We start from the raw sequence: 143,732 nt of genomic DNA, 5'->3' as shown, positions 1-143,732 counted from the left end.
TCCAGCCACAGCTCATTGAAGTGTTACGATGCCTTGGATGAAGGGCTGTTAGTCTTTGGCTTGTAGATGGGAAACTTCACTTGCTCATGGTCATTCTATGCAGTCTCCTTTGGGAAGGGCAAAGGGGATGGGTGAGATCAGGGCAGAGGAAAGTCGAGAACTTTCTAGCCTAGCACCACTTAGGAGGCCTGCCTCTGAGAGACACCCAAGTCTACGAGGTCTTCTACGCCTAGTCAGCCTTCATCCCTAGCCCCCAACAGAATTGAGTATTGATGAGCTCTGAGCTGATATCTCCATGCAGGGGTGGGGTACCACCCTCAGCCTCCCACTGGGCTGTGCATGGGCTTGCAGCAGGCCATACGACCTGCAGTGACATCTTAGATGCACTGTGGGATGCTGTGAAGAGTCTCGGTCCCCTGGTGAACCTGGACTTGTGTGCGAATCCTGGCTTTACTCCTGGCGCTCCTTCTGAGTCTGGTCTCTTCCTTGTGAAGTTGACCTTCCTCCTAGGGCCAGACTGCCATTCCTTCTTCTCCATTTAAAAAAGAATCTTTGTCAGAGTCTCCTTCATAGCTGCCACTTGGCCCTCTATTCATGGGCCGGCATCTCCCTCTGCTTCTGGTTTCTCGTGGTCTCTATCTGTCTGCCTGCCCTGGCCTGTTACTAGGGCTCCTTGGGGCTATCCTCTTTCTGGACCCACGTCTGTACTCCCTGCTGACCCCCTTTTTTCTTCTACTTTCTCCCCTCTCTCTCATCACCCGAGGGGCTGATCGATGGCAGCCGCTGGTTATTGATCTTGGTGGGCATCCAAGTGTGGCCGCCCCAGGCCAGTATTGATGGAATACATTGGTCCTGAGGCTGGGGTAGAGTGTGGCTAGGAGCTGGGGACTCTGGGGGAAGGAAGGAAGTGGGGGCTCCCTCTCTCCTGCTGGGACTCCTTAAAAGCTCTACCAGGTTGGAGTGATTTTTGAAGACAGAACATCAATGCTAACAAGTACTGACTGAGCACACCTACTGTGTGCTAGGAAGGCGGTGCAGCAGTAAGCTAGTCAGCAGAACAAAATGAAAATGTAAAAGTATGTAGTATCTTGCACAGGAACTAAAACAGCAAGAGCCTGAAGAAGAAGAAGAAGAAGAAGAAGAAGAAGAAGAAGAAGAAGAAGAAGAAGAAGAAGAAGAAGAAGAAAAGGAGGAGGAAGAGGAGGAGGAGGAGGCACTCCAGGGTGTGGTATCTTGATATCATCCTGGGGCTCAAGTGGCCAATCCAGTCCATAACTTGTCCCTAGCCCTAGCAGGGGTAAAAGGGAAACTTGAGGCAAGTGACTCAGTCTGTACCAAGCCACAAGCCACCCTACAAAGGGTTACTGTTTGTGATTTCTTTCCCATTAATACTGACCTTGGTATTGGGCAGGCCTCATGCCAGGCCCTCTCACTCAACTGCCAAGACTTCTTAGGGTCCCATTCTCTGCAGTCCTATCAGATAAGTCTAGACTTGTCAATGCTAAACACACCTGCCTAGGGCTTTGTACTGCAGGATAGGGGCAGAGAAAGTATTTATGCCCTCCCCACATCAGCCCCCCCCAAATCCCAAATCCCTCAAATTCTAATAAAGTCTATAGTGTGTACCATTTCCAAGATGATACATAGGGGCAAGGATGGGTGGATGAGTGCAGGGTAGCCCCACTTGGCCCTTGACCCTGAGAAAGAACCATAGGTTGGCTGGGTGTGGTGGCACACACCTTTGACGCCAGCACTAGGGAGGCAGAGGCAGGCGGATCTCTGAGTTCAAGGCCAGCTTGGTCTACAAAATGAGTCCAAGGCTACACAGAGCAACCCGGTCTCAAAAACCAAAATAAACAACTACAACAACAAAAGCCCCCCCCCCCGAAAAAAAACCAAAACCCATAAGTTGGGTCCAGGGCCACAGAGCACCAGTGGTTGCTGCAAACTAAGCCCTATTCTACCTATGCACGTATTCACAGATGCTCAGAGGCACGTACAAACAGGCAGACAGGTACAAACCTCTGCCTGATCCTGTGTGAAGACAGGGACCCCAGATAGGATGCTTTCTCCCCACAAATTCATGACATAATCAGGGTCTTACTGCCCTAAAGGGCCAAGTTATGCTCCCTTACCACCACCACCACCCCGCCCTGCATCACCTGTCGCCTTGGTAACCCTCCCTTCCCATAGAAGCTGTGCTGGTAGTTGAAGGTCTGAAATGGAAGGAGGCAAAGGCGTCTCAGAGCGTACTCAACAAATCTGGAAGAAACTCAGTGGCCTTTAATGAGATCGCATTTTTCTCCAGGATGGGCCAGGCGATCTCTGATGGCAGGGCTAGGAGGGCCCTGGGGGATTAGGAGTCAACCACACAGCCACAGAGAGGCGGAGGGCCAACAGACAGGTTGGGTGTCCGGCTGCCATCCTATCTAGGTCCAGAGAGAGGCCTGAGCTGGTTTGAGTGTCTGCAGTGACCCAGCTGGGTTCAGAACGCAAGGGTCTGGACTCCCAGCCCTCAGAAAAAGACAAGAGGGTGTAGGGAGCAGCCGTGGGGTATAAGGATGTGCAGCCACTATGGCCACTGGTTTTGGAGTCATGTTCAGGGGTTAATTCTGATCTCTATAGTTTACCGAGAGAACCTGACAGATCCAGGAACCTGTTACCACCGCTCTGCAGGAAGCCTTGAAAAGGTCAGCCCTTTTCAAGCTTCAGTGATTGAGCCGCTAGATCATTAGAATGTCCTCCAAATAATAGGAATAGATGGCCCCTTGTTCAAGTGAAGGAAATGAGAACCAGAGACATTAAAGAAGTTGCCCGAAGCCACATAGCTGCTGTGTGGCCGAGGCAGCACCTGAGCTACAGCCCACCCGGTCCTAACACCCAAGCCTCCTCCGTTCTGTCACAGGCAGCGCCTGGCAGGCCGTGAAGGTGCCACGTTGTGGAAGTTTTGGTGTCTTTAAAAACTCAGGTTAGGCAAACAGGTGTTTTGTTTTAATCCCAGGTGTGGGATATGGGAGGGCTGCTCCAGTCTGCCCACAGCTGGTACCAAGCCTCCTGAGACTAGATCTTTGTCAGCTGGGAACTGCCTCGTGTGTGTGTGTGGGGGGGGTGGTTTTTGTCAGCTGAAAAACATCCTGGTGTGGATGCTGAGAGGGGTAAAGAGAGAGAGAGGGGGGCAGGGGGCTGCAAGAAGAAAGCTTGGAGACAGTTGGAGGAGGAAGAGAAGGCTGCTGCTGCGTTTGCTGTTGCTGCCTGAATATCCTCATGACGGAGATTAGAATTGCCCTAAAGAATGCAACGACCCTCAACAGCAACAGGGACTAGCCAAATAGAATTACGCCCCTTCTCCCCACCACCCTTCCCTCTCTCCTACCTGGTGTTGGGGTGTCGGAAAGGATTGGGGTGGTGAAGGGAAAAAGAGATATAAGAAACCAAAATAAAAATAGATTTTAGAAGTACGCCTACCATGTCATAGCCTCATCTCTCTTCTCTTCCAGCCCGGGTCACCATTGGCAGCTGCTCCGGGATTTGAGTTCAGGCTTCATGGGGGCAAGAACTCAGGGGGACCTCCTGCACGGCTAGACCCCAAGCATGGATGTCCTCTGGTTCAATGGCCAATGGCCAGCCATGGCCCTGCTCACCCCACTGGCTGAACCCTTAAAGCTCCTTTCCTTATAGAACAATAGACAGGACCAGAGGCCCCTTCACACTCCAGCCTTCACGTTCTCAGCCTGACGGCCCTGCCCAGTCTCTTACTTGGGTGGCTAACTGAGTCCTTGCCCTCCTCCAGTGACAGGAATCTCACTACCCCCAAGTTACTCATCTCACCCCCAGCACCCTGTTAGATGGAGCTGCTACCTGCTTCTCCCCAGGCATTCGTAAGCGGGCTCCACAGTGGCAGCGTGACAGGGCCCCCTGCCCAGGGATGCGTCTGCAGGGGTGTGTTCCAAGTGAAGTCTGCCCCACTTCCTGTCCCAGCCTTGCACAGGCATGGCATATAAGTTCATGGACGTGCATGTATGTTTCTCCCTACAGCTTCTGCCCAGGAGCTGGAGGCGGCTCTCTGGGTACCAGGGACAGGCCAGATTTATGGTGCTGGGAGAAATATTTAGGCCTGAGACAGTTTTGGTTGTGTTAATTATGGAAATCTAAAGATAATCTATATTTAATGCTGAATTTTGTCAAATTTGCTAAAGAATTAGGGGAGCGTGTGCAAATAGTGACACTTCAATGAAGAACAAGGTGCAATTAAACTCTGAAATTTACAGTGGAATAATTGGAGAGCATGACAAATATAGTTATCAGCAGCAACTAATTAGGGGGTCTGCTCGAGGTTTCTGGGCTTGATTAATCTTGCCTGGATGTTAATAAGTTATATGGGGCAGATGGTACTGGTTTGCAGCTTCCTTCTTTCCATTCTCGATCCAGACCACTCAGGATAAGAATGTGATCCATACCGTTCATCCCTTGGGCTAGCCTGGCCTAAGAGGAAAATGGGGGTGCTACTGTTTCTTTGCTGAGACCCACCTCTCCAGGTAAGGCTAGCGTGAACACCTTGAGCTATCCTCTACTCAGGCCTCAACCAATTGATAAATTCTTTTCTCTCTCTCTCTCTCTCTCTCTCTCTCTCTCTCTCTCTCTCTCTCTCTCTCAAACCTCCTATGTGGCTGAGGCTGGCCTCAAACTCCGGACTCTCCTGCTAGGATTGCACACGCATGCACCACCAGGACTGGTTCGGTTGGCAAATTCAGTGTCTCACTTGAGGTTTGTTGGAACTGAAGGAGAGAGGATACAGCAGGTCTTAGGGTCTCACTGAGCCCCAGATGGGACATATGTGCTTGCATGTACTGATGCAGCTCAGTCTGATGTCCCTTTGCCCTCCCCATCTCGTGTGCAGGAGGTGGACACCACGGAAAGGCTCCCAGACTGATCTGCTATAGCTCCCATGCACAGCTTGTTTGGTCCAATGCCTTTGTCCTTACCCCCCTTTGCGGCCATGGCTGTCTGTAGTCCTGTGAACCGCTGATTAAAGCTTCAGCTAGAGGGAGCTGAGCTTCCTGCCTTAGTTGGAGTGTGGCTGCCAATGGCGGAGCCAGAACTGCCTCAACTCTGTCTCCCTCCCGCCCCTCCTTCCCTCTTAGAATCTTCCCAGGCCTCTAAACCCTCTGGGCCCGGCTACTCCTGTTTCCCTTCAGAAGCCCCCCCCCCCCACCTCTCAGGGGGTCTCTGTGTGACTAATTCCTGCCCTTTCCTCAGGTGTTCTCTCAGCTGCCAGGGTCCCCCAGGCATCCTCTGAGGAAAAGAGATGTGTCTCTCAGCTCTGTGAGTGGGTCCCCTCTTGAGCAGCAACTACTTGTACCTCCTGACTGTGTGATGGCGTAGGCAGGCTGGCAGCCACAGCCTAGACTGCTGGCCGTGCATGAGTTGGTCTTTCTGTCTTCCCTGCTGTACATGCTCAAGAAGACTGCTAGAAAGGGGTATTGGAGGAGGACAGGGGCCTTTGAGATTTGGCCACCTGAGAGGAGGAGGGTAGCACCTTGTCGGCCTCAGTTTCTCTTTCTGCTTTGGGTCTGAAGAACTTTGGAGTTATTACTTTTAATTTTTTTTAAAAAAAATTACATTTAGCTGGGTGGTGGTGGCACACACCTTTAATCCCAGCACTCAGGAGGCAGAGCTCTGTATGTTTGAGGCCAGCCTGGTCTACAAAGTGAGTCCAGGCCATCTAAGGCTACACAGAGAAACCCTGTCTTGTAACACCCCCAAAATTACATTAACTTTTTAATATTATTTTGGGGGTGGCTCATGCACCACGCTGTACAAGTGGAAGTAAGAGGACAAATGGAGTTAGGGAGACTGAACTTCCATTGTTAGGCCTTCACTTAATGAGGCCTCTCTTCGGCCTAGGGAGCTGTTTATTTTTTTAAAAGATTTTATTGCTCTTTTATTTTTTATTTTTTAATACAGATGGGTGTTTGACCTGCATGTATGAATGTGCACTATATACATTCAGTGCCAGAGGAAGAAAGACAGCAGAAGAGGGTGTCAGAATCCCCCCGAACTGGAGATACAGAGGGTTGTGAGCCATCATGTGGGTGCTGGGAACCAAACCTTGGCACTCTGGAAAAGCAGCAAGTGCTCTTAACCACTGAGCCATCCTCCCAGCCCTGGGGGTGGGGTGAGGTAGGGGTGGGGGTGGGAACTATTCTTAATTGAGTCAAGTTCTAGTTTTGATTTCTGAGGAGCAAAGCACCCTCCATCTGGTCCAGGGTCACCAGAACCTTAGGAGAAGGGCTGAAGGGCCGTCACCGCACCAGTTCCTGCCCCCCACCTCTTGTGCCCTCCAACCCCCCATTTTCCCAGATGACTTGCATATCTTTAATTTTTAAAAAAATATCTGGGCGCTGGAGAGATGGCTCAGAGGTTAAGAGCACTGTCTGCTCTTCCAAAGGTCCTGAGTTCAATTCCCAGCAACCACATGGTGGCTCACAACCATCTACAAAGATATCTGGTGCTCTCTTCTGCCATGCAAGTGTACATGTAATGTAGGCAAAAACACTGTACACCTAAATAAATAAATCTTTAAAAAAAAAAATCTAATGTGAGCCGGGCATGGTGGCGCACACCTTTAATCCCAGCACTCAGGAGGCAGAAGCAGGCGGATCGCTGTGAGTTCGAGGCCAGCCTGGACTACAAAGTAACTCTAGGACAGTCAAGGCTACACAGAGAAACCCCGTCTCAAAAAACCAACCAACCAACAAACAAACAAACAAAAAGTCTAATGTGTGTGTCTTCTTGCCTGCCTGTACGTTTGTACACCACATGGGCCCGATGCCCAGGGAGGTCAAGGGGGTAATTGGACCTAGAGTTACAGATGTAAACTGCCTAACGTGGGTGCTGGAAACTGAACCTAGCTGAACCTTGTTAAGAGCCAGTGTTGCTAACCGCAGAGACATCTCTCCAGCCCCACGCAGGCTCTTTTCCCCTCTACTGCAGGATCTCATGTAGTGTCTGGCTCCTGATCCTCTTGCCTTGCCTTGAGGAGTCGCTTAGGTTATAGGCTTTTATTAGTGCTGCTTCCATGCTTAAAATGCCTTTCTCTCCCACCCCTGGTCCCACATCTGGAATCTCAGCTCCACTCAGCACTTCCCAACCCCTTCCCCCAGTTTCCTGATAGCACGTGTCAACTCCCTGTGGTGTCTGAATTTCCAGTGTGTGTGTGTGTGTGTGTGTGTGTGTGTGTGTGTTTTGGTAGCTTCTCTTGTGGTGCCATACTTCTCTTGTGGTGCCATACTAGTCGACTGCCGCTAGAGGGCAGTCGACTCCATAGACAAAAGCCAAGTTTGAGCCCAGATGAGCTGCGGCCATCCTTAGCCTGCCTTTGCTGGACCGCCCTTTGGACTTCCAGCTTGAGGCTCTCACTACTAGATTTCAAGGCTAAGGGATTTTGGGCATATTTCAGCAGAGCAGATCCCCTTTGATATGTGCATGGAAATGACAGAAGGAGCTTTTGATGGTGCTGTCACATTGAGGGGTCCCCAGGGCAGGGTTGATTTGGCGCACGCTCCAGATGGGGAAATGTCTTAGTCATGACAGTCACATAGACTGGCTGGTATGTCAGGTATACAGAGGGAACTGGTTAAAGAGAGGCTCCTGGCGAATCACTGCAGGTGACTTGGCCTGAAGGCAGAGAGCTGAAATTTGAATCCAGATCTTCCCTGACTTCCATGTAAGTGTCTTTTCTTCATTAAAAGCCTTGCCAACCATTCAAGATACTGGTCTAATCCTTCCTTGTCATTGTCACGTGGAGGGCAGCTGAAAACGATGTCTCGGGCTTCAGCCCCCAGTTCTCAACCCTTCAGGGGCCCTGCATGTGTGGCCGGGTCCCTGGCCCCTCTAAGCCGCAGCTGTCTGTAAGCAGGTCAGGTAACGGTGCTTAGCCTGGTCTTCCCAGGGCTAAGTGGGATTGAGTGAGATGATGGCTGCTGAGACCCCTCTCCTCTAGAACCCTTTGATTTAGAGCTAGACCATTTCCCCAGGCCTCTTGTTCTACATCTTGAGGGCGGGAGGGGGTTCTAAGCACCCGATGTCTCCTCCAGCCCTCCCGCCCCCCCCCCTCTCTCTCTCTGAGGAAGAATGATCTTGGGGGTCTCCTTCCTCAGGAGCCTCAAGCCTTTCACAGCTGCTGAAAGTGATCGGGCTCCGTTGCCATGGTAACGTGGACCAGCCGCCCCGCAGGGCCGGTCCTGTGCCAGCCACATTGACCTCACTTAGGATGATTACTTTTCGGCAAATAAAATAATTGTGTTAATAAAGAGGCTGTTCGCCCCTCACCCCCTACCCTGCTTGGCCTACTTCCCATCTCCACCTGGGGCAAAAGCAAGCTCTTCTGCCCTCTTACCTCCAGCCCGGGGCATCCTGCATCCTTCGGTGGGATGTGGACTGGCACCCTCATTTTCAGCAGCACTAAGCATCACCTGTCTTACCTTTGCCTCCTAGTCACCATCTGCGTGGAAGTTGCTGTGGTGAGATGCTACCACCCATCCCGGGTGCCTTGGGTATACTGTTGAATACCAGCCAGGCCTCAAAAGCTGTCATTATAAAAAAAAAGAAAAAAAGAAAAAAAGAAAAAAAGAAAAAGCCTGTTTTATGGAGGCCCTACTGTGTGTGTTCTTTACACATGCCTTTACAAAAGGGCTCTCTCTCTTCCTTGTGCCAACTGTGTGAGTTGGGTCTTCCAATACTACTACCCAAGTGAGAAGACTAAAAGCTCCAACAGAGAAAATGCAGGGGTTTCTAAGCTTTTAAAAAAATCTTTATGATCTGTGGGGTGTGTGTGTGTGTGTGTGTGTACATGTCAGCATGCTATGGTGTGCGTATAGAGAGGACAGCTTTTGGGAGTTGGTTCTCTCTTCCACTGGGTGGGTCGTAGTGATGGAACTCATGTGATCAGGCTTAGTGGCAAATTTTGTCACCTGCTCAATCATCTCACCAGCTTCCTTTTTTCCCTTTGAGACAGGGTTTCATGTAGCCCAGGATAGCCTCAAACTTGCTATATGGCCGAAGAAGGAGGAAGGGTGCTAAGTAAGAATTATATCAACTGAGCTACATCCCCAGCCCCAGACAGTGACTAGGACACGTTATGTGGGTTTAATTAGAGTTAAATTAATGGGAATTAAATGCCCAGAAAGCCGTGTCCCCACCCCTCTTCGGTCTAATGTAGCTCAGGCTGGGTTTGAACAAGTTATATAGCTGAGGATGGCCTTGAACTTCTGACCTTCCTACTTCTGCCTTTGGAGTGCTGGATAACAGGAATGTACCACCATGACCATTGAAGATGTGCTAGGCCTGGGGACCTGGTAGTCCATTCTACAGGACATATGTTTTGTGCGGTGCTGGGCATAGAACCCAAGACGTTATGTGTACGAGGCAAGCCATCTACCAACTGGACTCTGTTCCCAGCCATGGTTTTTTTTTTTCTTTAGTGAGAAGGTCTTTAGAGACTGTGTAGCTGAGGATGGCCTCAAATTTGAGATTCTCCTTCCTTGGCTTCCCAAGGATGCTGGGATTACAGTCATTACACCACTCCAAGCCAAGTGGGAATGTAGCTGGATGGGGCTTGGGGCCTGGGCCCTCTGTAGATGGGCTGTCCTACAAGGAACAGATGCTACCGCGGGCTCAGTGGAAGACAGGGCATCCAGGGGGGAAGAGGAAGGCAGCAGAGGTCAGACATGGGGTGAGGTGGAGGGCAACAAACACCTGAAGAAAATGGAGCTGGAGAATGTAGTGTCACTGAGACTCTGACAGCCAGACAGTGACGGCTGCCCTGTGGCGACGGCCACCCATTGTCTGGTGAGGTAGAGAAGCCCTAGGGATAAAGGACGCGGTCTGTCTGGCAATCGCTGGTGTTCTGGGCAGTGGCTGACATGTTCCAGCTGAGCAGCTGAGTATACCGCATCGCTCATCTTCCAAGACCCTTATGATAGCCCCATTTCACAGACGAGGACAACGAGGTTCACAGGCACTGAGTGAATTTGTCAAAGTCACATGTTGGGCACAGGGTCAAGATGCAAATCCACACTTGCTTGGCTTTACTGTCTGGTCTCAGTGCTCGTGAGACACTGTCAGAATGACGGGGACAACACCGTGTTCACTGGTTGAGTCCCTTGTTAAGATCAAGACTTGCCAAAAGGGGTTGCCAAAATTTGGGCCACTTGGGAATTTATTTTTTTACCAGTAAACAAAGTAATGCATTATATGATCTGAGATCGGAAAAGCCATCTTAACCCTCAGTCAGAGATGAAGTTGGGGCTTTGCCAAAGACATATTGTGGCTGAGAAAAGCTTTGAAGTATTTATTTTAAAAAAAATTATATTTATTTATTTGCGTGTGTCGGAGGTGGGGCGCATACACCACAGCATTGCGGGTGCAGTCAGAGGACAACTCCTGCAAGTCAGCTCTCTCCCGTGACCGTCTTGGTTCCAGGAATGGAACTCAGGTCACCAGGCTTGGTGACAAGTGCCTTTCCCCGCTGAGCCATTTCACCCACTCCACAACAAAGCTTTTCAACAGAAACGGTTGCTCCTGGATCTTGGTGCCTCTGTGACGGAAGGAGCACTGGGCATCTCAACGGCATGACAGAAGTCTACTTTTGGGGCCCTCTGTAAAGAGGTGTCTCCTGCCTCAGTTTCCTTACCTGTACCAGATATGAAGTCGACTTCTGGAAAGAGGCCCTTGGCATGCTTACCCTCTGCTTCCTCTCCCAAGTTGCTTCTGAGGTTCACTTTCTCTCTGGGTCCACTGAGCCCCGATAGCCACGGCGAGACCTACACGGGTGAGGCACAGGCACTGTGTGGTGCGACATGGCTGCAGCCCCTTCGTACTTTTCCTCGCTTGCTGCTGTGGTGGAAACACTCTGACCAAAAGCAACTTGGGGAGGAGGAGGAGGAGGTTTACTTGGTTTATAGGCCAGGGCAAGAACTCAGGCCCTTCCTCTTCAGCCCTCATCCCCTTACTAGATTCCCACTTGAGACAATGTGCAGGCTGGGCTCGAAGCTGGGGCTGCCTGCCAGGGGCACTAGGTGGCGCTCCGGTACTGGCGAATGCTCAGATTGCACAGCGGTCCGTGGGCAGGGTGGGCACAGCTTGGGAGGAAGGCCGGTCTCCCTGGGCCTGAAACCTGGGCCTAGAGCCGTGCCAATGACACCTGGACAACCCGGGGCAGAGCATCACTCACGTGTGACTCCTGGTCATTCATGGGGCCCCAGCAGCGGGAAGGACACAGAAGCCAGGGGGAAAGGAGGGGAGAGGGAAGTGGGGGGGGGGGCGGGAAGGAGGGAGAAGAGGGGGCAGGACTGGAGGGGTACTACGTTTGTGGAGGTGGGCTAAGCAGCTCATGTGGTGTGGGGTGCTGTGCCCTCACTGACTGCTGTGAACTCAGAGTGTCCTGTTGGGCTGTGTGTGCGGAGGGGATGGCGGAGGAGCCAGCCTTGGTCCAGGGGCAAGACAGAGACACGGGCCCCAGAGGGCTGGGAGGTTTTGTCCTGTGTAGCCGTCCTCTCCACATGACCTTGGGTGAGTCACTGACACGTCTTGTTCTTTGGTCTTTGGGGAATCACAAGAGCAGGCTTCAGAGTTTGGAGGAGACTTAAATAGGACTGTTCGCACAAAGGTGCCCTCAGGAGACTGTGACCCTGTTCTGTACCTCGAATCTCTTCCTGCCTGCAGGTCTCTGGAAACACTGCTGTTAACTAGGTAACTAGGATTCGGGGTTTGGGGGTGGAAGGGGCGTAAGCTTCTGGGGCTGTCATTAATCTGCAAATATTGCTCACACTGTGGGGTCCAATCTTCTAGAACACACAGCCTTAAACTTTAGCAGCAGGCCCCCACCACCACTGCTTAGGAACTGTGCTGGTTAATTTTTTTTTTTTTTTTTTTTTTTTTTTTGTCAACTTGACCCAAATTATAGTCACCTGAAAAGAAGGAACTTCAAATATAGAGTTTCCTCCATCAGATCGGCCTGTGGGCAAGCCTGTGCAGTAATTTGTTGTTGTTGTTGTTAACCATTGATGGGGGAGGGCCCAGCCCACCACTGTGTGGGGTGTCACCCCTGGGTAGATGGTCCTGGGTTGTATAAGAAGTCAAGATGAGCAAGCCTTGGGGAGCAAGCCAGTAAGCGGTGTTCATCCATGGCCCCTGCCTCAGTTCCTGCCTCCAGGTTCCTGCCCCGGCCTATAAACCAAATATATAAACCTCCTCCTTCCCAAGTTGCTTTTGGTCAGAATGTTTCACCACAGTGGCAAGTGAGGAAAAGTATGAAGGAGCTGCAGCCATGTGGACCACACAGTGCCTGCCCCTCACCTGTGTGGGCCTCGCTGTGACTATCGGGGCTCAGTGGACCCAGAGAGAAAATGAACCTCAGAAGCAACTTGGGAGAGGAAGCAGAGGGAAAGCATGCCAAGGGCCTCTTTCCAGAAGTGTACCTCATATCTGGTACAAATAAGGAAACTGAGGCAGGGGAGCCCATGGAGACTGTTGTAGTTTGGCCCTCAAATGTTCTGCAGAGCCTCATATGTTAAGGGCTTGGCCCCCAGAATGGCACTATCAGGAAGTGGTGGAGCCTTTGGGAGTTGGGCCTAGGGGAAGTCCTTGGATCTTTGGATGCTTGCTCTTGGGGGGACACTGGCCCCTCATCTTCCTCAAGGCCTTTCTGGCCTTGAGGTGTACAATTTTACTCTCCATCACTGTCACCTTCGCCGGTGGCCTAAAACAATGGCTTTATGCACTGGACCCTCCCACAGGGCTCAGGGATTCTTACCCTGAACTCTCAGCGAAGATTCTGGCATTGGCTGGCTGGAGAGGAGCCAGCAGGAAGGAGAGAGACAAGCAGGACGTATCTAGAGGGGTGACACAAGGACTCAGTGGAAGCAGACTCATTCGGTTACTGAGTGTCCCACACACTCAGCATATGTGGGTGGTTAGGTCCTACCTTGAGTGCTGAAGACGAGGGGACCCATATAGACAAAGTCTCCCCACCAGCTGTGGGAGTCTCATGGAGTCAGGCTGTGTGAGGAAGTGACTCCCCTAAGAACTTCTACCAACTTTAAGTTCCCAGTTCGTCTGTAAAATGAGGATGATGCTGTCTCTGGGGTAGGTCCACCATGAACGGTAGATTCCTCAAAGGCACTAGGCTCAGGGCTAGGCACTCAGCCAACAGAAACTGCTGGAGAGGCTTAGTCGGCATTATTGTGGCCTTAACCTTTCTTGAACCTAGTGTTTCTCATCTTGACAGATGGGTCCAGAGCGCCTGTCCTGCCCACTCCACCAGATCACGCCGAGGCCTTTGCGAACGACACAGAGGGAAAGGGCCAACTTAGATGGGAGCACGTGGCCACCAAGGCTCCCCTATCTGTGCTCTATCTTTTCCTTAAATTGTGTTTTATTGACACACATTCACGACATGATGTGCACGTGGAGGTCTGAGGACAGCCCGCAGGAACTGGGTCTCTGCTTCTACCACGTGGGCCCCTGGGATCAAACTCGGGCCATCAGCCCTGGTAGCAGGTGCCTTTACCCACTGTACCATCTCATAGGCTTGCGTTTTATATTTCCTGCAAGCCTCCTGGGCTCGGGTAAGCCGGCTGGTGCATGTGTGGCTTTGGGATGAGATGCTGCAGTAGAGGTATGGAGGGGAACGCTGGGCTCAGCTGAGAGTTATCACTGCTCCCCAAGGGCACAAGGGAAGTCAAGAAATAAGTCTCCAGATAAAGATGGAACCCACCCCCTCCCTCCAGCTGCTCAGCTTAGCACTGCACCTGGGTGGGACTGTTAACAGGCATAGGGGGCTCCCTCCTCTTTGGGGGTACATTCTTTCCCACCTAGCCTACCCACTCCTGCTTGCCAATCCTACCAAATGCTGCTGAGTTACAGAAGAACCCAGGGAACAGCTGTGCAGCTGGGTTCTGTCCCATGAGGAGGCAGAAAGCATCATGTAACCTTCAGGTGCACAGCCTGATGCTAGTCCATAGAGACAAGAAAGCAGCTCTGGAGGGCAGGCAGGTGAGCAGCTCTGTCCCTGCATAGCTAGTAGTGGGGGCAACAGCAGCTGGAAGACATTTTCCTAATGGTATGATTTTAGCTGGGTGTGGTGGTGGTGTCGTCCATCGAGGCAGGGGAATCTCAAGTTTGAGGCCAGCTTGGACTGTATAGTGAAACTCACACACACACACACACACACACACACACACACACACACACACACACACACACAGGGTGGGTGGGAGGGAGAGAGAGAGCACCGTATCTCTCATGTCTGTCTATGTTAGATCTCTAGATGTGTTTCTTTCCCAGCAGAGCGGAAGAGGAAAAGTTTACCATCTAGGAGGAACCGAAAAAACTGAAGGATATGAGGCTCCCTAGCCAGGCTTCCAGGCCGTCTCCTTGGAGAAGTGATTAGCAAGTGAGGATGAAGCCAAATCCATCTCCTCTCTGTCTCTCTCTTTGTCTCTCTGTCTCTGTCTCTGTCTGTCTCTGTTTCTCTCTGTCTCTTTCTCTCTGTGTCTCTGTCTCTGTCTCTGTCTCTGTCTCTGTCTCTGTCTCTGTCTCTGTCTCTGTCTCTCTCTCTCTCTCTCTCCCTCTCTCTCTCTCCACCCAGGGTCTCATGTAGCTCTCAAAGTTACCATGTCGTGGAGGGTGATTTTGAACCCTGATTATGCTGCCTTCATCTCCCAAGGGCTGGAAGGTGTGTACTATGCTGGTTCTGGGTGCTGTGGATCAAATCAAGGACTCCACTCATGCTAAGCAAACACTCTGCCAGTCACATCTTCAGTCCCTCTTTTATTTATTCTTTTAATCTTTATTGTAAAAAGTCACATATAAATAGTCCAAACAAACAAACAAACAAACAAACAAGCAAAACCTGGGTATGATGGCCCATGCCAGGGCTGCATGGTGAGACATTGTCTCAAAAAAAAAAAAAAAAAAAAGTCAGTCCATGCCAAGGATAGACACAGACTCCCTGCATTCCCAGAATTCCTCCCCTGATCCCTATATGGATTCATCCTGTGCCTACTTCCTGAAATGAATGCGCTTTAGCAATGTCTCATGGCTCCATACTTATTTCCTAGCGTTTGGGCCACACATTACTACAGGTTCCCATGCCTGGCCTCTTCTTTTCAAAGTGGGAGCGTTCATAGTGTAAGCCTGCCTTTTTTCCTCATATGGCCTTATCTCAAAAAAAAAAAATCCCAAGAAATTTATTTCTAAACACATTTTGGTCAGCTCTGGCACCAGGGTTGCCTTTTACAAATGGGATAGTCAAGGCTGGTTTGTGGCAGGGCTCAGACTGGAATTTGGTCTTCCCTGGGCTGTACTCCTCAGCTGTGCTGTCTTCCTGTGTTTGCCTGACTTTAAGCTGATTCAGACTCATGCAGACATCCTCAGGTGTCACTTTAGCGGCCACTTGCCATCCTATCATGTTGATGGATCAGCGTTTGTTTGGTCATTCCTTTATTGTTGGGCACCCGAAACATATTTAATTTCTTGCTATGATACACACACGGACCTTTTATCATTTCACACTAGTCTGTCTTAGGAGCAGGTCCAGGCGTGGCGCTGAGCCTCTGCCTCGAAGGTGCGCTGGGCAATGGTCAGTACCTGTTACCTTGACCCAAACGCAGACATGGACGGCCACCCCTTCTGGTGACGTAGCTGGACTCTCCTACAGCCAGAAGAGGGTATAGCACCTCTCATGACTGGCATGCTGATGCACTATAAATTTGGTGTTTACATATTTGGCAACAGGGTCTTGCTTGCCTCACACATCGCTCACTGCAACATTTCCTAGAACTATGACAATTATAAAACTGAGAGGCAAAGTGAGCCACAGCACACACACCTGTACTGAGCATCATTAGCCAGGGAATTACACGCAGCCAGCCAGCCAGCACTCTCTCTCAATGATGTTAACACAGAACTGTTAACACTCCCCACACCCTTAAAAGAACACTTTTCTTTTCTGGTGCGGCACAAATGTTTATTGGAGGAGGGGGCACCGCACCAGTTTGTCTTGGCTGCTGCCTTTCTGGTGGCTTCCAGCACGTTGCTAATCTCCTCCTACTTCCTCTTGGCCTGGATGTGCGAGCCCACCCACTTCTTGATGAACTTGAGCAAGCGCTTGTCCTTGGACACCTTGAGCAGCTCCAGGTTGCGAAGCCGCTGATGCGCTTGGTGAGGCGTCCGTGGCCCCGGTGTGCCCGGCTTGCTGGCATTCTTCTTCACCTTGTGGCCCCTTGTTGAGGCGCACAGCCGTGGCATAGTGCAGGGGCTATGGTTGCTTGCTGCTCTCCGATGGTGGCCGCGACAGAAAGGCTAAAATAACATGTTTAAGAGGCTGAGTTATGGCAAAGCCGTGAAGCTCTGGTTTTGTGGCTCAGTGTGGTGGAAAGCTTATTTAGTGAGCATAGAGGGTGGTTTGAGGAAAGGAATCAGTTATAGGAAGAAGCCTTTGTTTCCGTTCCAGCGAAGGGAGGTTTGTGATCCGGGTGGTGGATGATGTTGGGAAACTCAGATGGTGTGAGGCACCTATGAGCAAACGGAGTAGGGCAGCCTCGGCTAGTGGGCCACTGTGGAAGGGTGGGGAGGGGCAGATCCCCCCCCCCCCCCATCCAGGAGAGCTGAAGGCACCAAACAGGAAAGAACGCGTGCCTGGGGTAGGGATTGGATCCCCGTGGAGCGCAGAGCATCTGAGCCAAACTGCTGCCTGGTTTTGCAAAGCATGGATATTAATAAGGGTGATTAGTAGTCATGACGTGTGAATAATAAGGGGATGGTTAATTGTCCTGGTTATGATGAACAGCAGTCACTGCGGGAGGGTGGGGGAGTTAGAAGCCCAAATACACATAGACACACAGACACACAGACACACAGACACACAGACACACACACACACACACACACACACACACACGCATACAGACTCTCAGATGAATTGTTCTTGGCCATTGTTTATGAGATTACAAGAAGAACACACCATGATAATTTTTTCCCCCTCTTTTCTTTTCAAGGCAATGTCTTACTATATAGCTGTGGCTAGCCTGGAATTTGCTGTGTAGACCAGGTTGGCCTCAACTTGCATCTACCTCTTGAGTGTTGAGATTACAGATATGTTTAGCTGGAGGATCAGTATTTTAAAATGTAAAACCTAATAATACAGAATTTCTTCCACACACACAAACTTTTTTTTTTTTTTAAATTTCAAGACAGGATGTCTTTGCTTTAGCCCTGGCTGCCCTGGAGAACTCACTCTATAGACCAGGCTGGCCTGGAACTCACAGAGATCCGTCTGCCTCTGCCTCCCAAGTGCTGGGATTAAAGGTGTGCGCCACCACTGCCTGGCTACAATGCAGAATTGTAAAAAACCAGCAAGCATACGTATGTACTGCACATATTGCCTCCGTGTCTAGTTTTCTCTCTCCCTTCCCCTCCTGATTTGTCCTTCATCCCCACAGACTTTTCACTTGCACTTTCATTTTACATTTACATCATGATTTTATGTAACTGTGTAAAATTCGAGAAATACAAATGAGAAAAAACATATATTGTCGTTCTAAGACTGGCTTAATTGACAATATGATCATTTCCAGTTGTTTCCATTTTCCTGCAAAAGACATAACTTCTTTATTCTCTCTGCCTAAAAAATTCCTCCCTGTGTGTGTGTGTGTGTGTGTGTGTGTCTGTGTGTGTGTGTGTGTGTGTGTGTGTGTGTGTGTATGACAGGTTTTTTTTTTAACTATTCCTTTGTTTATGGGCACCTGGTTTGGTTCCATAACTTATTGTGGACAGGACTGCAGTGACCACTGACGCGCTAGTGTCTCTGTGGCATGCTGACTGGAGTCCTTCTGGCAGCTACCCAGAAATGGGGTGCCTGGGTCATACGGTAGATCCCTTTTCAGTTTCTAGAAGAGCCCTCCATTTTGACTTCCATAGTGCCTGACCTAGTTTACATTCCAGCAGCAGTGTATAAGGGCTCCTTTTTGTCCACCCACATTTGTTGTTGTTTTAAACTTTATTGGCTTTTGTGTGTGTGTGTGTGTGTGTGTGTGTGTGTGTGTGTGTGTGTGTGGCTTCTGACTGCATGCCATGCGCATACAGTGCCTTCAGAGGCTAGGAGATGCACTGAGCACACATGGTTACAATTTGCTACATGGGTGCTGGTGCTGAACTCTGGAGAAGAATCCAGTGCTCTTGACATACGACTTAGGGAAGGTGGATCTCGATGCAGTTTTGATGGGCATTTCTCTGATGAAATTGAAGCTGAACATTTTTCATATATTGTTGACCATTTGTATTTTTCTTTTTAAAGAATAAATACTCATAAGTTATTTATTTACTTTTAATTTTATTGATATGGTGTGTGTGTGTATGTGTGTGTGTGCGCGCGTGTGCATGTGTGTGTGTGTGTTCTCACACACATGAGTCCCAGCTTGCATGTGCAGGTCAAAGGACAGCTTTTTTCATCATCGCAAGCTGAACATGGAGGAAAAGCCGAGGAAGCTGAGGTAGCCTGGGCTATAAATCAAGAATGCCTTAAAAAAAAAAAAAAAAAAAAAAGAAAAATCTAACAGCTGGGCAGTGATGGCGCACGTTTTTAATCCCAGCACTCGGGAGGCAGAGGCAAGCAGATCACTGTGAGTTTGAGGCCAGGATGGTCTACAAAGTGAGTCCAGGACAGCCAAGGCTACACAGAGAGACCCTGTCTTGAAAAACAAAAACAAAACAAAACAAAACCAAATCTAACAAACACATGTAAAATGACAAGGGCTAGGTACGGAATATAGTTCAGTAGTAGAATGCTTGCCTGAGATAAAAGAGGTTCTACTGTTAGTATTTTATTTAAGTCCCACTCAGTCTCACGCATCCATTCAAAAGAATTAAACATTATCAAAGCAGGGCACGGTGCTGCACACCTGTAGTGCCCGCGCTCAGGAGGATCAGGAGTTCCAGACTTGGGGGGCTGGAGAGATGGCTCGGCAGTTAAGAGCACATACTGCTCTTTTGTTTTGATTTTTTGTTTTTGTTTTTGAGACAAGGTTTCTCTTGTGTAGCCTTGGCCGTCCTGGACTCGCTTTGTAGACCAGGCTGACCTCGAACTCACAAGAATCCGCCTACCTCTGCCTCTTGAATGCGGGGATCAAAGGTGTGCGCCACCGTACCCGGCACATATTTTACTTTTGCAGAGGGCCTGAGTTTGGTTCCTACCACCTACATGTTGGCTCACAACCACCTAAAGCTCCAGATCCAGGCATATCTGATGCTTCTGGGCTCCTTAGACACCTGTACTCACATGCATATAATCAGTCACACAGAGACACATGATTTAAAAAGTGATATATGTGTGTGTGTATATATATATATATATATATATTTTTTTTTTTTTAAAGTTCAGAGTCATTCTCAACTACACTGTGAATTTTATGCCATCTTGGACAATAAGATACCTCATCTCAAAATGAAATTAGACCAAACCAAACACCCCAAACCAAACAGGAAGCCTCCATTGTCTCCTTCATGGTTAGCCGTCCCACCACCCCTGAGTGACGGCTGGCATTTCCCCTTTCTGTCTCCAAGGTCCTCCTCTGCAGTGGTGGAATGCCACTTGAGTCCTGAGCCAGGCACTGTGGATGGATAAAGGGACAACTAAGACACGGTCCTGTTCAGAGTGTCCCGTCAGACCCAGTCAGTCCTCAGGGAGCACCCGAGAGTGAGATGCTCCCCCACCCCCATCCCTGCCTGTCTGAGGCCCCTGCCGAGCAGCATTTTGGCAGGCCAGTTCCCTAGCCCATGGCTGCTCCCAGTAATGTCTTCCCCAAGACCAGGCCCAGTGTGCAGTTTTCTTCTAGTCCTTAAAAAGCCAGCCTACCCCTCCCCCAGCCGCCCCCCTCTACCACCACAGCATGCAGGCTGCTTGGAGAGGTGACAAAAAAAATTAAAATTAAAGCTAAATTAAAAAGAAGATTCCCATTTCCTCTCCTCATCACACTTTCCACCTTAATTTTATCGCATCTTCCTTCTCGCTTTTATTGACTTTTAGAAGCACCGCCACAAGATTTAGTGTGGAGCAGGAGGGAGGCAATAAATGCATTTCTCTTGCCTCCAATTAATTCTGTCAGGGCTGGGGACAGGCAGGGAGTGGAATGCTCTGGGGTAAGGCCCCAGGAGAAGGGGCATTCTGCAACTCCAAGGCCACGGAGGTAGGAACATCCCAAGATGCCATTTTTCTTTTCGTTTCTTTCTTTTTCTTTTCTTCTTCTTTCTTTTTTCTTTTTTTTTTTTTTTGAGACAGGGTTTCTCTGTATAGCCTTGGTTGTCCTGGACTCACGTTGTAGACCAGGCTGGCCTCGAACTTACAGCGATCTGCCTGCCTCTGCCTCCCGAGTGCTGGGATTAAAGGCATGTGCCACCACGCCCGGCTGCCATTTAGACTCTTATGGACTCTCTCTCCCTGGACCAGTTTCCTGGTGAAAGAAAGAAAGAGAAGCAGTTTCAAGGTCCTTTCAGCTTAGCAAACTGGAGCTAGAAGGAATCAAAACCAATTCCCAGGGGCCGGCAAGAGGGCTCAGCGGCTGAAGGTGCTTGCCACCAAGCTTGACAACCCAACTTCAGTACCCAGAACCCACATGGTGGAAAGAGAGACTTCTCATAAGTGGTCCTCTGGCCTCTTGTACATATCAAGGATTGTGTGTACTCCCACATAAATAAATGGATGCAATAAACATAAGAAAAACCTTCTAGAACTCTCCCCTCCCCCCAACTCCACCCTCATTTCCTAGGTCTGAGCTTTCCCACCCATCCTTTAGATCTTTACTTAATTTTATTGTGTTCTGTGCTCTGTTAGTAGAGGCATTTTTTTTCCTCCTTCCCACCCTCCCTCCTCCTCTATTGGCTTTTTTTTTGGTCGTTTTTGCCACCCCCCCATCTCTAATATCATTTTCACCCACCCACGGCGACACTGCATGTTGGTGATTTTCTTCTGACCCTAATGGCTATGGGTTCCCCTCAGTATTTAAGCGGAGCAAGACAGAGGTTAGTGGTAAATAAACAGCGGTTCCTATTTATGCTGCCAATTTCAGTTGATGGTGGAGAGGCTGCTGGGAAATTAACTATGCTGCTCCCTGAAGCTGAGGAAAGCTCTCGCCAGACTGGAGAGTAAGTGGTTCCTGCCCTCCGCGGCGTAGGCTATCCACCTGGGTCTCCCGGGAGGAATGGGTGGACCATGGACGAGCAGAGAGCTGGTGCAGGCCTCTCTTTTCTTCTTGGCTCTAGTCTTTCATCTTGTAGAGCCGTGGCTCTCGATGCAACGACTCTTTAATTCAGCCCCTCATGGTGTGGTGATTCCCAACCATAAAGTTAATTTCGTTGCAACTTCATAACTGTAATTTTGCTACTGTTATGAATCGTACTGTGAATATCTGATATGCAGGGTAGCTGATGTGTGACCCCTGTGGAAGATCCCTTTGATTTTCCAAACGGGGTCATGAGCTACAGGTTGGTAAACCACTATCGTAGGTGGCAGCAGCAGCAGCAGCAGCAGGAGCCGCAAGGGACTTGTTAGGAAATTCAGATTTCCGGTCACCTACTAAACCAGAAAATCTAGGGATAAAACATGTCAATCTGTGGTCGTTTTTTTGAATCTCATGATCTTCCTGCCTCAGCCTCCCAAGTGATGGGATTTTACATATAGGCACTACATGCCTGGTATACCATTTGTTTAAAAAACAAATAAACAAACAAACAAAACCCTACTTTATGGGCTGGGCTAGAGCTTGGTTGGTAGAGTGCTTGTCTGCATTGTAGAAAGCTCTGGGTTTTAACCCCAGTACTGCAAAAACCATGTGTGGGAGCGCATGCCTGTGATCCCAGCCCTTGGAGTACAGGGAGGGAGGGAATTGGTTCAAAGTCACCCTTGGTTACACAGCTCTTTGGAGGCCAGTCTGGACTACATGAAAAAACAAACATAACTTGTTGAGGTACAGTTCCCACACATATATAATTCGCCTGATTAAAATGCAGTAGTCAATGTTCTTTACTGAATGTGTTGAGCTGTGCAGCCATCACTCTGCCCCTGTTACAGGACTGTTCTCTGATCTCAGTAAGTTCCCTGGTGCCCCTTTGCAGTCACCCTTCCCCCCCCCCTCCGCCCCGCCCCTCCCCTGCCCAGCTGTAGGCAACCATTCACTAATCAACTATGTCTGTATAGATTTGCTTTTTCTGGATTGTCTTTTGGATCGAATCCTTTATTTAGCATGCTGTTTGTTTAGTTTTGTTAACTGCTTTGTTGAGACAGAGTTTACATGCCACGCAACTCATCCATGTGAAACGCACCGTCCAGGGGAGTGGCTTTAAGCACCAATTTTAGAACGTTTCGTTACCTTTTCTGAAAGCCCTGCATCCCTGTCATCTCCAAATTCCCCCATCTCTCTAACCCTAGGAACCACTGATGTGATTTGCCTATTCTGGGCATTACATAACAATTACATTCTGTTTTATGTATCCTCTTGAGACTGGCTTCTTCACTCAGCTTTTTCCAAGGTTCATTCATGTGTTTTGTACCGCTGAATAGTATTCCATTGTATTGGAGGGATCTGCCTGTGATTTACTGCAAACTTTTTTGTTTCGTTTCGTTTTTCTGAGACGGGGTTTCACTCTATAGCCCTGGTTGTCCTGCTCTGTAGACCAGGCTGGCTTCACACTCAGAGATCATCCTGAGTGCTGGGATTAAAGGTGTGCGCGCCACCACGGCCTGCGTACTTAAAATATTTTTATAAGATCTATCTATCTATCTATCTATCTATCTATCTATCTATCTATCTATCTCTATCTGGTGTGTATGAATGCACGTGTGGAGGTTAGGGAACAACTTTTGGGAGTCAGTCTCTCCTTTTACTATGTGGGTTTGGGGAAGTGAACTCCGGCCAATACACTTAGCAGTGCCTTTCTTTGCTGAGCCGTGTCCCTGACGCAACATTTTGCGTACACAGCCATCATTGATGGACAATTCACACTTGGTGGCTATCTTAGCGTGAACATACAAACATCCCTACTTTGATCTAATGGTACAAACTTGAAAATCATGGCTCCAGGCCTTTACCTCAACTCCCTTGGCACCGTTCCTTCCCTCTCCTGTCTTCCCACACTGAGGAGGCCTTCCCATCAGGTCTTTCACAAACAGATATTACCGAAGGGCACACTGTCTGTGCAGTCAAATCATGGTGGCAACAGACTCTTCACGCTGTCCCCTGGAAGAGTCAAGCCTCCTGCACTCAACTGACATTCAGAGACCACTTGGGCTCAGTGGGGATCCTGTCCGCTAACAGCCCCCAGATGTAGCCTGCAGGCTGCAAGTGGAGGAGCTTTGGTCTCACACCGGGTACTAACCCCACTTGCTGGAGCTTAACCTCTAGATCTAGATCTCCGTTTACCGAGTTGGTAAAATGAGTGCAGTCAAAAGTTGCCCTGCTGGAGACCCTGGCCCCACAACGTGGCTCCCAGAATTCCTCCAACCTCCAACCCTTCGTCTGCCCTCTCCTGTGGCCAGCCAGGCTTGCTGGCCTTCTGAGATTGTAGCCCGCTGCCTCCCGCTGTTCTGCCGTGCTCACACCCAGCATCCTGCCTTCTGCCTGCAGCCCAGAACACCCCTGGCTTCCTGCCCACATTCTGGGAGGGCAGCCAGGCCCAGGGCGCCTCCGGCCTTGGTCCATGGGCAGATATCTCAGAAAGCCTGAAAGGTCTTTTGAGTAACCGGGTGGGTCGCAGCCTGGGGTGGGGCAGGGTTGCTTGGTGCAACCTGGGGTGAGGACCACTGTACACTCATCTCCAGCCCTTCTTTTGGGGGTTTCTAACGCTCCTCGTTAAGAAAAAAAAAAAAAAGAATGTCTGGTTCTTTGCCAGCTGTGAGAGGTTACTAGGGTCTTAGGTCTTCTGTTGGTTTCCTACGCCTGAGGTCCGGGGGTGGGGGGTGGGGGGCTCGGGTGGGGGTGGGGAAGGCACAGCACTCTTCTTTCCCTCTGAGCCTGGCACTAGCACAGTGCTCACTGCAGCTTCCCGGTGAAAGCTGCTCATTAGCGTGTTTGTTTTTATTGGGTGCACAAATAACGGTGACGGACGCCCCACCCCACCCCATCGCCTCGTGCTCTCTAATTACGGCGATGAATATTCATAGCGCTGGAGTGGGGGTGGGGGGGCCAGTACAGGACTTGCCTAGGCCCAGCCGGGAGGGTGGTCGGCACCCAGCCAAAAGCAGCTACAAACTCCCCACCGGGACTGGCCTTTCATCCCCCGCCCCCTTCCCCATTTTCCCCTCTGGAAGTGTACAGTGCGTGATTAGGGATCTGGTGACTCCACTGCGCCGGGGCTCAGAGCTCCTGCTGTTTGTCTGTGGGTTCGTTGGTCTCTGTGATCTGTTCTTTTTTTCTTTTCTTTGTCTCCTTTACCCACGGGTGTCTGTCGCGGGCAAGTTCATGTTACACAAACTCCTGGCGGGGACACCGGTGTTGGGCGCCGGTAAAGGGCAGCGTGCGCCTTGTGAATTAAGAGATTTAGTCACTTGTGGAATGACTTTATTTTTATAGCGACTTCCTCCCCGACTGAGTGATGTTGTACGCATTGGGTGTATTTATAACTTAATAGCTTTTCTCAATTTTATTATACTTTTTTATGATACTTGTGGCTTTATGAGACTTCGTAATTTTTCTCAGATTCATTAAATTCAGCTGAGGGTGGAGCTGATGGCGAGCAGGTAACCGTGAGCAGGTCGGGGCTGCTCTCCTTACCGCGCGACCCCCACCCCCACCCCCAGCACTCCGTCTTTTACTGGGGCTGGTGAAGGTGACGTTGCTCTCATTTAGGGCATGGACTTTCCGGGTCACCCTGCTGGCGAAGTTCCTGGCTGCTCCCAGGCTGGGGCTGGTCCAGCGTCATCCCTGTTCAACTAGCTTTTAACCGGGTCCCTCTCTGCCTTCCTCTCCCATTCTTTTCAACACCATCCCCTGGAATTAGAGACACTTCCAGATTTCCTCAATCAACCCGCCTCACTTTACGGATCGGGGAAACCGAGGCTCAAGATGACATCACTGCTGAATTCAGAGCAGACAGCCTCACTGCTCTTTGTTTCTGGACCAGCTGTTTTGTTTGTTTGTTTGTTTGTTTGTTTGTTTTGGACGCTTCCTGCCGACTCCCTAGCAGTTAGTTTTACCCAGTCTCCCCTATTCTCCTCAGTATTATGTGCTGTTATGAGCCTCACAGGAAAAAGGGATTTACAGGACACACTTAGTATGTCCTTAGTCTTCACCACAATCTTCTGCTGGGAAGAGAAGCCAGGTTTTTCAGGTGAGACAATCAGCTGCAAAGACATTAAGCCCCTAGGGACAGTCAGAAACTCCAAACATCTGCACTCTGCAGGGGCAGGATCAGCCCAATCAAAGAGCCAAGTGGTTCAAAGTCGCTTCCCCCCAGGGTTATTTTCTGTTGGCGGTGAGTAGGAATTGCAACAGGTCCAGAGTTAAGATTAAGCCAATCAGAGCAGAGCTCTCTGACTTCCAGAGCTGTGATGTTGGTTGAGGGAGAGGGCATGAAATTTCATCTGAAGAGGGTCAGGTGGAGGAAGAGAAGGCTCTTAGCTGTGGGAGGCAGAGAGGATTGTGGGTACTGGCACCCTTTCCCCAGAGTCTCCAGTCTCTGGACTTCTGGAAGCAGGGTTAACAGAATGTAGCGCTTGCGCCATAGATGCTCCTAGGTTTTGTTCAGCCTGGCTTTGGAGATGCCAGGCTGCTTCCCTTCCAGCCCTCCTCAGGGGATTATCCTGGGCTAACCTTGCCCAGGCTCTGTCTCAGTTGGAAGCCCTTGGTGTGTAGATGCTAGTGGGAGAGAAGGCTCTGAAATTCTTCCAAGGGAGTGGATCTTCTGAGCCTCAGGAGTGTCTAAATGTGTTTGGAGGCCTATAGAGACTCTGTTTTCTCCCTCCCTCCCTCCTCCTCCCCGCTTGAGAGAGGCTTTCGCCATGTAGCCTTAGCTAGTCTGGAACTCAACTATGTAGACTAGGCTTGCCTCTGCCTCCTTGGTGCTGAGATTGAAGGCATGTGCTACCATGCCTGGTGAGACTGTCTCATGTTTGTGTTTTTGTGGTTGCCCCCTTCCTTCCTACTATGGTGATGAGAGGAGATTAAAATTTCTTGAAAAGGGGCTGGAGAGATGGCTCAGTGGTTAAGAGCACTGTCTGCTCTTCGAGAGGTCCTGAGTTCAGTTCCCGGCAACCTCATGGTGACTCACAATCATCTATAATATGATCTGATGCCCTCTTCTGGCATGCAGGTGTACATGCAGATAAAGTACTCATACACATTAAATAAATACATAATAAAAAACTTTAGGGGCTGGAGAGATGGCTCAGTGGTTAAGAGCACTGACTGCTCTTTCAGAGGTCCTGAGTTCAATTCCCAGAAACCCCATGGTGGCTCACAACCATCTATAATGTGATCTCATGCCCTCTTCTGGTGTGCAGGCATACACGCAGGCAGAACACTGTATATATAATAAATAAATAAATCTTTGTTTAAAAAAAAAACTTTAATTTTTTTTCTTGAAAAGTAGTTTTGGACTTGTAGCTTTGGGGCCATTAGGCATTTCCTGAAGCTCCAGCCAGCAATGTGCATGTGTCCGGCAGGCTTGCAAATAACTTTTAGGTCCTGAAAAAAGACGTCTTGCAAATTGTGGAAAGTTGGATGTTTCTGCTTGGTGAATGCTGTCTGGGCTGGTTTAGAACATAGAGCGAGCCACTGTAAGCACAGGGATGGGGGTATCGCTTCCCTGCTCAGACAATATTCAATCTCTCCGATGGTCTGGAAGCAACAAGTCCCTGGAGGATGTGTTGGTCACTGCTTTTGTCTGACAGAAACAACTTACAAGAGGTAGGATTCCTGTTGGCTCAGGGTTTCTGAGGGTTCTGTCATGGCAGGGATGGCACATGGTGGAGCAGGTAGATGTTCACATCCCAGGAGACCCGGAAGCAGAGAAGACAGAAGCTGGAGCAGGCTGTGACCTCCAGGGGTCTTTCCCTCACGTCCTACCTCCGGCAGCCTAGCTCTAACTCCTGAAATTTCTACCATCTTCCAAAATGGCTCCAGTATCTGGGGAGCAAGGATTCCAACACAAATTCAAACCATAATAAAGAGAGGTTTGGAAAGGGGTCCTGGGTTCAAATCCCCCCTCTACCTCTTAGCTAGACCATCATCTCCAGTTAAGTCTCAGGCCTCTTTAAACCTCACCTCAGAAATGCGTGAAATAAAGCCCATGCTTCCTAACAACCCCAGGTGGTAAGGACCAGAAATGACCTTGTAAATTACGAAGTGCAAAACCACTTGTCTTGGTGATAAACCATCACCGGGCTACAAGTTCTCTGTTGGGTGAAGCTGTAGAGGCAGCCAACAGCCAGGTAGTCAATAACACAGTCCCCTAGCCTCTCCGTGGAGGGGCTCCCTGGTTTGTGTGAGGACCGAGCCGCAGGCTCACTCTGCTCGGAGCTTCCATTACAGACCTGGAGCACAGGACCTCCAGATGCATTTGTAATTTTTATTGTTATATCTTTTAATTTTATTTGGCTCTCCCCGCTGTCTCGAGCAGGGGAGATAGGGAGCTGGTATTTATGGCTGCTCCTGCGACCTACCTCTTGGAATGTATGTATCAGTTAATTTAATCTCCCCTGGTTTTATTTAAACTGTTTTTCCTGATTCAGTCTCTTCTCCATCCACAACTCTCTCTCTCTCTCTCATCTCCCTCCACCCATGCCCCCTCCACTCTCATCCCCACCTCCTCTGTGTCCCTGCCTCTTCCTCCCCTCCCTCCTCCCTCCTCCCTCCTCCCTCCCCTCCCTCCTCCCTCCCTTCTCTCAATGCTCCTGCCCAGGGTCTGACCAGGGCCTTTTGATTCCTAGTTCTGGGAGGGACGCAGCCTCTTGTTGCTACAGTCTTTTTCTGGCTTCTCTCCCTCCCCCTCCACCCCCGCCCCCGTCTCCCCCCGCCCCCATCTCTCTGCCCCGTTGCCTGATTGACATTTACAAATTACCCAGCTGAAAGTGTTCAATCCCTGACCCGCCTGTTTCTGTTCGGCAATGAGTGAGATTTGCAAGCATTTTGTCATATAATTACTGCAAATCCCTTGAAATTTTCCACAAGGCCAGATGAATGGTAATTTGGGGGTCTCTAGCCCCTCGTCGCCTCGCCAGAAGAAATCCAAGGCCAGAAATGCAAAGCAGTCCCCAAAGTCCTTCATCTTTATATTTGTTTATTTATATTTATTTATTATTTATTTATTTTTTGGGGGGGGGGCAGACTCATTGGTCAGATTGTCTATTTCCTCTCAAGATTTCTGGGAACACTTGACTGGTGCAGACACTCTGCTCCGCCCCCCTCCTGTGTGTGCTGTCACACATTCGGACTGGGAGATTTGTTTGCTTTACACGAGTGTATTTGTGCTGATTTTTATTGTATTGACTGGGTGCATTTTTTCCCCCCTGCGTTCTACTACAGTTTTATTGTGTGCCAGTTATGGGCATACATCACGCACATTGTTTTCTGCAAAAATTACACCCTGCTTCACTGTGTCTTGATAGGAGTCACTACATTAGTAGCTAAGTGTGGAGACAGGCTGGGGCTGCTCCTACCCTGGCTCTACCTCCATCCGGACAGCACAGGTCCTGCGGGCTGCAGGCGAGGCACCTGGTTTTCTGTGGTTGCCTCTGTGGCTCCTATTGTCTGGTGGATACGGGTCCTGGCTTATAGTATCGATGAAGAAGGGGACTGTGGCGCTGAGGGTCGGGGGACTCAGTCAGTAAAATGCTAGGACCTGAGTTCAATCCCCAGAAGCCATGTAAAACAATGCTTGCGGGGCAGGGAGCGGGTAGGAGTGGCATGTTTGTGTGATCCCAGTGTTGGGGTGGTGGGGGGTGGGTAGATGGATCCCTGAGGCTTGCTGGGCAGCCAGCCTCCTCTAATAAGTGCGTGCTGCCACTGGCCAGTGAGAGACCATGTCTCAAAAAACAAAACAAAACAAAACAAAACAAAACAAAACAAAACAAAAAAACAACTACATCTGAAGAATGACATCTGAGGTTTCTTTTTGGTCTACACACACACACACACACACACACACACACACACACACACACACGTGCACACACCACAAGCACACACACAAAGAACAAAGGAAGTGATTGGTCTTTGACTGGGGTATCGAACAGTGGTCACAGGGAGGAGGCTGCAAATAGCCAGGAAAGAACACATGGTGAGGCAGGGGATGTGACTCCCAAAGAAAGGGACCTCGCTCGCGGGTGTGCTTCCTGCCAGCGTTTGCAGTCTGTACCTGCTGTGGATGGATTCTTCCCAGAGGGGCACACACACCTTCTAGGGTCTCTCCCTGAGGACTAATCACCATACCTGTGGATGTTTGGTTGATGTCTTATGACCTGATCTATTCCATGTTACAGATGGGGAAGATCACGTCTCAGGCATGCTCCGTTATGCTCTCCGGATCTCGGAGTTAGTGAGTGGGGCTGAAAGCCCAGACGTGTCTGACACAGACTCCCAGAGAGACAGGAGAGAGGCAGTATATGCTGGGGTAAGGGGTTAAAGCTTGAAAGGGTTTTAGAAACCGTTTGATGTGTTCTACTGAAAGACAGGGAAAGCGAGGCTTTTGGGGGAGATGTCAGTAACTTGTCCAAAGCTAAGCAGACTGTAATAGGGCTGGGGTCAGGCTTTCTGGGTGTCCATCTGGCCTGTGTGGCCACTCTGTGGTGTGTGTAAGGCTCCGTGTATGTAGGTGTGGTATATGAGTCAGTCTGTGTACTTGTCAAGCAGGGGATTGTGGGAACACGCCATTGTCTGCCCTGCCTTTAGATAGTGGTGAGTGTGGCCCCTGGTCTCCTAGGACTTATCCGGTGCCTTCTGAAGCCACCTCTGCTGTGAATATGTCTGTGGGCACTTGGATAGACCCAGGCTTGGCCTGTTTGTAGAACTTCCTGTCACCTGCTCATTTATACCCACTTGCCTGAGGTGACCCAAACTCACTTTGAACTCTCGGCCATCCTCTTGCCTCAGCCTTCTGAATGGACTGACTCAGGCTCGGCAAGGTGGTTGAGTAGGTACAGCTGCTTGCTGCCACAGCTGATGACCTGAGCTCAAATCCTAGAACTGACGTGATGCCAAGGAGAGGACAGCCTTGAAATTGTCCTTTGACTTCTACCCAACAAACAAACAAACAAGCAAACAAACAACCATTCAGCCGGCCCTCCACATGACTCTAAAAAGAAGGAAGAAAAGACCAAAGCTTATATAATTATACTAAATGAAAAAGGATCTTATAATAAACTCCATTTCTCCTAGAGGTAAAGTCCTGTTTCCGAGACAAGACTGGCAGATTGCTTTTAGGCATGTTTCCCTTTGGGTATTAGCATCTCTCTGCTCGTGGCTCCCACCATTATACCGGGAGCTTGAGGGCCTCAGGAAGGGAGCTAGGCCTGGCACGGGTTGGATGCATGTCTGAGGGTGTCGGGCTCAGCTGCCTCCTGAGGAGAGCCCTGGGAGAGCTCAACTCTCCTTGGCTTCAGATCCTCAACTCCCCTAAAAGAATGGCTCCTGCACGGTCCTTCCGCACACACGTGCTATGAATGTGGCTCAACCCATATGCAGTCACACAGACACATCACATGGGGGCTGCATGCTAATTTTATTTGCATATATGATCCCCTCCACTCTGAACTTGAATGTAGGGGTTGTGACCTTCTTCTCTCCCCCCTCACCCTCCAGCTATGACCGGAAGCTGAGGCCACTCTTGTCCCTTCCCGGGTCCAGTTCCCTTGACAGAAGATCTGCCCACCCCACCCTCTGAGACTTTCCTTCTGGTACTTTTCCATCTTTCTCTCATAGCTTCCCGTGAGGCCCCTGGCCTTGTCTCAGTCTCGGTGGGCGATTTGGGTGGCCACTCTTCCTCCGCCCTGGGTCATGGTGTGAGACCAGGAAATGGTGGAGAGGGTTGGGGTGGGGTGGGGGTGGGGAGGGGAGAATCAGGAAGGATGAAGCATGAGGTTGAGAGAAGGCAGCCTTGCAGGGAATGTAAGAATTCTCAACTTGGAGATGCTCTGTGCTCACCTAGGTGGGAGGCCTTGACTTGTCTTCCCTGACGAGGTGTACAAGGAGAGGGATAATTGCTTCTGAGCATGTGCTTGTATTGGTGCCCTAGGTGTACGTATGAAGTCTCTTGCTGCTCACTTCTCCTGGATGAACGCCTTTGATGGGGTGGGGGTGGGGGGCGCATGGTGGTAACCAGGGTAACCTCCCCTCCCCACCTCATTCTCATCACCTAATGCCGATGGAGAGCTCTACAGGGCCAGCGCATCACTCACACAATTATCCCTGGAGGTAATGGGTTTGGAGAGCCAGGGCTGCAGCCTAGTGGTGCTGAGGGGCTGAGGCCTGGGGAGCTGGAAGCCTAGCCAGGTTCACTCAGGCTGAAGGAGGAGTTGGACTCGCCCTCCTCCATCCATGGGATACAAGGAGGGGTAGATGGGGGTCTCAGATACTATCCCCCCCACCCCCCCAATCCTCAAAGTGACAGACTAGGGCAGATCTTGCTATGGCAGTTGGTCCTCAACCCAAGTCTTATTTGAAAGAAAGTCTTCTGTCTGATTTGAAGGCCATGTTTGTATCCTAACCATCCACTTTGAAATCTTCTTCCCAAGTCCCACTGAAGGTTTCTCGTTTGGGGACAGAATGCCAGGTCCTGCATTCCCTCTCCAGGCTTCAGTTCTTTCCCTGGAGCAAGGGGTGATGGGAAGGAAGTGGCCAAGGGTCAGGGGCCTCATTCTCCCAGCTCCAGACAGAAGCCAATGCCTAGGCCTAGGACCTTCAACTTATACCCTTCTTTTTTTTTTTTTTTTTTTTAATGATTTTACTTTTTCTTTGAGAATTTTCTCCAACATATTTTGATCATATTTCCCCCCAGCTCCTCTCAGATCTTTCTTCACCTCCCTATCTACCCAACTTCTGGTTCTTTCTCTCTCTTAAAAACAAACAAGGCCCCTGCCCAACAACAACAACAACAACAACAACAACAACAACCAAAGCCCACCAAAAACATGGAGTCTGATGCGTATGTTGTGTTGTATGCCTGAGATTTCTATAGAAAGGTCAGAGTATGAGTTAGTATGTGCACGTGGGTGGGAGAGACAAACCCACAGACAGACCGACAGAGACATAGAAAGCAGCTGCGGTAGGAAGGGCTCCATGGAAGGGGTGGGCTTTCCCAGGAGTAGGGGGTTGATACCAGTAATTGAGGATGGAGCAAAGCACTAGGTCCAGGGCCCAGATCTCCAGACAAGATTGGGGAACAGGATCCAATGTCTGGGTGTGCAAACTCAGAGCCTGGATATCTCTCTGCCTCCTGCCAACCCGCCTCAGCTCAGGCTCAAATTTGCATTTAAATAGAGATTTTTTTTTTTTAATGAGAAGGACCCAAGGGAGCCCCCAGACTATTAAGTTTTCTTCTGGGGGCTGTGTGAGCCTTCTTCGTTCTCCCCTCCACCTCAGCCTCCCACCCCTCCTCCCCCAGCTGTCATATTATTCTGTGGCCATATATTCTGCGGGCCAGATGAGGCCCTGGCTCTGACAATCTGAGGGCACTTGTGGGGACAATGGGACGAGAGCTCCTGGGAGGCTAGAGACCGCCAAGTCCTCGACCCCCGTGCTCCTATCTCTTTGTCTGCTTGTGGCCTGAGTGCTCCACCCAGGACTCTTTTTTATCTTTCTGCTGGGCCTGGGCTGCCAGGCCTGTTGCTGGCTCCTGGCTGCAAGCCAGAGTGCAGAATCCATGTTACCATCCAACCTGGCCAGAGTGCTCAGTCACTAGGGGTCAAGAGACGAGGTTTGAGTCACACGTCTGCCATACCTAGGCTGTGTGGCTTGGACAAATTCCTCAACCTCTGTGAGTCCCAATTTCCCCATCTGTGGAAATCAAATCATCCTCGTGGGTGGGTGTGAGGTTGGGTGAGGTAACGCAGCCCCTTTAGCATGGTGTGGGAGCAGGAAGATACAGAGCAACCGCCAGACAGACAGGCCCTCGGAGTCCAGGTTGAGAGGGTTGCTTAGGTTGAAACTTCAAGGGGAGGGTCAGTGCTGCAGTAGGAGGCGTAGGGTGTGAGGCTGAGGATGGGGGTTGCCTTTCTTGCGTCTTCTTGATCAACCAGAGGTCGGCCTATCTCCAGCTCAAAGTTTTCCTTGTCTGTCAGTTGGTGATTCAGAGATAAAACTCACTTTAGTGGAGCTTGGGTGGCTGAGATGGCAAGTTTAAGGCCAGCTTGGACTAAACATTGAGATCCTTTCACAAAACAAAGCGACAACTCCCCTCAAAGGATTCTTGTGAGCACTAACCGGTAGAGCCATGTGCACACAGTTGGGGAAAGAGATGCAGGAGCCGAGGAGGACAGGGCAAGCAGACAGGTTGGAAGGGTGTTCTGGAACCTGGAAGATGTGTGAGGACAGGAGTTGGGGGAAGCCCTCGGGGGTCAGAAGCTCCAGGGGAGCTGTGACAGGTCCTAGGGTCCCCACCTGGTGGGGTGGGGTGGGGGGGTTCTGGCAGCCCTAGACAGAAAATGAGGCAGCTGTACTCTGTCACAGTGATGCAGGTGTGAGCACCATAGCTGATGGCTGAAGGAGCCTGGGAGGGAAACTGAGGGAGAAAAGTCAGCTCAGGTGGTCCCCAGCTTATGTTACTGGTGCTAGAAGGTGGAGGTGAGATGTGACAGGTCCTTGGCCACCTGGGATGAGATGGGAAATGGGACAGGAGGAGACTCATGAGTGGGATGTGCAAATGAAGGAAACACACACACACGTACAAGCACACATGCACTCACACACGCAGCACACGCACACATTCACATATGCACTCACACATGCAGCACACACACATGCACACATGTACTTACACACACACACACACACACACACACACACACACACACACACACACTTCCACACGCATGCAAACACATAGTCTCCAGGCTTCAGCTCAGATCAGTCTTGGCATCTCAACTGTCGGAGCATGGTCCAAGAATGGATGGAGTCACATGAAATTTCTGAGTGTCTGTGAGAAAACGCCCAAAACAAACAAAAACAAACAGGAAGAGAGTCTTGTGACCCCAGTTTCTTCAAAAAATACAAAACTATTCTTGGAATGTGCTCTTGTGCCCTCCCAGGTATAGCAGGTGGGAAGTGAGTTTGCTTTTGACTATTCATTACAACAGGCTATTGGAGTTTGTTTGCATGCCTCTCTGGAAAAGATGTGTTTTTGACATGCGCAGCTTGCCTACTGCATACAGTTTATCCTGGTGATTGGACACTTTACTCAGGTGACGCTTAACTCTCAGTGCATAAGATGTCGGACGCTCTGACTAAAGCTGGATTTCGAGTGAGACTCTAAGTCAGCCTCATTTTTAGGCTCCACTCTCCCAGGCTGTCTGTCAACTAGAGCGGTGAACACTCAGCCTGCAGTAGCAGCGATGGCTCCTTCACTAGAAAAAGTCTGTGTCCTCCCCTTTCTTTACTCCATTTCCCTCCCTTGCTGTCTTCCTCCATCTCTTCTTCCTTTCTTGGCTTTTCACAGAGGGTGGCATTGAACTTCTAACCCATCTGCCACCATTTCCCAAGTGCTGGGATCACAGTTTTGCCCCACCACACCTGCATCCAACCCCCTTTTTTTAATTTCTAAGGAAATAATGTTTTAAAATAAATTTTATTCTTATCTATTTATTTGTGTGTGGGTAAATTTTTGCTGTTGGGTGTGTGCGGAGATCAGAAGACGATTTGTAGGAATTGTTTTGTTTTTTTTCCCATTATGTAGGTCCTGGGGCTTGAACTCATGTGGTCAGGCTTGGCAGCAAGCGCTTTTAGCCACTTGCTGGCCTTCTGAGGAAATAATGTCCTAAAGACGCAATTGAAGTGTCCTGCTGTTTGTTCTGGCTCATTCAAAAAGAACCAGGGGAAAATGGAGCCCTCAGAAAAGGCTCAGCCCTGTGGGGTGCTGCTTTCTATGAACAATAAAAGGCATCGCTTTCCTGCGGGCACAGACTCTTACCAGGGCAAAGCTTGGCCAGTCAGCACAACAAAGATTGGCCTTTGGCCTTCTCTTGCCCTTTGTGCAGTGAACAAACTGAGCCTCCACATGGAGCCATCCTTCACCTGGGTCCTCAGTTAGCTGTGCTTTGCTCCTCACACACCTTTCCTGGCTTCCTCTCTAACTCCCTTCTCTTTTCTCCTCCTTTTCAGACCATTCACCGCATGTCCAGATGTGTCTCTGTATAGCAGCTGTCGGCGTGCAGTGCCTGGGTGGTGTGTGTGCACTGCCGTGCCTACAGGGGATGTGTTTTCCTGCTTTTCTCTTGGGGCTTGGCCCATTGTAGGAGCTCAGAGTTGTGATTTTGTTGTGTGAGTTGCCTGTGTCCCCAGCATCTCCGCTCCGTGGGCCCCTAAACTCCTCCCTTATCTAGGTTGGAAAGGAAGAGGGCTAGAACAGATCCTATGAGGCTGATGATGGCCTAGAAGCCTCGGCCTAGGGACCAGGCTTCCTTAGAACCTTTAAAAGGGGCAAACTGAAGCTGGGCGTGGTGGCGCACGACTTTAATCCCAGCACTCGGGAGGCAGAGGCAGAGGCAGGTGGTGAACTCACAGTGGTGAGTTCGAGGCCAGCCTGGTCTACAAAGTGAGTCCAGGACAGCCAAGGCTACACAGGGAAACGCTGTCTTGAGGGGGGAAGAAAAGGGTATGTGTGTGTGTGTGCAAACTGGGGCTGCCTTTCCCAGTCTGCCCAGTTGGCCTAAGCCATTTCCTGTGCTTTCTCCTTAGGCCTCCTCAGGCCTCTAGGTCTGGAGTTGGCAGGCCTGGGATGGGGAGGGGTGGCTGGGAGGAGACGCAGAAGCCTGAAGAAGCTGGCAGGGGCTGGAGGCCCCTGGGACCCCTTCCCACAAGGGCAGAGGCGGCACCAGCTGCGCCACAGAAGAAATATTCCCCAAAGTCAGAGTGGCCGTCTCGTATTTTAAGTGGCCCTTATTTATCACCATTCTCCTGGGCTCTCTTTCTCAGCAAACGATGATAAAAGACAGTAGTGAGGGGGGCATGGGGGGGCGGGGTTGTGGCTGGCGCTGCAGCTGGCGGAGTGGCAGCACCAGGAAGCAACATAGTGATCTGCACACACGGAGCTCAGTCACACACACACACACACACACACACACACACACACACACACACACACACTACACAGACTCAGCCATGAAGACTGACCATAGTCAAAGACACCTGAAGACACCCACACCACAAACACACACATAGCCTGTCACATGCCCAGGACATGTTCTCAGACACATAGGCCAACATGTATGCACAGTGCACATACATGTGTGATATACATACATTCTCAGATGCCCTTCCTACCAGCAGGTGACACTCACCCCTGATGAGTACCATGCTACCGCATGTTTGCTCCCCTTCAGGATGAGTCTGTGTACTCCTGATTTTTTGTTTTTGTTGGTTTTTGAGACAGGATTTTCCTTTTTTCCACCTTGGCTGTCCTAGACTCACTTTGTGGACCAGCCTGGCCTCGAACTCGAAGCGATCCGCCTGCCTCTGCCTCCCGAGTGCTGGGATTAAAGGTGTGTGCCACCACGCCTAGCCCGCACTCCTGACTTTAAGGCTGTACCAATGTCACGTCAGCCGGCACACACGTGTTCTTTATTCCTCGCTCACTCATGGCCACGCAAATACCTGGTCTAACTGAAACAAATGAATGTCTAACCTCCTATCACACACATAGAAACTAATGAAAACTGGATCTTAGACAGTAAAAAAATAAAATAAAATAAAATAAAACCCCACAGAACTTCATTAAAAACAAAACAAAACATAGGAGAAAGCCTCTGGGAAGAGAAGCAGGCAAAGTTGTTGAGAGAAGGCAGTCACAGTTGTAGGGTTTTTGGTTGTTGTTTTTGTTTTTCCAGACAGGGTTTCTCTGTGTAGCCTTGGCTGTCCTGGACTCACTTTGTAGACTAGGCTGTCCTTAAACTCACAGAGATCCACCTGTCTCTGTCCCCCCCCCCCCCTTTAAGTGCCTGGATTACAGATGTCACAGCTGCAGTTTTACACAAAGCCACAGCACAGGCTTTAAGTGAAAAAAATCATAGCGTCTTCCCTCCTGTTTCTAAAATACAACTAACCGAGTTACCATGGGTAAGTCACGAGCTTTCCTCTGAGCTCAGGTACCTTATCCTGCCGTGGAAGTGGCATTTTCCCTACCTCTCAGAATGCCTGTAAAGCCCGGGCCAGGGGGAAATACCCATCGCAGGCTGTATGTGATGCCACAAGGCTGGCTATGTAGGGGATTGCTGCCCGCACACCTAGACATGATTCTACGAGGCAGTCCATACCCCCACACGTTCCTGCTTCTCACTGGGGGAAGGCACTGGAACAGTTCAACCTCCTCTTCTGCCCCCCTAACCCCATACCCTGTTCCCCCACCAGCTTCCCAGTTGCCAATCAACCTCTCTCCCCAGACTCAGCCCATTAGTGCAGCTCCCTGGGGGAATCTATTTTTTAAAGGTTATTAGCAGATTATTGGTTCTTTATCAACCTCAGGCCTCAATCTCCAATCTCCCAATGAAGCTTTTGTGCCCTAATAAGATGCACTTGATAATCTTGGTGTGAGGGTGGTGGAGGACTTGCTGGGGGGGGGAGGGGGGGGAGAGGAGGGAAGGGTTAACCACACGGCCCCAGCCCCCACCCCATCGGTCCTCAAATAGCTGAACTACTGTATGTTGTAGTTTTCAACTGCAAATCATCTTTAATAGCAGACATCACGGGATGGCTCATTACATTAAAGCTATTTTTCATGCTATCTCCTGTAATATCCTCTAATCCAATGCGTTTCAAATCACCTCGGGCTAAAATAAGAGACATAGCGATGTAATAGCCTAGTGTATTAGTGGGTTAATTGCCCTGTTGTACTCTTTCTAGTAGCTATCTCTGGAATGACTTCTATATTAATTGTAAATTGCTTAATACATTTAACTCCTTGCCACCGCCCCGTCCCCTAACGAAGGAGGCCACTGCCCGGTGTCTTGATGGGAGTGAGACGGGGTAGCTTGTGGGCATTCCTTTCCAACTCAGCCTCCCCCTCCTCCCCATGTCTCCTTGGCCCAAGCTGGAAGAGGAGTCCCAGAGGGTACTTCCGTTCCACACGAGGAAGATCAGCATTTATTGAGCACTTACTATATCCCACTGTTAACAGCGCAGGCCCATGACTAGACCTCTCCTCCAAATGCCATCTCAGTGGAGCCTCACAAGAACCTTGCGTAGTCCCATAGAGGTCATGTGTGGCTTTGTCCAAAGAGCTGCGAATCCTGGAGTGGTACCCAGGCCAGAAGGCTTTCTGAACTCCAGTGACTGGGAGGGAGTGAGCAGGGTCTGGGGTTATGGTGTGGGGGTGGGGTGGGGCAGGGAGGGGGGCTCCGGGTCTGGAAGTGAAAGGCTTGACTTGAGGGAGAACCCTCTGGGACACTTGAGAAGCTCCTTAACTCGAATCTGAAAGGAGAGGTACAACCGCTTCAAGGCATCCTCCGCCTGAGGAGAGAGAAACAGGTTCTATCCTGGGGCGGGGGGGGGGGGGGGGGGCGGACCCTCAGTCAGATGGTTTGACGCAGAGGACACAGAAATACAGAGGAAGTGAAGGAGACAGGAGGCGGAGCCGCTGGTGGGCTCTGTGCATGGGGAGGGTGCCCAGGGTTCAGCGCTCTGCTGCCGACCTCAGGCTGCCTCTCCGGCTCACTTTCACACTTCTGCCTGGTGACTCTTTCTGCAGGCAAATGTCAACACCATAGAGTGGGCCATGGCTCCTTCTCCCTCCCCCCCAACTCCCCTCCTCCCCCCCTCCCGCCCCCACTCCGAGCCTCCTTATCTTCTTTCCTCTTTTCTGGGTGGGAATAACAAGTGGGGCGCGGGAGGGGGGGCTCCTTGAAGGAGAAGCCAGAAAGAGCAGGGAGGGAAAGGGGATCAGGGCCACCGAAGAACCACGGAAACAGGGTGGCAGTGTTTACTTTCTGCAAATTAGCACTTACAACGCCCACAGCCATGCATTGCTAGCGGGTGTCCCACGGGAGTCACTTGGGTAGAAACACCACCGTGGTACAATGTTCTCAGAGTTTGGCACAGGCCCCAAGTCTGAAACGACCTAATGGATGCCTCTCTCAGCTGGAGGCGGGGGGTGGGGGTGGGGGGTGGGGGCGGGTACCCAGAACCTCTTCCTGAGATCCTGGGCCTCTTGCTCCCAAAGAAGACACCTTGGGGCAAAAGAAGAAAGCCTGAGGGAGGAAAGAGAGAGGGCGCGGCTGTACAGCGTGAGGCTGGCTGGGTCCCCTGGCCCCTTGGGGTGGCAGCGGCTGCTTTGTCGCCTGCTGGCTGGAGAGAGCAACCTTGAGCGCGGGCGTGCAGACAATGATTTAGGTGTCCGCACTGGAGCGTGAAGGTAAATGACCACATTTCACCGTCAGGAGGTGAGCCCGAGGCGCCTGCCCGACCCTCCCCCGCAAGGCCTGGGGCTGGCGAAGACAGGACTCCGACTAGCCCGGCTGTAGCCCCTGCGCAGGGCAGGGTACTCCATCCTCACTCAGTCTAGTATGGAGTTGCTGCTCCCCTTACCTTCCTACCACCTCAAACCCTCCCAAAGCAGCCGCAGAGAGAGCCCGCCCCCCCGCCCCCGCGCCCCAGAGGCTAAAATTGAAGCCATGTTACCCCTGGGAGGGTCCCCTTGACAAAGGGAGGCAGTGGGTACCTCCTGGCAGGGAGAGCTCATCCATCCAGTACTCGGGAGCCTCATTTTCACAGTGCAGATGCAGAAACTGGGGTTCAGGAGATTCAGCAATCCTCTGAAGGCCACACAGGCTGTGGGGGGGCGGGGCATGGAGGAAGTTGAGAGTTCTAGTCCTTAAGCCCCCAAGAGCTTGGATCTGGGTTTAGATGGAGCGAGAAATGATAGTATACTGTTGTCCCCAAAGTCCTGGGTTTAATAGTTCTTTAAAAACCACAGTAGTGCTGGGCTGCGGGGGAGAGGGAGTGACGGCTCAGTAGATTTAGGTGCTCATAGCAACCAAACCCGACGGCCCACGTGACAGAAGGCAGGGGAAACTGACTCAGAAGCTTGTCCTTTGGCCTCCACACCCTCACTATTGACGTGTGTACACACGCACACAGAACAAATAAAAAAAATTAAAGTACAGATCTATGGGTCTGAGTTGATATTCCTTCCTCCTTTGGGTTAAAACTTCCTTTCCAGAGAGAGAAACCTGCGGGGGCGTTGAACTCCTAGAAACCACAGCCGCCTCCAAGTTCTCATGAGAGGGGGAGTACCCAGATGAGTAATTCCTTTATTTTACAGAGAAAGTTAGGGGAGAAAAATGGGGAGCCTCCTCCCCAACCCCGCGTGTGTGTGTGTGTGTGTGTGTGTGTGTGTGTGTGTGTGTGTGTGTAGGCGTTGGTGATGGCAGGATGGCTCCCAGCTCACACTTTCTAAGCACTGCAAGAAAGCTACATACAGAGCAAGGCAGGCTGTGGGGGAGTTGAGGGAAGATGGGCCCAAGGCTCTGGCCAGGGGAACTTCCAGTCCCTGCCAGGGCATCTTTGGTTATCATTATTAGTATTTTGATGAAACAGGGTATTAACAATTATGGTCACGATAATGAATGCTTTCGTTGTATGCTCTCTACGTGTGTGAGGTGTGGCTCTGATCATGCCTGCAGCCCATTGAAATGGGGGTTGTTAGCTCTATTTTGTGGATAGGAACACTGAGGCTAGGCCCTTGGCTGCAGGCCTTGTATCTGAGAGGTGTTACAATTGCATTGGCTTGGCGCTTTGCTGGCCTTGGAGGATCCCCTTCCTGTGGTCCACTGCCTCTTTAGTCTAATATGTCTGGAGGAAACAAAGAGGTCTGATGGAGGCTTGGGGTGCTAAAAGAAACACTGTTCCTCGTTCTGCTGGAGGTTTCCTGGGATGGGTCTCCTAACCCCAGGGCAGGCCTTGGGGAATAGGGGAGGCACGAAGGGCCTAAGTTCCCAGCTGGCCTCATGGTACAGGGGCCCTCTGGGCTCCTGGCTGAGGATTGCCCTCAGCAGGGCAGGAAAGAAGTGAAGGCAGAGAGAGGAAGACCGCCCTTCATGGTGGGAAGCACATTTGGAGGGGCCAGAGGAGACATCCCAGGAATTTGCCCCACCTTAGAATGGGTCTAAATGGAGCCAAACCAACCATAAGCCGAACCTTGACACACAGAAGGCTGAGGTAGCCCTTGGTCTTTAGGCCCCAGTTACCATGACAACTTCAATTGATGATATTTATTGAATGCCTACTTCATGCCCCAGACTGTGCCAAACCTTCTTTTTTTCCTTTTCCTTTTCCTTTTCTTTTCTTTTCTTTCTTTCTTTCTTTTTTTGGTTTTTCAAGACAGGGTTTCTCTGTGTATCCTTGGCTGGCTTGGACTCACTTGGTAGACCAGGCTGGCCTCGAACTCTCAGCGATCCGCCTGCCTCTGCCTCCCAAGTGTTGGGATTAAAGGCGTGCTCGCCACCACGCCCGGCTTGTGCCAAACCTTTAAAAAATACCCAGCGTCTTCATGCTTGCTAGGAACCGCACGTGTGACAGATGAGTGGTACATGAGAAGCGTAGCTCCCTCAGCAGAAGGGCGAGGTAGCTAGAGAAGGGATCGACCCCTTTGGCCCCTCAGACCCCTGCAGGCCTTCAGTGGGTGCGCTTTGCACTGTTACCCCTGCGTTCAGTGGGTGGAGGTTCCAGGCTGGGGCCACATTGCTTTTCTTCCCATCATCTCTGTGCTTGGCTCCCTCAGGTGCTTCTCCCGCCACCGGCTCCCTCCCGAATCTGTCCTTGTACCCAAGTCCCGGGCCCCTGTCTGGAACTGTGTGCGTGGATGCATATGTCCGCATAGGGACGTGATGAAGGGGAGCAGGTGGTTCCAGTAGTGTCTCCCCACTGTGATGGAGACAGCGGGGGGGGGGCTGGGGGGGAGGGGTAGATCAAGGGAAAGTAAGCCTGAGGTCTGTGGGGGGGGGAGATCCAGGACCCCACCCCAGGCACCCCAGGCCCTGCTATTTCTTACCTGCCTAGGCCAACGTCTTTTCAACACTGTGAAGACAGATAAAGGGAAAACTGGGGGATAGTCCTCTGTGCGGGCCCCTCTTCAGTTTAGAATTTCTGATGCACACAGTGCCCTGTCTGGTGAGGCATCCGTTGCCTCCTGACCTAACCCCATTATTAAACAAATAAGGAAAGGGATGGACAGAGAAGAGGAGTGCCTTGCACAAGGTCACTCAGCAAGTTAGCAAGCAGCAGGCCTGTCAGAGCGTGAGGAGGCTGGGAAGGTAGGCCAAGGAGAACCTCACAGGGGCCCTGTTGAGATTGGAGGGGTTCGGAGGAGGGAGGGGTATCCCCTTCCTCATTTTTCCTGAGGTATAGTCAGCTAGCTCCCTGGCTGTCCCCCCTCTCCCCACCCCCCACCCCCCTCACGCACCGGGTGGAATTGTCTTAACGCAGCAAATTGTTCATACACATGTAAGCAAATATCTTCTCAAATTATCTCTTATCACCAAACAGGCTGCGATGCTCACCGGCTGGAGGGCCGAGGTTGTCTTTCAATCCACTCACGGTGGGGAGGGGGAAGGGAGGCGGGGGGGGGGGGTGTGGGTATGTGGGAGGGTGGCTGACACCAAAAATAAACCAGCGGAGTGGGGATGGTTGTCGCAAGGGGCAGAGCGAAGTTGTCAGGCGGCTCTAGCGCGTGAGGCGGCAGGACGATAATGTGGCATGACACTTCTGAAATGAGCGGCCCGTTGCCATGGTGAGCAGCCAGGAGGGACAGGCTCTCCCGAGGCTGAAATAAAACATGCTTTAAATGATGTTTGATTAGAATTTAGATCATGTAACCGAATACCTCAGTCCTCTTCCCTCTGCTTTTCTGCTTTTCTTCTTCAGTCTCTTTTCTTCCCTCCATCCATGCCTCTCTCCATCCTGGGAAGATAGAGATACACACATCCACATATGCACACAAATGCAATGTAATTCATGCACACACACACACACACACATAGCTATACATACATGTGCACATACAAAAATAATTGTATACACATGCACACATACACAAATGTGTGCAAACATTATATACACAAGAGCACACAGGCATAAAAACTTGCATGCTTGTGTGTACACATGTCTGTACACACATACTCTTTTCTTCTCCCCAATTGTTCTGATGGATTTGGGTTCAGAAAACCAAGCTTAGAGCAGATGCTGGGGACTCTTTATAGGGTCACAGTATTGACCCAGGGGTGAAGAGTTTGACTCTTAGCAACAAAATGACAATCCAGATGGCTCAGGCATCCTGGTTGGGTAGCTCCCTCAAAATGCAAGTTCATGCTTTGTTCTCACGGAAGGTCTTTGCCTCGCCATGGCCAAACCCATTTTCTAGCTGAGACACCGAGGCCAAAGAGTCCAAATATCTTGTCCAAAATCAAGCACACATAGGGCTAGAGCGATGGCTTGTGGTAAAGAGCATTTGTTGGTCTTGTAGAGAGGACCTGAGTTTGGGTCCCATGACTCAGGGTGGTGGCTTCCAACTGCCTGAGGAGAAATGACTCCTTTGGGCCTCCTCAGGCACCTGTATACATGTGGCATATACTCACCCAGATACATACACATAAATAAAACAAAAATTATTTTGTCTTAAAAGATCAAGCACCAGCAGAAACACATCTGGGACTTCCAGGGCTGCCCCTGGGGCTCGTGGAAGGAGCCACTGAGGAGAGGGCACATTTGCTTTTCCCATTCCCATGTGCTCTGGGAGCCAGCTTTGCAGTTGGCTTTGGCCTGCGTGAACTGCTCAGAGGCGGGCAGGATAGCCCTGGCCTGCTTCGACAGGCTTTTACGTGGACTGATTTTCTGCCCTTTTTCTGTTTTGGTAACAGACTTGTGTTATATTGGTGGTATTTTTCCAGGGCATGCTGCCCAGGTTGGGAAGACAGCCAGTCCTGGCTAGAGGCGCTGGGTTGAAAGGGTAGAGTGGGTGACGGAAGGCGGACACTCTGGACAGGGCCAGCTGGGGTCTTCTGGAATCCCATTATTTTTACTGCCCTGGATTTTCTTGGAAGCCCTGGAGAGGAGGATCACCATCCTGTTCTGGGTCTAAGAGACATGTCTGGCTCCAGTGTGTCTATCTTCCTGATAGGCCAGGGCCTTCAGATTGTGTATTAGCCAATCTGTCCGTTAATCCCATTATGTAGATATATCCATATCTCCCATATGTGGACGTATCACCATAGATATATCCAGTACTTGCTGTGTCCTGGGACTCAAACAGGCAGACAGATAGACAGGTAGGCAAACAGACTGACACACAGACACACAGACACACACAGACAGACAGACAGAGAGACAGACAGACAGACAGACACAGATACACAGACACACACACACAGACACACACACAGACACACACACACGCACACACACACACACACACACACACACACACACACACACACACGGGGGTGGGGGCCGGCTAGGCTCCATTTGTACCATATGTTCTGATGGAGATGTGTTTAAGTGATATGGGGTGTGTGGAGGGGAGCACTCTGTGTCTAGCAGGACCATACAAGTCTTCCCAGAGGAGGTGATGCTTGAATAAAGGGAGACGCGGGCAGAGGCAGCCAAGGCCAGACCTTGATTGCAAAGGTCCAACCTCATCCAATATGCTAGATGCTCCCTAGACAGGCAGTGAGTCTTCCACGAGACTCCATCTGTTTTTTTGTTTGTTTGTTTGTTTGTTTTGTCTTAGGTTAGGGATTGAACCTAGGTCCTAGGACATGCCAAGCCAGCGCTTTTTTTTTTTAAAGATTTATTTATTATTATGTATACAGTGCTCTGCCTACATGTACATCTGCAGGCCAGAGGAGGGCACAGATCACATTAGAGATGGTTGTGAGCCACCATGTGGTTGCTGGGAATTGAACTCAGGACCTCTGGAAGAGCAGTCAGTGCTCTTAACCGCTGAGCCATCTCTCCAGCCCCAAGCCAGCGCTTTATTACTAAGCTGCACCCCCTCCCCACGTCTCGAACTAAACTTTCAAAACAGAGACTGAGGCCTGGGTCCCACACCCTCCCAAGACTGGGTGTTCATCAAGCATGGCGATACGCTCTCTTTCTTTTGTCCTTTGCTCCGAGTGAGAAGGCATTTATTTCCTTTCTTACCTTGTTAATTCTGCGAAACTAGAGACCCCCTCCCCCCCTTGTACCCGTGTGCTTCCCTACTGCGCAACACAGCTCTTCCCATAGGAAAACCGAGCCAACATCAGGCTGGAGGTGTGGCTCAGTGGTAGCGCATTTGCCTAGATTTCATGAAGCCTTGGGTTGGATTCCCCAGCACCAAAAGAAAGAAAAGAGAGTCAACATTGATTGAGTCCTCCTTGCTGTGTGTCTGGCACTGTACTCGGTGCCTTTCATGGTATATTATGTCCTTCAGTCTTTATGGCTCTAGAACAGTCGTTCTCAATGGCCCTCATGCTGTGGCCCTTTAATACAATTTCTCACGTTCTGGTGACCCCTCCCCCTACCATAAGATTATTTTTGTTGCTACTTCATAGCTGTAATTTTGCTCCTTTTATGAGTCAGAATGTAAGTATATGTGTTTTCCAATGGTCTTAGGCCACCCCAAGGGGCCCTCGACCCACAGACTGAGAACCACTGCTCTAAAGGAAGGTGCCACCACTGTCCCCATTTCATAGCTGAGGAAACTACAGAGCTGGAAGGGCAAGTAGCTGTACCCTGGTGGTATGGCGCCTCTCTCCAGCTTTTCCCTCCTCGCTTTCTTTTACTGGCCACGAGTTAGTGTCCTATAACATACTTGATTGTACGATCTGCACGTTCCGAAATCTCAATGTCTCCCCAGGCCCCGAGGGTGCAGTTTAGAGTCACTGAGGGTTCTCTAAAGCCCCAAGGCCCTGTGGCACTAAGCCTGCTTTTCTGGTCTGACACGTCCCATATGTCCTTGCTCCGGGTGGGTCAGTTCTTAATGTCCTTGTTTACCTGTACCTCCACAGCTCTGAGTGTCCACCACAAATGATCACACCCGCTGCCCCCCCCCCCACTCCAATCCGGCCCCAGTCAATGCCTGCTGACTAGGCTTTTTCCAACGACTTTGACAGCTCCAGCAAGCACTTCCCTCTCTGGAGTAGCTTTCCTGACCATCCCTCCAGAAGGCCGCGATATGCACTTTAGACTCAGGCTGTCGGTTTGTTTCTGTTATTTCCTCAACTTAACTGCAGGCTTCCGGAAGAGCAGACTGTGGTGCAATCATTGTGACAGTCTACCTTCTAATCAAGGCCGTCTGTTACAGCACCAAAGACGCCCTGCCCACGATGCCCGCTGTGCTCAGTCTGTGGCCCCGAGATGCTCTAGCAGAGGCACTGGGTAGGGAACCAGAAAGAAAAACTGGAGGCTACCCACAGCTTTCGGATTAACTTCCTCCCTCAGGGGCAGTGTCCTTCTGGGAGGAGGGGCCAGAAACACAGCTGCGTGGAGCAGAGGGAAGGGGAGCCAGAGGCCTGCAGGGCCTGAGTGGGGCCGTAGTGTGGAGACTGAGTGCCGTGGAGATGAAACAGAACCCTGGAGGAGTGTCATTGCTGTGGAGAAGCCTAAGGGAGATCTAGAACTGACTCTTAAAGAAAGAAAATGGTCCCCAAAGGCTCGTAGGGAGCGGCACTATTAGGGGGTGTGGCCTTGTTGAGTAGGTGTGGCTTTGTTGCAGGAAGTGTGTCACTGGGGGTGGGGCTTTGAGGTCTCAGAAACTCAGGCCGAGCCCAGAGTCACTCTCTCCCTGTTGCCTGCTGATCCAGACGTAGAGCACTCAGCTACATCTCCAGCACCAGGTCTGCCTGCACCCTGCCATCCTTCCTGCCATGATGACAAAGGACTAAACCTCTGAACTGTAAGCCAGCCTCAAGGTAATGCTTTCCTTTATAACACTTGCCTCGGCCGCCATTTGATCCCATGGCAGGCAAGCATGCTACCACTGAAGCGCATTCCCAGCCCCAGGAGCTACGTTTAGATACTCTTCTAGACAGAGCAACAGAGCTAGGGGCAGGTTATGGAAGGCTGACTGACCAGTGAGAACTAAGCTTTTTAGGAATGTGGGCTGTGAAGCGTTGTGATGAGGTTCAGCTGGTAGGCTATTTGCCTAGCATACGTGAGGACCTGGGGTCGGGTGCCAGCACCACATAAAATTGGGTGTGATTTCCCACATCTGTAGTTCAAGGTCACCCTTGGCTACAAGGTGAAGTCTAGGCCAAGTGGGTCGCAGGCGCTGGAATATGGGTTATTGCTTAGGAGTCCCTGTGTTGTCCAAGTGGCTAACTGAACACAGCGGCCTTCACTCTAGCTTCAGGGGATCTGATGCCCTCTTCTGGTCTCCCTAGGTACCTGCATGCCTGTGCACATAACACATATACAAACAAACACAAAAACCAAAAAACTAAATTTGAGAGAGAGGGCAGAGGAATAAAACCAAGAACCCAGAAACTCTGAGGAGAGAGAGGAAAAAGGGAAAGAAAGGGCTGATCTGACCCAGAATCAACCTTCACCCTAAACCTCTGACCTATCTCTGAATGGGTTCTTATGGCCACTGAGTTCCATGTTTCTGGGTGAGGGAGGCTCACAAGGCTAGACAGTGATGCGTATGCGGTTCATCTCTGTCCCTGAGGTCAGAAGTGGCCTGTGCCATGGCCTTTGGACGTACTAGGACCCAGATGGTAGTTTGGTTTTTGGTTTTTAGCTTAAGAGTCCCCTTACCCTCTTCCAAAGCCTAAAATGGGAGGAATTGGGGTGGTGCCAGGAGACAGGAGGGGGTGGCCAGGGCACTTGGACTATTGATCGTGAAGCCTATGATTAAGGACAGTGTTCACTGCCTGTCTTGCTCTCCGAGTTTCCTGCATCAGTGTGGGTGGCTCGCTGCTAAGGGACAGCCTTACAACAAAGAGTAACTTTATTTTGATCCCGGGAGCTCAGGCTTGGCACAACCCGGAAGAAGCAGGCTGCTACAGGAATTGGGAGCCTGGGTCCCTAAGCTCATTTGGTGGTTGGCAAGCCCCTTAGCTTCACTGTGTGCCTCAGGATCTCTGTCGATAAAGTGTGGGCGCCCAGAGTCCATTTTGCTCAGTAGGTGCCGTGTGACTGATTTGAGGGGGATAAAATCCACTGTTCAACTGTGAGTTGGGGGAGGGGATGAATTCAGCAACCGTTTGGTGAGATGGGCCCTCTGCCCCCCTTCTGCCTGGGGGGTGAAGGAGCTCAGGAAGGGCTGCCTTTCAGGCACCTTTGGCGGAAAGAAGCCTTTGCATCCTCATTTCCCACCAATCGTCTTGGTGCCCAGCAAAAAAAAAAAAAAAAAAAAAAACCCAAAAAAACAAAAAAACCCAAAACATAGTAATACTAGTAAAATCAACAACTCAGGCTGGGAATGTGGCCCAGTTGGTAGACTGCTTGCCCAGCACACGGGAAGCCCTGGGTTTGACACTGCAGGACTGCGTAAAACTGGGCTTGGTGGTACAAGCCTGTAATCCCAGCACACAGGAGGTAGAGCCAGGGAGAGTGAGAAGTTTGAGCTCATCTTCTGCCACATAGCATGTTTCAGGCCAGCCAGAACTACATGAGAACCTGTGTCAAAAGCAAGTCAAACGTCGGCCCCCATTTCTTGAGGCTTTACTCCACACCGACCTCTGGCACCAGGACTTGGGCTGTGCTGACTTCCTGCCCTACGGCTGTATGGACAGGACATGGGCACTGTTTTGGTGTACACATTGCGGGTGTGCAAATCAAAGCAGTTAAATGACTTTCCTTCTGCCACAGAGCTCAAGCGTGGTGGAGTCGCACTCTTCTTCGCGGAGTGGGTGGTTCAGGGCTTTGGCTGTACAACGTCTAAGACACTGTGGAACTCCAGATGGGGACATCGTCATCTGGAGAAGGTGCCAGAGAGTTGGTTTTTTAGAGTCATCTGGAAAAGGGAACCTTACCTGAGGGACTGCCTCCATCAGATTACCTATAGGCAAATCTGTGGTGCATTTTCTTGATTAACGATTGATGGAGGGAGGGTCTAGGCCGCTATCGATGGTGCCACTCCTGGGCAGGTGGACCTGGGTAGTATAAGAAAGCAGGCTGAGCTGGGCGTGGTGGCACACGCCTTTAATCCCAGCACTCGGGAGGCAGAAGCAGGTGGATCGCTGTGAGTTCGAGGCCAGCCTGGTTTACAAAGCAAGTCTAGGACAGCCAAGGCTACACAGAGAAACCCTGTCTCAAAACAAACAAACAAACAAACAAAAACAAAAAAAAGAAAGCAGGCTGAGCAAGCCAAAGCAAGCGAGCCAGTAGAGCCAGTAAGCGATATTTTGCCATGGTCTTTGTTCCGTACTCCCTTCATTATGGACTGTGTAAGCTGTAAGATGAAATTAACCCTTTCCTCCCCGCATTGCTTTCAGTCATGGTGTCTTCATTTTGCCATTGCCCTAGTAGCAACATCGAAGACAGCAGCAGCAGCAGCAGTAACACTTTAAACGGAGTCTGCGCTGTCCTAAGCTTTGTTTCAGTGGTAACTCCGTGTTTCTGTTCGCTTTATTTGGGAGTGCCATAGTTTGGCTCTAGAATGTGTCAAAGGCCCTTGTGTTAAAACTAGTCCTCACAGCCAGACATAGTGGTGCAGGCTTGTAATCCCAGCACTCTGGGAGGCAGAGACAGGTGGATCTCTGTGAGTTTGAGGCCAGCCTGGTCTACAAAGTGAGTTCAGATCAGCTAGTGCTGACCAGAGAAACCCTGTTTCAAAAAACCAAAACAAAAGCCAAAAAACAAAACAAAACAACAATAAAAACCAAAAGCCAAAAACCAACAACAAAACAAATAACAACAACAACAACCAACCAAACAAACAAAAACTAGGTCCTCATAGAAATGTCCCTGAAGTATGAAAGGACCAGCTTGTGACCAGGCAACTGTAACTCCTACTGAGTTAGTTTATGAATCATAAAATGTAATCATCTCGGTCATTTGAAAGCAGCATATCATAATTTATTTTTTACCTAAGTAACAAAAATGAATGCATAAAGAGTAACAAAATTTTAGAGAGTGAAATCATCATGTTGGAAGTGCGCATATAAGACAGCATTTCCTGCCCTCTGGAACCTTCTCATCCCCTCTGGGCTTAAACACTCCCCTGATTTCTAACTTATTAAGACAGTCACTTCCTCTCCTTTCTTTCTCTTTCTTTCTTCCTTCCTTCCTTTCTCTACCCCCTTCTGTCTCCTTTCTTTCCTATTGCAAGACTGAACAATAAAATCTTTAGGGCCGGAGAGATGGCTCAGAGGTTAAGAGCACTGGCTGCTCTTCCGAAGGTCCTGAGTTCAATTCCCAGCACCCACATGGTGGCTTACAACCATCTGTAATGAGATCTGGTGCCTTCTTGTGATGGGCAGTCACACGTGTGGGCAGAATACTGTATAAATAATAAATAAATCTTAAAAAATAAAATAAAATAATCTTCTGTGAGGTAACAGTAGACGGAGTCGTTCTTCAAGGCACCAGGAAATGAGGTTGTCCCGGATGCCTGGGCTTGTGACTGTCCCTTTGTGCCTCAGTTTCTTTATCTAAGAAACACAAATAACATGGGGCTGACTTCAAATGGGGCTGGTGCGGGTGGAGAGATAGCTCAGCAGTTAAGAGAGCTTGCTGCTCTTACAGAGACTGGCGTTTGGTTCCTAGCACCCATGTCTAGTGGCTCACAACTACCTGTAACTCTATCACGTGTCTAATGTCCTCTTATGGCCTCTGAGGGCAACACACACACATAGACACACATGCACAGACACATGTACACACACACACACGAGAAAGAGAGAGAGAGAAGAGAGAAAGAGAGTGCGCCATACACACACATACATTAAAAAAATGTTTAAAAAGAAAGGAGCTAGGGAGATTGCATTGGGCTTTACAAAGTTTATTTTGATACTGGCCCTTATGTATATCAGGCTGGCCTTGGAATGGTGGTCCAACCTTTCTCCATCTCCTCAGGGCTGAGATGACAAGCATCAGCCACCACACTCAGTATATTAGCTACTTTTCTTTTGCTGGGATAAAATATCATAACCAAAGGGGCTGGAGAAATGGCTCAGAGGTTAAGAGCACTGATCGCTCTTCCAAAGGTCCTGAGTTCAATTCCCAGCAACCACATGGTGGCTCACAACCATCTATAATGAGATCTGGTGCCCTCTTCTGGCCTGCAGGCAGAGCACTATATACATAATAGTAAATAAATCATCTATCTATCTATCTATCATGACCAAGGAAAATTACAGAAGGAAGAGTTTATTTGGGTTTACAGTTCCAGAAGGAACTGATGAGAGTCCATCATGGTGGGGAGGCATGGCCATGACCAGCAAGTATGGTGGCAGGAGAGGGAAGCTGAGAGAGCGCATCTCAACTGGAAGTGTGACGTAGAGAGAACTGGAAGTGGTGCAAGGCTGTATCCTCAAAGCTCACACCCAGCGATGTATTTCCTCTAGCAACAGCACTGCTAAACCACAGTGACACCAGCGCCACCTAGTGGTGACCAGGTGTTCACATAGGTGAGCCTATGGGGGACATCTCATTCAAACCACCACACCTGGCTTCTGTGGACCAAACCTAGGGCTTCCTGAACGCTAAATCAAGCACTTCACACCTGAGTTACATCCTAGCCACGCATCAGGCATTTCCACTCTTTGTCTTCCTGTGGAAGTGCTTGCTGGATTCCTGCAACATATGCTTTCCCCTCAGAGGACACGTGGACAAGGGGTGAGAACTGCTGCCATTTCTTGGGCAGCTCCTGTGACCAATAGTCTTTCAGGACAGGTGATTATCTCCATGTCACAGAGGGGGAGGAGGCTGAGGCTCAGAGTGGGAGTCATGGAGACGGGCTGGAGCTGGAAGCTGAGGAGTTTGGCTCCAGCTGTTGGGCAGCCTCCCACCCACGGCTCCCAGGCTTTCTCGGGTCTGCTTGAGCTATGAGAAGCCGATGGTGTGGTGATGACAGCTCTTCACTGTGCTCTGTGCTTCTGCTGGGTACTCAGTGAGTTTCTAGTCACAGAACAAGAACTCCCAGGGGTGAGGCGTGTGGAGGAAGCCAAGGGTACCCTACATCCTGTGTGGCAGCAAGCACATCACTTCCTGATGGTCTGCGGCAGGAGTGTGTTATCTGCCTTCTCTTTGGCCTCAACTGCCCCTATCCTGACCTCCAGGTTCCCTGGGGCCAACCAGGACATCTGTATCCATCTTGCCCCAAACTCTCAAGATTCTGACAAATTTCCTTTTGTCGCTCCCAGCCATGTTATTTAAAGTAATTAACCTTAATTTATAAATTTTTATATCAAACTGCCTTTTAACTTTTAGAACTGGCAGGATCAGCCTTATCCCTGGGCTCCTAATAGTTCTCCATTTAATCAAAATTCATCCATCAGGTTCCAGTGTTAAATCATCTTTTAATTGGGAGTTACATTCTGGTTAATAGTTTTATAATTCGCCTCCTCTAATAGTTTTTACCACAGGGATCTTGACTCCATTTTTCCTCATTCTGTTATTGCCAAGCGTGGTTCTGCGGGGAAGGCTTAACACAGGCCTGCCTCTCTGGCCCCTGCTGGTCGTCTCTTTTGTTCTTGGTGGTCTCATTAATCCCTCGCAAGAGCCCCCTTCCTCCTCATTACAGGGCAGAGACATTCTCCTTGTGAGGTATTAGTGTGGCCTTCTCATGGCCACAGCCTTCCCAACTGCGGCCCAGGAACAACATGGAGGACGGAGACAGAAACGTGGAGGGTTACAGGGAGTGTGGGGAGGAGAGGGAGCTGGGTCAGGCTGCTGCCTGGGAGGAGCAGCTGAGGAGTTCGGAAACGCCTGGGACCTAGGCCAATGACACAGTAAAGGAGGTTTGCCTGCCTGATACTCGGGGTGGCCAGGGGGCACTGGCTAAGGCTAGATGTGAGGCCTGGGTATTGCTGGAGGTCAGCAGGCGCGGCGCCTTCATCCTTCATTCTGGGCAGCGTCTACTTCGTCCAGATGTTCGCAGATGAGCCTGATGGAGTCCGTGGGTCCAAAGGATGAGAGACCACAGGAGTAGAAAGGAAAGAGTCAAGGGCAAGAAAAGAAGGGGAGGAGACTCACTCTAGAGAGGGAGGGGAGACAGTTGGAGGTGGCCAATGAGTGGGGACATGCACTTACACATGGGTATACTTGGGGAAACCCTACCTGGGAACAGTTAGTTGGGGGGCACTGGGCCATGGCCAGGCTTGGGAAGGTGAGGCAGAGGTCCCTGAGCGGGGCCTTCTGGTGAGGGCAGTACCAGGGAAGGGAGCTGGGAGCTACTGGGGTGAAGCCATACAGATGGTCTTCCCTGGGGAAAGAGTCCTGGGGGCTGTGTTGCCCTGAAGTTGTTCCTCCTGAATCTCTTCTTTCCAACTCATTTGAGTCTCAGCTCTGGCTGCACAAGGAAGTCACCAACTCTTAGCCCCACATCACATGGCTCTAAATTTTGTTTTGTTTTGGTTTTTTTTTTTGTTTTTCGAGACAGGGTCTCTCTGTCTAACAGCTAAGAGCCTTGGCTGGCCTTGAACTCACAGTGATCCGCCTGCCTCTGCCTCCCGAGTGTTGGGATTAAAGGCGTGCGCCACCACGCCTGGCTGACTCGAAAAGCATTTTTGTAAGTGCTTTGACCTCCCATCCCACTTCTGTGAATGGAGTCTAATTCTTGACTCCTAGCATGGAGGCTCCTTCTAACAGTGTGTGCTTAGAAGGCTAGGCCCTAGAAGACACTAGAATGCCCTTTGCGCTCTCTCCATTCCTGTGCTCAGAGGGGAGCTAGATGCCACGTCAACAGGATGCTTTGGCTGTTCTACAGTGAAGAGCTGAAGCTCTGGGTGGGGGGGGGGAGGAGGCAGGGATTCCAGAAGCCCCTCTTCTTCTAGGCAGCCCCTACCCATCAGCAGCCCCCACCATCAATAGCTCCCATCCACAGCAGTTCTCACCATCAACAGCCCGCACCATCAACAGTCCTCCCCATCCACCTGTGCTTGGAGTGGTAACCTTCAGAGACCAGGCAAGATAAAAAGCTATTTGCCTTTTAAAGGATTAATTGGTTATGTAACTGAGGTTTCAATCATTATGATGAGGGTAGAGCTGCACCTCTCTGGAGGTGACTTACACCTGTAATCCCAGCATTTGGGAGGCAGAGGCAGGAGGAATTCTTGTGAGTTCAAGGCCAGCCTGGTCTATTTAGTGAGTTCCAGGACAGCTAGAGCTACATTGTGAGACCCTGTCTCCAAAACAGAACAACAACAACAAAAAAATCCTCTGGTGACTCCACTGAGTTTCTGGGATTGATAACTACTACCCCAAAGCCTGCGTGTGTTTGTGAGTGCACGTGTGCATGTGTGCCCTGCTCAGAGTGAGTCCACGTGTGTGCTCCAGAATCTAGTGTTAGGACCTGGTGTCTTCGTTGCTTTTCCTGTTGTTGTGATTAAAAATACCCTGACAAAAGCATCTTAAAGGAGAAAGGATTTGTCCTGGTCCACACTGTGGTGAAATCATGGCATCAGGCGCTGGAAGGAGTCGGTCTTACCAAATTCACAGTCGGGAAGCAGAGAAATGGATGAATGCTGCAGTTCTTTGCTCTGACTCTCCACTCACAGTCTAGGATCCCAGTGGCACCCACAGTGGGTGGGTCTTCACTCCTCAGTTAACATAGTCAAGATACTCCCCCACAGGTGTGCGCAGAGGCCTGCCTTCCAGATGCCTCTAGATTCTATCAAGTTGACAGCGACACTTACCCGTTATACCTAGCTTCTGAAAGTCTGGAAGGGGGACACAGAAGGAGCCTCGTAGACTTTGAAGTGGCTGCAAGCCACTTCCTTTCTGACTCTTGGCCTCCCCACTTGTGAAATCTGGGACATCAGATTCCCCAATATTGCTGAAGGCAGCCTTGGAGCTGGCTGTGTACCCCTGGGCTGGTTTTGGCGACAGTGGTTCTTTGGTGTTGTGGGATTTAGCCTGGATCTGAGCAGACACATAAGCAACACGTGATCCGTTCCCTGGAGGAAGGCCAGCTTTAGCGTGGCCTTTAATTGCCAGCTGCCTCAGACTGGCAGACCCTGGAGTACTCACAGCTGAAGGCGATGATGCGGTGATTCTCTGAGGCTGGATGCAGAACGCCTCCGCTGTTGACTGGGATAGGCTGGAGCATCCAGGTGGGGTCGAGACGCTGCGCTGCTTGGGTGGCCCTCTCACCCTTGTTGGCTCTCGGTTTTTCCTCATCAAGTAGAGAAAAAAACGGCCTACCACCTTGAACATTCGGGATAGCGTGAGTCCCTGTCACAGAGCCTGGCAGGTCAGGTCATCCGGGTAGCCTGGTATCCTCAGATTATAGCCCAGCCCACTGTCAATTCTCTCCTACTTAGTCTAAGCCAACTGCATTCTCAATGATCCCATGTCCCAACCAGCCTGCGGGGAAAGCAAGAAACCAAGAAAGGTGCTCCTCTGTAGGGAGCACTCGTGGAGGACATACAGAGGAGGAGGAGGGGGAGGAGGGATAAAACCCTCTAAGTCCTGGGAGGGAGAAGCCGAGAGGAAAGCAGTGTCAGCAGGGGCATGCCACATTGTCACAGGAGCAGTCCGTTTGGACCCTGAAGCCCATTTGTGACAGTTAAGCCTCATGACTATCAGGATAATTTGGACCCATTTGACAGAGGAGGAAACTGAGGCTCAGGAAGGTTAAAGAGCTTCCATGGTCAGTATTGCTTGGCTGAGGAATATAGACGTGGGCCAGAGGCCTGTGTCCGGTGGTTACAAGGCCTGGGCAAGTGTAGATGTTGGGAGCTTCAGGCCTAGGCTCCATATTCTCCTGTCAGGCCGCTGACCTCACTTGTGCTTCTCCAGAAGCTGTGACAGGCTAGAGTGGGTGGGTGGAAGTGAGAGGTGTGAAAGACGCAGGCTGCTTTATGGGAAAGGATGCTGTAGCTGACAGCCCCAGTGGCAGGATGCAGGGAGCCTTTGATGGCTTCTTCCGGAAGTCAGGTTCCCTCCATTCTGTCTGAGCGTGGCAGGGTTATGGTGGCCCATTGGAGACCTGACTCCTGTTGTGTCAAGTTCACAAGGCTCCAGATTCAAGAGCTCATAGTGTGACTCCCAACATGTGTGAGCAGAGGTGACTTCGGACAGGCCACAGAAATCCCCAGGCTTATCTGTAAGATGGAGGCAGGGAGGAACCTGTGTCACTGGGGTGCCAAGAGCCACACTAGCATATAGCTGAGCACCGGGCCTTGGCCTCCCCGAGGCAGCTGTGCCAGTGGTGACTTCAGCGTGGTCTGACAAGGTGGAAGAAGCAGCTGACCCCACTTGTCCTGCATCTCCCCCGCTTCTGGGAGACTCTGGTAGTTTGGATGAGACATCCTCCACAAGCCTCAGACATCTGCACACTTAGTCCCCAGCTCGTGGCCCTGTTTGAGGAAACTTGGGAGGCGTAGCCTTGCTTGAGGAAGAAGGGGTTGCTGCATTTATTTGGCTTGCAATTCCAGACCACACTCTATCCTCGTGGATGGAAGTTAAATCACAAGCAAGGAATTCTAGGCAGCTAGTCACGTGACATCCAAGAGCAGAGAGAGAATACGTGTGCTCACACCTAGACCTCAGTTTGCTTTTTCTACCCTTATACAGTCCAGGACCCAAACCCAGGCAAGAGTACTGCCAACTTTTGGCCGCCTCTCTCCACACTAATTAATGACTGGGCCCGTAGACATGTCTACGGATGAACCCGATCTAGACAATCTCTCATGGAGACTCTCTTGCTTGGTGACAATGAAACCCAACCATCCCCGGCTCATTTCACAGTAGAAACAGCAGGCACTTGGGCCCAACCTGGACCCCGATTTTTCATCAGGAGCTTGGGACAGAGTCTCAGGGTTGCCGCTGGGCCTGGCCAGCCCCGGAATTCAGTGTATGAGGTCCGAGTTCCCAAATGGAAAAAGGGGGAGTGGACTGAGTGAAGATGGAGATGCTGAAGGCAGAGGCAGCTCAGGGTGGAGGAGCCTGGATTTATTGAAGGGCATCTGAGGGATGGTTGGCCTGCTGCCGCTAGCTTCCAGCCTGGGGCTATGTGCTTAGCTCTTGGCTTGGATCTGCCACTGAGAAGTTCCTGTCCTGCACCGCCCCAGGATGACTGTCAGGCAGCTGCGGAGGGGGATGGAGCTGGCAGTGGAAAGAGAAGAAGGAGAGAAATTGCAAGGCTGTTAGCGCAGCCCTATGGTGTCAGGACCTCTCCTGCTCACTGCATGATGCACTTATTGTCCCCAGTTAGAGAAACATGGGGGAAAATGAGTCAAGGGCAGTCACTAGAGAAGGAGGTAAGGAAAGGAGAGAGAACAGGGAGCTGGAGCAAGTGGGAACAGGTGGCAGGAAGGCAAAGCTGGCATCTTGGGAATTGGGGCTGATGTCCCTTCTGGGGAGCAGGCAGGGCTTCTCTAGCCAGCCCCCTCTCTCACCCTCACCCCCACCGAGGTCTCCCCTCCATACATGGACTTTCCCATCTTTGCCTCCAGGTCTGGGAGAGGCTGTTGAGTCTTAGAACCTGGTCTCTAGAATAGTAAACTGGCAAGCTTCTGGTGTCAAGGAATCAGCCTGTCTCACAGAGAGGGAAACTGAGGCACAGGCGCGAGGGGGTGGAGGGGGCTTTGGCTCAGGTTCTCCCGAACAAGGCTGGGCTTATTTTCTTCCACTATAGCGTCATCAATAGCAGTGTAGATCCTGACACAGAGGCCAGTTCTGGTTGGTTTTCTGATTATCCTGAGGGAGAGAGAACTACAGACCCAGGGCCCCTTTATTTTCAACACTGCATAGATGACTCTCAAAGAGATGTAAATTTGGAGGTTATAGGGGGCTGAGTGTGTCTGCCATGGGCCTCCTGGATTGCTGTTGTGTAGGTGAGAGATTAATGAATGGGCTTAAGGTAGCCCAGATGGTGAGTGAAGAAATTAGTACCTGAACCCAAATCTGGCCCCAAAGCCTGGTTCCTTTCCCTACCGCTGCACTTGAGGGGCGAAGAGCAGAGTTGGAAGGAAAGAAGGTGACAAAGTCTTGTTCATGCCGTGGTGAGGAGAACAGGCTAGGGGGTATGGTCAGGGCATGCTGGACAGGGCGGGTGGACGCCTGTATCTGGTCGTCTCCTGGGAGAACCTGAGATCTTGGCTTTGCCACCTTCCTCCCGTGATACTGAGCAAGCCCCGTCTCCCTGATCACATACAAGTCTGTGACTGGAGGTGTCTTCTGGATGTTTTTTGTTTTGTTTTATTTTTTTTGAGATAGGGTTTCTCTGTGTAGTCTTGGCTGTCCTAGACTCACTTTATAGACCAGGCTGGCCTCGAACTCACAGTGATCCGCCTGCCTCTGCCTCCCGAGTGCTGGATTTAAGGCGTGTGCCACCATGTCCAGCTTCCTGGATGTTTGTTGAGTGAATAAAAGAAAAACAAATGAAGATGTGAGAAGCCTTTGTCTCTCCTGGAGTTGAAAGCTGGATGTCCTGTTGTGATCAAGACAGAGTACCACTGAGGACCCGGCCCCCAAACCTCTGCCTCTGTCCACTAAATGAAGCCCCAAGCCTTATCAGACACCACAGGGAAGTCAAGAAACTCTGGGATAGGGGATGAGCGGGGTACAAATACTGATGCCCCCAATTGTCTGTGCATTCTGTATGGCAGCTGCTCTCTTGTGAGGTCGGGCTGAGATCTCTCTATCCCTCCTAGGTTAGTTACTGTTAATTAAACCAATTGTTGGACTTTATACTCATCCCATTAACATGTCTCCTGGACCTATTAATCATACCCTGTGGGGGGGAGGGTACGAGAGCCTCCAGTGGGGCAAGTCTTGAAATCTCAGCCAAGAAGAGATGCGGCCCGAGACATTGGAGTCTCTGCCTCTCAGGCTCCATGACTCATAGGATCCCCCTCTTCACTTAGGGTCCCCAGAGCCTTTGGGACCAGGCTGGGGAGTGCGTGTGGGGGTGCACACCATTGTTGTGAGGGAGAACTCAGAATAGTCAGACCTGGGGCTGAGTGAAAACCAGAGTCACCCTGCCCTACCCCAATCTGCCTGGAGATTGTTGTTTCCTCTGTGGCTCCCTGGAGCCAAGGGAGGCTCCCCCAAATCTCAGCTCATTACTCAGGATTTGTTGGATGGCAAGTGGACATAGAGACAGGTGCCGGGCCAGGCAGGGATGCACTGACACCAGCAAGCTGTCCCCTGTGATTTTTCCTTCTCTCTCCTCAGCATCAGGGGCCAGTTCGGGGGGTGGGGCGGCAGGGCACTAGGGTGGGGCCACCCGAAGGGGCATAAATCATTATTGGCGAGGACCTCGGCCCCCGAGCCTCGGGTAGAGGCTGCTGCCCATGGTTCAGGCCGGGGCATAAATCATAATTCCCCGACAATAGATCCTTTTGCAGCTGCCATCAGGAAAACTATGTTGGTTTTATCGATTTTTTGACACGGGGCCTAGGCAGCGGGCGGCCCCTGAATCATTATGAAATGAAACTGATTAGGAATTCATGGAATACTAAATAAACTTTACGAGCCCGTTGTAAGTTTTTTGATGCATGGGGAGCGGAAAATGAAAACTAATGATATAAAAATTACACAGCGTGCTGAGTATTATTATACTGCTATTGATTTGTTTCAAACTGTACATCAAAATCGAAGAGGACCGGGGTAGCTCCTGCAGCCGTGCCGGGAGGTTTGGGCTGGCCGGAGCTGCACAGCTAGTTTTTCCTTCTTTCTTTTTCTTTCTCTTTCCTTTAGCCTCCGGCTCCCTTTAGCTTCGTCTCCCCAGCCTCTCGATTCCTCCCATCCCTAGTTTCCCAGGGCCAGCCTGGGCTCAGTGTGGAAGCTGTACCCTGGCTCGGCTTGAAGCGTTGCTGGAGATGCAGTTTTCAATCTGTCAGCTTGGTTTTCGCCTGTGCCCATTTAGCACCTTGCTGTGCTGCATTCGGCAGGTTGCTTGGCCTCTCTGGATGCCATCCTGGATAACACAGGTTAGGCTCGTCAGAGCAGGGTTTCCCAAGGACTGGTCTGTCCACAGTCAGCTCTCAATTCAGAGCCTGCTAAAAGTGTCCCTCTGGGAACTGGAGCGATGGCTGTCTGCAAAGTGCTTGCTGCTCAAGCTGAGCGTTAAGTTTGGACCTGACATCCATGTAAATGAAGCCAGATGCAGTGGCCTATTGTGCCTGTGGAGACAGAAGGACCCCTGGAAATTACTGGTCAGCCAGCCTGGCCTAATGCCCAAGCTCTGGGGTTTAATGTGAGACCTAACATCAACTCCTGCCCACACGTGCACTGGCACACACACAAACATACACATCCACCGGCACACATATGCAATGACACACACACACATGCACTGGCACACCTATATGTGTACACACACACACACACACACACACACACACACACACACACACACACTGTCCCTTTGTAGCTTGAAGGCAGACCACTTGCCCAGTATATGTGAGACCCTGAGTTTCATCCCCAGCACTGCACACCAAACCAAACCCCAAAAGGCAAACTCCTTAGATGACCTGGTTCCATCCAAACCTCCAGAGGAGGTTTGCAATTTCAGAAGTTCTTTATGGGACTCCTCACATGAGATGCCAAGGTACTGTATTTGTTTATCTGAAAACACAAATGTAGCTACGCCCTTGGGCAACCAGGGCACCCTTGCAGCTATGAACATTCTGCCCTCTGTCAATTAGGTTTTGCTAACTTCTAAGTGTGGTTAAAAACAAATAATCCCCCAGCCCAGGGCTCACAACCATGGCGGTTTTTATGTTTAATTTTCATTTCTGTTTTGGTTCCTGATTCCTACCTAGAGTGGGTTCCTCTGAGGGCAGAGGAAAGGGCAAGAGCGATGGCGGTGACAGGATGCTGCTACCCGATTTTTTGTGTAGACACAGCCTATGCCCTTTGTGTTCCCAGCCATCCACTGAAACCTGTGGCATCCTCCAGCACAGAGATAGTAAAAAAAAACTATCTTACCCCACAGGCTGTGGGTATTGCTGAGCCCTGTCTCAGGTCCTCCTATCTTTGGGTTCAGGCTCCCCTAGGGGTTGGGGATCAGGAACTTATTTGGCATCTCTGTTAGAAACCAGGCTGCAGCTTTCCACAGGTGTGCTTGCTTTCTGCAGTCCTCCACCTCCATGGCGTTCATCCACCGACTTTTCCCTCTGCCCGGCACATCTCAGGTTTCCAGTGGCTTTGGTCCTTTGGCCCTGTGCTGTCTTTGTGCTGATTCCTTTCTGGGGCCAGCAGACATCAGCCACTCTGTCAGTGGAACCATGTCACGAAATTCTTCAGTAAATCTTTCCTTGAAGGGCTGGAGAGGTGGTTCAAGGGTTAAGAGCGGTTAACTGGCTGCTCTTCCAGAGGACCCAGGTTCAATTCCCAGCACCCACATGGCAGCTCACAACAGACTGTAATTCCTGCTCCAGGGGATCTGACACCATTACACACACATACGTGCAGTCAAAACACCAATGTATATAAAATAAAAAATAAAGTATTTGCAATCCTTTAAAAAGTAATCTGTCCTTGATACTCTACTTGCAGAAAGCAAATTCCGAGCCTGGAACCTGGACACTCTTACAATAGGTTGTGCCTCATGGCTTTCTTCTTGGTTAGTGTAATTTTCATAAATGCCTGTCAAAGTCCAGGAAGACACTGATATTCTTGTGTCTTGTGTTTAACTTCATCTCCCCCCCCCCCCACCTCCCCAACACACAGCATGTCCACACTCCCAGGGCCACATTGTTGCTAGGCTGTGCGCACGCAGGGGGCAACTTGGGGATCCCACTGGTCCAGGAGTCCTGGGGTCACTTGTAGGGGAAACCTGCACTCACTAAGTCTGGACACTGTCCAATGTAACAATGGCACACACCTGAACCTTAGGGACCACAGCATCTCTCTGGGGAACATAGAAGCACACCTATTTCTGATGTACAGAAAATACAAATCTTTTCAGGCTTGGGGAAAAATGGGTCACATGATGATTTGGAGGCTTAGGATTTTCCTTTTCCTTTTCTTTTTTGGAACACGAGGGTCCTACTATGTAGCCTAGACTGGGCTTGAACTCAGGGTCCTCTTGCCTTAGACTCCTGATTTGTGGGTATATGCCATGTGTCTGGCCTAGGAGTCTTTTTTCTTTCTTTTTCTTTCTTTCTTTTTTCTTTTTTCCTTTTCTAATTGCTGAGAATCGAACCCAGGGCCTTGTGCATGATAGGTAAGTGCTCTGCCACTGAGCTCTATCCTGGCCCACAGAGTAAGAGTGTTAAGGCTTAATTTCAAATTTCACTCTTTCCCCACCCAGCTAAATAGCCTTGGCTAAACTATTAATTTTATTCAGGACTCAGTTATTCCCATTGTAAAAAAAATGAATGTATTTTCACCCTCCCCCCTTGCATTGCCTCTTGGGGACCCAAGTAGGCAGGGGCTGATTCTAAACACAGTCCCCACAAGATGCTTGTAACTGTCAGTCCCAAGAGTCCCGTGTGCACACGGAAGGACGTGAACAGGAGCCCAAACCTCAAACCTGGACTTTTAAGCCCAAAGGGAAACTGGCTGATTGCTAAAGAGGTCAAGCGAACCCCACTGCTTCAGTTCAGACAATCCTCTCAGAGTTATCTTCATCTTGAAGTTCTTTTGGCCTTCCGTTAAGCCAACTCTCCTGACATGATCGCTCCTCATATAGTAACAAGATGGCTGCCGGGAACAGTAGGCCTGCATCCGCAGTGTTTAACAGCAAAAGAGAAAGAGAAGGAGAACGTCCTTTCCAATAGTGATACAGAAATTCCTAAGGCTGAATTTCGTTGATCCAACTCAGGCCACGTGTTCACTTCGAAGCCACAGGCGTGGGCTCACATCCAGCCCTACCGCTTCCTGGTACCTAATGCTGGGCCGCTCCCCTCTTCTCCCTGAGCTGTGTTTGAGTCCTTCGCCCTCTGAGCCCAGAACCTGGCTTTGACACCAAGAATTTCTTCTCTGCCCTGAACTGATCCATCTTCGACATCTCCCTGGCTCTTTGACGGAAGGCAAGGTCGCGCCACATTCGTGTTCCTTTGAGCCCTTGAACTATGCCTGCTCTGTGGTCCTGTGATCCTCAAATGGTGGTGGGATGGGGTGAGGAGAAGCCATTGTTTCCTCACGGAACCCCTGTAGCTCCTGCTGTACCCCATGCCTTACCATGTAGCCACACATCATACCTGTGTCCGGATCCCAAAATATAAATGAGGTATGGATGTTCCCGAAGTCTCTCCAAACTGGCCCCAGTGTCCGCTCACCTTCTGTCTGTCTGTCTCTCTTTGTCTGCATTCCCAAGGTCTTAAAAAGAACCCAAAACAAACCCAGTACCCGTTCTGCATCCTCTATTCAGAAAAACAGTCGGGGCCGACTGCCATCTGCATCCTCTATTCAGAAAAACAGTCTCTGCTGATTGCTAGGATTCCACTTACCTACCTGCTCCATGCCTATGTTTGTCCCTAAGGGGTCACTAATCTCCTCCCCGAGATGCCCACAGCCCCTCAACAGGCTGTGTTGCCCAAGGACACCCAGAGGCTCAGAAAGGAATACCCCTTGCTCCTGTCTCCCAGCCCACCCAGGCAGGCTCCTCCTGCTCTGTCTCCTCCTATGCCCTGTGGCCTATGGGTGAGAGATGCCATGTGGAAAGGAAACTCTGTAGAGTTTGGGAGCATGGGTGCTACCTGCATTGAGCTTGGGTGGCAGGCCGTGCATTCATCCCTAAGTACTGACGGCAGACTGGAACACTGTGAGTGAGCGTAGCCATTCCCTGCGGAGGTGGTTTAGTGTGCTTCCTCATGTTCCTCACCTCTTCTCTACTGACCAGCAGTCACATGCGATATTCCCCATAGTTCTGCCCTGCTTTTGGCTTTGGTGGTTTCCTCTGGGTATCCTGGGAGTCCAGTGAAGCGTTTTCTTTCTTGACGCTGGTTTTGGTATCCTTCCACACCAGGAGGGATATGTAAAAATACAGGAATTCACTCCACCTGGCGTCCAGCAGTGAGTCTCAGGATCTGTCCCGATGGCCTGCTGGGTGGAGTCTCTCCGAGGACATCTATGTTGGGCTAATATCCACTTATAAGTGAGTATATATCATGCGTGTCTTTCTGGGTCTGGATTACCTCACTCTGGATGATCGTTTCTAGTTCCATCTGTTTGCCTGAAAATTTCAAGATTTCCTTGTTTTTAGTAGCTGAGCAGTATTCCATTGTGTAAATGTAAGGCAGTTTCTTTATCCATTCTTCGGTTGAGGGATGTTTAGGTTGTTTCCAGATTCTGGCTATTACGAGCAAAGCTGCTATGAACATAGTTGAGCAAATGTCCTTGTTGTATGGGGGAGCATCTTTCGGGTGAATGCCCAGGAGTGGTATGGCTGGGTCTTGAGAAGCAGTGAGAGTGGCATGGAAGAACGGGGGCATGGAAGGACCCAGAGGATTCAGGAGCCCCACAAGGAGACCATCAAGGCTGGCAGATCTGGACCCAGCGGGGACCTGCACAAACTGTGGCACCAACCAAGGACAATGCATGCAGTAAACCTAGACCCCCCCTGTTCAGATCTAGCTGTCAATGGACAGCTCATTCTCTTCAGTTGTGGGGAGAGTGGGGGACTGACTCTGACATGAACTCTGGTGCCCCCAATTTGATCACTTCCCCTTCGTGGGGGAGGCCCGGTGGCACACAGGAAAGGAAAGCAGGCTATCTGGATGAGACCTGATAGGCTGTGGTCATAGGGTAGGGGAGGAGGCCCTCTTCTGTCACAGGTCTAGGGGAGGGGAATAGGGCAGAAGAAGGAGAGAGGGTGGGAATGGGAAGATACAAGTGAGGGGGTAACATTTGGGATGTCATCTGAATATATTATAATAAATTAAAATTTAAAAAAAAAGTCATGTTTAAAAAAAAAAGATATTCCAGGCAGCATGATTCCTGATACCTTGTGACCCTCCAGGTATTCCTGAGTGTCCTGGGCTGGGGAAGGGGCCTCTGTGTGTCCCATTCCTGCAACCTGTGCTCTCTCCAAGACACCTGCCTACTACATGAGGCCACATGCTCTGTCTCCTCTGTCCATATCGCTGTCTTTTGTTAGAGAGACACACAGCAGCTGCTCAGTCTCAGGCTTGTGGGCCCCCTCCCCTCTGTCAAAGGCTTCCTGGCTGACCAAGGTAGGGTCTAGTTAGAGGGCAGGAGGCAGCAGCAGAAACCTGCAGACAGGAGAGTCCTCACCCTGCGCTTGGAACTAGGGTTCCTACAGGCAGCTAGGGTATGGGGAGAGGGTGGCCACCGGAAAGGGTGTGGCTAAGGTGTTGCAAGGAAGTTAGAGTGCTTGTGTGTGTGTGTGTTGTGTGTGTGTGTGACTCCTCACCTGCATCAGCGGAAAGCCAGGCACCTACATGTGATAGATACTTCCGTGTACCAACCCTATATATTTAGGACTTCGATGCAAGCTCCTTTAAGACTGAGATACGCATTTAATTCCCCTTAGATTCTCAATGCCCTGTGCTTGCCTCTTGCTAGTAAAACCGAGAATAACAGGAAACACAGCTCCTTTTGGGGGGTTGTTTTGAGACAGGGTCTCACTAAGTAGCCTTGGCTGGCCTGGAACTTGACATGTAGACCTGGCTGGCCTCTAACCTGTAGTGGTCCCCCTGCCTCTACCTTTCGAGTGCTGGGATTTCAGGCGTGCACCATGATGTTCTACTTCATAGCTAATGCTGGTAGTCACCGGCACAGTGGCTGTTCACGGGGGTGGGTTCCATATTTTCTCCATTTTACAGATGACAAAAATCGAGGTACAGTGGGGTTGCATAATATGCCCCAAGTCATACATTTTTTTAAAAAAAGTGGCAGTTAGGAGTTAAATTCAGGTCTCTCTGCCTTCCCAAATCCCTAATGACACCCCTGCCCCCCCCCCCCAGCATTGGGAGGGAGGTTAGACTATAGATGTCCTTGGAAATTCCTTTTGCTTCTGAAGGTTCTATGTTATTAGCTGCCACCTTGCCCTGCTTGGCTCCACCCCCAATTTTGAGAAAGAGGAGAGAGAGAGAGAGAGAGAGAGAGAGAGAGAGAGAGAGAGAGAGAAGAAAAAAGTCCCTGTCCCTCCTCAGGTGGCTCGTGGTAGATTACTTAGCGTTTGACACGGCGTGTCTTTGTGTCACTGTTCCCGGGCGGAATTAAATCAGGGCAGGAAAATATTAATTTGGAGTTGGGGACGGAGGCCGCTCATTTCCAATTATTCTCCACCCCGTCAGGCTTATCCTGGCGCAAACAAGGAAGGAGGCTGGATTAATTGCTTTGGACTCTGCCCCACTCCAGCCCCAATTACTGGGCCGGCTTGGTTCCCAGCATTATGAAGCCCACTGCTGTGCAGGAAATTGTGTGAAATTTTCACGGATTTGCAGACGCAATCATGGAGCACCAGATCCAGGGCCGGTGACCATAAGGTGGCTGGGCCCTCTGCATCTCCAGCCTTCGGCCAGCCAAGGTTAAGCTCTTTGTGTATTGGAGGATCATTTGGTTAACCTCAAAGCCCAGGGAGCCATTCAGAGCCTCAGAGGCCGGCCAGCCAGCCACAGGAAGACAGGAAACCAACTGCTGGGATGGCTATGCTAACCTCCTCAGATGAGCTGGGGGTTTACCTGCAGTGTCTTAAGCCTGGTCCCTTGGGGCTATTTTTCTTTCTTTCTCCCATCTTATAAAAGAGAAGGGGGCTTAAAGAGGTTGAGTAATTTGAACAAGGTTGCTTAGCTTCCTAGTGGCGGAGCCAAGACTGAGCTCAGGTCTGGGGCTACTGGACAGTTTGCTACCACCTGTCCCCTGGCCCAGTCTTCCCTCCTTCCCTTCTTCCCTCCCCCACCCCCCATCCCAGAACCCAGGCCGCATGCATGCTAGGCAAATGCTTTGCCACTGAGTCACACACCCCAGGTCCTGCCGTCCCGTGCCCCCCAATTTTTTTCTTGTTTGTTTCTCCAGACAGGGTTTTTACTGTCTGTCCTGGATAGACAGTGTTCACTTGGCTGTCCTGGAACTCACGCTGTAGACCAGGCTGGCCTCGAACTCACAGAGATCCATCCGCCTCTGCTTCCCAAGTGCTGGGACTAAAGGCGTGCGCCACAATGCCTGGCTTCCTGTTGCTTTGTAAGGATGACTATAAGAGTCTCCTCTCACTGGGTGAGCTTCTAGGGCACAGGGCCATTTCCTATCTCATCTTTTTCTCTCCAGCCCACGGAGCCTACAGAGATGGAGGAGCGTGTCCCAGCTATCTGTGTAACAGTGGGTCCTTCTACATGTAGCCATTGTCCATCCTCACCATGACCCCAAGGGCTCCCTGAGGTGGGGGTTTCCTCAGTTAAGGGTGGGCCTTCTTGAGTACAGTTTCTGTATCTAGGGACCTTTTAAAGCCAAGTCTTGCCAGTTAATATGTCCATCTGGGGCACAGGGAGATGCTCTGGTGGAGAAGGGACGTTGGCATCCTGATTCTTGGATCCCTCTTCCTCCTCCAGGATCCTTTCTCTCCTGGGAGCGCTAGGCCCTTCAGAACAGGGTCTGAAAGGGTTTGGTGTAGCCCCACCCATTCCACGTCTGTGCAGAAGGAAACCAAGGCACAGAGAAGGGTAGTGACTAGTCTCAAGTCACACAGCCCCGAATTCTCAGTTGTGCTCACATAAGGAGTGTGTTGTGGAGCCTTGGCCATGGACTGTGGCCTAGAGTACATTTCCAAGCATTTGAGACTTCGACGGCCTCATTGTCTGTTACCTGGGACTCAAGGGTAAAGCAAGGGCCAGGGCACCCCAGGGGAGAGCCCTGGGAGGAGAGCTGGTGTAAAAAATGACCAGTTGAGAGTTCCAACCTGGCCTGCATGCCTTTTTCTTCTCCAGGGCCCTTCCTTCACGGACTCTCGGTGTCTCCAGGGTCTTTCCTCCAGTACGTCTGTGTCTAGGCAGTTCAAACTATGGTTCTCTGGCAGGAGGGGGCAGCTTCCTGTATTCTCCCTTCCTTCCCCCAGAACCTAAGTATCTATAGAGACCAAGATGGACCAGGTTTCTCTACATGCCTCCAACCCTTGTGTAGAGATAGAAAAATACTTTTGAAAAATTAATAATAAAGACAAAACTCTGGTGGGGTACTTGTAATTAGGTGCGAAACCAAGCCCTGAGCTTCTTGGTAGCTTAAGCAAGAGGAAAGCACTGTGGTTTCCTAGGTTCCTGTGTACACATATGTACACACACACACACACACACACACACACACACACACACGACTTGTGCTTATATTCTGAACATTTATTCCTGGTGATTCTTTAGCCAAGAAGTAAGGCCCCGTTTCCACAGAAGTAACCCCCCCCATCAATCGTCCCCACAAAAACCAACCATGTACACATGCAGGTTACATGGAAGTGGCCTCCTAAGAGGTGAGGCCTCTCCTGTTGCCAAAGTAAAAAAGAGACTGCCTATGATCTGGGTTGTGGGGGCTTTAATATGTGGGTGCCAGTCCTGAAGCCACGACGCGACTTAACAGATATATCGTGAGAGTTCCGTACCGTCTCCCCAGCACCAACGGGCTGAATAGGAAGCAATAGCCGAGCAGTAGCGAGTAGAGTAGCAGTCACCATGGGCTCTAAGGACCCTGCATCTGGAGCTAGGCACGAGGGGACAGGCTGGCCCTATTAGGGAAGGACCTAGGAAACAGGTTGGATTTACATTCTGGCTTCAGTTCAACGTCAGGAAAGGAAATTTCAGAAGGACTTCCTTGAAAGGAATTGTGGGCTCCCCCTTGTGATAACCCTGGAGACACAGCTTCAGGCAGGTCTATGGGATCTTCTGTCCGAGGTTAATAGTGCTGAGAAGATCCATCTTGACTACTGGGCGGAGTGAAAAGAGGAGACTGCAAGCAGAGTTCCCCTCTTCAATTTCCGCTTCCTGGTTGAGAATATAACGTGGCCAGCTCCCTCAAGTTCCCGCTGCCATGACTTCCAACTTGAACTGGGAGACAAAACAAGACAAAAATAAAACAAAACAAAAACCCCTTCCTTCCTTTTTATTAGGCATCTTTTCACAGTGAGTAGATAGACATGTAATTGATACAGCCTGCCAGACCCCAATGTTGCAGTGGACATTTCTTCTTTCTCTGCCCTTCCCGCAAGACAGGGTTTCTCTGTGTAGCCCTGGCTGTACTGGAGCTCCTGTAGTCCAGGATGGGCTTTGAATTCACAGAGATCCACCTATTTCTGTCTCCCGAATGCTGGGATTAAGGGGTAAGACTTGAGGTGCGGGGCCCAGAGAAAGGCCTTGACCATTGCTAAAATGGTGGAAGATGGAACGCAAGGCATGTGGCGGTCACCACCGGATGTCCGAGCCTTTCCCACCCCTTTCAGCAAAAGAAACATTAATTATATAGAAAGGATGACCCTTTAATGGGCATCATTTAGTTTAACTTAAGGAACAGGGCCCTGAGCACAGTCCTCAGCCAGCGGCATGTTCAGTGTCAGCTGGTTCATGAGTGGCCTTCTGTGACGACCCTCAACCTGGAGTCGCCTCAGAGTCACCGGGTAGGTTGTCTGGACCCCAGAGTTCATGGTTCCTCCCTGGTGGCATTCCATTATTTGATTTCTAGCAATGTTTTAGTGATGTTGGTGTTATTGGTCTGGGGAATGCACTTTGGAAATCACCATATTTAGGATTCTTGTGACACTGGGGACACTATTCTGTCCCTTATCTCTCAGCGACGGCCTACAGGGCACAGCTTCGACACGTTGAGGCCCCACATGCCCACTCCCCTTTCTATGATGAGGAAGATCATGCACATGTCTTTTCAGCATTTCTGCAGCTTCTACCCCTGGGCTTTTTGAAAGAGAGGGAGAGGGAGAGGGAGAGAGAGAGAGACCCATTCCTTGACCACTTACTTTAGTTTGCAGGTGTGTCCCACTTGCTGACATTGAGATATAACGTTGCACCTTCAAGTCACAAAAATAAAAATGTAGCAAGCTTGTTGTTTTGTTTTTGTTTTTCCAGACAGGGTTTCTCTGTGTAGCCTTGGCTGCCCTAGACCTTGTTGTTCTTTTTTTAAATTAATTAACTTATTATTATGTATACAGTGCTCTGCTTGCATGTACTCCTGCAAGCTAGAAGAGGATACCATATCACATTACAGATGGTTATGAGCCACCATGTGGTTGCTGGGAATTGAACTCAGGACCTTTGGAAGAGCAAGCGGTGCTCTTAACCACTGAGCCATCTCTCCTGCCCTGTTGTTCTTTAAAAAAAAAAAAATTTATTTATTATGTATACAGTGCTCTGCCTCATGTACCCCTGCATACAAGAAGAGGGCATGAGATCACATTATAGATGGTTGTGAGCCACCATGTGGTTGCTGGGAATTGAACTCAGGACCTCTGGAAGATCAGCCAGCACCCTTAACCTCTGAGCCACCTCTCCAGCCCCAAGTTTGTTGTTCTTAAATTACTACTTATTTTATGTGTGTGTGTGTGTGTGTGTGTGTGTGTGTGTGTGTGTGTGTGTGTGTGTGCATGTGTGGTGAGGTCAGAGGACAGAGGCAGTTCTCTCCTTCCACCATGTGGTTTCTGGGCACTGAACTCAGCTCCTCAGGCTTGGCAGCAAGTGCCTTTACCAGTTGAGCCATCTTCTTGACCCACATCTTAATTTTAAGGAAGTTAATGATTTTTTATGTTGGATACTGGGGTCCCAGATTGGACAGGCATGATACATGAAGATCTTCCTGAAATTGACTTGGGGACATCCATTTGCTGTGATCCTAGGTCAAAGTCCATGAGGACCCACGAGGAGCTAAGCAAGTCCCTATTCTCTGGGTCCCTCTGTGCGAGAGGTCCCAGGGAGGCACTACCTGCGGAGGCAGGACCGGGAGGAGGCCTATAATTAGGAGCCTAATTGTGTGGCCACAGGTAGGCCCCACCCCCACTGATTGGGAGCTGGCTCACCAGCTCTGCGAGGGCCACCATTCAGAGAGCCTGTTTGCACCTGTGTCAAGGCAAGCTCAGGAAACCTAATTAGCTAGTTTGGTGTTTTATAATTAGATCCTTTAAAAGAACTCATAGGTGGTGATAATAAGCCTTTTAGGAATCTATTAAGCGTTGGGGGGAAGTTGAACAGATACCTTGTAACTAACTCTGCATGCTTGCTTCCCCCTTCCATTTCTCTCTGCACCCTAAGATGTCTCCCTTCACCCCATTTTCCCAGCTGCATCCAAAGAGTGTCCCCAACTCTAAGTGCTAAGTGCTGGCATCTTCCCACCACTTAACTGCCCTTCAGTAAGCACTGCACAAGCATGGCTGTGTCCCCTCCTCCCTGCAGCCATCATGACATCCGTTATACTGGTGGCTCTCACCATGCAAAGCTGTGCCCTAAGCAACGGGGTTTAGACTTTGACCCTGGACAGTCTGGCTCTTGTGCCCCTGAAAGCCTCCCTTTGCTCAGCGCATGCCCCCCCACCCCCCACCGACCTCCCAGCCCAGGACACCCTGCTTAGAGGCTTCACCGAGGTGGCAGAGCTCAAGTTCCTGTTTTCTCTCTCTCTCTCTCTCTCTCTCTCTCTCTTTTTTTTTTTTTTTTTTTTTTTTTTTTTTTTGTCTGAGCATTTGTGCCAGGGCTTTCAAGCGCTGACTCAGATGGGTCGCTGGGGGGCAATGGTTTCTAATTCACTTTACTTCCCTGCGACTCTTCCCACTTGGAGAGCTTCCAGGGCAGAATGGCGGGAGCAGAGCGAACAGATCCCTTCCTCGATTCCTTTCTGTGTTTTCTTCCCTGCTCTGGGGCTGGGAACCAGTTAGGAGCTGTCTAAGTGACTCGCTGAGGGGCCCCGAGGGGTGCCCCCTCATCCTCCGTATCTGCATTAAGCACTCACATTTGGCCTCATGTGTTTCCTTGATGGCATGGGCCATAGCAAGTTCTGTGCCCCACTTGTCCTCTCACTGTTTATATTTCACTTCTCTCCTTTAAACACGAGTGCTGCCAGGTGGGGGTGACGCACACCTTTAGTCCCAGCGCTCTGGAGGCGGAGGCAGGGAGATCTCTGAGTCAGAGGCCAGCCTCGTCTACAAAGTGAGTTCCAGGACAGCAAAGGCCACACAGAGAAAGCCTGTCTCAAACAAAATAAAACCCCAAACCAAATCAAACCAACCAACCACCACCACCACCACCAACAACAACAAAACCCAAGTGCCGTGGGGACAAGGACTTGGCGTGTGTCTAGTTACTTGGTGCTTCCATTGCTTCTGCAACACAACCAAGGATTCAGCAAACAGCCCTTTGGAAGATAACGTGCTGGACTCAGTCTTCACTTTTCCTTCTCTATGAAATGGGTGCAATAATCTTTCCCCGACAGGCCATGAAGTACCAGAATATGATCTACAAACATTGAGGTTCTCAATTGGGGCCCTCAAATCTCTCTCTCTCTCTCTCTCTCTCTCTCTCTCTCTCTCTCTCTGTTTTTCTGTAAAGCAAATGAACTTTCCTAGATTCATCTGCTTAGGAAGTCAGATGCCTCACAGCGGCCTGGCTGCGTATAACTGTAGGGACGTATATATCAGCCCCTGTGACGATAGCTCATGATTATGCAGCTCCTAAGAGGGGGAGTTCAAATTATGCCTTCTGGAAGCATAACAATGACTGCAGAGATATAAAAGTCACACACACATACACACACACAGGGGCTGTTGTGCCTCGGCACGGTTGGCAGGGAACATGCACTTGAGTGACACAGTGGGACTCGGATCATAGGCCCTCTGCTTAACCGGTTGCGTGGCTAGCAGGCAAGTTACCCAGTCTCCCCAAGGCTAAGTTTTTTTTTTTTCCTTCCTGCAAAATGAGTGGCATTGGTAGTAAATATTTATGCCCGTGGTACAGCATAACATCTATATTAAATGAGATCATTGGGCCAGTCACTGATTCCACAAATGCCTATTGAACATCTACTAGGTACAAACGGCTGGTCGCAGGAGTGAGACATTCTGTATAGTCCATCTATGTAGTCCGTGAGTTCTGTGTTCTAGTGGGTGGCCTCATATGCCTCTCCAGTGGGAGGTGTACAGGTGGCTGGACACACCCCCATGGAGCAAGCCCTGCTCCTCTCTTCCATGGTCCTGGGAGTAGATGAGTGTGTGTCTTTTGAGAATGGGGGTGAGCATAGGGAGACAGCTGGCATTTTAAACATGGCATTCTTTTTTTTTTTTTTTTTTGCCCTTGCACAAGTGATGACCCCGTCTCTTCCGAGCTGTCTTCCACAACCTGTCCTTGCTCACAGCCTGTTCCCTGCTCTCGGGCCCAGTGTCTTTCCACCTCTCTAAACTTCACCCATCCTTCCAGGTTCTCTGCATGAAGCCATCCCTGACGTTCTCCTTGACTCTCCAGATTCCTCCTCTCGGAGGCTGGTGTTCCCTTGCTCTGCCCATCCCTTCTCTCTCTCTCTCTCTCTCTCTCTCTCTCTCTCTCTCTCTCTCTCTCTCTCTTCCCTTCAGGATGGTATTCTGCTCTGTTCATCACTATTTTCTGCATTCCATTGCTGTGCCTCCAAATCCGTTGTCAACAAACTTTTCCTAGGCGCTTAAACAGACGTGTAGCTCCAAGGATTTCTTTTGGGTGGCTTTTCCAGAGCTCAGATCTGAGATGGGTCCTTGGCTAAGGGTACCACTGGTCTTCTGTGCGTTGGCTGCTTGGTGGAATGTGTGTCTGTGTGTCTTCCTGCATATACACTGAGCCTGCCTCTCTGAGCCTCTCACATGCATCTGAAGGGCTGGTGGTTGTCTTGGGTGTATGTTGGGGGGGTTTATAATGGCAGCCTAGTGCCCAGTGATGGATGAGGGGTGTGGAGGTGACTTTCCCAGGGGAAGATTAGCGCCTGGCAGCTATGATTTGTCTCATGCCCTCCTGTCCTTTTGCTAGGCCCTACTGCAGAGTCATTCATTACAGAGGCTGCTGTCACAGGCTGGGGGCAGGGGCTGAGCTGTGTGTGTGTGTGTGTGTGTGTGTGTGTGTGTATGTGTATGTGGGGGTGGCAGGCAGACCCCTTCCTTAGGAGGGACACTCATGCCAGAGACCAGAGCACTCCCAGTGGCCATGCAGTGGCTCTCTGGGGCTCTGAGAAGAGGGCCCAGGCTGTGGTTCACCATCCGTAACAATACTCCTACGCCCTGTGTAGTGAGGTGGGGGAGGGACATTTATTCATTTAGTCTCTCCCTTCAAAGTGCTGGTGGAGGACTGGCGTGCATACTGAGTGAGGGAAGAAGGAACGGGCACCCTCCATCCTGTGGCTCCAGTCAAAAGAGCACTGGATTTGAAGGCTGGAAACTTAGGTGGAAGTTCTGTGTGTTGGTAGCATTGTAGCCTTGGACAGTCACTTCTTTTCAGGGAGCAGATCTATAAGGTGAAATGGGCCTGACAAAGTCCTCCATGGATAGGACGGTATTAGAGTGAATAGGTAGGCCACTGCTGCGCTTTGGACTCTGGAAGATGTGTAAAGGTGGGTGGGACAGTTGTTCCTCTATCCTGCTGGGAGGGGGGAGCAAAGGAGACTCCAGAAAAGATAACACCTCATCCCATCTTTCTTCCTTCCTTCCTCCCTTCCTTCCTCTCTATGGCTTTTCAAGACAGGGCTTCCCCGTGTAGTCCTGGCTATCCCAGAACTCACTCTATAGACCAGGCCGACCTAAAACTCAGAGGTCTCCTTGCTCTGCTTCCCAGGTGCTGGGACTGAAGGCGTGCGCCACCACCCCTGGCTCTCTTTGTATTGATACTTCCAATGACTTTGCAAGCCAGGTCAAAGAGTGCGCCACTGAATCCCGTATTATAGGGCATGGTGAAAAAGTGCAAAGAAGATTCACAACTTGCTCAAGTTAATAAGTGAAGAAGACTGAAGTCTGTTACTGCCGATGCCTGTGCCGTGTGCTCATTTCCTGCTTCCACGCGTGGAAGTTCTTGTTAAATCATTTCTACTCTACTGGGTGACCCTATCCCACTCAGTGGGGTTCACATCCCTCGAGAGGATACAGAACCTTTCCCATTTCCTATGTGTTCATTGTGCCAACTCACGGCTACTGTTGGACACAGTAGTGGGAGATGGGGAGAGAGATGGAGAGGGAGAGAGATGGAGAGGGAGAGAGATGGAGAGGGAGAGAGATGGAGAGGGAGAGAGATGGAGAGGGAGAGGAAGAGAGGGAGGGAGGGAGGGAGGGAAGGAGGGGGGGCAGATCTGTAGGTTTGAGAATGCTAAAGAGATAAGGAAAGAGGAAGGCAAGTTCAGATATCTCAGATGCTCACCCAAATCTGGCAAGCCTGGCTTCAGGGTGGTAAAGACAGCACCAGACAACAGAGGCAAGAGAGATGAAGGCAAGGAAAGGAAGGGAGAAAGTTAGGATGAAGGTCAGGAAAAGGGTGCGAAGGGGAAGGGAAAATAAAAGATCATGGTGAGTAGACAGGAAGGGCTGGCTGCAGGAGAGGTTAGGAAGGCAGGCAGGAAAAGGGACGGAGCGAGCGGAGGCCGCGGAGGAGGATGCAGAGGGCATGGGGGAGGGGCCAGCTTTGCTCCGGCAAGGGGTGGGAGACTGAAGGCTGAATCGCAGCAGGCAGTGGAGGAGAGGAATAAGTCATAAACGCCTCGAGGGCAAAGGTCAAATATAGACTGATGGCTCCATTGTTTCCTAGCCTGTGAGGAGGACCCTGTTGGAGGCTGCAGAAATGTTAACCCTTTCCTGCCCAGGTTTCTGATGGCGAGGCGGGTTGCACACATAATGCAGGGTGGGGAAAGCACCTGTGTGTGAGGTTGATGAGGCACTGGGGCTTGAGTTGGAGCTGAACTGTGGAGCTGCCAGGTTGGGACTGGGACACGAGAGAGGGGACACAAGAGTCCATTGGACTTACTGCATAGGAGATAAGTGGGAGCCAGATGAAAGCATGCCATCTCCCCCTTCTCTTGATAGCGGCCTGTTTTTGCATCCCCGTGTAGAGGGATGCCCTAAGGAAGATGTGTTTTTAGCAACACCTGTCAGCAGCAACAAAAAAACAAGTAGTATTGACAGCATGCAGTAAATGCCTACTAAATAATAGGAACAAAATCAGCATCATTAATGTTTATTAACCACACACCAATGCATATTGATATATGTACAGTGTTCATAGTTTGAAAATAACTTACACACAGTATCATTGAAACCACACATTATTGAACGATCGATGTTACTGGTGCTGATTAATGAAGAAACTGATGATCAGACTTGTCCAGTTGTGCCAGCTTGCAGCTTTCTGAATCTTAACCCACAGACCCACAGATCTTGGTGCTGAAAATATCTTAGTGGTGCAGCATTATCTAGTATGTATGAGGTCCTACTTAGGCTTAATCTGCAGTAACACACACACACACACACACACACACACACACACACACTAACCCAAACAGTAACAGCATCCACAGATCTTGTCGCTATCACACATTTTTCAGTGACTCTATATCCAGTCTACCATACCCACTCTAAAGAAGAAGAAAATAAAAGACTTTAAGGAACTATCTGATTGTAAAATAATTGCCAGTTGAGAAAGCCAAAGTTAGTAGGCTGAAAGCACAGGAAACATTGTGAGTTGGGTGGACAGGTCTTCAGCACTATGGACAGAGCCCAGGCTCCTAGCGGCATACCGGGACATGAGGACATCAGCTCACTCCTTCAATCCTCCCCATGGGGCCTCAGGGATCGGGTGCCAACTCCTAGTGGGCTATAACTCCACCCCTCATGATGTATAGACTGACAAGGACTTAATGCTCTGAATACATAAAGCCTTGGAGGCCTGGGCGGTGGAGGGTGACAGCTGCCCTTTAATGCTTGGCTTTTTAAAGATCATGGTAGAGTTCAGAAAGTATAGTCATGAGGTTTAATGATTTAATGGGGACGACTGGGGAGCAAAAATAGTTACTGCACTCTGGGGAAAAGTGACTGCTCATACATATTACTTTAGCCTAATGGCCTATAACGCCCTCCCCCCGTGCCCACAGGGGGAGTCACGCTACATAGCCGCTGTAATACCGAATGGCCTGATTAAATGCATATTAAACAATACTAAATTGGGGGAAAAAAAGGGTGGAGGCGGTGCTAAATGTATTTATTCAGTTTTGTAGGAGAACATAGGGTTTCTCTTCTAGCATTGATGGAAGAGGTACCCTAACCCAAACTTGCTCCCCAGGCATGTAGGAAGGCCAATGTAGTGGGAGAAACTTATAGAAGACACTTTCAAAATGGGAAAGGGACATTAGATGTGAAGGAGCCTGATAGTAGGTCATTTACACCACTGGTCTCAAGAGGCTCTGTGTGGTTGCCTGCTTGGAGACTTGTCCACACTTGTGGTTTGATTCTAGTTAGTCATTTTTGAGGACCTGCTTTTCTGTCTATAGAAAGGATGCTCTGGAAATCTCAGTCTTACTGGAAAAGTCAGTCCCCTTACCTGTAAACATGTCCTCCCACTCCTGATTTAACCATTGTCACCAGGTTTTAAGATCTCTGGTGGGGCTATGCAGGGAGTGCAGCCTCAGTTCTGTGGTGCACCTGGGGAGAACTGCTAAACGCCGGTATTTGGATCACACTCCTGGGAGATTCTATTTCCATTGGCTTGGGGGGCTCAGCCCAAGAGCTAGTGTACAATGTCTAGTGTACACTGCAAATTGAGAATCAGTAGAGTGTCAGTGGGACATACCTTACACATCTGATCCAAGATCTTCATTTCACAGATAAAGAGCGGAGACGCAGCTGGAATGGCACACACCTTTAATCCCAGCATGTGGGAGGCAGGGGCAGGCGGATCTCTGAGTTTAAGGACGAGCCGGTCTATAGATTAAGTTCCAGGACTGTCAGGGCTATGTAGAGAAACTCTGTCTCAACAAAGCAAAGCAAAGCAAAACAAAACAAAACAACAACAAAAAAGCAGAGACTCAGAGAGGCCATAGTTCCTCCAAGATCCATGGTGATAAGCCAGGATCCGGACTCCCAACTCAGTCTTCTTCCCAACACCCTTTTCACCCCCAGGGAGCATGAACAGGGCCCGTGTCAGAACCAGAAGCTATGACGTGTCCTGGCTCTTCTGCTCTCTGCCCCAAGGCTAACAATGACTAAGGCCAACAGCATCTCCTCCCTTGAACTTGGGGAAAAGGGTTTCTTTGCTTGATCGCTAATCCTTGTCTGAGATGCCAACATGTGTGTTTTTCTGATCCTAAGAAGCTTCCAGACCATCTCTCTGGCCCTGTATGCCCAGGGCCCTGGCTGGCCGTGGCTTCATCAAATAAGCCTTTAAAGAGAGTAGGCTCTGAAGTCAGGCTCTTGGACTTAAGTCCTAGACTGGCTACTTATTATCTGTATAACTTTGGGCAAAATAATTAACCCTCGTGTGCTTCCATTTTCTCTCTTGTAAAAGGGGGGATAATAACTGCACTTACTCCAAAGGTTGCTGAAAAGATTAAATGAGTTAATGTGTGTAAACGTACTCACAGCAGAGTCTGCCATGCCAGATTTGCTATGTAAGTGATAGCCAGGGTTGATCTGCTGGGTTTAAAAAAATAATTTATCTTATTCTATGTGCATTGGTGTAAGGGTGTCAGATCTCTTGGAACTGGAGTTACAGACAGCTGTGAGCTGCCATGCAGGTGCTGGGAATTGAACCTGGGTCGTTTGGAAGAGCAGACAGTGCTCTTAACCACCAAGCCATCTCTCCAGCTCCCTGATGTGCTGTAAGCCTCACCCTATCATAGACTACAATGCTGAGTCCTTCTGTGTTTATATTTGCTACCAACGCCATATGCTTTAAGGGTGGATTCTAGGATCTCATTGAGATTCAAGTCCCTCAGATCTTTCCAGACAGATCTCAGGCAAGTTCAGATGGTACCCTCCTGAAGGTCAGACACACAGTTATATAGGCATTTAGTTTTGTAGTGGTGCTGAGTCCCCCTGCCCATCCCTCAGGATGTCTGGCACACTCTAGAGTACCTACTTAGATGCTGATGGGCACTATACCCCACAGAATCTCTGGCGAGTGAGTATTTGATGGAAGGGAGTCTTGCTTCTGGCATCCTTGTGGAAATAGTGGAGACCTGGCCACCATGTTCATCTGAGTGACTTCCCCCCCCCCCCCACTCACAATCTGGCTTTGCTGAAGCATAGTGTGACTTCTGACAAGGCTTCTGGCTTCTTGAGTCACTGACTAGGATGCAGGGTCAGAAACCATCTGAGGCATGGCTTGTTCTTTGGCACTCCTGGCAAGCACCTGCCCATGTGTCTTGGGCATGAGGGTGTCCTTTAGGGAAGGTACCATCTCCCAAAACTAGCTTCTGCGATGCCTAACACAGAGGGCTGCCTGAGAGTGGCCTGTCCAGCCTTACTGCTAGTGAGACATTTCCCAAGTCTTCTAACCTATACAATAGCCCTCTTGGCCCCGCCCACTCCTATCTTGCTTTTATCTCTTTATCCAGATTGCTATTTCCTATTATCCTTATCCAACTTTTCATTGTTTCCCAATCCAATAAAGGCCAATACCCCTAGGAAGTGGCCCTTAATCTACCTAGTGGGAAAGTGTCTCTGGCTCAAGCTCTTCATCCCCTTTTATTCCTCCTCACCAAATCACAAACCCCATTGTACCACTGGGCACTAGGCTTCCAGAGGATACAGGTCTTACCTCATCATGTGCATATTCCTTCCTGTAAAATCTAATGTCACATTTGTCCCAGAACTGAGTGATGATATTACATGGGGTGTGTGTGTGTGTGTGTGAGTGAGTGAGTAAGCAAGCGAGTGAGTGTCCTCATTTACCTTGAAGACCAAACCTCATGTTTAGTATAAAAGGCAGAAGTTAACATTCCATAGACATGGCCAGAAGACTGCAAAGGAAAATATCCCACGGAGTGAGTCAGAGGCAGAAAGCCCTCAGCTCCAACTCCTGGAGATCATCTCTGGGGAGAGGGGGCTGTGATTGATCCCTTCTCTGTCCCTGCAAATACCCCCTCCACACACTCACAATGTCACATGCCTTGCCTACACTGCCTACCTTCTTCCTCCCTCAACTGCATTTAAAATAAATGCCCATTAAAAAAAACCCTCCTCTCTCTGTCACTACACAGGCCAGACCCTCCCACCCCCAGGTCCCTGGCGCTCTTAGATTTTCCCACTGCCACGTTCCACCCTGAGCCATGTCTTCTAGTATTTTGCTTTCAAATTGTGTCTCCTGCCATTTGTGCCACATTTAAAATGCTAACAGTACAGAATGTCATTTACAGAACCGGGGCGTTTGCTCCGGAAAATTAATTTGACTTATTCCTTCTGCCTGTTCCTATCTCCAGGCCAATATTATGCTACTCATTCTACAAGAGTAATACTTAATGAATAGGACTATTAATAATGTCAAGGTCCGTGGGGGCCTGGCGGCTAACGGATAGGCGTAGACGGAAGGAACCCATCACCTGACTTCTGGTTTAATGTCCCATGAAAATATCAGGCACTGCAGTGTAATTATGGAGCAGGGAGAGGCGAGTGGATGACGACCCAGAGTTTCTTAAATATTTTTCAAATTAGTTGATGCTTTTCCTTTTGGGGGAGGAGGATGTTTATTCCCTCTCCCCATTTTCTGTTCTGGTTTAAAAGAGGTAGTGGACCTGTTTTACACACACACACACACACACACACACACACACACACACACACACACACACACCAATTCTGTTTTCACCCCATCATGTTGAGATACTATATTAGGAATAAGAAGGAAACGGAGGCTTAGGTTTTCATTTAGCAAAATCATAACCAAAAGAGAAAATGTAATAAACAAATCGACTTCCCCAACAGCCCTCCCTTCTTATGTTCTCGCCCTCCTCCCCCCCTTTTTTAAGACACACAGAATCACAGAGCTACCGCTGGGAAGAAAAGGGTGTGCTGATCTCCCCTACAGGCTCGCCCTGGCCTCGCTGCCTCTGTCCATGGTGCTGAATATCCAAGAGGTGGGGGTGGGGGCCTGGGGAGAGCCTCCTTTGGCATGCCGCTGTTTCTATGCTCCAAGCCTGTAATTGTGACGTGAGTTGGTCCACATGGCTGCTTTTTATAGGAATGGATCAGTAGAGTTAGGCAAGAGAGGTGAGAAAGGAGGGGCAGGGAAGCCAGGGACGAGGCTGCGGGAGACAGAACAGGAGACCTGAGTGTCAGGCCAGTCTCGGATGCAGAGAGGGGATAAGGGTATCTGCCTTGCAGGGCGGTGGTGAGGCCATGAGATAATGGGTGTGAAGGGCCTGGGGCTGTGGCTGGCACGCAGACGGGGCTGATAATGCTGCTCTCCTTTGTCCAGTTCACAGATGGTGCAGTCGGACTCAAGCGTAGCAGGAACTGAGCACTTCTCTCCACTGCAGACCAAACAAAGGATGCACACACACACACACACACACACACACACACACACACACACACACACACACACACACACACACACACCCCCGGGGTGTGGAGTTTTCAGCCTTCAGAGGCACCCATACTCTTGTTTAGGAATTATGTTTTTTTTAACCTGCCCTCTTACCCTCGTCTTCTGGAGAAGACATAATACGTTTAACCAGGGCCCTGGACTTATGAAAGAGTTCCAGGGCCTGGGCTGGTGGGTGTTCTAGTCTGATGGGAAAAACCCAGTTTCTGATGAGAGTAAAAGGAGTTTTCTGTGACAGGAGAGACAGATCATGTCTTGCAGTAAACCCCAGTCTGTCAAAAGAGATACAGCCTCTGCTTTAGGGGAACACTAGATCTGGGGAAGGGTTGGCATAACCAAACCCCATCTGGGTGGGAGAGAGAAAGTTCTTTGTGAAAACTTCTGCCTGAGGAAAATAGCATGGTGTCACGGAGATGACCTCTCCAGTGGGAAGATCAGAATGCCCCCAGGGGACGCCCACACCGTTGGGGTGACAGATCCTTTGTCATCAGAGAGATCCTGTATGGCCGGAGGAGACTTCTTCAAGGCATGTGCCCTGATCTTTTTTTTTTTTTTTTTTTGGTCTCACTAAGGAGGCAGGGCATCTTTCTGGGGAACACCTGCTACCTGTGCAGGAGGGCAGGGCGGGCAAAGGTACACAAAGTACAGAGATGCTAAAGGAGGCTTTGAGGCATTCACTATCTTCTCAGCTTAGCCAGGAAGGCTGCAGCCTAAGTCCACCCGAGAGGCAGGTAGATACCCAGGGTGGCTGGGTTTGCCAAGCTAGGCAGGTGAGGACTCTCTATTGCCTTCCCCCAAGGGCCTGGGAAACTCCACTTCAGTACCACTGCCATTGGTCGAGCACCTGGGACAGCCCCTCCCTTTCTTTCTCTCTGGTTCTTCAGGCAGGCTGAGTTTGCAGGGCAGACTGGGAAGGCGCCCTGCCTATCTTTGTGAGAGTGTCTGTCTCCCCCATGCGTCCGCAGCTCCTCACAGAGACTGAGGGACTGCGTAGCAGCATCTCCCTTGAGTGGCTGGGTCCTCACGGTGGTTCTCCCTCAGTGGGGGAACTCTGCCCTCACTGCCTCTTCCACTCCAGGGGTCAGGAAGCGGTTCACAGCTTTCTCTTGGGTGGGGTCAGAGGGAAAAAGCAGGTCCCTGTGAAGATGTGTGCATTTGTATGTGTCAGGGATTGGACCCTTTGGAAGTCACTCCAGGGCTGATGGGGAAATGAACACCATCTGTGTTCTAGCTGTCCTGCTCACCACGTTGGCTGCTCAGGCCTGGGTCTGTGTTGTCTGAGCACCCTGCATCTGCAGTGACCCTCGGGCACTCACCTTACTCCAGCTTAAACTCAGGAGAGATCAGGGGCCAGGTCATGTAGCTTATCCTCCTTCCTGGGCTGGAACAATTAACATCACCTTCCACAAAAGACCTGCTCAGAGCCCCTGATGCTTTCTGCACCAGAGCCCTAACCGAATCAACCGAGGACCCAACAGTTCCCACTTCTCATGCCCCAGCTTCCCAAAAGAAGAGCCTGGACCTTACTCCAACCCACCCCCTACCTCCACCTCCATCCTCATAAAAGACAAATATGGAATCAGCAAAAAAAAAAAAAAAAAAAAAAAAAAAAAAAAAAAAAAAGGGGGGGGGAATACAAAGTAGTAAAATCATCCAATTAATAATTATTCTGATGGACTCATCAGAATTCACAGCTGGGCCAAGAAGAAGGTGGAAGGAAGGGGTCACAGAGGACAGACGTGGGGACCTCCTTTTTACCACTCACCCTCAGGTGAGAGTGAAAGCGCCTCCTGCCAACTTCTCGTTTTCTTGATCCATCCCCCCCCTTTTTTTTATGGGGCATCCTGAGTGTAAAAAATATGACTTGTCTTTATGGTGCTCCAACAGGAATGAAGCTATAAAATTATGAACAGTTTTTATGATGGCTATTCGGGAGATGCTTTTATACTGATGGTATACAGCCCGAATCTGTCTTTTTTTTTTTTTCATTCCACCCCCTTCTCTGGGTGGGGAGGGGGTAAGTCTGTGTAACTATTTTTCATGCATTTAATATATTAATTATCTGGTAAATGCTCCCCAGGCTGTGCTCGGGACATTGGAGACTGACAGGTTCTCGGTGAGCCTCCGAAGGCAGCGCATCAGCCTGCAGTGTATTATGTCGGCGAGGTCAGGGTGGGGTTAATGTAACTTTTTATTTGCTGATTTTTCATAGGCGGGAGCAAAGCTGGATGGAGTGGAGGGCGGGGAAGGGAGGGGTGGAGGGAGGGGGGAGCAGAAGGTGCCACAAGAGCAGAGATAATGGTGAGACAGAGCTCTCTACCCCCAGTTCACCTCTGTCAGTGCAGTGCAGAAAAATGGAAATATTTTTATTGGTTTATGATGGTGAAGACATAATGTGTGTGTACCTGTGGGTGCTGGGGATTGAACCCCGGGCCCTAGACAAGCTCTCCACCACTGAGTGGTATGACTGCTTTGGTTTGTGGAGACAGGACAAGGGGCCGACCCAGGAGCCCAGACACGCGTACAGGGCCTCAGTTCTGCCCGGCAGCACTGGGCAATGCCCCCCTTTTCCTTCATTTGACAAGGTTAAATGTGCACGTTTGGTAAGGAGCAAATCTGAGGCCTTGCAGGTCCATGCACTTTGCTCATAGGTGATACTTAAGGCTTTGTAAAAAACACACACATATACACACCACATACATACAGACAGACACACTCACATGCAGATACAGACACACATTCACACACTCACATGCAGATACAGACACACATTCACATACTCACATGCAGATACAGACACACATTCACACACTCATATACTCATATGCACAGATACAAACACAGACACACGCACACACATACAGACACACACACTCACATGCAGATGCAGACACACACACACAGACACACATGCTCACAAGAAGATATAGACATGCACTCATACACACAGATACACACTCAGATAATCATATGCACAGATACAGACTGACACATACACCCACATAGACACACACACAGACAGACAGACAGACAGACGGACACAGACAGACAGACAGACAGACAGACACACACACACACACACACACACACACACACACACACACACACACGTTTCACGCTGCTCCAAGGAGAGCAATGAACAACTTGAGTTCAAGAAATAAGACAGGTCTGGCCTCATGTCCTTGCTTTGCCATTTCCTGCTCTGTGCTCTTAGGAGAGCTGCTTCCCTGCTTTCAGGCTCACTTTCCCCATTTGTGAATTAAGGCTAATTAGATGGGAGAGAGCAATAAACAAGACCAGAACAGACAAAAAAAAAATATGGCACTTGTAAGCCGCTTAGAGAAGTGCCTGGCACACATAGGTGTAGGTATCTGTTCCCGGCTCCCACAGCGAGGCTCGGCGGGCACTTTCCATTGCCGTCCCTGTTAAGCCAGCAGGGGGAGTAACACTAAGGAGTCAACAACTCTTTTGGCCTCTGTAGAGACCTGGGGGTCCACGCTGCCTTGCTTGAGCTTGTCAATGACCTTATGAGGTTCAAACGTGCTATCAGACCATCATACTAGTGAGGAAGCTAAGACTCAGAGGTTCCCGTAGATGATGTCTCAGCGTGAGGTCAGCTGGCTGGTAAGAGCCAAGATCAGGATTCAACACCATGACACCCAGAAGCACATGAGCTTCTTGTTTCTTCAAGTAGGTGCTAGTGCTTCCTTCTTTCCTTCCTTCCCTCCTTTCTTTCTCTCCTTCCTTCCTTCCTTCTTTCTTTTTCTCCCTCCATCTCTTTCTTTCTTTCTTTCTTTCTTTCTTTCTTTCTTTCTTTCTGGACAAGGTCTCATGTGTTCCAGGCTAGCCTCAAATTCCACACGAGGATGCCTTTGAACTTCTGATTCCTCTGCCTCCACCTTCTGAGTGCTGAGATTATAAATATGCACTATATAAATATACGTATGCACCACCACACCTGGTTTGTATGGTGCGTGCTGGGAAGCAAACCCAGACGAACAAACTGAGGTTTTGAAGCAATTTGCCCAAAGTTACAACTGTCTTAGTTAGGGTTTCTATTGCGTGGCAACTCTTATAAAGGAAAACATTTAGCTGGGGCTGGCTTACAGCTTCAGAGATTTGGTCCATTGTCATCGTGGGTAGAAATCGTGGAGGCAGACCTGGTGCTGGAGAGGTAGCTGAGAGTTCTACATCTGGATCAGCAGGCAGCAGGGAGAGACTGAGGCACACTTCCTCCAACAAGGCCACACCTACTCCAAGAAGGCCACACCTCCTAATGGTGCCACTCCCTATGAGCCTATGGGGGGCATTTTCTTTCAGACCACCATACACAGGAAGGGGCAGAGCCACTTTGAACTCATAAGCTTCCTCTTCTTAGTTTGCACAGATGTGTGGCGGTCACAGGGCAACGTGTAAGGGGTCTGTTCTCCTCTTCCATCATGTGGGCTCTGGGGCATCAGGTCCTCAGGCTTGCTGGCAAGTGCCGTTACCCACTGAGCCCTGAGTCTGAACTCTTAATAATGAAAGAGAAGTTTATGGACCCACAAGACAAGTCCCCAGCCATGCCCCTCTGCACCAGTTTCCCTTTTCACCCTTGAGAGATATGTGCTAAAAACACCCCAAATCCACATAGATAAGTGTACACGTACATAGATGGGGCTTTTTTCCTTAAAGTCAGCCATTCTGCTGCCCTGATCTGACTGTTCCCTCATTTTATGGCAGTTCTAGTCCATCCTTTTACCTGTTACCTAATATTCCACAGAATGAATTCACCATAGTTCTCCCGCTGATGGACGTGTGGCTTGTTTCCAAGTTTTTGGTATTGACTGCAGTAGGCACCGCCTCCCCTAAGCATGCTAATACGGGCCTCTTGTGCTTGCGAGCTCATACCTAAAAGTGAGATTAGCAAATGGAGGGGATTGAGCCTTTAACATTTTCACAGTTGTCGCCTAACTGTTCTCCACTAAGATGACAACTCTCCCTAGAGCGCAGGAGACAATCTCCATTTCGTTATTACTCTGCCATTACATATTTTCTCCTTTTTTTTTTTTTTTTTTTTTTTTTTTTTGGCTAAGCTGGTATATCAGTAAAAAATCTCTTTGTTATTTTAATTTCCCTGGTTACTACTGATGCTGGGGATTTTTATACTTATTGACCATTTTTCTGCCGTATTCAACATTTTTCTGTATTGTGTATGGCTGTGCTTTGAGTATTTTTTTTTATTGGGTTGAGAGTTTAAGGTTTTTATAATACTAATTTCCTCCTTATAAAAGTAATGCATGCTAAATTAAGAACAGCAGAAAACAGGAAAGAGTAAAGAAAATTATATTGTACATAATCTCACGTGAAAAAAAACATTTTGCAGCATATTTTTGCACTTTCACATTTTTATGCAAATCCGTATGTGCTTCCCGTGCCATTCATAGCATAGCATGATATACGTCTTCTTAGGTGCTTTTCCCACTGGGCATTACAAAAAGCATATTAGCCTTTGTTATTAAAGATTCCAAACAACTTTTGTGTTTCCCCTGATCAAATTGGTATGTAAAAATTTATTTGGACATTACTCTGATTGCTATGTATATTTCACTATTATAAACAATACAAAAATCCCGTACACCTTTGATTCTAGCACTCAGGAGGCAGAGGCAAGCAGATCTCTTTGAGTTCAAGGCCATCCTGGTCCACATAGTGAGTTCCAAGGTAGCCATAGCTACAAAGTGAGACCCCGTCTCAAAAAATAAAAAGAGTTTCCTGTCCACATTTTTGCTTATCTCCTTACGGGATATACTGTGAAATAATAGGTAAAAGAACATACAATTTCAAAAAATTTTAAATCTTACTGGTCAGTGGTGATGCACTCCTTTAATCCCAGCACTCGGGAGGCAGAGGCAGGCAGATCTCTGAGTTCGAGGCCAGCCTGGTCTACAGAGTGAGGCCAGGACAGCCAGGGCTACACAGAGAAAGCCTGTCTTGAAACATTCCCACCAATCATGCACGAGACACATATTGTGAAGCCAGTTGATCACAGACTAGAACCACCAACTTTGAGATAAAGAATAAAAAAAAAAAACCTTTTTATTGTTGTATATGGTGTGTGTGCATGTCTGTGTGTCATAACACCTGCATAGAGGCCAAGTGTGTGTGCATGTCTGTGTGCACTATAACACCTGCATAGAGGCCAGGTGGGTGTGCATGTCTGTGTGCACTATGACACCTGCATAGAGGCCAGGTGGGTGTGCATGTCTGTGTGCACTATAACACCTGCATAGAGGCCAGGTATGTGTGCATGTCTGTGTGCACTATAACACCTGCATAGAGGCCAGGTGAGTGTGCATGTCTGTGTGCACTATAACACCTGCATAGAGGCCAGGTGTGTGTGCATGTCTGTGTGCACTATAACACCTGCATAGAGTCTAGGTGTGTGTGTGCCATAACACCTGCATAGAGCCTAGGTGTGTGTGTGCATGTCTGTGTGCGCCATAACACCTGCATAGAGCCCAGGTGTGTGTGCATGTCTGTGTGTGCCATAATACCTGCATAGAGCCCAGGTGTGTGTGTGTGCATGTCTGTGTGCGCCATAACACCTGCATAGAGGCCAGGTGTGTGTGCATGTCTGTGTGCGCCATAACACCTGCATAGAGCCCAGGTGTGTGTGCATGTCTGTGTGTGCCATAACACCTGCATAGAGCCCAGGTGTGTGTGTGTGCATGTCTGTGTGCGCCATAACACCTGCATAGAGGCCAGGTGTGTGTGCATGTCTGTGTGCGCCATAACACTTGCATGGAGGCCAAGTATGTGTGTGTGTGTATGCGCGCGCGCGTGTCTGCATGTGCCATAACACCTGCATGAAGGCCAAAGCATGACTTTGTAGAGTCATTTCTCTCCTTTTGCCTTTACATGGGGCCTGAGGATTGTACTCAGGCTACCAGGCTTGTGCATCAAGCACCTTCACCCACTGAGCCATCTTGCGGAGCCCAGAACCTCTTTTCTTGATAAGTTGCCTTAGGTATTTCATTATAGCAATGTGAAGCTGACTAACACAAGTCCATTCATTCTGTTAATTCCTTAGGCGACCCGTAGAGGGCTGTGGGTGGAGCTCATTTGGTAGAGTGCTTGCTAGTAACGTGCACGAAGCTCTGGGTTCAATCTCCATCACGGCATAAAAGTGGCATACACCTGTACTCTGGCAGTGGATGAATGAGAATTGAGAGTTCAAGGCCAGCCTTCTTGGCTGCATGAGACCCTATCTTAAAAAAAAAAAATCCTATTTACTGTTTTGTGGGCTGTACCCTGGCACTAGAGGTGTCTGCCTCTGAACTGCCATACCTGGCTGCCGACCAGAATTAAAATTTGGCCTTTCAATTTACTACTTCATTCATTCACCAAGTACTTACTGAATACCTATTGTACAGCGGCCTCTGAGATGGGAATTCTTTTCATAAAAGCTTTTTCTCAAAGGACACATTTACAAGAGTTATTGAAATTAAAATGGAAAAGCAATGAGAAGGAGGAAAGTGTGTTCAGGCAGAGAGTTGATGCGACATGAAATTAGAAGCTTTGAGCTTCTTGGCAACCGGGGTAAAAAGGGAAATATATTGGACTGCAGAATTTCCACTATCTGGGAGAAAAAAGCATGTCACGTTCCCCCTTCACCCCCTAATAGAAACAGACCTTTCTACAGTCCGCGGCGCTTTGTCCAATCAGGCAAGCATCACACAAGGCATTGCTCGGGGGCTCTGCCGGCATAATGGACAAAGCCTCCAACTGCAGGTTTATAGCCGGTAGCCGTGATCTTCCTGTGGCCATTTCATGCGTCTGCCCTCAATAAAAGCCGAGGGCACGGTGATAAAGCCCAGACTCAAGGAAGGCGACCCTGCGACGGTCTAACCTGTGTAGTGCAGCCGTGGGGCTTTCCAGGGATTTAGCTGGCAAGGAGAGACGTTAGAATGCAGCTGGGAAGGCACGCGCTAGTGCCTCTCAAGTCCCGCCCACCCACTTCTCTTCCCCTGGTACCACCTTTAGGAGGGAACCCCCTCCCCCCCCCCACACGATTTTTCCCTGGCCTGCCCTCAGCCTGCCTCACCACCGAGTAGCCAGGGTTCTTTTCAAACGCTACAAGCCCCCAACGGTCTACCCGACATTCAACCCATATAGGTCTAAGCAGCATTTAGGGTGAGCTTGTTCTCAGCTTGGAATGGGAGCCGTTCTTTGAATTCTCTGTAACATGTATGGATCATGATTGCCAAAAAACAAAAACAAAAAAACGAACAAACAAACATAACGAGTGATTTTTACTTAAAAAAAAAAACAAAACTGGGCTAAGATCGATGCACAAATGTATTATGATCCTTGGTAGGGGTTGATCCCATTTGGTGTGTCTGGGGCTCATTGTGGCTTCCTTCATGTTTAAGTCTTGTAAGTGTGTTTTTTAATTAAAAAAAAAAAATACAAGAAAAAAAAAAGCCCCAAGCAGCATAAAAAAACAACTTCCTGCAGCCAGACACGCACCCAGCTTCCTGTGAGCCCTCCTAGCGTCTTTTGCTAGAATACACTTTCTTTCTTTGCCCTCCTTTCTTCCTTCCTTGTCTTCTTCCCTTCTTGTTTCCTCCCACCCCACTTATATTTTGAGACAAGCTCTCACTGTGTAGCCCAGGCTGTCCTCAAATTCTCAATCCTTCTGCCTCCATCTCCTAAGTGCTGGCATTACAAATGAGCACCATCACACCCAGAAATTCTTTCATTCCTTTTCCCAGTTTGATCCTTACCATATCTAGATGTCCAGTCAACTTTTATTACTGAGTAAAGGTGCTTTGGTTGTGGGATTGTTTTGAAATGCATATTGACTTTCCCCTGCTTCCCACTTCCCTCCCGTCTCTGAACCCCCTAATAGTAATGTTTGGGGACTCTGGCCTTCAGAAGTCAGGGTCTCAGAGGAATGCATGAGGTTTCCAAGTCCAGCGCTGAGACACGGCTGGACCTCAGTGGAGCCAAGACCTACCCTGGAGAGCAGTGAAGGCATGGCTGAGCAGTGCATGCACGTGGCCGTCACCCTGGAGACGCCCAGGCTAGGAGGTGAAGGAATAGTCACTAGTGAGCCCTCCATCAGGGCCGGAAAGACATGAGCTGCAGGTACCACATAGGCAAGAGTGAGGTTCTTCTCGGACGTTCCGGGTGAATAGAGAGTGTGGAGAATCCTTAGGCATTCCCTGAGCCCCGCCCCACCCCAATGTGTCCCTTGAAGTAGATGCAAGTTTGGGGAAAGGGCAAGAACTTGGAGAAATTTCAGCCATGATTGGGTCTGAACTTTCCTCCACTTCCAGTGGCATGAGCACCCAGAGTGGAAATTAAATAACAGTACAGAATAAAGGTCTACCTTGTACCTAGAGTTTTCAGGTGGAGACTTTTGCCAAATTGTCCTTGGATAGATGTTTGCTTCGTGCCCATAAAACTCCTTTCAAGGCTTCCCTGTCCTGTGGGCAAACCCGAGCTACCGGCTGAGGGCAGGTGATTTCCCTAGGCTTTGCCTGGACCTCTTCTGAAACAGTAGTTACAGCCTGCTAAATGGTCTTCCCACGGGGAAATCCTCCCCCACCGTGTGAGCAGAGAGAGTGCAGGGGTCCCCCATCAACAAACTCAGGGTTCCCTCAAAGCCTTCTGGGACACATTGTGCTCCGCGACAGCAACTTGATTTAGACCCACAATTCCACACCGTTGACCATGGCAAGAATGATCATGGCCCCAAAAACTTTTAGAGCAGTGATGACTGGTAGCTCCGTGGACTGGATCCTTCTAAGTAGCATTGCTCCCTAGGGGACCCTCAAGAGGAGTGAGCCATGAAATGCCCCCTCCCCCGAGGGGGGCGGTGGCGATAGAGAGGAGAAGCTCTGCCAAGGGAAGTTGTTTACCCGGGGCTGGGTGCGGGGGGTGGGGGGTGTTGCAGGTCTGTGCCCATGCCACAGTGGCCACAGTTTTGTCATGCCAGATCCTGTCAGGGCCTGAAGAGCAACAGAGGACCAGCAGGGCGAAAATGGCTTGGGCTTGGTGCAAAGACTGGCCCCTCTCTAAGCTGTGGTGTCCTCAGTTGGAATGTCCACTTCACAGGGTTGTAAGAAGGGCACTTGGGAAGCTCTCTGTGCCCTTCCCTGTCCCCCCACAGCACCTTTCATCCCACTTTATCAGCAGTAGGCTTTTCTAGTCTTCGTTGTCACCCATGGAAATCCCATTAGCCCATGAAAATGGTGTGATTCAATGCAATTAGGATAAAAAGGGACCCGGGGACAGTCACCAGCGGTAATATGGCAGCTGGAAGCAAGAGGCATTTTTACTAGTGGGGGACACTATGTGCTTCCCCAGGCTTGTTGATTCCGAGGCCAGTCAAAGGCCTCCCCGTCTGTCCTGAGGCTTTGTAAAACCACAGGACACATCCTGCCAGCAAACATTTACTATGCTCTTCCCAGGTGGCGTGAGGAGTCAGTATTAGCTGTTGGGCTATTCTCAACTCGTTTTGTTTTCCTTGTGTACACAGCAAGAAAGCCACTGCGAGGGAGGGTGACATCTCTTCTGTACCCCATCTTATTCAAGCCTCAGGACACTGCCTGGAGCAATTTTCACACCCATCAGAGCAAGACAGAAAAGACCCCAGCCTTCTAGAAGCTCCCCTCCCTTAGCCATCACTGGGCTCCGGTTTGGAATTCTGCAGGATTTCTCTCGCCTCTTTCTTTGTGTGCTTATTTGAGATAGCCTCATGTAGCCCAGACTGATCTCAAACTTGGTATGTAGCCGAGGGTGGCCTTGAATTTCTGATCCTCCTGCCTCCACCTCCCAAGGGCTGGGGTGACAGATCTACACTACCACTCTTATCTTACAAAGTGCTGGGGGTTGGGGTTATAGGTACCCTAGGCCACCACCTGCCCTACATCTTGTCCGTTTCTGAACACGGAGTGAAAAGAGCCATAGAACACGTCCCCTTTTGGTATGAGGTCTGTGCGTGTAGCGTGTATCTTGTAGGTTGTTCCTTCTTAATGGCTGACCCATGTTCTATGATGTGGGTAGAGCATCAGTTAGTTACCACCTCTGCAATTATTGGCCATTTGCCCTCATGTGCAGACCTGGAGGCTGGACTTCCTGACTATTTTATTCTCTTTCTGCCTTATCACAATGCCTCTCATTAAAAAATAAAATAAGCCGGGCGTGGTGGCGCACACCTTTAATCCCAGCTCTCGGGAGGCAGAAGCAGGCGGATTGCTGTGAGTTCGAGGCCACCCTGGTCTACAAAGTGAGTCCAGGATAGTCAAGGCTACACAGAGAAACCCTGTCTCAAAAAATAAAATAAAATAAAATAAAATAAAATAAAATAAAAGGATGGTACCAGCCCTTTATCACAATCTAGCCTAAGGATTGCTGGTGTAGGTTCGTGTCTTTTGGATGAAACTCAGGCTAGGTCAAAAGATACACTTGTTCTTAGCATCAATAGATGATTACCACCCCTGCCCCACCCTGCTCAACATATTTGTATAATTTAGATTCCTCCAGTACCATGTGAGAGCTCCCACCCCCTGCATGCTGTCAGTTAGTGTCTTACATTTCCACCACTCTTATGGACACAGAGTGGAACAGCACGATGGCAGAACTTTGTGTCTTTCTGATGACAAATGATGTCAAGTGTCCTTTCGTTTGTTCACTGTAAGCCACCATGCATGCTTTCATTGGACACTGAAGGCCTCCCCAACTGGCCTCTTGATTCTGCATTGAGCCTCTCTGATCCAGTCGGCCTGGGGTGGCCATGGCAATTGGGTCCTCCACTCTCCTGCTGCAAGCCCTCTCTGGGCCGGATCTTGACATGTCCCCAACCCCTCAGGGCTCTTGCCTACCTCTCCAGCTTTATTTAAGGCACTGCACACCAGCGCTCTGTCCTCTTTCGTGCACTGGAGTTCTTCCAAGTTGTTATCACGGGTAAACTCATGTCTCTCTTTTTCCTGGCATTCATCACATTCTGTAATTACACACTGCTATAGTTATTTGAGGTCTGCCTCTGCAACTAGCCTGGAATCTCCATGCACATGAGTTTTATGCTTTTCTCACTGTTGCCTCTCCGGTGCCTGCTCAGGTGTCCAACATATACTAGGACTCTGGTATATATTTTTGGTGCAAATAAATGTCTTTCATTTACACACTCAACTGAGGCTCTATAGGAGAAAGTGCCCTCAGGTGCAGGCCTGGAAGGCAGGTTTCTGGACTATTCCATGCTTTTTCAACCTATCAGCTCCCACCAGGACATCAGCTCCAGGAGGGCAGAGATAGCGCCCATTTCACTGGCCCAGGCACTCAACACAGTGCCTGGAATCTTGGAGATAGTTAACATTGGGTAAACTAAGGGACAATTAAGGGACCAAGAGTTTGGGTGGCTGGCTGAGTTCTTGCTTAACATACACAATGCCCCTCCCCTGGGTGTGACCTCCTCCCGGTGCCCTGGACCAGAAAAAAAAAAAAATCAAATGAGCTGATAGTTAACTCTTGGTTGAGTTGAAGCCTTGTGAGCCTAAACCAGGATAATGAAAATTCTCAGCTCCTGCTGAAAAGTGATATTTTAAGATCTTCTACGTGGGTGTTTGCCTTATGCCGGGATTTTTGGAGACTGGTCAGTGCTGCAGTTGGAAAGCTGGTGTCTGTCCCAGGTTAGTGGCAAGCCCTGGAACCCCATCATCCGAACTTCTTGGCGAGTCTGAGCAGAACGGCCTTCACGTGCCCTTTTAGGATAAAGTTAGCTCGCCTCACGAGGCCCGGAAAGAGGAGGATGCTCAGGGAACCTACCAGAGAGAATTAGAACTTTGCTCATGGTTGGCAAGCAAATCGATGCCGCTCACTGCAAACGAGTCTTATTTGTCCACCATCAAGTCTTATCTGCAGCTTCTGCCACCATACGGCTTGGCAGCGGATGGCTTCCAGGGATGGCGGCTCCGTGGAAGTAATAAAGCGGCGCTTCTGTTCCAATTGTCTCCTGTTGAGACCTCTTGGTAATTCAGATTGATGGTCCCGTAGCCCAGCGCAGGGACTGAGCGAGCGAGGCTTGTCTAGGCCGGGACTTTTATTGCTGTTAGAGAAACTGAAGAAAGTACACAGTAGGATGAGCCCCGGGCCATCCAAGGACTCTTTCCTTCCCAGCCAGGGGCCAAGGCCTGGGTGTGGGTGAGCCGTGGAAGCCAGGAACCACGCTCTGGACTCCTGGGTCAGTGCTAAGTCCCTAGGAATAGGCCTGTGGCGGGCTTTCCAGCCTCAGAAGTTCTAGGGGGTTCCTGCAGCGGCAATGGATTATCCGTTTCCTCTGGCTGGTCCAACTAGGAGTCACAAGTGTTCCCAGGGTGGGGCCCTATACCTTTCCTGTGGCGGGGTGTGGGAGGTGTTAGGCTCAGTATCGCCTCCTCTCTGTGATAATTATTAGTTTGTTTCAATGAGTAAGGTAAATCATATTCTGGAGTGTCTGGACCTGACAGGACGGTGTCTCCCCTCCTCCAGCAAGCTGCGCACAGCCCTGTCCAAAGTCCTATGTTTAAAGGGCCAAGCCCCCACCCCTAGGACTGAGGCCAGTCTTCTAGTCTCTCATCCCCTTTCCTTTCTGCTGATGTGAATAAAAAAACAAAAAACAAAAACAAAAAAAACAACCCACTCTCCTCCTGGCCCCGGCTCCTCTCTCTCCACTTCCCCCATCTCCATCCCTTCAGACCCATCTACCCCTCAACCCCATCTGACTGCCAATTGAAAAAGGCCGGAAAATAATGCGAAATAATATAGTTTATCACCCAGAGGCTGCTGACAGGCAGTGTGGCCACCTCTGAAAACAGGCAGGGAGGAAGGGAGGGCGAGGAAATTATAGGCTGCACAAAGGAGAAAAAGTTAAAGTGAGCGCTCCATAAAAGAAAGTGGAACTATTATGCCGCAAAATGCCAACTCATTACAAAGCGCCCAAAGAAGAGAGAAATACGGCGCTGCCTGTAATAGCAGTTTACAAGGCAACATTGTATAGCAACAGAAGAGACGCTGCTATAATTTGCTCTAACAACTCCAATTATCCCTTTTATTGATTTGGCAACACATTTAATAGGAGTAGCCACACCTCTTCTGTTACAAATCATTAAAGGTGTTGAACGGTGTAATTTTAAAATTGTCCTCCTACAGTTGTCAGTATGACAGCATAATTCTCCCTGATTTCGGCTATGTAAACACCCAGGCACAGTCCTTTCCCCTTTACAAGGCCAGAGATGTTGTCAGCCTGGTGTTTTTGTGCAGAAACATCCATTTAATGTGTGTCTTTTTTTCCCCCCAAGCTGTAATTGCACTACTGTTTGGTTTAGTGCAGTTTTTCCCCCCTCTCTCTCTTCCTCTTCTTTCTTTCACTTCACTCTCTTCTCTCGTCTTGCAACTAGCAGGTACATGCGATGGGGAAGTGGAAAGCCTGGAAATAAACAGGCTGTTTGGCCCTCAATTTCTTCCTTTGTAGCGTTAATTGCTACTTAAGCCTGGGCCCTGCACTTAACATGCTGGGGGCAGACCAGGAGAGGGCTCCCCAAACACCCCCTGCCCCCCCCCCCCCGCCGTCCCCCCCTCCCGCCCCCTCCGCCCCTCCCCCCCGCCCGCAGCGGCTCAAGGTGCGCATGCGCTCTAGGCTGTGGCACTCAAAAGAGCCAGGCACTCCAGTTGGGTCTGGTGGGACTAACGGGGACAGGTTGTCAGGCACCAGGGAGAGGCTCAGGTGTAGAGAGACCTTCTGAGAGCTCTGCTCTGGCTCAGCCTTCCCTGCCTCATCCTCCCCAGTCTGCTAGCTCCTTACGGGATTTTTTTTTTTTCCTGGCTGTGGACAGATACATCCAGACTGGAGGGAACCGGCCTGGGAAAGGAGGCTGAGGAAAGCTCGTGACCCTGGGCCATGTAGGGGAAAGGGATGAGCAGAGCCGAGGCAGCTGTGTTGAGATGGGACTTGGGTGTCTGCCCCTGGGTTGTTTAGTTGGGGTCTGGATTGTGTGGCATGTCCGAGTCAAGTTCATGACCCTTCCGCCTATGCCCTCAAGACCACACAGACCTCCTAATCCCACACTCCAATTGGAAGTCTTGGCAGATCCCGCACGCAGCCTTTTCCTCTAAGTGATGTGGTGCAGGAAGGCTCCTGTAGACAAGTCCAGCTGGCCAGGGTGCCGGGCAGGGGGTCAGAATGGAGCCGGCATCCTGTAGTACCTGCTCTTTGCTTTCATGACTCAGTTTGACCCCCTGGAATTGGATCTAAGCTGCAGCGGAAGGAATTTAAGTTAGATCCGAAGAGTTGGCGCCCTGAGGACTGCGCGCCCCCAGCTTAGCAGACTGAGGACTCTCCTGAGACCAGAAGAGAGCCTTACTGTGCTCTGGTTGGGGCAGGGACTGCATAGTTGTCCTTGAAGGCACCTGCTCTCTCTGCCCATTTCTACTGTAGTTGAGCCCTTGACCTTGGCTCCCAGGACAAATGCTCCGACACACCTGCAGACCTGTTTGCCTTTAGTAGAGCCTGGCTCTTTCCTCCTTGAACCTGTGGCACAAGGAGAAGGTGTCAGTTACTGCACCTCTACAGAGGAAAGCTAGGGTCTGCCTCCAGTCCCTCCAGCCTTCCTGGAAAGGTGTTGGCTTTTCTGTGTCTTAGCCACTTGCAGGGGTGGGGGTAGAGGGGTGGGGGTTGGGAGGACAGTCCACACCAAACCAAAGGGCCTCTAGTGGATACTAGCCAAACAGACGGCCACTGAGCTCCAGCCCTGTTTTCTTGCTCTGTCTGGTTGTCTTTAGCTCTGTTCATCAGCCTGGGTGTCTGTCTCTGCTGGGTGCCACATGGCTCTCCAGGTCTGCTGGTCTCAGCTTGCCTCCAGTGTGTAGATTTGTGTCAGGGGGTGGTGGTAGCGAGCTAGCTTCCAAACCTGCCCCTCTCCCCACATGGGCAAGCGTCTCCCAGACTTCATTACAGGCTGCGAGTGCCCGAGACAGATCACCTCTTTCTCAGCTGAGGCTGGGGGTGAGCTGTGGCCCTCTCCATCTCTTCCTCTCACTGTGACCCCAATCACAGCACCTGCCCTTGTCTAATTGGCCAGTGTCAGCGGACGGGGGAAGGGAAGGCTGATGTCCAAGGAGGAAATCCCATTAGGGGAGCGTGAGCCAAGTTATTAGTGGTTTGGATGTAATTGGGGTTGGTGAATAATCTCAGCAGAGTCATCACCTATTTATGGTGCCCCCAACTGTGTGACCTTGGCTGAAGTGCTTCACCTCTCTGATGAAGTAAGACCTCCGTGTCTGGCAAGCATCTCTGGATTTTTGGGGATTGGAATCTTCATGAACTCTGACCCGCGCCTCACCCCCACCCCATCCCCATCCCAGTGGGGTTCACGCAGATTTCGTCTCACTTGTAGAACTGCATGAATTCGTCCCAAGTTCTATACTCCTTGAAGCCAGCTCCTACCTACCTCCCACCCCCACCCCCACCCCCGGCTGAGTATCTTGCATATAGTGGGTCATGTATGAGTCTTATGAATGGCTGACTGAATGATTATTGGACGTGATTGATGACAAGCGCGTAGTAGTCCAAGGCCCTCTGCTTAGACAGTACAGAATTGCTTGGGGGAGAAGCCCTAGCCACCTGCTAGATTCTGAGCTTCAGTGAGCACCTGCACATCCTCAGTAGCAATGCGCAGGACAAAGGCTCCCACAGACAGATTGGGTGAGGTCTGGGGCTGTATGGTCAGTAGATCTTCACCTCAGGGTGGGACACGTACTTGAATCTTTACATATGTGTTTTTGTTTGTTTTGAGACAGGATCTCACTATGGTACCCCTGACTGGCCTGGAGCTCACTATGTAGTGAGGCTGGCCACCAGCTCACAGAGATCCACCTGCCTCTGCCTCCTGTGTGCTGGGGACTAAAACAGTGTGCCACTCTGCCTGGACTTAATATGTATTTTGTTGTTGTTGTTGTTTTGTCCTTAGAGAAAAGATACTCAGTCCCATGGGTCTCAGAGGGAAAGGTTGGGTGGGTTTGGGGCTGAAGCTGGGAGTGGAGATCAGTACATAGGGTAAACCTTACGCATTCTTGTGCTTCGTGGGCTTTTAGCTCCCCCTCTTCTGAAATCTCTTCCCAGAACATACAAAGACAAATCCCAGGCACTCAGAAAGCACTTGTTGAACAAATGAATGAATAAAACGAAACTTCTTGGAAGTGAAAGACAGAAGATGCCAAGCTGGGCTGTTCAGTGGAATTACCCAGGATATCTCTCTCTCTCTCTCTCTCTCTCTCTCTCTCTCTCTCTCTCTCTCTCTCAGATTTATTTATCATGTATACAACTTTCTGCCTGCATGTGTGTGATTGCCTACCAGAAGAGGGCACTAGATCTCATTATAGATGGTTGTGAGCCACCATGTAGTTGCTGGGAATTGAACTCAGGACCTCTGGAAGAGCAGTCTTAACCTCTGAGCCATCTCGCCAGCCCTTACCCAGGATCCCTTAGACCTCTATTTTCCTGCCCCTCACATGCAAAGTCAAGGTTTGCTCACACATATACTGATTTAGAATCTCCCACCTTGGGCTTACCCGTGTGATTCTAACATGTGGGCAAGCTGGGATGCCCTTGGCTTAGGATGCGCCCAAGATGATATATGTTTAAGGTGTATATTTGGAGAGGTTTTGGGGCGGGGGGACGGCTCAGTTGGTGGAGTGCTTGCCTAGCATGGTTGGTACTTGGGTTTGATCCCCAATATTGCGTCAAAATAAACCGAAATTCAGATGTTGGAGCTTATACCTGTAATCATTACCTGAAACTAGGTGATAGAAGCGGGAAGGTCAAAAGTTCAAGGCCATCCTTGGTGTGGTGGTTTGAAGGAAAATGGCCCCCATAGGCTCATATATTTGAATACTTGTTTCCCAGTTGGTGGACCAGTTTGGGAAGGATTAGGAGGTGTGGCCCTGTTAGAGAAGGTGTGTCCCTGAGGGTGGACCTTGAGGTTTCCAAAGCCCACACCATTCCCAGTTAGCTTTCTCTGCCTAGTGCTTATGAAGTTAGATGTAAGCTCTCAGCTACTGCTCTGGCATCATGGCCGCTTGCTTACTGCCAAGCTCTGGACCAGGACGGCCATGGACTCCAACCCTCTGAGGCTGTAAACCCCTAACAAACTCTTCTGTAAGTTGCTTTGGTCATGAGGTCTTATCATAGGAGTAGAAAAGTCACTAAGACACTTGGCTACCTAGGAAGTTTGAGGTCAGCTTCCTGAGAACTTGATGCGAGAGAGAGAGAGAGAGAGAGAGAGAGAGAGAGAGAGAGAGAGAGAGAGAAGAACACAAAGAAAGAAAAAGAAAAGTGTGGGATACACTAGCCACATGCCTTTGATCCCAGTACTTGGAAGGCAGAGTTTTGGGAGTTTGAGGGCAGCCTGGTCTACATAATGAGTTCCAGGCCAACCAGGGCTACACAGTGAAGTTTGTTTTGTCTTGAATCTATGTTTGAAAAGAACGGGTATCAAGCAAGGTGTGGTGATTCTTGCCTATGATCCCAGCATTTAGGAGACAGAGAGAGGACAGTTATGAGTACAAGGGCATGAAAGGCTACGCAGTGAGTTCGAGGTCAGCCTGGCCTAAATGAGACCTTGCCCCCACCAAAAAAAGTAATGACTGAAGCCAGATATGGTGGCGCACACCTTTAATTTCAGCACTCAGGAGGCAGAGGCTAGTATATCTCTCTGAGTTCAAGGCCAGCCTGGTCTACAGAGTGAGTTCCAGGACAGCCAGGGCTACACAGAGAAAACCTGTCTTGAAAAACAAAACAAAAGGAGTGACTGGTATCTGACTATAAATGCTGAACATCAAACTTAGCACCACCTATAAAAATGTTCATGTTCATACCTTTGCTTTGCTTTTATGTCTCTTGGTACCCATGGGGAATGTTTTCAGAGGGACATGGTAAGGGAGGTGAAAGGACACAGGTGAGCATGAGTTGGAAGGGGAAGTGGGGGAGAGTGCGGCCCCCATTGAAGGTGTGAAGCATAGAGCCTCTCTACAAAGCCATAGAAACAGCCAGCTGGTTGCTGCATCCTCTTCCTTTGGCAGAACTCTACCTCCATGGGGGTCTCCACACTCCCTACTCTCCAGCCTCGGGAGGTGGAGGGGAGCTACAAGGGAGGGGGGTGGGAAGCAGCTGTCTCCCTCATGAGATGGTCAGGCCAGCTTCTCTTCCCATGGAGTCAAGGGCAACGGTAGGATGAATAACTAAAAAAGAAAAACAAGTTGAGATCTTCTCTTGGGAGCATCCTTGGGTTATGCCTGCTGGTCTTGTCATCACAAGGCATGACTTCTATGTAGTGGGGCCAGCAACTTGCTAGGTCCCTACTATGTGCTATCTCAGACTCCTCAGTCATTTTCATTTTGCACACGAGGACCTGGTGATCAGAAAAATGGACCTACTCAAATTTACACAGCCAACAAGAAGGAGCTGGCAGGTGAGCCCAGTTCACATGGCTCCGGGCTTCTGATTCCTGCCTGCCTCCCATACCTTCCTGGGAAGGATGCTCACCTAGGGCTTTAAGGTTTCATTGTGATGTGATTATGGCTGTGCCAGAGCTGAGATGCAACCAGTGGAGCCTCTGCTTTGATTCTTCCCAGTAACTCAGGGTCTCCAGCTGGTGGAGGCCGTGGAGAGAAAGACCAACCCTCTGGACCATCCTCCGTCCTGATCTCCCATCCTTCCATTTGCTCCTTCCGCATCCTGTTTCTCAGTGTGTGTCTCTCATATCTACCCTCTTCCTGGCCTTAACTTCATTTCTTCGCCCAGACTGTCATCTAACAACTCACTCAGCCAGCAGTCAGCAGGCTATGCCAGGCTTTCTACTGGACGTGGTGCCCCCAGAAGTGAGGAAGTGAGAAGTTGAGAGCTCGGGAGCAAGAGAGGGCAGTAAACTCAAGGCTGATACTCAGGCGTAGTCACCCCACAGACAGCGGGAAGAAGGGAGAGGCCAGCTTCCAAATTGGCCCTAAGAAAACTCGTTTTGTTTTCCACATTTCATGTGACAAGGGGACAGCTGGGATGGCTACAGATGGCCACAGTGTGGGGGTACAGTATACACTTAGGGACACTGCCCAGGCTTGAGGGTCTCCCCTTCAACTCTCTTGCTAAGGGTCCCTGAGGCAGGCTTCTTTAATCTGGTGAATTTTCAGTTTTCTCAAAATGATCTGATCTTGCAAAAAGGCTCCCTTTCTAGGCAGTGTTCTTTCAAAGAGAGAGAGAGAGAGAGAGAGAGAGAGAGAGAGAGAGAGAGAGAGAGAGAGAAGAGAGGAGAGAGAGAGGGAGAGCGCTCTTATGCATCTGCCTTTCTCCCACTGATGACAGCTGGAGGCTGCAGAGCTGAAGGCTCCATTCTTAGCAGGGAGCCCTGCGCTTGTCCCAACAGGGACCATGGCCATTGCGACCCTGGAAGCTTGCTGTCTGAGGGAAATAGAGGATGTGTTGCTTTTGTATGGTTTGAACCCACTCTCAGGAGAAGAGGCAACACACAGGAGAGGAGTGAGAGGAGGCCTTGACAAGGCAGCCCCAAGGAAAGATGCTTCCTATGAGCAGACAACTACCACCTCCCAGGAAGACAGGAACAAAGCCCTGACCCCAATACCTAAACCTTTAGTCCTTAGGTAGGCTGGGCCAAGCCCTGTCTGGGCTGCGCGTCTTCCCTGCCGGGCTGGTAAGGGGGACACTATTAAGATCTCAAGGGTCAAGAGACTAAGCCAGCAGCGGCAAAGTTGGTGTCAGCCCTTTTTTCTCTCTCTCTCTCTCTCTCTCTCTTTCTCCATCATCACCCTCAGCCCCAACCTCTTCTCATCCCGCTCCTCCTCCCTTTTCCATTTGGAAGGAGGCTTGCTGCCTTTGTATTTTAACTGTAGCAAAAAGATTAAATTGTTTACGAGCCGGGAGCCTCGGCTGGCTGGATGAGCCGGAAGAGACAAAGATAGACATTCTAATTCTCCCCTGTTCTCTGGGCCTCTGTCCCCCTGGCTTCTGCTAATTCTTTTATCTGCCCCCAACACTCCAGGCATTATGTGCATTCATAAAAAAAAAAAAAGGTGGGGGGGGGGATGGAGAGAGCCCTCGCCGAAGCCTGCAAAATTACTGTTCTCTGCGCAGCTTCTCCGATAGCAATCTCTTGAATGCTGATTACTTTACCCCCTCTCCTGTGCCCCCTCCCCCCTTCCCCAGCACCCAACATAAGTTGGTCTTTAACCCTTTATCTTTAGCAAGCAGAAAGACATGGAAAACATCTCACTCAGTGGGTGGAAAAAAAAAAAAAGAAAGAAAGAAAGGGTGTGTGTGTGTGTGTGTGTGTGTGTGTGTGTGTGTGTATGGGGGGAAAAACTAGCACAGAAAAGAATTACTGTTATCGTCCTACCAGAAGAGGGACAGCAGAGATAAGGGAAGCCAGAAGAATTAAAAGAAACGTAGCGTTGGGGGCTCTAAATTCACGCCGAAGCTGGTTGTATTTGTCTGTCACGGGGGTTCATAATTTTCCGAGGTTGTTTTGATAGACTTATTGTGCGGACTGCATAGAAAACTCATCAGCATTTGTTGCCTGTGAGCATTATTGTCAGAGGTAACTGCGTGTCTGTAGACTGGGAGAGATAATGGCTGAAGTCGAAAGCAGATAAAGCCAGGCTCTTCTCATTAAGGACTATCTGGGCCTCCACAGACCGGCTGGGATTGAGTGACTGGGGCCTGGTGTGGGGCATACATTATGCCCACAGAAGCAGGAGCAGAAGGCAGCCTCATTCCGCCGGCAGCCTGGTGCACGGTGGCCCCTGATGAATAGTCCGACAAGGGCGCTGTGTGGCCAGGGCACCCTGGCTAGGCTTTTGGAAGGAGTCTGCGGCAATTGTGAGGGTGGGTGCGAGCAGGGGCTTCCCTTCCGGTTGCTGCACTCCAGGGGTTTGTGGCAGGGCCACATCAGGAGGTGGTGACAGTGAGGGCGGGCTTTGGATCCATTCTGACCTTGTTACAGATGAGGAAATTGAGGTGCAAAGAAAGGACTAGTAGGCCCACTTAAGGGAGGGCAGAGTGGGGTCCTATGAGATCCTGGGGTCTTCAAATGGGTCTTGCGGATGTGCTGCCCTGGGGTTGCTGAGAAATGCCAGTAAAACAAGTTCCAGAACACCATCCACATGAGGGAGTGAGGGGGGTCATTGGAGCACCTGGGACCCGGGCTCTGCCTCTCTCTCTCCCTTTAGCACTCTTTTAAAACTTTTTATTACCCTTACTTGTGTGTGTGTGTGTGTGTGTGTGTGTGTGTGTACACATGCAAGCATGTATATATGTGTCTGCACGTGTATGCTTATACATGTATATGCACACGCCACAGCATGTGTGTGAGAGAACAGAAGCCAAGTTGTTGGAGTTTGGGGAGTTTTTTTCACTTTTGGCTGGAGGTGGGGCAGTATGTGAGGAGGGCTGAGACAGGGTTTTACAATGTAGCAAATTACCCTTCAACTTGTTATGTACCACGTGTGGGTCAGAAGTTTACAATCCTATCCCAGCCTCCTCCTGACTGCTAGGATTACTGTCATGTACCTTGACCCTCAGTCACCATGAAGAGGCAGGTACTTGGACCACTGTAGCCAGACAGGTGGGAAAGCTAGGTGCAGACCATCGGACCATCTTCCTCTCTGTTGCCCAGGATACCCTACCCTTCTGTCCTGCCTCTTACCCTAAATTAAGCTACCTGAAGGAAAAAGGTGAATGGGCAGAGAGTGTCACTGCGTTCCGAAGGCAAACTCCAACGTGAGGCAGGGAAAACAAGCCACTGAGCGGAAGTAGGGCCAGGCGTGGTCCCTTTGTGGATGAGGCTGCGACTCCACTTCATAGAGAGGCTACCTGGAGTCTTGTGGGCACAAGGCCTGCACAGACTGTGTTCAGTAACCCACCACTCTCTTTACAGGGAATGTTCCTTAGGGCCTCTTAGGTTCAGCGCTCCCTTGTTCATCTAACTCCGTAGCCCTCAGCCTTCCTAATGCTGTGGCACTTTAATATCGTTCCTCCTCTTGTAGTGACCCCCAAAAGTAAATTTATTTTGTTGTTACATCATAACTGTAATTTTGCTACTGTTAGGAATGGTAATGTAAATAACTTTGGAGAGAGATGTTTGCCAAGGGGGGGGGGGCGTAGTCTCAACCCACAGGCTGAAAAACTGCTGATCTGAAAACTCGAGGTGGGGGGTGGTGTGGGGGGCTCCAGGGAGTGGTGTCTAAGTTGTAAATGGATGTTTTAGTTTGGACCTTGTGCTCACAAAGATGGGGCCTCAGCACTGTGGGACATCTTCTTGGGTTGCCTTGCAAGAAACTGAGGCCCAGGGAGGAAGGGTCATGTGCAGGCACAGCTGGACTTTAAAATGCTGTCTACCCAGCTGCAGGGAGGCCCTTTCCTTCGCAGCAACCTGCCTATCAGGCTGATGTGGCCTGGGAGGCTGCTGGGCAGGAGAGAGCACTGGTCCATGCAGCACGGAGGGTGAGAGGTTCCAAAGTCTTGCCACTGGCCTAGGAGGCCCTAACCTCACAGCTGAGGCCGATCTGGTCTGCAGCTTTCTCAAAAGTGCCTTGGCCAAAGCCCAGTGTGGTGGCGCACACTTGTAATCCCAGCACTCAGGAGGCAGAGACAGATGAATCTCTGAGTTTGAGACCAGCTTGGTCTACAAAGTAAGACCATGACAGTCAAGGCTACATAAAGAAACCCTGTCTTGAAAAACAAAACAAAGGAAGTGCTTTGGCCAGCCAAGGCAATGAGAGTGCCCTTAGCCAGCAAGGGATCTCCTGTATTTGAATTTATGGAAGTATCACCAGCTTGGGAATTTATTGATGAGGAGGAAGTCAGGGTAGAAGAGCACCCCACACATACTAGGGACTATATGGAAGGTCTCCCTGGGGGTCACACACACCCTACACACACACACACACACACACACACACACACACACACACACACACACACCACACACATATACCACATACACACACCACAAACACACACCATACACACATACCACACACATACACACACACTACAAACACACATATACACACACATACCACACACACACACACACCACACATACCACACACACACACACCACACATACACACACCACAAACACACACCACACACACATACACACACACACCACAAACACACACCACACACACATACCACACACATACACACACATACACACACACCACAAACACACACCACACACACATACCACACACATACACACACACTACAAACACACATACACACACATACCACACACACCACACACACACACCACACATATACACACCACAAACACACCACACACACATACCACACACATACATACACACCCACACACCACACCCACACCCCACAAATACACCACACACATACACATAACACACACACACACACACACACACACACACACACACACACACACACACTCCCCATTTCTCCCTCCTGTTACCACCAGCTCTGTGCAGAGACACCTGATGGCAGTGTTTGGTAGGGGAAGCAGAGGAAAGAGCACAGATGACTCTGGAAAGCCTGTAGCCCGTGGTTTTAGAATTACATCTCCCCGGCTAGATGTCTGGCTTTGGCAGCCCAGGCTCATGATTTCCCTCAACCCAGTTTTCTAATCCATAAAATAGGGACTGACTATTTTAGCCTCAGAATTCCCGCCTGTGACAATCACCCAAGGCTGATGCAGAAAACCTGGCAAGCTGGAGTCTTTCCTGGTGTCTCCACCTCAGGTCTAGACAGCCCTGGCCCTAGTCACTCATTTTCTTCCCTGCGTCCCAGCAGAACCTCTCTCCTTACTTTTGTGGCTGATGACATGGGTCCTGGCTCCCCTCCCCGGAAGAACACTTGACGTTTGCCCTCTCCCCTGCTCTTGACCAACAGTAGGTGCCAGCCTGGCCTTGCTTTGGCCAATCTTCCTTCATGTCACCTACCCTGGAACATGGACAGTCGTCTGTCCTCTTGGCCCTTCTGGTTTTTCAGCTCACTCTGGTCCCCCTGTCTATATTATTTCAGTCCTGCCTCTGTCAGAGAGCTAAGGGGATGAGAGGCTGACCCTGGGAGGTCCCAGGCTCACTTTGCAGCTGAGGGTAGGTGGAAGGGTGGGCTCAGGCCATCCAGGAGGCCATTTGTCTCTGTATGGGGGCTACGGCAAGACCAGCTCAGCTCCTGAGGATAGGTGTGGCTGAAAGCAGGGAGATGTGGCTGAACCCTGGCCAATTGGCTGTGTGGCTGTGTGCAGGGTGCTGTTCCCTCCTGGGCCTCAGATGCTTAACCAATCATGAGAGAAGATCCATAAATAAGGCCTGTTCTGTTCCTTACCAAGGGTCTGTCCCACGCAAAGGTCTGAGATGTCGCCTTGGTGGCGATGAAGGGGGCATCAGGAAAACCTTGCTTAGGCAACTCCACCCCCACCCCCACCCCCCCCAAGGCTCAGGGACACTTACCACACTTTCTGAAGGATTTACAATGGGCTGCATTCATTTGCATGACAAAATTGGCTCGGGCATCCAAGTGTTGCAGGACTAGTGTAACAGTGCGAAGAACAAGCAGCCCGGAAGACGGTTAGTGCCGACAAGGAGCAGATCACTGCCCACCCGCTGCCAACCACCCCTCTGCAGGAGCATGGTGGGATGCCCGGGGTGTGTGTGTGTGTGTGTGTGTGTGTGTGTGTGTGTGTGTGTGTGTGTGTGTTGGTGGCAGCCTGCCAGAGATGTGGGTGGAATCCTGCTTCTGCTGTTTTTTTTCTCTGTGAGGTTAGAAGACCTTTACTGTTTCAGAACACCTCCTCGCTTGCCTTAGTCCATAGGTTCCCTCTTGGGACTTGATAACACAGGACTTCCAGAACCGCTCTCTGTACGCCCGTCTATTCTCTCACTCGCCCATCCACAGATCTGTCATCAATCCACCACCCTGACATCCATTCAGCCACCGGCTCGCCAGTCCACTCACCCATTCATCTGTCTCCCTGCCCACCAACCCCACCTACTCGCCTCAGACGCATCCTTTTACCAGACTCTCTGCCCACCCATGCAGTCATTCCGTCTCCCGTATCCCCACCCATCCAACAGCCTGCTCATTAATTTACCCCTGTACCCTTCCATCCAGCTAGCGGAAACACACTGGACATGTCTGATGTACTGGTGCAGGGCCAGGTGTGCGTCTGTGTGTGCGGCAGGCAGCTTCCTCGTCTATAGAGATCACAGGGTGTTACCTCTCAGGGTTGACTCTGGTCCAGACGAGCGCTGTGAGGGTGCTTCCTGCAGTTTCTCCTGTTAGGCAGCAAGGGAGTGTGTGGGTCAGTAAAGCATAAGTGATTGCACCCAGAGAAATCACAGTTGTACAAGGACTGGTACTGTGGTCCCATGTAGCCTGTGCCATGTAGTGGGGAAGTGTGTGGGCCCATCCCTCTCCTTGTTCCTCACGGTGAGGAAGCTGAGGCCTGGGAAGGTTAGAGGATTGCCAAAGGACACATTGCAGCACAGGCAGGAAGACTGAGGACTGAGCCTCCCAGTATGAGAACTTTGCAGAGGCTTGGACCTTGCTTTTATCCCCCTTTCTTTAAAAAAAAAAAAATTTAATTTATGTATAATAATATATGGGAGTGCCCTATCTGCATGTACACCTGCAGGCCAGAAGAAGGCATCAATTCGCATTATAGATGATTGTGAGCCACCATGTGGTTGAAGGGAACTGAACTCAGGACCTCTGGGAGAGCAGCCAGTGCTCTTAACCCCTGAGCCATCTCTCCAGCGCTGGACCTCACTTTCTTACTATCTTTCTGCCACAAACTGCCTAGCTCCGTGTGTGTGTGTGTGTGTGTGTGTGTGTGTGTGTGTGTGTGTGTGTGTGTGTGTGAGGCCAAGACACACAGCTCCTGGAGGGAAATGCCGTCAACTTCAAGGGGCCTCACCAGAGTCCTGGGCTGTCCTGAGCCCCTCAGGACATTGGTGAGTCTGTGCAGGCCCTGTGATGCCGGACAGCTCAGGGGATAGTGTAAGGAGGAGACACCACTTCACTTTGGACTGAGGCCTGAGTTTTAAAAAGCATTTTCTTGGCTGTGCTGTGGGAAGCACTAAGGATGTTTCCTCCAGATGCACCTGGGGGCTGCTGGCGCCCAGGGTAGAAACGGCTTCGTATGGTCCCACGTGGTTGGGCAGGGGTCAGGGTCTAGCACGGATGCCACAGGGAAACACAGTTGGTTCCTTCTCATTATGGTGGCCAGTTCCTTACTCTGTGACCACTGTTCCTGGTGGCAACTCCATGTCATTAAAGGTACTAAGAGCCTGGCAAAATTGGCATCTATGGAGGTGAGAGGTAAAGAGGGTTGGAGGAAGAATGAGAGATTTGAGCAAGCCTTGTGCAGTGGAAAGATGGAGGCCTTTAGAACATTCTAGGCCCGTGTATGAATCCAGGTGCTGGCTATTCCACTCCGTCTGACCGCAGGGGAGCCACCAGACATCTCAGAGGCTGCTCTGGAAATCCATAGGAACAAAAACCTCCTTCATAACATTTTTATTTAATTTTTTTTCCTTTCAAAATGTTTTTGACTGTGAAGGCAAAACCAACCTGGGCTACATAGTAAGACCCTCTCAAACCAGAACAAAAACAGGAAAACGGTTCAATTCTAAATTGAAAATTAAATCATAATTGTCAATACCTGTCGCATGACTGGTAGGTATTCCTCACAGCAAAGTCATGAGGCAGGCTCTTCCATTTTTTAAAAAAATAACCTTTCATCTTGGAACAGTTTTAGATTTTAGGAAAATTGCAAACAGAGCTGAAGACTCCCATCTCCTGTCTGTTACATCTTGTGCTGTCATGGTACATCTGTCGAAACTAAGACACCAACCTTGCCACATTAGGTTCTTTATCTCTTTGACACACCCAGTCCTGAATGGGGCTTTGAAGGACCTGAGTTTGATTCCCAGCACCCACCCCTGGGAGCTCACAGCCGCCTGTAACTGCAGCTCCAGGGGATCTGACGCCTTCTGTCCTCACTCATATGCGGAAATATACATGTAATAATAAATAAATAAATAAAACATTTAAAAGAGAATGCTGAGTGAATGTGGATGCTTTCCCCATTCTAGAAAACCTGGGCCTCAGCCTCAGCCTCTGACCTATGTCCCACTGCCAGCCAGGGTCATAGGTGGAAGTATCATCAAAGGGGCAAAGAGCAGCTCTCATCAGTGCTTACCAGCTGCACACAGTAGGCACTCAGCCAGGATCTGCTAAATAGACGAACCAACGGGAATAAACAAAAGCGGATGAGCGAAACAGAGAAGTTTGCGCAGGAGGTTTAACTCAGACTCCTGCAGGAGCCTCTCCAAATCCAGAACTCCGCGATCCGAAAGGGAGCAGCCTCTCACCAGGCTTCCTGCCTCTACTGAGTGAGTGAGTAACCGTTAACTCCAGTCTGTGTCCCAAACGCAGTAGGCGCTCGGTGGATGACGTCAGCATTGATGTCTCTACCCATGTTTCCCTTTGTCTCTAGTTTACTTCCATTTATTAAACTTTTATTTTGCCAGTGTGTGTGTGTGTGTGTGGTTTTTTTTCCCCAAAGCCATCTCAAATCCTTGAGGGGTATACGCATGTGTGTGTGTGTGTGTGTGTGTGTGTGTGTGTGTGTGTGTGTGTGTGTATTTGTGCATGTGCCGGTATGTTTGTGTATGTGGGTGTGCGAATGGTGGTACTTATGATCCACCACTGATGTAGCAGGACACGTAGGGAGGGGTCCTCACCCCCTGGTTGCCCGAGGCCCTCCTTTAGGCTTCCCCTTCTGGAGAAGTCCTGTGCTCCTTGCTTTGTTTAGCTGACAAGGTGCAGAATTCCTACAGGGTCCTGAGCCCCCTTCTGGCCATGTGCTGGTTAAATACCTGGCCTGTGCTGTCAGACAGATTGAAGGCTTAGCCAGGTACCCAGCCTGAGCCTTTAGGCATACAGTAAGAGTCTCCTGGGGCCAGGCTCAGGACCTCCTCCCTAATTCTTTCTACTAACTCTCAGTGTCACTGTCATGTTAGCACCTGCCAGCCGGGTCCCAGGCTTCTGTGGATGGAGGAGTGACTCCTTGGAGACGCCAAGGGCTTCTGAAGCAGAAACTCAGCTCGCTCCTTGACAGCCTCAAGCACAGTGACTGCCACATGGGAAAGCCTACAGAACTGCTTGGCTTCCCTGCAGGACCCGGAATTATCATACACTTCTGGCTTGACCTCTGACGGCCAGGAGCAAGTGTGGGGCCCGCACAGTGCCTGGGAGTGGGACATCGTAGTGTAACAGTCTTTGTGGATATAGATAAGGCCCTTGAGATGACATCATGCTGAACCAGTGCCCTGCTTCCTCTTAAGAGACTAGATAAGCCAGGTGTGAGACAGAAAAGCGCTCACTCTGGCAGAGAGCGGAGGTATACAGCTATGAGTCGGGGCCACTCTGAGTTCAGCATCAGTTGTGATAGATTCTGACTGTCCCCAGGACATCTATGTTTGTCAGTTTTTTGCCACTGTGATAAAATTCCTGAGAAAACAGCTTAAGAGTCGATGGCCTGTTTTAGCTTACCGTTCTGGGAGCCACGGTCACATGGTCCATTGTTCCTGAGGCCACATGTAGTGAGGCAGAACTCAGCTGGGAGCCTAGGTTATCTCGTGGTGGACAGGTGCAGACAGGGATCAGAGGAGCCTGAGGACAAGCCACGCCTTTCCAGGGTAGGCCCCTGCTGTGCACAGATGCCTGCTTCCTCCAACTCCTAGTGTCCACCACCTTCCTCGTCTCATTAAATCACGAAGCCATCAGTGGTTGGTCCGATGACCTTTCTCCAAAGTCTGGCAGCTGGCCTTTAACCCTGAGCTTTTGGGTTGACACTTTGGTTAACCGAAGTGCCATCACACAGCCCCTGTCTCCATGTCTTGGTCCCCCTGCTACCAGCAGGAGCTGTGGCAAACTCATAGAACAAGACTCCATCCAGCCCTGTATATTCATCCAGAGAAACCTCCCTGGCACTCTGTCACCGAGATGTTAGCCAGTCTAGCTAATCTGCTATTCCTCCATCACTCTTCCCTGGGCCTCAGTTTCCCCATCTGTAGAATGAGGAGTTGGAAAGCTTATCTCTTCCTTCCTTCCTTCCTTTCTTCCTTCCTTCCTTCCTTCCTTCCTTCCTTCCTTCCTTCCTTCCTTCCTTCTTTCCTTTGAGACAAAGTTTCACTATGTAGCTCTGGCTGGTGGAACTCTCTATGTAGAGCAGGCCTCAACTCACAGAGATCTGAAGTAAGTTTTCCTCGGCTCAGAGTGTTTGTCTAGCATATAGAAAACCCTGTGCCAGATCCCCAGCACCTCATAAACCAGGCATGTTGGGATCCCCCCCCCCCACCCCGGCCCCGACATCTCTACACCAGACTGTGCCCAGCTCCATGCAATGGAATATCTGGGCTGGAACTCTGGCCAGGGTGTGTTTTTAAGTCCTTCGTGGCTAAGAATCACTATACATGCTCTGTATGCTTGTACAGAAGGTCTAAAGTTCAAGGTTAGCCTCAGCTACTCAGTGGCTTCTGTAGCCCAGGCTAGCCTCCAACTCTCCACGCCCCCCCACCCCAGTGCTGGGATTAAAAGTGTGTACCACCACTGCCCGAGACACTGTTTTAAGACAATAACAGCAACACCCTCAAACCTTTCTGGCTGCCAGTAAACATCTGACTCTTCGTAATAGCATGCTGGGATCTGCCTCCTCAAAGACATCTGGGCTATGAGCAGGGACCCTGTGGGACACTGGGGTCCTTTTTTTTTTTTTTTACCTCATCAAGATGCTATTTTCTCAGATACTTAATTATATGGGTGGGACACACTGGGAGGCATGCGTTGGTATTAGTGGGCTGGGGACGATTGCAGGAGGTCCTCGGCTCTGCAGAACTCTGCCCTTCCCCCTTTTTCTCAGCTCCCTCCTTCACATCCTATCACCCTGCCCTTCCCTTCTGCATGAGGTGGGAGAGTGGCTGATTGGACTCAGCTTGTACCCAGTGGGCTGCCCTACTGTGGTCTCCCCTGGGAGCCTCCGACCTCACTCAGGCTCAGGCAACATTGTTTATCACAACAGTGATTCTCAGCCCCATAGGACTTTTTTTTTTCTCCCCAAGACAGGGTTTCTCTATGTAGCCTTGGCTGTCCTGGACTCCCTTTGTAGACCAGGCTGGCCTCGAACTCACAGCATTCCGCCTGCCTCTGCCTCCCTCTGCCTCCCGAGTGCTAGGATTAAAGGCGTGTGCTACCACACCTAGCTAGGGTTTAAAAATACACCCCAGCAGCCAGACTTCAGCTCAGATATCCTGATGCAGTAGGGCCTGCAGTGGGGATGCCAGGAGATGCCAGTGTGCATCCCAAAGTGAGGACCATGGAATGGGCTTTCTATGAGGCCCTTGGTGTAGCTCTCTTTCACATGCTGAGAGACTCACTTTTCTTTCTCACCCAGTGAGATGCCTACTTGGAGGGCAGGCAGGTCTTTTCAACAGCACAGCCCTGGCACCGAGCCAAGCCCTGATAGGCTCTCAAGACACCTCCCATCTTTCCGAAGAGGATGTGCTGCAGGCTGCCCAGGGGGCGCTTGGAATCAGGTGATGGTAATGGTAAAAGTCAAGGGCATCATGGGGTGTCTGAGGTCTTCCCAAATTCTGTCTAGCCTCTTACAGCAGTCCACTGTGCTGGTAGAGCCAAATGGAGCCTTCGGAGAGGGGCGGGGGAGGCGCGGTCTTGGCACCTCCTGGATAGTATTACAAGGTCCTGGAAGTTGAATTAGCACAGGTTTTTCTTTGTTTTGTAAAGTTAGAATATTGTGAATTAAAAATTATATATAAATATATACACACATACTGTGTGTGTGTGTGTGCGCGTGCGCCTGCGTGCGTGCATGGCTGCATGTGTGGAGGCTGGAAGACAACGTGGCAGAGTGGGTTCTCTCTCCTGCATGGTTTCTGGGGGCCAAACTCAGGGCCTGGCTTTTGGTGGCAAACGGCTTTACTGGCTAAGCTCCCAATGGCTGGTGAGTCAGAAAGCTCCATCTCTCTCATAACTGAGCATATGCTTTAAGAGAACTGGCCACTGAGCTGGAGAGACGGCTCAGCAGTCAAGAGCACTGGCTGCTGCTGTTGCAGAGGACCTGGGTTCAATTCCCAGCACCCACATGGCAGCTCACAACAGTCTGTTACTTCAGTTCCATGGGGAATCTAGTGCCCTCTTCTGACCTCTGTGGGTACCATGAATTTATATGGTGCACAGACATACGAGCAGGCAAAACACCCATATACACAGGATAGAAATAATTTTTTTTTTTTAGTTTAGGACCTCACACAGTAAATACTTAATACTGGCTGTAAGATTGTCACCACCAGTGACTCCTCCTCCACTGATTATTCCAGCAACATCAAGCAGTGCAGAGCACTGTGCTAAATGCTTTGTTAATTTATTTAACTCCCACAATCACCCAGAGGCAAGAGACCAGGACTATATTATCTACTCCCAAAGCAACCTAACCAGAGCCCAACTACATTCAGGCTTCTGGTAGGAGAAGCTGGGGGTGGGGTGGGGTGAGAGAGGAGTATATAAGAGATGTGTGTATGTGAGGGGGAAAGTGTGTTTTTGGCCAGGAGTAGGCCTTTGTCCCCAGAGCTCTGGAGGAGAGTGTATGGGAGGGGTGGGTGGACAGGAATCCCCAGGAGGCCTGGGGGCTGGAACAGGGAGGGGGACAGGGCCCATTAATGCTGCCCTCCTGGGAGGTGCAGATAAGTGGCTCCAGGGGGGGGGGGCTGTGCTGAGGACCCTCTAACTAGCTTGTTGCCATGGGGACGCTGGCTGTGACTATAGGCCTAGAAGTCCAGCATGAGCCTGCTCTTCCTGGCAGGTAGACACCATCAACTGGGGCATATTTGTTAATATGGGAAGGGAACTGAGAGCCCCCACCCCCCACTGTCTGTCTGTCTGTCTGTCCGTCCGTCCGTCTGTCCATTATTTAAAGCAAAGCCCTCCCTTTCTCCCTCATCCATTCAAAAAGGCTCTGCAAGTCAAAGAAAACAGCGTTTCTATTTCTAGGCACTAGAGGGGACAGTAGGTCGCTGCCAGAAGGTACCTAGGCCAACAGGGTAAAGCCATATAACCTTGTCCTATTCCAGACGATACAGTCAGACACCTTCACCTAGACACATGAGCCCTTTTGGTCCTGAGGACACTGAGCGCTGTGTGCCCGAGGAACAGCAACGCTCAGGAGTCAGGATAGTGGAGGTTTGGGTTTATATTCTAATTTCAAACATTAACTACTAGAGAGAGGCCTGATCAAACCCCAGAGACTCCATCAGTGAGGAGCAGCCCTTTTCCATTTTTGTCGACACTGTTTCTTCTGTCCCCTGTCTCCCGTCCCCGGTCCCCATTTGCTGAGGTCCATTGGAAGAGTGACAGAATCCCGGTGACCAGCCCGTTGTCTGGGGCTCATCCTCACCTCTTCCTGCCCCTTCGTTAAATATGTGAATGTGGAAAAGCGCACCCAGGGAGAGCAGGGGGCCACATGGCAGGCATGGCTTTTCTGGGCTATAGTTTCAGAGCCATGAGAGTGATGGTTGTTGAATGCCTGTGGTCTGGAGTAAGTATTTTTACTTAATTGGCCTCAGTTTCTTTCTAAGCCACAGGTGCTTACCTCTTCCAAGGTTGCTGGGAGGAAACAGTGGAGTTTTGTATCTCCACCAAGTGGTGTTTATAATGTACAACTTATGGCCCCAATGGGTCTGTGGCGGGGACTCAGACAGTGGTGACAATAATCTTGAGGTTTTCTCTTCTCTACGTGAAGAAACTGAAGTTCAGAGAGGGGAAGGGAGTTGCCCTGAGGTCGCACAGCTCAGAGCAGAGAAGCTATCAGAACTATGAGAATGGTCCTCCCCCACCTTCCCTTCCCATCCCTGCTCATCTCCAACCTACACGGCTAAGGGAAGTGGCACAGCGGAACACCAACAGCCAACACAGCTTGCTCCTGGAAACCTGACTGGGGTGACAAGGGCACACAGACAACATACAGGAAAGTTGGGATCAGGTGGCCCAGCCATGCTTGTCTGGATGGAGCAGCACTCCAAATGGGGAACCTTGGAGCATTTGTTATGTACCACGCAGGGAGGAGGGAGAGTCTCTGGAGGGAGACATCCTCCTGCTGTGAGCACCCAGGAGGAGGAAGCTGAAGTAGATCCTTTCTGCACTGTCAAAGTTTCAACGTGAACCAGAGGAAGATTTGCCCATTCCCAGGGGCCTGAGGCATTGGTCCTTGTCAATAACACACATTCACTCAGGACTTCATGCACTCAAGGCTTCCTCTGTTCCTCACAGTGGTGGCTGGTAGCAGAGGCCCTTTTTCCTTGAAACCAGAGAGTTCATTATGATGCCACAGGCTCCGCTCACCCCAGGAGAGGAACCCTGGGAAGTTTGAGGAGATACGTGGAGCCGCTAGGACATCCCACTGAGCTTGAGAGGCCAGGCTACAAGGTGAGGGCACCATGCTATCCCCCACTGGAGAACACATTGGGATGGCGCAATTGCCCTCCATGCCCTGCACTGGAGGTTCTGATATTGGGGCCGTAACTTGTACATTATAAACACCACTCAGTGGAGATATAAAACTCCACTGATGTTAAGGCAAAGAATAAGACTGAGGATCAGCAGAGAAACAGGGGACATGAGCAACATGTGGAGCTGGCTAGATGTAACACAGACTTCATAGTGGTGATGTAAGAGGTAGGGGTGTAGCTCAGTTGGCAGAGGGCTTGCTCTGCTTGCCTGGCATGCAGGGGTCCTAGATTCCTCCCGCAGTGCCTAATAAACCACCATGGTGGCAGACACGTGTAATTTCAGCTCTCATGGGGGTGGGAGCAGGAAGATCAGAGGTTCAAGGTCAGGTGCTAAAGAGACGGCTCAGTGGTTCCAAGTGTTTGCTCCGTAACCCTGAGAATGGAGTTCGGATCCCAGCACCCTTGCAACAAGTCGGCCATCCCTGCAAAATGCCTGTAACCCTGGCTCAGAGTAGGACAGAGATAGGAGGATTTCAGGGGGCTTGATGACTTCCAGACTGGATGAGAAAATCTGAGCCCCAGATTCAGGGAGAGACCCTGCCTCAAAGGAATAGGTAGAGAGAGGCAGAAGAGGACACCTGATGTCCTTTGTCCCACCTCCACCATGCGCACAGACTGGCACCTGCCCCCACACATGTGCACATACCGCCCTACACATAAATAGTTTGAACAATTTAAAGCTGAAGGTCATTCTTAGCAATATAAGGAGTTAGAGGCCAACCTGAAGGAGACAGTCAGACAGACAGACAGACAGACAGAGACAGAGAGAATGAGAATGGAAGGAAAGAAGAATTGTTTAAAAAATGGTAGTGGTCTAATAATTGGTTTCCCCAGCAGAACACACCTTCCCAAGTGCAAATGGGCCATTCTCCAGGTCAAATTATGGTTTAGGCTGTAAATTAGATGCTAATTAGATCCACCTGCCTGTGTCTCCTAGTGCTGGGATTAAAGGTGCGTGCCGCCACCACCCAGTGCTAATGAGTCTAGAAACACTGAAATCACATAAGGCAAGGTCGCTCTGATGGCAGTCGAGGATGAAACCAGAAATCAAAAGCAGAAAGAAATTTGGAAAAGTTATAAATATGTGGAAATTGAGCAACACAAAGCCAATGGGCCAAACGATCAGCCCACATGGCCTGTGGGGTGCAGCCAAAGCAGCCCTCAGAGGGGTATTTATAGCTGCAAGTGTCCACATCAAACCAGATGTCAAGTCAGTAACCTAACCATCTGCTATCCAAGAGAGAGAAGAGTGAACTAAGCCTAAAGCAAGAAAAAGAAAAAAGAAAGAAAGAAAGAAAGAAAGAAAGAAAGAAAAAAGCAAATGAAACTGAAAACAAATAGGGTAGGGAGGGATGAGGACATAGCTCCATGGTAGAACATAGGATCCTGAGGTCCACCCTCAACACTGTGAGGGAAAAATAAAAAATAAAAACGATACAGAAGCGACAAAACACATTCTGGTTTTCTGAAGGCTCAACAGAAGCATTTCTCTAGACTAGCAAGAGACAGCACTGAATAACAAATGAGCCGCTCTGCTTTCCGGCTCTGTATTAATTATATACAATAATACATTTCGTTATTACAGTTTCATATATATGCATTCTGGGTCTTGATGACATTCACCTCTCATGGATCTTATCTTGGCATGCACCATACAGCAAACCCCTTTTAGTATTTGGTTTCTTACCTTTCTTTTCTTTTTTTTTTTTCATCTCATTTCATTAAAAAAAAAATAACATCTTTTAAAAAAATATTTATTTAAGCTAGGTGTGGTGGCATACACCTTTAATCCCAGGACTCAGGAGGCAGAAGCAGGTGGATCGCTGTGAGTTCGAGGCCAGCCTGGTCTACAGAGTGAGTCCAGGACAGCCAAGGTTACATGGAGAAACCCTGTTTTGATAAAAAAAAAATTTTTTTTAATTTTATGTATATGAATGTTTTGCCTATATGCATGCATGTGTACCATGTGTGTGCCTGGAAGTCAAAAGAGGGTGTTTGGTCCTCTGGAATTGAAATAACAGACAGTTGTGTGAGCTGCCATGTGGTGCTGGGAATCAATCAAGTTCCTCTGCAACACCAAGTTAAGTGCTCTTAACTGCTGAGCCATGTCTCCAGCCCTGGTTTTACATCTCTTTTCATTGTATTTATTTGTTCATTTATTTATGTCTTATGTGTGTGCACACATATGTTCACATGTGTGTATACTACGGTGCCTGTGTAAAGGTCAGAGGGCAGATTGCAGAAATTAGTTCGCTCCTTGTACCATGTGAGTCCAGGGTCCTCAGATTGTCAGGCTTGATGGCAGGTGTCTTTACCCACTGAGCCATCTTGTCAGTTGGTCAAAGCCAGAAGCTTATGTATACGGGGGGAGGCACTTTCCTCCTGGGCTCCATCCCATCCCATCCCATCTCCATTTCACCCGATTATGTGAGAGTCCCTCACATTGTTCCATGTAGAAAAAAAAAAAAAGCCTCATACGCTTTGCTGTATTGTATTCCATTTTGGTCACCAAATATGCCAATTCACTTAATGACAAGGTGGGTGTTTTATAATAAGAAGCAACATACATGGAGGTATATTGATAAAGACACCTTAAACACAGAATTAAAATGCAGCTCAACAAATGTCAATCTCTTTCCCATCCATAGTTGAACAGGAAGCCAGTCTGAGTCCCAGGCCATTTGGGCAGAATCCCAAAGGAGTTGAATCTGAGAGATGACCGCTCCCCTATTGGGTCCCCACGTCAGTGCCTCCCTTCCGATGCTCAGCCTCCAATGGGAAAGGTCACCCTGAGGGAGGACATCTACTCTGTCCCTTACCCCCAAGGTCTGGAGCCTCTCGGTGTGCAGACGGTGTGGCCAGGCTTGTGAGCCCCACCCACTCGGGCACCTGTGCGCGTCCTAGAGGTGGCAGTACCTACAGACCTGACCAACAGACAAGGTCTGTGCCGGAGAAGTTGGTGGGAAAAAGGGGGAGGAGAAGGACTGGGGGTGGGGTGGGGGAAGTCCCCTCATTTCTGAAGAAATGTCCCAGATTAGATTTGTAAATCAAAAACCAATATATAACATGCAAGAATTGATCTGTTTTATATTCCTCAGTTACATTTTTGTGAAGCACATTTAGAAGATTTAGAACGCATTTGCGCCTGCTGGTTGGGCCATTATATGCTTCAGTTCATACATCTATTTGTGAGGCTATAAAACAGGCATCGACTACCATGTAAATTGTGTTCTCCACAATAAATTATATGCATACTTGCAAAAATACATAACTGCCGTGGCTGGGCCCACGCGCCCAGAATACTAATAAGGGGGAAAGTTGCTTTGTCCCTCTTCTCTGGCCTAATTTAGCCTCTACATCAAAAATTATGTAGGGAAAAATCACTTTATCCTCTCACTGAGAAATAAAATAGCACTCATGGGCGCCCTCATCTCTTCCCCCCCCCCCCTTCCTTTTAACCGAACATGACCATTTTCATACTAATTTTAGCAGCTCCAGGTTTCCAGGGAAGAAACCTGACTGAGCTGAAGCCGGAGGAGACTCACTGGGCTGTGTGCGTGCATGATAGGGTGGCTGGCGCTGTCGTGTGCACACGCACGCACGCTCACGCATTGCTTTCCTGTGGTCAGAATTAGTTTATGCCAGGGCATGTCTACATGCGTAGACACACATGTAAAGACAGAGACTCACCCCAGACACGTATGCACGGACCTTCCGTGAGCTTTGACGTTCCTTCCCTCCCCTGCTGTGTTTGTTGAGACACATTAGGAAAACTGAAGTCAGTTCAGTCCAGCGAACATGGACTGAGCACCTATTATATGCCATGGGCTATTGTGGCAGTATTGAAGGTTAAAAAAAAAAAAAGACAAAAATCTCTGCTCAGAATTGAGGGAAGGAGGTAGCTTTATGAGTCAGTATGCTGAGGGCTGTGGCAGGGGTAGGGGGCAGGTGTCAGGTACTCACACCCCACAGGGTGTTCTGAGCACAAATGTTCTTCAGTGTTCACACATAAATATTTGGATACAAACCTGTCCTACTTAAACTTTATTTGTTGACTTGACACAGCTTAGAATCATCTGAAAAGGGAATCTCAGTGGAGGGACTGCCCAGATCAGGTTGACCTGTGGGCATGTCTTGCGTGTGTATGTGTGTGTGCGTGTGTATGTTTGTGTGTGTGTGTGTGTGTGTGTGTGTGTGTGTCTTGATTGATGTAGGAGAGTCCAGCCCACTGTGGGAGGTGCTATTCCCTAGGCAGGTGGCCCTGGGTTGTGTAAGAAAGCTGGCTAAGCATCATCTACAGTGAGCTAGCAAGGAGGCTTCCTTCATAGTTTCTGCTTCAAGCTCTTCCTTAAGTCCTTGCCCTGACTTCCCTCAGTGATGTATTGAGACCAAGAAATATGAAGCCAAATGAATCCTGTCCTCCCCTAAGTGGCTTTTGGTCATGGTGTTTGTCATAGCAACAGAAGAAAGTTAGAACAATGCCTAGGTGGACATGCATACAAACACGCTCACACTGATTCATGCTGGCACAACACACACGCAAGCGTCAGTGAGCACCACACTGCATGCTGAGGCTGACCCACTCCTGCCTTTTCTGTAAGTTAGCCTCATTCCGGTCCGTCCTGCCCCACTCACAGGCTCTCTGCTGGCACTTCCAAAACCCATGCCCAGAGCTGCTCCTCCTTGCTCACCGTTCTTCTGAGAATATCGCATCCCACTGTGGGCTCTGAGAGCTCACTGCAGGGAGAAACGTACTAGAGGATCATCTCACTTCCATGATCTCAGGCCAGTCTGTCTCCCCCTGGGCTCAGTTTACCCACTTGGACAATCTCTACGGTGGTGTTTGCAGTTTGTTGCTGAACAGCTTTGCGCCTCAGTCCAAGTTAGAAGAGTGTGACGTGGATGCGGAGACAGCTCATGATGGAGGAGGCAGTGCATGGGCGCCAGAGTGGGGAAAGCAGGAAGAACCATGCCCTGGGGCACAGGAGGGACAGTCAGGTGAGCATCTTCGTGACATGTGACCCAGCTCTGAGCTACATGTGCCAGCCAAGGCTCTAATGGAGTTTCATGCTATCTTCAGATGCTTGAAGGGCAGCCATGGGCACAGGGATGGGACTTCCTCTGTGTGACCAAGTTGGTAGGACTAGGCAGGAAAAAAATGGACAGGAGCTCCGAGGAGACACAGCCTTGGGTCAGGATCTAGATCGACAGGATTCCGCTGTGCACATGGGAGTGAATTCTGCTCATGCGAATTTCTGTCACTTTCCCCACCAGCTCTTGTAGTTCTCTTATCTTATTGTTTTTCATGCCAAACCGTGTCCTCTTTATCTTATCCTGTTCTTTGGCTAGAAAATATTTTCCTTTTTTTTTTGTTTTTTTTTTGTTTTGTTTTGTTTTTCGAGACAGGGTTTCTCTGTGTAGCCTTGGCTGTCCTGGACATTCTTTGTAGACCAGGCTGGCCTCGAACTCACAGCGATCCACCTGGCTCTGCCTCCCAAGTGCTGGGATTAAAGGCATGCGCCACCACCACCTGGCTGAAAATATTTTCTTTAAAGAAAAAAAAAAGTCTGGTTATGGTGGTACATCCTTGTAACTCTAGAATTCAAGAGACAGGGGCAGGAGGAAACAGTTTAAAACTTAGCTGGGCTCTGTAATGAGATCCTTTCTTAAAGAGAAAAACAAAACAAAACAAACAAAAAAACCCCCAAGTGAATCCAGGTGTGGTGGCCGGCACAGTGGTGCATACCTGGCATCAATCCCACCGCTCAGGAAGCTGACCTGGAGGGTCAGAAGGTCAAGGCCTGGACTACGTCGTGAGTTCAAGGTCAGCTTGTGCAGCCCAGTAAGACCCTGTCTCAAAGTCAAAAAGTAAAAAGAGGGCTGGTGATATAGTTCAACAATAGAGTACTTTCCAGGTTTGTTTAAGGCTCTGGGTTTAATTACTAGAACCATTATTGTCACTGGGGGCAAAAAAACAATGAGTATATCTACACAGTGTAAGACTCAAATTGGACAAAAGTTGTGATCAGTGAAAATCAGCTCTTGCTTCCTTCCAGACTCCTTGGGTTCATAGGCACCAAGTTCCTGCATCTTGGCACACCACAGCTACCGATGTTCATGCAGTCACTCAAATACACCGTGCACAGAGAAGCATCTACCTTACCTCTTTTAAATATACACTACCCTTTGTTTATTTTAAAATTTGTTATATTTATTATGATTATTTATTTGTAAGCTCCTGGTCCACATTACAAGGGTAGAAGTCAGGGGACAGCTTCTGGGAGTCACTTCTCTCCTTGAACATGTAGGGCACAGGGATTGAACTCAGGTCCTCAGGCTTGTCAGCAGGCACCTTTATCCACTAAGCCGACTTGTAGGCTCCATTTTGTTTTGTTTTTTTTTGTTTGTTTGTTTTTTGTTTTTTTTTTTTTTTTTGAGGCAGGGTCTCCTTTTACAGTGTAGACTGGCCTGGAACTTGAGATAACCTTCCTACCTCAGCTTCTCCTATGCTGGGATTTCAGGCCTATCCCTTCTTTCTCCTTTCCTGTCCAGAGCTTTTCTTTGAGCACACATGTGGGCCTTCTGTTTGACCTGATCCTTGTCCCCTCTCCACCCTGTCTATGCAGGCTGGACACTGTAAGGAGTTTTCCACCAGCTAGTGTCTGGCTTGGAGTAGGCTCCAGAGTTCCCAGCACTGCCGCTGTGGGAGTGCAGACTGGCTGGCACTGGGAGGAAAGGAGATGGGAGAAGCTTGTCCTGGCTGATGGAGGCAAGCTAACCTGTGCCTTCTCAGGCTCTTTGCACCAAGCAGTTTCTTAGCTACAAAGAGAGCTGCCTTATTCCACATGCCTCCCATCTCTCCCCCACGCCACCTTACTCCGAAAGCCCAGCCAGGGTCACTGCTGCCTCAAGCTGCTTAACTTTGGCTTCTAGCCCTGGCATAATTGACAAGGACCCCGAGAGACGGCCACTCTCAGTGCCAGCCACATGCCACTAAACTCCAAATTAAGAGGCCCAGCCGAGATTTCTGTCTTATTTCTCCCCCCCCCCAGGACCCCTGGGGCCAATCCTCAATCATTTCAGGAGGGGAATAGAAGTAGAAGGTTTGGATTTGGGAAGGGGGGGTCAAGGGGACCCAAAGCTGGTGCCGCTGTGCTCCAGAGAGATGCGCGTGTCCTACCATGCGGCTTAAGACTTCTCCAAAACACTGTTCTCCCCCCCCCCAAATCCAATAAAATTGCAAATTTCACTGTATTTCACAATATCCTAAATAAACATGAACGGCATGCATTTCTCTCCCTTGCATCAAATATTAATCTGCCGGTGGCCAGCGCCCGCTCCCCGGCGTGCGAACACACACTGGGTAAACACAGGGAGATTGCAATGCCAGATCCTCTCTCTCTTCTCTCCCCCAAGTCGAGAGCAGGACAAATTTTTCTCCTAATTACACCTGCCACTGTTTGCCTTCTAATACTGTAAAGCCTCCATCACATAGTTTTTCAGACTTGGGATTAGGTTCTCTTCCTATAGTACAAATGACTGGTGGGGGTGGGGATGGGGGAGCTCAAGTGTGTGTGTGTGTATGTGTGTGTGTGTGTGTGTGTGTGTGTGTGTGTGTGTGTGTGTATGCTGGGCACTGATTTTCAGTTTTCCCCTAAGGTTCTCTGAGTTGGGCGCAGGAGCTTCCTCAGGCTGCTGACCCTCTGTGTGTGTGTGTGTGTGTGTGTGTGTGTGTGTGTGTGTGTGTATGCTGGGCACTGATTTTCACAGTTTTCCCCTAAGGTTCCCTGGGTTGGGCGCAGGAGCTTCCTCAGGCTGCTGACCCTCCGTGTGTGGTGTGTGTGATGTGTATGGTGTGTGTGTGTGTGTTGATTTCAAAGGGTGCTGTCGGGCAGGAGCAAGTGGTGACTCAAGGGCGGGGGCAGCATTTACAGAATCAGGCTCACGTAGGCTTTCTCAGCCCCAAGTCACCCACGAATTCAGGAGATGGGAAAAGAGCAGATGAATGAGGTGTGTTTGGTGCCGTGTGCAGTGTCCAGAGTCCCTCTTTGCTGACACCGCCATCATTTCTCTCCCACCATAAAAATGCCTCCTCACTAGATTCCCATCTACCCCCGCCCCCAGCAAGTCCATGATCCCTAGCTGCCATGGTGCCCTTCCAAAAGCCCAAAGGTCTCCAGACCTGGCAGGCCAGGATACAAGTCCCAGATGCCATTCCGACGTGTGAGAGCGAGGTCCAGCCCCCCCGCCCACCCCCACTGCCTCTAAGGTCCTCTGCTGCCAGCTCACCTCCTTTCTCTGGTCTAATCCAGCGTTCCCCACACACCCCTCCATTGTTCACTCCACACTGTGGTTGTGTGTTCAGCATCTTGCCCTTCTCCAAGTGTTCTGCGCCAGGTCCCCCTCTGCTCCTTTGCTCAGGCTCTATGACATGCCCATTGAAACGACAGCTTTCTTTCCTCAGGAGGACACAACTTCCTCGAAGCCTTTTTGGATCTCTGTCCCTTTGTATTGTCATGAGGTTTTTCTTCCATTTGTGGATGTTGCAGGAAGCAATCAGGGGATTTCAATATTTGATACAATGTTATCATTTATAAATTCCCACTCAAGAACCATGCAGCCAAATTAACCCCCCAAAAACACACACATACATAAAAGTCATAATATTTTTAAGCTCATGATTGTTGATGGACTGTGCTTGTAGCCGCCTACACACACCCTGCGGACTGCAGTTTGAATACATCTGGATGCATAGGAACCTTCCAGGTGGGGATTCAGCAGGAGACTTCCTGGTTCCCACAATCTCTTGACCAAGTTGCCGGCCCGCTCCATTTGTGGGTGAGAATGGGCAGTTCCCTGATGGCCTCTGTGGGATGGCTGGCAGATCATGTGAGTCCCAGGCAACCCAAGAGGACCACTCCCCCAACCTCCACCCAAGACCACAATGGCAGAGGAGGACAGGGCACTGACGAAACCAGAGACACCCACCCCCACCACCATCATTTCCCCTCCCTAAGCCAATGCTACACCAATAAAGTTCCTTTTCAGGTACCTGCATGCTCTAAGAGTTAGAGCGGGAGCCGGGGTGTGGTGGTGCACGCCTTTAATCCCAGCACTCCGGAGGCAGAGGCAGGTGGATCGCTGTGAGTTTGAGGTCAGCCTGGTCTACAAAGTGAGTCCAGGACAGCCAGGGCCACCCAGAGAAACCCTGTTTTGAAAAACCTTAAAAAAAAAAAAAAGAGTTGGAGCCGGGCAGACACCACACGGTTCCCACGGGACTGGAGGCATGCACTCTGACTGGCTACTTTTATTGGGGGAAGGGCTACAGGTACTGGTTTTGCCTTTCTGGTTCCACTGGGCTCACAGAGGTCTCTGTTTAGGTGAGCCCCAGCCACGGTGTAGTGGGGGAGCCAGGAACAGGGCTCAGGATGGCGAGGTCTCCATCCTTCCTAACCCGCCCTGCGTGCTCCTTGACGTCTTCTCTCGTAGTCAGCTCGTTCAGCTTTGACTAATAACTGCCCCTGGCCCTATCCCCTCCCACACATTTCACCTTCAAAGGACTGGGAGAAATTTCCCTAATTAATTAACTCCTCTGCAGCCTGCCCTCCGTGTCATCAGGTGATTAATTGTCACTGTGACTTTAAATCCAGGAGCGGAGTGAAGTTGGCAGTGGTGGACACCAGAAGCCGGAATCTGGGGACAGGCACAGCTTGAGGGCCTTTTCTGGGGTTGGAAAAAAAAAAAAAAGCCCCACCTCATCCCCATGCCTGCCCTTGCCCAGGGCCTGACTGAGTGGCGCCAGAGCCAGACCACGCATCCATCCATCCATCCATCCATCAATAATCAATTGATGAGTCTCAAATCCTAGACTGTGAGAACTGGGGTGCTGTGGAGTAGTGGGGTGGCTCATGTCAGTCTTAAAGTCTTTACAGACTAGGGCAATATATGGATATGAGCTTGGCAGTTGGGAGGAACAGATTCTAACCTTGACCGGGTCTCTGGGCAGCTGTGTGACTGTGGCTGGTCACTATTGCTTCCTGGGTCTCAGTATCCTCACCTATAAAGTAGGGACAGTACTAGAAGCTGATCCCCGTAAGCACACAATGAGTGTGGCCGTCTTGGTGGACGGTACATAGCAAGTGCTTAGGGATGGTGAGGACACTGCTGCTGCTGTTCCAGGAAGAGCCTGGAAGTGCCCAGCTGTGACCCTGGTCTCCCAATGCTACACAGACCAGTCCCTCTCTGTAGCATGGCCCAGGGCAGGGTACTTTTCTCCCATTTCCAATCCCTGACCTGGAAAGCAGGGATAAAGCTCCCAGCCCCTCGCTCCTCCAGGACACCAGGGGCAAACAGGCTCAGACCTTCCTCCAAAGGGCCCCAACAGCAAGAAAGCCAGGTGGGAAACACCAGCAACTGTGGGAGCCACAACAGGGGTACAACAGAGGGTAAGGATGGCCTCCCAGGTCCCGAGAGTGCAGCAGGGGCAAAAGGAAGCTACTTTTCACATGACAGTTACTCAAGAAATACCTGTTTTCTTCCCCAATTCCCTCCTCCCCACATGGCCTAACTTTTTAGACTGGACTCCTTTTCTACCTCAGAACCCCCCAGTCTGTCCCCTCTGGTGAGCCTGCAAGGCCCAGAAAAAAAAGGGAGAAAAAATAGGTACCCTTGAAAAGCCTCTCCCCCTGCATCATGTCACTTCCCTCCCCCATCAGCAAGATTCCTGGCAAATGCTTCCTGTGGGAAAACTGAATCCAATCCTCCTGACAGCCCATGTGACAGAGAGGCCTAAGGGAAGAGGATGAAGGGACAGGCATTGACTGACTTTGACTCTGGGTGCAGAACCCCCGAAGTGAGTGGGCCAAAGAAGAGCAGCAGTCCAGTCCAGTCCGAAAAAGCAGACAACCTAAGGAAGGAAGGCTTCATTTTGGCTCACAGTTGGAAGGTACAGGCCGAAGTGTCAGGAGAGTGACAGGGACAGGAGCTTGAGACAGCTGGTCACATCTGGAGTCAGGAAGCAGAGACAGTGCTAAGGGCTAAACTCAGCTTCTCCTCCGCACCAGGGAATGGGTCCCACCTCAGTTAGCATAATCCGGCTAATCTTTCCCAGACACACACCTTCTAGCCCCTGTAAAGTCCTAAGCACCACAAGGATGGAAGCGTCTGACTGCTTCTGTGAGGTTGGGAAGGGAGTGGCGTGATTTCAAGAGGATGTCTAAAGATGGGGAAAGGGATGCAGAGGCAGCTGGTACAGAGATGTGAGGGGTGTCCTGGGGTGTGCAGATGGGCTGGTAGCAGCACAGCAGGGGTGTGCTACCCCCTTTGAGCCCCAGGGAGATCTTGGGTGGGGGGAGATGGAGATATTTGGTAAGTGCTGGTGGGGCGGAGCTGAGTGCTGCAGGGCGTGGGCTGGGTGGAGTCTACAGAGGCTTTTCTGAGGGTCCCCTTGTCTTCTGCCTTCTCTCTCCCCTTCTCTCCTTTATCAATCCCTCACCACCAGCCTTCTGTACTCCCAGCTCAGAGCCTTTGCATACTGTTTCTTCTGCAGGGGATGCTTGCCCTGGCCAGGTCTCCTAGACCTGGCTCTACGGCTGCACCAGCTCTCATGTGCTTTATTTATTCCACTTAAGTGTTTCTCCTCCCATTAGAACTCACTCTCCATGAGGGTGGGCCATCCTGTTTGTGCTTTTGTTTTCACCGTGGTAAGACAAAACATGCCTGTCGTTTCAGTAAGTGTGCAATTCAGTGGCAGCAAGCACCTTTGCAGGCTGGAAACACAGCTCAGTGGCTAGGTGGTTATTTAGTATGTGCGAGGTTATGAGTTCAGGTTCCAGTGCTGCTGAAGAAGTGGGAGAAGAAAATGCGTTTTTTGGCTTTGTTTCTTTTGAATGAAGAGCAAGGGATAATAGCTCACACACAGTTGGGAGGAGGCAAAGGGATTGACAAGAGTTCATGGCCAGCCTGGGCTAATGAAGTAAGTTCTAGATAGTCTGGCTACAAAGAAAGACCCTGTTCACAGAGCCAACCACAGCATTAAACATTCCCAATGGTGTGGCTGTCACCGCTATCCATGTTCTATACTTTTCCCGTCGCCCCCCAGATAAACTCCCCACTCATTAAGCAATAACTTCCCGCCCTCCTCCTCTGGCCCCTGGTGCCCCCCCCCCCCTTCTACCTCCTGTCCCTGAATTTGTTACTCGGAAGTGCGCTATAGAAACCGAAGCACGCAACAGCTGTCCTTCTGTGTCTGGCTTATTTTACGTAGATTTCAGATTCCATGTTGTGGTATATATCAAAATTTCATTCCTTTTTATGGCCAGATAGTATTTCATTTTATGTAGATGCCACATTCTGGTGACAGCTGCATGCCCAGTGCCCAGCACAATGCCTGAAGCCCGAGCCCCGTGAACGTGGTTGCTGAGTGAATGAACTAGGGATGGAAGTGGAGCTTTCTGACCTCGCCTTGTAAGAACACTTGCCTCTGAGATCCTGGAGGAACACCTCACATAGAGAGAGCAGTGATTAGGGATGAGGGCGGTGAGAGGTGAGTGGGTGAGTGGGTGAGAGGCTAGAAGATGGGCTAGGGTATGAAGCTAAGGTCTCTTCCTTTACTGAGCATAACAACTCTGTCCTCCCATTCTCATTGTAGAGGAGACAGGGTGGTATCCTGCAGGGGTGCAGTTTAAGGAAGCTCCTGGTCTGGCTTCTTGTTACCCCTTTAGGGTCCTCAGAATGTGTGTGTGTGTGTGTGTGTGTGTGTGTGTGTGTGTGTGTGTGTGTGTGTGTGTGTGTGTCTGGCGGGGTGCTGTGTACTGATGGGGGTGTCCCAGGTCTGGAAGGATGGAGATGTCCCTTTGGGCACCTGTTCTCACCCTGTGACTCCTGAGGATCTAGGCGTCCCTTTGAGAGGGTCCAGATGTTCAGCTTCATCCTTGCTAATTAGCACAATTAATTAGCAAGTGGCTTCGTGGCTCTGGGAGTCCTGGGCTCCCTTGGTGGGCAGGAGCGGCACTGTGAACAGGTGTTGTGTGTGCGGGGTGGTAATAAGCAAGGTCAGTGGAGAAGATGGGCTTTAAGTTGACCTCTCCCCGGACAGAGAGCCCCTCTCCCCCACCCAAGAAAGACTGTAGCGGCCTCTCTTTCTTCTGTCTAGCTTAGCCCAGCAGAGCTCGATTAAGGAAAAAGGTCAAAGTCCTGCTCACAAACCTGCAGAAGGACCAGGAAACTCAATGTCACCTATTCCAGCGTGGAGACCTGAGGTCTCTCCAGAGGATGCTGTGGGCTGAAACAGCCCCCAGATGGAGGTTCCCCCTGATTTGACACGGAATGCAATTGCAGAGCTCTGAGATTCCCTGGGTCTAAGCCCTGAGTGTGATGGTCAGGGTGCTATGACTTGGAATTGGAACGCCATCCACAAACCCATCTGTTACAGGCTTAATCCCTGGGTTGGTGCTTTTGGGAGGGGGTGGTAGAGCCTTAATGAGGCTGGGCCTGTTGAGAAACCTTACCAGGGTCTCATAAAAAAAAAAAAAAACAATTGTGAGACCCAGTTCCTTACCCTCTCTCTCTTCCCTTTCCATCAGTTAGATGAAATTTGTTCAATCGCAAACATCCATGTGCTGTCTCGATAAAGGCCTCAAGCAAAGGTTCTCAACCCCATGGGTCGTGACCCTTGGAGGGAGTGTGTCAAACGACCCTTTTACAGGGGTCACCTAAGACCAGTGGAAAACACACTTATTTACAAACCAGTTCATAACAGTAGCAAAAATACAGTTATGAAGTAGCAATGAAAATTATTTTAATTTTAATTAAATTAGGGGGTCGACACAACTGAGGAACTGTATTAAAGGATTAAAGGGTCACAGCACTCAGAAGGTTGAGAGCCACTGGCCTAGAGCGACAGGACCAGGTCATGGCCTGGAACCGTCAAAACTGTAAGCCAGAACGAACCTTTTCTCTTTGTAAGTTGTTTCCACCCGCCATGTGTTATGGTTGAGTGTATGGGATCTTGATGGAGACGTGTAGAAGAGTATCCTCGGGGGGTGTGCTGTTGTGACACTGGCCACATGAAAGGCATACGGCTGTGGATGTGAGTGTGGGCATGCGTGGTTGCAGGACACTGGGTGTACAGTGTGGACGTGCCAGTGCGGACATAAAGGTCTGGCTGTGTCTGAGCCCTGAGGTAAGTGTGCCTGTGATCCCTTGAGGCTAGGAGCACGTGGCATGTTGCACATTAGTAAGAGTGCTTGATGTGTGGATGACAGTGTACAGTGTGTGGAGAAGAGGCTTGACAACACAGAGTGACGCCGGCCTGTCTTTCTGCCCCTCCAACTTTCCCCATTCTGTGATCTCGGCAGCCCTGCCCCCAAAGGCTCTATACCGGGGCTTGTGCAGTGTTCCTATTCAGACCTTGGCTGCCCTGTCCCCTCACTGCAGGCCAGGACACCATCACATGAGGATCTGGTGGCCACAGGCCCTCTCAAGTGTTGGATTCACCAGGGAGTCACACAATGGGCACATATGGCCTGAGTGCGGGGTGGCCCAGGGCCCCTTACTCAGCGCTGCTGCTAGGATTAGACCTAATGAATTAAAGGAGTTAACAATGCTTAGAGCCCAGCGGAGGCCCTGAGAGGCCTCACAGGCGCCCGCCTTTCACTGAGAGGTGTAATCCGCTTTGAAATCAAAGGTGGTACAAAGTATGAATTTAAATTCGACATTTAGGGCTCCGGTGAGATGGCACGTTATGGATAGGTCTCTTCTTCAAGGAGCCTGGAGTGAGGGAGGACCAAGAGGGAAAGACCAGAGCCATCTGCTCTAGAGGGAGGCCCAGGCTGGTCCCAGCTGGCCACTTTCCCTCAGTGGCTAGGGGAGGACTAGGAGGAGGCTGGGGAGCACCGGGAAGCATCCCTTCTCAGTTCAGAAGGTATCCCCAGGCCAGGGCTCCTTGATGCTCTGCAAAGTCTTGGCCCCCATGTTGCCTTTCATTTTTGAATTGCTAATTTCTTCCCGATGTCATCAACAACGTATATAACATCAGTTCTCAATTTGGCCATTCTTAAGTGCCATTAATTAGATGCCACACGTGCCATGCTGCCCTGACCACACTGTATTTCTACAACGTTTTCAATATTCTAAATGTTCTACCTACTAAATGGCAGCTCTCTCGTTCCCTCAGAAGCTTCCGCTCTGCTTTCTGGCTCTCCGTTCACCTCTTTTTATGTGTTTAGCACACTTGGAACCAGCACAGTACCTGTGGTTTGCTGTCTGGCTTATTTTTTTTTTTTTTAGTATAATGTTTTCAAGGTTTGTCTATGTCGAGGCATATGCCATAGCTTCATTCCTTTTGGTGGCTGAACAGTATTCCATTGTGTGTACTGGTCATATTGTTTGTGTCCATTTGCTTTTTGTTGATGGACACTTGGGTTATTCCCATCTTTTAGTTACTATGAATAATGTTTTAATAAATGTCGAAGTCTTATTTCAGTTGTTTTCTTCCTTTTGAGATGGTGTCTCATGTAGCCCAGGTTGGCCCTGAACTCACTGTGCAGCTGAGGATGGCCTTGATCTCCTGATCTCCTCCCATCACCTCCCAAGTGCTAGTATTTTAAGTGTGCACCACCACACCTGGCTGTGTTTGTCAGTGTAGGTTGCTCAAACTGGGAATCCTCCTGCCTCTGGAGGGCTGGGACTACAGGCTTGTGTCACAGCACTTCACTCTCTTAGGGCTGTCTACACTTCCACCACAGACACACGTTGTATACGTCAGCAGGAGTGTTCCAGGGCTCTGGCTTTGCCATCCTGGCCTGGGCCTGGGCCATCCCAGAAGGAAGGAAGGATGTCTCCTTGCGGCTTTGATCTACTTTCCCAAGGACTCATGATGAGCACTTTGCCCTGTCCATTCTCTCATGGGTCTCCTTTGACCCATTTCACAGGTACGTAAGCTGAGGCTCCATGCCGCGTGATGTTGGGTGGCATTCCGGCCAGCTTCATTCGGCCCAGTACCTCAAGGCTACTGTTCTGCCCTCCAGGAGCCATAGGTGACTCCCAGGTCCCCAGACACCCTCTGGTCCTCTGCCTAGCTCTGTCTCGTGGAGGGCGGATGGGGCTGCATTCACTGTAGGCAGGCCACTTTGTCCCTGGCTCTGTGGATCCCCTGCGTCATGCCTGTCCACTGAGCAGAGCTCCAGCCACCTCCTCTGGGTCCCCTCTCTAACACGAGCTCACTGCAGTGCGTGGAAAGAACGGGCGGGCAGAAACTCATCTCTAGATTCTTCTCCAAGAACAGGGTCTGATTTCCCTGCCCCTCAAGGGTCCTGAACAGTGAGCCTAGGCTTAGGGGGGTACTTCCTCATCCACACCCCCTGAGTAGTCATTTGATTGGAAGAGTTGAGGGACCAGGAGAACACCAACATGTCTAACACTTACTGAGAACTTAACTGTGTGCCAGGCTCTACTCGCTCATCACTTGAAACTGTGTGATTACGTGTGTGTGTGTGTGTGTGTGTGTGTGTGTGTGTGTGTGTGTGTGAGAGAGAGAGAGAGAGAGAGAGAGAGAGAGAGAGAGAGAGAGAGAGAGAGAGAGAGAGAGAGATGGATGCTGGGGACCAAACTCAGGTCTTTACATACACATAACAAATAATTTACCGCTGACCCTACATCCCAGCCTTATTTATTATTAATATGCTTATATGTTCTCTCTCTCTCTCTTTCTTTCTCTCTGTCATCTATCTATTATCTATCTATCTATCTATCTATCTATCTATCTATCTATCTATCTATCTATCTCACTGAAAATCAAACCCAAGGCCAAAAGTATTCCACGTAGATGGCTCTACAACTGAGTGTAACCCCCTGTTATTTCCTACTTCTGGAACACAGATGGGCTCTGGACCCCTCGGTGAGCCACCCTTGCCCCGCCCACAGGCTTTTCTCCAACATGGCTCCCCACCCCATTTCATCCCCCCATCGCCCACAGCTGGGTGGGATGATCAGCAAGGTTGGTGGTGAGAAAATCCTTTCTGATCTTTCACCTGTGCTCATCTGCAAGCGTGAAGAGATGGAGCCCCTCGCTGCTGTGGAAGGGTCGGGGCCAGTCTCCCTTCAGACAAGGAAACCGAGGCTCAAATAAATCAGGCAACTTGTCTGATATCACGCTGACAGTGGGGATGAAGATTGGTCTTGGAGTTTTGGTTTTTGTTTTTCCTTCCGTCTCTCTGTGCACATGTGTGTGCAGGTGCATATGTGTGCTACACATGAGTGTATGTAGGTCAGAGGACAGCTTTTGACGGTTGGTGCCTCCTTTCCACAATATGAGCTCCGGGGATTGAACTCGGGTCCTCAGGCTTGGCTGCAAGCACCTTTCCCCACTGAGCCCTCTCATTGACCCTGGTTTCAGATCTTTTTTCTCTCTCAAGTCCTGAGTTCTTTCCCTTCTTTCATCCACCCAGAGTAGACATTTAAGAATAGCCCCAACTTGAAGCTGACTGCTTGATCATCTCATTTCCAAGATGAGAATAAGAAATCAGCCCCGCACTGCTGCAGCTAAGCCTTCGAAGCAGTAGGGACGTGGCAGCACTATGTCTACACATAGTAGGTCTTCCTTAAAGTACTTTTCTTTTGGGCACAACCTTCACCCTTTTCTCTTGAGGAGTCTGCCACAGTGGGAAATGAGAATTTCTAGCTCGGAAGGTAGTCGATGGCCTTTGAAGTGACAGTGACAGATGGGGGCGGTGGCTCTCCCAGGCGCTGGGCCAGCCCCACGGTGCGTGTCCACCAGTCCCCGGACATTTCCTCCCTCCTCCTGGCCCACGATGAGGTGTCATTTGCTGCCTGTCCCTCCTCGTCATCGATTTCCAAGTCGTTAATTAACGGGGCTTGTCAGTTGGGAAGATGAATTCTGTCCTCGGCTCTCAGGGGCTTTTGTTTTGGGATTGTAAATGTTATAGATCCCCCATGATGGAAGGCCGAAGGGTCAGGGGGCACCGGGCTGCCCAGTGGGGGTGGCAGGCAGGGAGAGGAAGGCTGTGAGCTTAGCTGGTCTGAGATAGGCCCCCCCAGTTGGAGATGGGGTGAGGAGGTAGAGGGAGTTCCCTTGCCAACCAAAGCTCCATTCCAGGAGACGGTACAGGTTCAACTGTGCCCAGGATGAGGGCAGGCTGGAGGGAAGGCATGGGAGCCCAACTCAGCCTGATAGGGAAGACATGTTCTTAGGGGGTAGTTAGTCTGATGAGGGTATTTTCTTGGAACTAGCCAACTTCATAATATAGTCACCGCTCAGGTCTTGGGGAGCCCCCGTCAGCTGGACAAAACACAGTTCCCATACTAGGAACACTTACAAGTCAGTCAGATGAGGATGACCAGCTCTGGCCTGGGGAAAACCCTCCCCTTCCCCCAACCAGTCTAATGGAAGAAACCGGACCCAGTCCTGGAGAGTATAGATTTTCATCTGTAGGCAGAAAGCCACTCATGTCTTGAGGGAATGAATGGGGTTTGGGTCCTGTTTTATTGCAAGAGTTTGGAACATTGAAAACCCTAGTTTTCTCTGCCATCCATCTCCTTGGAGCCTGGACCTCTGGCTCCTTGTCCTGGAGCTGGTGCCTAGAGTGGGGGAGGTCCTGGCTTCTTCCAGGCAGGGCTGAGATCAAGGCGGGACAAAGGATAAGCACCCAGTTTGGCTGTGTGGCTCAGCAGGGAATGGCTGTGTGTGGCCTAGAGCCCAGCAGAGATCCCCCCAACCCCCCACCCCCGCCAGAAGCCCAGTTGAAGCAACAAGATGGCTTCCACTGTGCTGTGTAAAGGGGCGGTGATGTCTCCTCCTTGTCTCTGGGACTCTTCTTCCATGTGAGCAATAGAACAGTCCTCCTAATTCCAAGAAAAAGGCTGGAGGCTGCATGCTGTCTCTTGGCTAAGCCATTTAGCCCCCTTTGAACTGCTTCTCCTTCTCTGTGATCTTGAGGGAGGGCCACAGCTCTGAGGGTCAGTGAGGTGGGGAGCCAAGGGGGTATGGGAAGAGGGCTTGGCCTGGGCAGGGCCTGGCTTAGCAGCTAAGCCTTTCTGATTATCTCATGATGAGCTCACTAAAAAAAAAACAAAAAACAAAAAAACAGAGGCCTTGGGACTCTCGGAGAAAAGCCGTATTTGATGCAGGCAAATGCACAAGCCCCAGTGTGCTGCCCAGTCAGGGTGGCCAGATGAGCTGCTTCAGCTGGGGACGGGGGTCGTGGGGGCACTTTCTTGGAGCTGTGACAGCTGTCCCTTCAGCTCCAGGGTTTCTTCAACCTCCTCACTTGTGGGGGACAGCCTGACACTTAGGTGCTGCCCAGTGGGCAAGAAGTCCTGTCTCTAGCCTTCTCCTCTCGGAAGCTGCTGGCTCCTCAGTTCTGTTGGAGCCTAGGGTGCAGCTTGTACTAAAGGGCTGGGATTTGGAGGCTCTAGGTATAAGAGGCACCAGTCAGTGGTGGCTTTAATCTCTGGGGACAATGAATCAGGAAGGAAGAGGGGACCCCACATCACTGGTTGTAGTGCTGGGGTCCCTTGCTTGGGTGACAGCCCCGAGGTGAGGAGGCTACCGAAATAGCAGCTTCACCCTACCCCATGCATGTAGGACCTCTCATGGCCTCCTTTTGGAATGGCATTGTTGGGATGGAGGCATCATAACTTTAGTGCAAGGACGTTGTGAGGCCAGGTCTGTGAGCATTATCTTAGGATCTGAAGTTGATTGCAGGGTGGAGAGGCCCACTCACATGCTCACCCAAACCCTTAGATGCCCCTGATGCAGCCCCCTATTTCACAAATGAAGGAATTGACAAACATAGCCAGACTGTTCCCCAGGGGAACATTGGGAGCCATGGGAGGGGCAGGATCAAGTCCAATCCTCTGGACTCACAGCTCAGTGCTTTTCTCCATCACTGCCTTGTTGAGTGAGGCTGGGCTCAGGCCAGGGAGTGCACCTGGGATTTCCAGCTTATCCCATGGGCACCCTTCCATGGATGCCCTCTGTGCAGTCTGGGAGTTGATGGTTGCGAGTGAGTGAGTGAATGCGCACTAGAGCCAGTCGGTGAGTGGAAAGGGATGCAGACTAGATTGTCCTCCTCCATTCTGGTGGGCCCTAGAGGAACCAGACCTCAGATGAAAGACTGAGGTCAAAGCCAGGGGCTGTGTCTTGAGTGTCTATGGGAACCCACACTTCCTGGCCTTGTCCCCTTGGAGTCTCTGGATGCAAGGAGCCTGGAGTGAATAGGGCAGGTGAAGGACCACAGTGTAGTATAGATTAGGGTTACCCAGGAGGCATAAGAGCCATGCTTGTTGGCAGATGCTTTGGGTCCCTGCTTCGGCATAGAGGCGTGTTGGTGGATGCCTTGGGTCCCTGCCTTGGTCTAGGTCGAGCATCCCTTTAATGGTGCAGCTTCCAGCTCCTGAAGCTGAACTGTTCTACCCTTGTAAATCACCAGCTAAGGGCCTACAGTCTAGATGGAGAAGTGGGGAGGGGCCCTGATGGGAAAATTGACAACAGTGGTGTTCTCCATACTAGGAGACTGAGATGGGGCTATAGGCTCTTAGTCTACTTCACTGTGGCTTTTAGTCAATATCACTCTATCTGCCACACATCCGTCACTCCACTGATAGAACAAAAGCAGGTGTAAGGCTACCTCGAGGAGGATGTAGGCTTGACTGAAGCAAAAGCTCCCCCCAAAACTAAGATGATCCAAGTACACAGGAACACGTGAGTAACAGAAGGTAGCGGTGGAGACTAAGGCAGACGGGATGGCATTTCAGTAATCTCTTCCTGGACAGATATTTAATGACCAGCTTACATGTGCCAGGCTCTACCTGGACCAGGTGCTACTGAGTACGACGGATGCCTGCTGAGCCCTCTGGAGCCCAAGGGCAAGGTGAACTAGACTGGAGTATCTCACCATCCCATCTTCCCTGAGGTTAGATGCTCCCTTGCTGATGTCTCGAGAGCCAGAGGAGTGTGGGAGCTAGAATTTTAGTTTCAGAAGCATCCCACATATATTTAACTATCCTCTGTGTGCTAGTGAAGGTGGGTGACCGTGGAGGGCTAAGTGACCCCCTACTCCTGTACCCAGCCCCCATCGCTCCTCCTGGGAACAATGACTAGGAGTTGTCTTACCATGGAGATTTCCAGAGAGAAAGCATGTCTATGCATGCTGAGGTGTGCTCATTTTTATATAAATATTTAGGTACACACATTCGTATATATTTAGATAAGCTGGTAGGTGATAAATAGTGTAAGAGGTTTTAAAAAAAATGTTTTATTTATTTGTGTATGTGTGTGTGTGTCCCCGTGCTCATATGTGTGCCATGGCTCACCTGTAGATATCAGAGAACAAACTAGTGGGAGTTAGTGCCTTTCTACCATGTCAGTCCCGGGGATCGAACTCAAGTCATTAGACTTGGCTGTGAGTACTTTTAAAAAAGAATAATTATTTATTATTTATACAGTATTTTGCCTGCATGTGTACCAGAGCACCAGATCTCATTATAGATGATTGTGAACCACCATGTGGTTGCTGGGAATTGAACTCAGGACCTTGGAAGAACAGCCAGTCTTCTTAACCTCTGAGCCATCTCTCTAGCTCCAGGCTGCAAGGACTTTTACCAGATAAGCCAAAAAGGAGTCATGGAGTAGATGCACTGTCCTAGACAGCCTTTCCTACCTTCCTCCACTTTCTATGGTAGTGTTGGGGTTGAACCTAGGCTCACTCATATGCTAAGCAAATACTCGGCTACCAAGATGCTCCACCCTCCAGCACCCCCACCCCAAGCTGCTCTTCCTAACACACCAGTGGTATGAGCTCCCCATCACTGGTTACCACTTGGACAAAGGTTACGTAGTGGGAGCTTCGAGGCTGATGTCTCCCCCTCTTTGCAGAGGTAGGGATGAGTTGCGGAGAGGTGAAAAGATGGGGTCTGTGTCAGTGAATGTGTTGAAAAGTCAGTGAGGAGCAGGTGAATGCAACGCAGCTGATGCAGAGCCCTTGGGGAGATGCCTGGTGGTGCTAAGGTCCAAAATAGGGACCAGCAAGGGGACACCCAGAAGAAAATCTGCCATGCCTCGGGGGTGAGCAGGCACGGGCAGTTCACACATGCACCCTGTGGCCTCCCTAAGCCTTGCTGCCTGTTTGTTTGTAGAGACTCAAGCAGGAATCTGCCCTCCTGCTCCTGAGGCCTCAAGTTGCAGGGCTCAGAGCTGCCCTGGGGACACAGAGGGGGGCTTCTGGTATCTGACCCCCTAAACCTGATGCCCCCTGATCTGAAAGCAGATAAGGATGGGTCGCCAGCTGACCTTGGGGCCTCAGGCCATTGGTGAGGACAGACGGCAGTGGGAAAGTGACACTAAGACTCAGAATTCCCCCCTCTAGGGCAGGAGCCCCCCCCCTCCAGAAAGAGCTAATTACATCTCATTTCCATAATGTTGGACAAATTTGAGTTACTTGTGTTTTTCTTTTAGACAGAATCTCACCATGTAGTACAGGCTGACCTACAGCTCACAAGCCTTCTGCCTTAGTCTTTGGAGATCTGGGACTACAGATGTGCACCACCAAGCCCAGAGACTCCTTCTATATCAAAACTTAAGTGTGCAAATCGTAGGCACACAGCCTAAAGGATTTTCAGAAGCACACTTACACATATGGCCACAGCACCCTACACGCATGTCCGTTCACCCATGGGTCACCAGTCCCCTGAATGCACGTTAACCCACCTACACATACACACTCGCCCATGGGTCACGCATACTCACATGCACCCTCACACCTGTGCGGGCCTCCTTGCAGCATGGAATGTTGCTAGCACCAGACTTGCTCATACCTCTTCCTCCAGCACCCCTCAAATGTGGTCATAAACTCATGCACTAAGTTTCTGGGTTGCGTCTCTGAGATCCACTGTGCTAATGGATGAAGCCGTGGTTTGCTATCGTAACATGTTCCATAGGTCTGAATTGTATGAATATTCCCAATTTATGTACACCAGCATTCATGGTTTATGCAGTACTGCAGACCTCAAGCATGCTAGGCAAGCACTCTGCCAACTGAGCCACATGCCCGGCCCAGGACCTACTTTCATGCAAAAATTTATCCTACACACACAGAGAGAGAAGAACACAGCAGCAAATATCTAGATGGGCCTTCACAACACAGACACGCTGCGCATCCTGCATCAGGAAGAGCAAACAACCTTATCCGAAGCCCCCACACCCTACGTGTCATGTCAGACTGTTTCCACGGACAACCACTTTCCTGGTTCTCAGAAGCACGGCTCAATCTTGAGTTTTCACAAAAATGGAATCATGGAATCTTACTTGCACTTGTCACACTCAGCATGAGGTTTGTGAGATTCATGCAAAGTGTGTGCCTTATTAGGGCCGCATGGTATTTTATGAGTATGTAGATGAGTCTGTCTTTCTCTTCTTTTTTTTATTTTTTATTTTTTTCTCCTTTATTAATTTATTCTTGTTACATCTCAATGGTTATCCCATCCCTTGTATCCTCCCATTCTTCCCTCCCTCCCGTTTTCCCCTTATTCCCCTCCCCTATGACTGTTCCTGAGGGGGACTACTTCCCCCTCTATATGATCATAGGGTATCAAGTCTCTTCTTGGTAACCTGCTGTCCTTCCTCTGAGTGCCACCAGGTCTCCCCCTCCAGGGGACATGGTCAAAGGTGAGGCACCAGAGTATGTGAGAAAGTCATATCCCACTCTCCACTCTACTGTGGAGAGTGTTCTGTCCATTGTCTAGATCTGGGTAGGGGTTTAAGGTTTACCGCCTGTATTGTCCTTGGCTGGTGCCTTAGTTTGAGCGGGACCCCTGAGCCCAAATCTGCCTATCATAATGTTCTACTTGTAGGCTTCTAGGACCCTCTGGATCCTTCTACTTTGCCATTCTCCCATGCTTCTCTCATCTAGAGTCCCACTAGAATGTCCTCCCCTCTGTCTCAGTTTCCTGGTAAGTGAAGGCTTTCGTGGGACATGCCCTTTGAGCTAATATGCAGATATAAGTGAGTATATACCATTTGAGTCTTTCTGCTTCTGGCTTAACTCACTCATTATGATCATTTCTAGCTCAAAAAAATATGGAACGCTTCACGAATTTGCGTGTCATCCTTGCACAGGGGCCATGCTAATCTTTTCTGTATCGTCCCAATTTTAGTATATGTGCTGCCGAAGCGAGCACCTGTCTTTCTCTTCTATTGGTGTCCGTTCTGCTGTTACACATGGCGGTGCTTTTCTGAAGTTTCAACATGTCTTTGGCACATGAAGTGTGTCCTTGACACACACACACACAACATGCCTGTGCTTCCTACTTAAAGCGTTATTACTAGTAGACAAACCTCCTTAACTTAAGTACATCAAGTCAGTTTTTGACTGAAAGACTATTTTTCAGAGAACTTTTTAGGTTTACGGAAAAATTGAGCAGAGGGGACAGTTTGCACACACTTGCTGGACTATGCCCAATTTGTGCGTATAACTCAAGCCTTGCACTATTTATATAGTTACACATAATGGTGTGGTGCATCTGCTACAATAGTGAGCCAGTGTTGAAATGTTCTTAGTAACTCAGTTCACAGTTTGCTGTGCAATCTTATGAGTTCTGATGAATGCGTAACTTCATGGTCACCATCACACTGAACCATTTTATTGCTTTAAAAATTCCTGGCCCAGATCTTCATTCTTTTGCCACCCTAACCTCCATTTAAAAAAAAAACAACAACTTTTATTTATTTATTTATTTTGGTTTATCAAGACAGGGTTTCTCTGTGTAGCCTTGGCTGTCCTGGAACTCACTCTGTAGACCAGGCTGGCCTCAGAGAGCTGCCTGCCTCTGCCTCCCAAATGCTGGGATTATAAGTGTCCACCACCACTGCCTGGCTTCTTTTTTATACCCATAGTTTTGCCTTTTCCTGAGTGCTCACCAGTTGAAATCAGACAACATACTTTTATTATTATTACTATTATTAATTTCTTTTTGTTTTGTTTCATTTTGGTTTTTTGGTTTTTTTGAGACATGGTTTCTCTGTATAGCCTTGGCTGTCCTGGACTCGCTTTGTAGACCAGGCTGGCCTCGAACTCACAATGATCCATCTGCCTCTGCCTCCCAAGTGCTGGGATTAAAGGCGTGCACCACCACACCCAGCTATTATTAATATCTTTTGCGTAGCAGTATGCATTTAAACTGTTGACACCCTCCCTCTCTCTTTTAGATAGGGTCTCTCTATGTAGCCTTTGGTGGCTTAGAATTATACTGTAGTCCAGGCTGGCCTTAAACTTCCAGAGATCTGCCTGCCTATGCCTCCTGTGTGCTGGGATTAAAGGCGTGCACTACCACACCCGACCTCCCTATTTCTTCTTAACACTGGATAAAAATATATTGAGTGGATTTACTGTAGTTTATGCATCCACTGGGTACAGGGCCTCCTGGCTGCTTTTGAGTTTGGTCATTTTTCAATACAGCTGCTATGAGCTTCCATGTGTGTTTTAGTTGGACATAGATCTCAATTGTGTTGGGTGAGCAGCCCAGAGTGCCATCTCTAGGTACAGTGACAAGTTTGCCTTCATAAGACAGGGCCACGCTGCTCCAAAGCATAGGTGACATTTCATATCCCCCACCAGCCCCTGCTCTTCTCCACCCTCATCTGCACTTAACATGGCTGGTGGTCTTTATTGTATTCACACTGTTATAAGGCCGCTTGCAGGCTCAGTAGGTAAAGGCACTCACCACTAAGCCTGGCAACCTGAGTTCTAGCGTCAAAACCCACATGGTAGAAAGAACCCACTTCCACAGTTGTCCTTTAACCTCCAGACCAGCACCAAAATGAGACTTCCTTATGGTGAAACCAGGAAGTGTGGAAAGTAAATAGTAACCCTTTGGTTTTCTTTCTGTTGAGTAGATGCATCTCCCAAAGGAATCCTTGGGCATCACTGACATGGTTCACCTGCTGGCCCTACCCTTACTCATGCACTGTTAAAATCCTTTGATTGTCCTCCCAGTGTGAACACACCCCCCCCTCCCGTGACAGCCATCTCTCTGGCAGCAGTCCTGGTGGGAAGCCCCTTAATGCATCAAGCCCAAATCTCCTGAGAACGTCTTCCTTCTATGTTCCCATTTCTGCACTTCAGGACTCCTGGGATCAAAGAGAATCCCACACGGCCATCAGCCTCAGGTGTTTCTTCATCCTAGAAAAGCAAGGAGGAAGCCAGACGTGATGGTGCATGTCTTTAATCCCAGCCCTCTGGAGGCAGAGACGGGCAGATCTCTGGGTTTGGGGTCAGCCTGGTCTACAGAGTGAGTTCCAGGGCAGCCAAGGGTACAGAGAGAAACTAAAAATAAGTAAGGAAACACACACACACACACACACACACACACACACACAAAGATGAGGAGGGGCTCAAGGGATGGTTCAGCAGTTAAAGAGCGCTTGTTCTCGCAGAGAACCTGGGTTTAATTTTCAGCACTCACATGGCAGCTCACATCTGTCTTTAACTTCAGTTCCAGAGGATCCATCATCCTCTTCTGACCACTGAGGGTACCAGGAATGCACATGATTCACAGACATACATGTAAGCAAGACACTCATACACATAAAATATAATAAATACATTTTAAAAAATTATTTATTTTAATTTTTGTTTTTTGAGACAGGGTCTCTCTGTGTAGCCCTGGCTGTCCTTGAACTCATAGAGATCTGCCTGCTTTTGCCTCCTGGGTGCTGGAATTAAAGGCATGTGCCACCATGCTAAGCCAAAAAAAATTATTTATTTATTGGTTTTTCGAAGACAAGATTTCTCTGTGTAGCCTTGGATGTCCTGGACTTGCTCTGTAGACCAGGGTGGCCTCAAACTCAGAGCAATCTGCCTGCCTCTGCCTCCCAAGTGTTGGGATTAAAGGCGTGCGCCACCACACCCAGCTGTTTTATTTTTAAAAGTAAGGGGAAATGATACCACCTTCCGGTTCTTATATCATCTGGTGTCTTAAGATAAAGAGAGGCTGTCGTAGTCAGGGTTACCATTTCAGTGATGAAACGCCATGACCAAAAGAACAAGCTGGGGAGGAAAGGGTTTATTTGGCTCACACTTCCACATCACTGTGCATCATCGAAGGAAGTCAGGACAGGAACTCAAACAGAGCAGGAACGTGGAGGCAGGAGCTGATGCAGGGGCCATGGAGGGGTGCTGCTTACTGGCCTGCTCAGCCTGCTTTCTTATAAAACAAGGACCACCAGCCCAGGGGTGGCACCACCCACAATGGGTTGGGCACCCCTTCCCCCCATCAATCCCTAATTAAGAAAATGCCCTCC

The 143,732-nt window shown here is 49.9% G+C and overlaps 1 long non-coding RNA gene across 1 annotated transcript; it reads left to right on the top strand.

Moving 5' to 3' along the window:
• Window positions 1–46,997: 46,997 nt before the first annotated feature.
• Window positions 46,998–110,969, top strand: LOC311579738. The gene is made up of 3 exons (XR_014773238.1): window positions 46,998–47,137; window positions 109,928–110,231; window positions 110,858–110,969. It is a non-coding gene; the product is annotated as an uncharacterized lncRNA (long non-coding RNA).
• Window positions 110,970–143,732: the final 32,763 nt, after the last annotated feature.

Source organism: Acomys minous, assembly GCF_964271855.1.
Source record: "Acomys minous genome assembly, chromosome: 12".
Taxonomy (NCBI): Eukaryota; Metazoa; Chordata; class Mammalia; order Rodentia; family Muridae; genus Acomys; species Acomys minous.
The sequence above is the reverse complement of the archived record's forward strand: the minus strand, read 5'-3'. Positions and strand labels throughout refer to the sequence as shown.